Here is a 141594-nt window from a genome sequence, read left to right on the forward strand (position 1 = left end):
TTCCAGAAAAGCTCAGCCTATTCCTTTAATTAAGCCTTAATAAGGAAAAGAAGAAACAATGAGACCTTATCATTGGAGGGTGAGAAACTGATGCCAGCTGTCGGAGCAGAGTGCTGTTTCAACCAAGAGACCTGTAAAAGCCAGTGGATTACATATATGCTTAGAACATCAAGAATATTAAGACAGACAGAGAGAAGAGAACCTTTGGGCTACGACCAGTGGTATCCCATAAATGGACAGATCCATCATCACCTGCAGTCACCAAAATGTGTCGACTAATCCGCGAATAATCAAGTACCTTTAGTTCCTGGTCTTAAATCCATCAGAGGAAAATTAGCTTGCAAACATGACTAAGAACTTAACATAAGCACCCAAATGCAACAAACTCAACAACCTGTGCATCAGGATCTTTTAATTCAGCAGCCTTTGCCCCAGAAGCAAGGTTGTGAAGTATCAGATCCCCACTTAGGCTGATGGAGGCCAAGTGTTCATCTTTGCAGTTATACATAACACCTGTTATTGAGCTGGTATGACCCCTTAACCATTTGATGCAACGCTTCCGCTGCAAATCCCATATTCTCACAACTTGACCACTTCCTCCTGAACATATGTATCTGGATCCCTTGTTGCTAAAGCTAATAGCTAAAATGGACTCCTGTAAATAAAAGGGATATTCTGCTTGTTAATTTGACAAAGAAGGCCATGGAAATAATTATATATAACTTCAGTAACCAAGTAAACTAATCAAGGCTTGACATTATGGATAAGCAATTTCAGGTGTCATCAACGAATAATCAATTTTGGGTGTTGAGTCAAAAACTAGAGGATTTTAGTTTCGCAAATGAGGCCACAAACTCGTTTTCTTTTTTTTCCCTTTTTTTTTTTCATAAAGCATTATGACATCAAATTTGAGGAAAAGGACATCATTCAGATGCAATGCAAAGTGCTAAATGTTTGAAGCAAGCTTATCTGTACATGCTACTTAAGCACATCCTCCTCTCTTGCTAAACACCTCCACTAATGTCAGCTAGAAACATATGGTAATTGTATAGACAGAAATTTCAAGTCACGATGATATTTTGTTCATTATAGTCCTACACTACAGACAATAATGCATAGCACAACTCGTCCACATTAATAAAGAAGAAAGTTCAGAAAGCATGAAACTTCTCTCTTTTGTTCATAAATAACTCAATTTACTCATGATTTAATAATCTAAAATGAGTTTTATTCAAAATATCTTTTAAGTCAGCTGCCAATCCACAACACACATCCTATTGGTAACTTCTATTTCGAGATGTATGCATTCACAACTAAAAACCTTACGCATGACAATATGGTTAGAAACATAAAGTACAACAATTTTGGAATTTAACATGCATGATCTACCTGGAAATGAACATTATATACAACTCCAAAAAAATTTTCGCTTCGATTCAAAACAATAAAACTAAAAGTATTTCAACAATATTCAACAGTTAACTAAGTCCAGAGAAGGATTACCTCAATGTTATCTCCACTATCAGTCCCATCAACCGGAATTGTCCCAATCCTCTGCCCATTTTTCCGCCACAAGGATATCTTCTTATCCTCTCCGGCACTCGCCACCACTAAATCTGCCATAACATTTTCTCAGCCAGAATCAGTTCAAACAACCATATACAAATAAATCCAAAAAAAAAAATACTTAAATTCCCAGCGTAATTGCTAAATTCATCTTAAGTAATGTTCTAAATTTAAAAATTCCACTTATTTAAGTTAAAATGCGGACTTAATCCGTTCAATTCAATATATTATTAATTTCAATTTACATTTTTTATCCAATAAAAAAGAAAAAAAAACAAACAAACCACATTTGCAGCAACCAAACAGATCGTAGCAGCAGATATGTGAAAAAATAAATAAATAAAAAGCTCTAATTTTAAAATAACAAAAGAAAAACGAGCTTACTAGTGTGGTTCCATTTAACTGAGTTGACAATGCAACTCGGAGAAGGCGAGTAACTTAAAACGCAAGGATCGTTCGGTTCAAGCTTGATGTCGAATATCTTCACGGTGTCGCCGCCACTCGCTGCTAGTAACTCCGACGACGGATCCGGTAGATTCATTATAATCTCTTTCGTTTAGTAAAAGGAAAGATATATTTTTTCAAGTAAAAACTTAAAATTTAAACGAAAATAATAAGAAATGAAGAAGATAGAATGGGAATTAATTTGAAAAAATATTTGATTTAAATTGGAATCTGGTGGTTAGAAAAAAAGAAAAAAGAGTGTAAGTAAACCCTACGTCAAAGCGCAAAAGAAAAGAAAGCGAGGGGGTCGAAACAAATTTAAATTTATTTCCTTTTTTTTTTCAACTTTTTAAATTGAATTTTGAAGAGTGTAGAAATGATGGGAAAGACTGGGCGCCCTTTTTTTTTTCATTTTCTAATTTTTTGAAGAAAAATTATTTTTATTTAAAAATGGATTTTAGAAAATATTGGAGTGAAATTGATTATTGTAATGACGAGATTAAAGGGTATTTTACTAAAAAAACTAATTTTTAGCATTATTTATGAAAATTGGCCATTTAAAATATTATCTATCGAAAAGGGGTAAAAAACTCAAAACTTACTTATGTGAAAGCATTATAAGGGAAAATTTTAGGACAACGCTTTTTTGTGGGAACATTTTTGCAATGTCAACAAAAGTGCTACCACGTCAGCATATTTTTGTTGACATGACAAAAGCACGCTGACGTGGGTGCGCTTTAACTTGTGTTTTTTTTAAGTTTTTGAGTTATTTGTATATTATTTGTCATATCAATAAAAGTGCTTCCACGTCAGCACGCTTTTACTGACATGGTAAAAGCGCTCCCACGAGAAAGCGTTTTTTTAAAATTTCTCTTTAAAATGCTTCCACATAAGCACATTTTGTATTTTTTAGACCATTTCAATAAATAATGTTTTAAGTGGTCCATTTCCATAAATAATGTTAGAAATGGGTCTTTTTAGTAAAATATCCGAGATTAAAATTAGTAATAAAAATAATTTTGAATTCAAATGTAACAATGAGGAAATTAAAATAAAAAATAATTATTAAAGACTATTTAAATTTAATACTATAATATAAAATATACCTATATTATATTTACATTAAATAATAAGATATTAGAATCATGTTATATTAAATAATAGTTAAAATTATTATTACACTAGAGTAATAATAATAATGGAGTAAAATGAAAATTTCTTTTATCCATTGGAGGTTCAATCCGTGCACTGGACCCTCTAGGATACAGAAATTACTCAAACAAAACCAATATTAATTCACTAATCAAAAATCAGTTTGTACCAATTGAATTTTATAAAAAATTTAAATCAATTGGATTAATTTTTTTATTTTTATAACCCTTTAATAATTTATTTAATCAAAACAAATAGACAAATCGAATCAATATCTCGATAATGTTGAAAACCTTGGTTCCTTGACCAACCTTTACTTCTTAATATTCAAGTCACATTAGACTCCAATTAAATTTCAACTTCTTAATATTCAAGTCACATTAGACTCCAATTAAATTTCAAATCAAGTTAGACCCTAAAATAAAATTAACTCTTAATGTTTTCTCCAAACTTAAATCCTTTGCTTAAACAACATCGACTTCCTAACCATTCGATCCAACAAAGGTTAGCATTGGATCACATCAAAGAATACAAATATATATATTAAGACAAATCAATTAGCACCTCAATTACTAGACCTTTGGGTTTTATCAGGCAAAAACACCTCACAAGTTGAAAATGATGCCCACACTTGCTTATATATTACAGACTTTGACGCATTAAACCTTACAGCTACGTAAACAAAACACACCTCACAAGTTGACCATAGTGTGAACACTAAAAATACTAAGTTGAATACTAACAAAAAATCAATATTAGATTCATGATTTTCTTTTGAAGATCATGACACAGAACCCAGTTCAACACATTAGGAAATCCCCCACCATGCATTCCAAGGAAGCCCCCCCAATCAACACCAATCTACAAGATATTACCCGCTTTGACCCCTTCGACCTCATAGTTTGAACAGCAAGAGACACCTCACAAGTCGACGATATTGTAAACACTTCCGTACCTAGTCGATATGAGATTCATGGTTCGTTTCTAAGATCATGACAGAAAGCATGGCGGGAGGGAGAGGAGCGCTTCAACAAGGTGGGAAATCCCTCCCATCCCAACATGCATATTCCAAGGGAGCCCCCAATTAGCAAAGAGCACTGAAAATGCTAGCCTATACTTCTCTGGCTATGAGGTTTCTATATAAAACTCGCAATAAGATGCTCGAAAAATAGCTCCGGGCATTTTCTTTACCCCTTCTTACCATGTAATAACGGGGTCACCATGTAGATTCATGATGCTACCACTTAAGCATTAGTCATTCTCATACACCAAAGAGACAGATAAATCTTCAAAAACAAAATTAATCATTACAAGTGAGCAATAGGCTCTTAATTGCAGCTAATCATCTCATAACATTTGATTGCACCTAAACATACCCAATACAAACATCTCAATTAGCAAAAAGTCTGCGAAATACGAAAAAATCCTTTGAAGACGAAAGCGGCCATATTTTATTGTTCCAACAACTCAAAGCACAACTATGAGCTGTCAGACCAGATATATCTATACATGAACCGCAGATTAACTGCTATAAAGAAAAAGGATAGAACATGGAGGTGGAAAATAAAGAAGAATTAAGAGAAATACAGTGGCGGCTTATGCTACACGAAAGCAGACTTGTAAACCTTTTTACCCTACAAACGGTATCCATAGAGCCATCACTTGCATCTCCCCTAGCAAAAGTTTGGGTGCCAGCAGTCCTCAGTTTCAACCATTTTTGGAGGGTGATGGATAACTACATCAGAGAAAAAAGAGACAATAAATAACACAAAGTAGCATTGATTGTTGTTATGACATTTAATATCAGTAAAAGTACCATGAAGGCCGAGTACGATTGCATTTTGCCCTCAACTCAAAAAATGGGTAAATTAGTCCCTGTACGTTAGGTCAAATAGCAAAATGATCCTTCTATTAAAAATTTCATCCATTTTTACTATTAAAATTGGTCCCCATACGTCAACATGAGGTATTATGGCATGCCATGTGTAACTGTCTAGTCAGCAACACCGGTTTTTTTACAGTAGTTATGGATCAAATTTTTAACAGAAAGAATTATTTTTTTTTATCTAACATACAGGAACTAATTTGCCCATTTTTTGAATAAAGGGGGAAAGATGCAATTTGACTCCTAGTACAAAGGCCTTCATGGTACTTTTACATTAATAACCAAATGAATAGCAAATATAGGTAAATAAAGAAAATAAGAAACATAATTAACAATTACAATAAGCATCATATGACTTTAAGGAGAAAAAAGATTCATTGTTTTGAATGTTGCATTATGACAATAAAAAAACTAAAATCTCATTACCAATCACCAATATTCAGAACCGACAAAAGAGTACATTGAAGGAGAAGAAGGTGGACAATCCAGCAAGTAGATACTAAGGAGAGGGGGGTTGATCACTAAATTATACAATAGAAAGAAAATCATTTCCATTCTTCCCCATTAGAAGCCTTTTTTGACTTTTGAATATTCTCTACTTAGAGGTGATCCAGATAATCGTACAGCCTGAATCTTCAAAGAGAGAAAGAGAGGTCAAAGAAGGTATTTTCTTTAGTTTCTGAAGTTGGACCATCAAATGAAATTATGAACATTTCACGATTGGTTTGAATAAAAAGTGCTTTATAATAACAATGATTCTGATAATGACTCAATATTATTGCCACCTAAAAGCTTTTGTTAACATCATAAACATAAGAGATACCTGAAAATGCTGAAAACTTCTAAAGTAAACACAGAGGAAAGTAACAACCATTAATGAATAAGGATATCTCGAACTCTCTTCTCTCATAGCACATCTTTGCGATGTATATCAGTGTTCAGACACTAATACATACATTAAAATCAATATGTCAGCTGAAGTCACTAGCTTGATTTATTCGTACACTCACAACCACATAATAGCAACACTTGATTGATATGTTGTAAACGACAAACAATGGCAGTCAGCAGCCAAAAAAATATCATCAATAAAAAGGAAAAAGAATTTAAAGAAAACAAAAACAACTCTATTTAGCTGACCTTCGTAAAGACTTGCAAGCCATTAAATGTTGATAGCAGCAACCATTACATTTTAGTGGACATGAACTTTGCTTTTTTCTCTGCTGGCTTGAGAATCTGGAAAGAGCACATCAGGTTTTCATCGACACTCATCATCGCACCAGCATTATCAAATTCACCACAATAGTTAGGTGCTGAAAATATTGTAACAAGTTGCCTATCAGCAAAGAATTCGTAACCATCCTCCACAACCTACACAAAAATAACCAGTTTACCATCAAAATTAAACAACACTAAATAGACGGGTGGAAAAAGTGTAGACAAGTAACAACCTGATGCGCACGGCAAACAAGATCTAAATCATGCTTTGCTAAGAATTCAGACACCTTATCCGCACCAAAGGTGTACGAAACTCCTCTGTCATTCATTCCCCATCCTTTAACATCTCTATCAGGATCAGACCAGAGCAAATCACACAGCAAACCGGTGTCAGGAATTGCAGTTGGACGAGATAAGCTTCTAATTTGATCCAGGTTTGTCAAGTCAGGTGAAAGACCACCATGCATACACAATATTTTGTCATCTATAAGAGCCGCCACAGGAAGACAGTTAAAGCAATCAGTAAAGCTTTTCCACAGCCTCACATTAAACCGTCGTTTGCATTCATCATAAAATCCATATATCCGATTAATAGATGCACATTCATGGTTTCCTCGCAATAGAAAAAAGTTCTCTGGGTACTTAATCTTATAAGCAAGTAAAAGACATATAGTTTCCAAACTCTGCTTGCCACGATCAACATAGTCGCCTAAAAATAGGTAATTAGCATGAGGAGGAAAACCCCCATACTCGAACAACCTTAGTAAGTCACTATATTGCCCATGTATGTCACCTAAAAACAAAAACAAAAAAATTACAATTAAGATACAGGAAAATGATGGTAGTACTATTAAGTCCATTTGAATGATATCTCCATTTCTATTCATTCGAATTTACAATCGTATTCAAACATGTCATATATATGATTTTATTTGCTTCATATATCAATCAAACAGTTAAAACAAAACAACAGGAACCCAATTTCCACCTCCAAAAAAAGGATAAATTAAGCTTTAAAAAGGTGAAAATCACCTCTATCTGGTTCAAAAATCTTAAATATTGAAACCCCATTTTTTTAAAAAGAATCTTATTCCCTAAAACATTATATTATTTAACACTAACAAAACTACAATCTTTACCAAATCTATCACGACCTATTTAATACATGTTAAATCCTCAGCTTTCCTTCAAAACCCACAAAATATTTTCTAATAACAAACCCCAACGAAACATAAAGCTAAAAACGAAAAAAAAAATTTTAAAAAAAGCCCAAAAACTTTACCGCAAATTTTGATGGGTGCTTCGAGTTCAAGCAAATTAGGTTGTTGAACGAAGATATCTTTCGAAGCAACACAAAGCTGTTTGATCTCAGATTCAGATAATTGCACTTGTTTCCCTGGCCTGGCTGATCGGACTTCCGTCAGCCGTCTGATTATATCGTCTAGTACCGCTGGGTCCATCCCTTGCGCCGTCGCCGCCGCCATTAAATCGTCCTCCTTCAACGGCCTTTGATTAAACGAAACCCTAAAAAAACCGAAACGGAACAAGATAAACGACCCCTTTTTGTTAGGGAGAGAAAGAGCTTGGGGAAAATGGTAATAATCTTTTTTCAGAGAAATTAAATATAAATTTATTTTTTTGAGAAACGAAAAAAAAAGAGTGGGAAAGATAATGGAAAATAAAATAATAATTAGAAATTTTTTTTTGTGGGGGTGTTTCAAGAGAGAAATATCTTACTGGTTTCCTTCTTTTTCAAATGAATAATGGAAGACCGATGACTAAAATGACGTCGTTTTCAACGAGATACTGTTTATTAGACCGTTTGGGCCGGTTCATTTCTCGTGATGTGGGCTTGGGTTCACGTTTGATTGTTGTTTTTTGTGTTTTTTATTGAGATAAAGAATTTAAAATAATAATAATAATGAGATAAATTTTAAGTGTAATGATAAAGATTTTTAGGATAGGATTTATGTTTAGATTTTGATATTATCTCGAATAGATAAATTTATATTTTTAATATCTATTCTCTTACATTGATAATAATATTTATCTCAATCGAGTTAAGATTTAATTAGTAATAATTTTATATTTTTAATAGTGAATTAAGATTCAATAAAATTAATTCATGGCATGTCCGTAGGAATGTGCGAATTATATGACTAATTTGGTAGATGATTTTTCAGTTCTACGAAAGATTACTAGAGCGGCACTATTAAAATATTCTTTTTTAAGGTTGTAAATCTTAAAAGAGTATAAAACAGGTATTACCTGGCTAGAATTGTGTGGGAAAATAAGAGAAGCCGCCAAAGCCTTCAAACATCAAGTTTTCACAGAAAGTCAACAAGAAAGCTCAATTTTTTCTTTTTCTTTTTGCTTGTTTCCCTTTTTTTCATGATTAATTCTTGTTTTTCTTTTGAAAAGTTTTTCTATTTTTCCATTACTTGAAATTTTCTATTTTCATTTTTTTATTGTTGATAAAAATTTGATTATTTATTCTTTATTGATAATAATCTGACTAATTATTAATTAAGAAAACCTAAAAAATAGAAATTTATTTTTCGTTTTAAGCGTAAAATAAATAACTTCGGATTTAAATTAGATGGGTTAAATCTTTATTCCTAATTAAGATATGAATATACATAATTACTTTGGGTAATCAAAATTGGGTTGTTCTTAATCGATTTAGTCTAAATTATCGACATAGGAATATAGCATAATAATTAGATTAAATTAGTTACTTAAATTAAAAAAAAATTAAGAGAATTTTAATATTCAAGCTCAAGAATCAACTTTATTAAGATAAATTAGACGGAGATAAAACAATTAACTAATATAGTGAATAAAATTGTAGTCCTAAATTTTTATTATTGATTGATTATTCATTCAAGTTTTGCTCTATTAATTTTATTTACTAGTTTTAGTTTTCAGATCCAATTATTGGTTTATTTGAAAAAGTTGTAGAGTAATAGTTGGTGATAAGAATTATGATCAATAATAACTCTATGCGAGAACGACCTTTTATATTACCTGTTACGATAAATATACTTGCATATGTGATATTCAATTAACATAGGGAAATTAATATGTAGTTTATTAAATTACATTTTCTCTATAGCATTTTGCCTGAAACATTATTTTTATAATACTTTAGTATTATTCACTCGTATAATCAAAATAGAATGGAAATTCAATCAACCATGTGGGAGAGTTAACCAATCTTCTTCAACCAATGATAAATTTAAATGTTAACTTTATTTTGATAAATTAAAATTAATGTTGTTTTGATCAAGTATGCGGAGTTAGAATTTTTTTTGACAAATTAAATTGTATATTTTTACAATAATAAAACTGTAATTTCATCATTTTAATAGTTTATATCTTTATAATTTTTAATGATTAAATCAAAATTTTATCATTTTGAAAAGGTAAAGTGCAATTTTATTATTATTAATTTAAAATTTTATACATTACCTAAATTGAAAATTTACCATTTTAAAGAAGTTATGGCACCCGCCACTGGTTTTGACAAAAACTCCCTTCTTCACTTCAAATTATCCAACTAATAATATTATCACTTCCAACATATTAATATTACAAAATAAAATAGAGGAATTAATTAAATCCATAATTAAACATAACATGTATACATGAATTTATCAAAAAATCATATATGAAGTTACCCACGAATCATAGCGTATATAAAATATAGTTAAAATTCTAATATCAGTCTTGTATTATACTTAATTTGTGCATTTAATTATTGTAGTTTAATATTGTTATTTTTAGTCTTTATACCTTTCAATTTTGAAGTTTCAGTCGACCAAAGGTAACTATTAAATTCATTAATTTGAGCTATGTTATTTCCAAAATATTATGCGGAAAACATATTAACATATTTATAATGCTATGTCAATTTATTATTTCCATATATTATTCACAAATGTTTGGTAATGCATTTAACGATTGTCATTTTTATGTCAAGATTAAAATTTTAAAATTTGAAAAGTATAGACACTAAGAATGATAAAATAGGAAAACTTGGACTAAATCTACAGTTTAGGTATAATACAGGACCAATAGCAGAATTTAACCTGACGAATTTAATTGTTATCATTTGGATCAAAACTGAAATTTCAATTTTTAAAAAATTTAGTGACTAAAAATAAATGGACTAAAATTAAGCAAATTATTATATAGATATTAATATTAGAATTTGACCTTAAATATATCTCGAATGCGATTAAGACAAATGAAAATAAAAAATTAGACTCCTTGTGATTTGTTCTTTTGGAGGAGTAATCTAAAGTATTCTTAGAATGTGTTTTTAACTTTTCTATCTATTTTGAGTTGATCTGACAAATAAGATAAGTTCAAAGTCTAAACGAGATAGAAAAATTAAATGAAGAACTAAAATGATTTTTTTTTAAAGTAGAAGGACTAAACAAGTGATTATGTCAAAAAATTGTCTTAAGAAAAGGGGGTTTGGGGGGTAATGTTTGTCTTCATTGAGACATGTTTGAAACATCATCCACAAGTGTGCAAGAAAGACAAAACTCAAAGAGACAATATGTGGGTTCGCTTATGAACTCCATTATCAGAATACACACACTTATCTTAAACTTTCAATTTCCAGCCAAATTTCATAGGCAGCAACAGCAACAACATGTTCTATATGTTCTGTCTAGATAATTTTCTTCACTTCTGTTAAAAAACCGACACGAATCACCTTGTCAGCTACATCCCCCTATATATAAAATAAAAAAGAAAATGTTCAAAGGATACAAATATATATAGCAAGGATCATGCAGGAATGGGTGGATAACAAGGCTGTGGAATAAAGCATATGAACCAGGGAGGAATGGAAAAGGTGACAACTAACGACCTAAAAAGTAGAAGAAACCTATAACATAGATATACCTATTAATTGAATGATTGGTTTGGTTTTAGATCGGATCAATATGAATTGTATTCGTTCGGGTATTAAAATTTGTGGTAAAAAAATTTTTCGGTCTTTTTTAATTTTGAAATTGAGTAAACTAGTAACTTTTAAAAAATTTAGAGTAGTTTAACTTGTTAATTTATAATTACGGGGTAATTAATCATAATGTTAAGTACATCTTTTTTATTGGCATAATGGCAAATTTAGTGCTCGAAATTTATACATTTTGTCAATTTGGTCTTGATTGAACAAATTTAGCATGTAATATGTATACATTCTATCAATTTGGTTCTAATTTAACAATTTTTCTACAACATTTACACATTTTGTTAACATTTACTAGAATACTAAGGTGAAGCCAGGAATTTTTTCGGGAGGGGGCGAGATTATGTTATATAATTTTTTATAGGAGCTAAAATACAATTTCACCGTTATAGTGGTTTATATTTTTATAGTTTTTAGGACTATATCAAAATTTTATTATTTTTGGGCCAAATTATAATTTTATTATATATTAACTTATTTATAAACTTATAGATTTTAGGGGGTCCAAAACATAATTTTCTGATTTCAAGGGATAGGGCCCTTGCCTAGCCCTCCTTTCACCCTTAACAGAATATAAAAAAGTCAAAGACTAACTTTATTATTACACCAATCAAAATTACGTACAATTGTCAAATAACATTAACATCGTGAATAATTCTCTTTAGTTGCTTTTTTTCGAAATTAACACGAATTAAATTACTTTAATTTTTTCGAGAGGAACCAATTTACTCACTATCAAAATTGAAAGGAACCAAAAGTATCTCTTTACCGAAAATTTTAATACTCAAACTAATTCAATTCATATCAATTTTATCAAATCATTTCGAGTCATAGTTTAAATTTTAGTTAAGGATTTGGATCAAGTTTCAATTTGGACCGTTAAGTAAATCAAAGGATGCAAAACGTACTATTCTCTGACTCAGATTGAATATGTTCTCCATAACTTTAAACAACGTCAATTAAGGGCAAGAACAAAACATGATCAATGAAATGGAAATCCAGAAAGCTTCTTAATTTGAAATGAGGTGTGCAAATACTATATTTTAATAGCTATTTCAATTTTTGGTAAACATGAACTATTTTCCATTAACATTCAATTCAACACATTTTTTGTATTATTTTCATGTCTCACAAGAATCAAATTCATTCTCACTTTCGTTTTGGGTTATTGTTCATCAGAATATATCATTGTTCATAGCTAATTAACCAAATAAGTTAAATTCTCTAATCTTTTGAAGAATATTGGTTTTTCTGTAGTGGCAAACATGGAATACTAGATATAAGGATTCTAAATCAATTTTAAAAGCTTAATTAATTAAGGTTTAATTATGCTCTTACTCCTTGTATTTTTCAAAATCCTTCGGCTTTTAAGTCTAATTGGAAATAGTGTTAACTAATTATGTGTTTGTTGATATAAGGAGGGGGTTGTGATAGTTTGTGATGGTTCACCTAATGGGCGAAGAGTCGTAGGAAGGTTGAGATGATTGGAATGTGGATACAAGGAAAGGATTAAAGATGAGAAGAGAGAGTTGAGAGTGTTAGAGGAAAGAGTGTCTTGACCCCTTTTTCGACTACTAATAAACTTGTAAGGGTTTGTTTTTTTTATAGTTCCCAAGGTGCCATATGTCACCTATATATTTGTTTAGTATTCTCTCGAATTTAGTCAACCTATAGATGCCTTGTCATTGTATGTATGAATTATCAAACTTGGGACATGGATATACGTGACATGAGAATGACGGATATTTTGTTCGTGTCAAGCATGTGGGCCCATCAATTCAGGCTCATGAATGTCCTAATTCACAAGGTGTTTCTCCTTAATCAAAGGCGTTGACTTATAAGGTCATAGGCTCGTGACTTTGTGAGGTATAAGTGCAATAGTACTGTCAATCAAACTTTAATTTTTAAACCAATACTAAATTCTACAGATTCAAATTTAACAAAAACTCATTAACAAAATCGTCAATTAGACTTTGTTTTCAAATCAAACAAATAATAAGACTAAATTCTTAACAAAATAGAAGTAAAAGGACTAAATTGCAAACCCCCACAAATACAAGGACCGAGAGCATATTTAAAACCCCTAATTAAAACGCAAAGTCATGTCTTGACAAAGGTTAATATTAATTACGAACACGTTTGAATTTCCTAGAAATGCCAAAGCAAAACCCTCACTCCCCTCTTTTTAAGAACTATAGGAACTGTTTTTTTCTTCCCCCAAAAGCAATGGTTCATAAAATTTTGGAACAAGCAATGGGAATATATATATATATATATATATATTTATCTTTTATGTTTCTAATCATAGGCAGCCCCCTATATAATCCAAATCTTGCTTTTTGGTACATTTGATTTAAGCATTTAAACCCAATAATTTTCAATGTTCAGCAAAAATTGTTGTAATTAGAAAGGTTAAAGATGCTTAAAGGCTCAAATATGGAAAAAAGAACCCATCAAAGTCAAAAAAAATAACCGAAAGGCCAATTTAAATATCAGTTTTTCTTTTTAATGTCAATGGTGCATAAGAATTGGATACACTGCCACTATCTTATGAATATTTGTATCCAAAATCTTTATGATTTTTTTTTTAATTTAGATACATTTATATATAATGTATGTTTATGGCTGACAGTTATGTTGGAATTCATAAATGGTCAAAAAAAAATGTTTTTTTAGAGATATTGGCTGAGAAAGGTGTTTGGGTTGATGTGTGTCTACTTTGAAACATCTTTCCCAAAAGTGTGTTTGACTATTCAATAATCTAATGGAAACACTACTTAGTTGACATATATCATGCTTTCTGTTATTTATGGATATCGTATTCCAAGCTCTTTATTTTTTTATATGTTTGATAAATTTTGAGAGATTTTGGGAGGTTTAATTAAAATTTTTAAAAATTTAAGGAGTTTAATGAGAATTTTAGAGAATTTAATTAACATTTTCAATAACTTTAGGGGAAAAAAATAGGGAGAGCAAGCCCTTCTAGCTCCCTCTTGATATAAGGAGCAGACGAAGATAGATGGTTCATCCTATTTTGATAGGTGGAAGAGCTGGTTAGTAGGGTGAGTGGAGCAAGAGGAGAAGGTCAAACTAGGATTGAGGCAATTAGGTGGTGATGTAAATTGCTTGCTTTCGACTTCCTCAAGCCTTATATACATGTTGTCCCTTGCGGTTTGGTGTCGTAGGCTTAGGTAGAGCGGTGCTATGATATGTCTTGGATCACTTCAGATGAGACGTGATAGTTAAGATCTAATGTAACAATTAATGAATGAATGATCCGTTTCTTAAGCAAGTTATTAGGTGGAAAGTTTTTACAAAGGGTTTCTCTAAAGATATAGTCCGTAGACTTGACTGTCCAGGCCATCATATAGAGGTACGACATTCCATTATTATCCGTCTGAGTAACAAAGTAAAATCTTTTAAGTATATAAAAGTATTTAGATAAAAAATTAAATATACTTAGAATTTATTTAACATAGATTATGCCAACCATCTTGGTTTTCTATAAAATTAGAAATATCCACGAAAATTATTTTTATCCGACACATATTTAAACATAAACATCAAGACATAATTATCGATTTATATTTTATATTCTACACTCATATTCGAGATTCAAGAATTGAAACTTGCAAGTTGGAAAAATAATAAAGTGATCTAAGATTTTCCCATTCAAAAAGGAAAAAGAAAATTATACCCATCATCTGTCGAATAGTGAAGAAAAAAAAAAAAGGTGGCCGAAATATCAGTTAAGATACCCAAATAGCTGGTTATATCTCTCTCAAAGGGAACCTTTCCGTTTTTTTCTTCATTCCTTTTCCTAGTTGCTACCTATTTTATTTGTTTAAACTATGTTATTCGGATTTATGTGTAATTCTATTAAACTCGTAATACAATTACGGATTTCATGGCCAAGCATGTTGTTATAGGATTCACCAGTATTTAGGTGTTTTTCAAACCCCATATGCTGTGTGGAAGCTAGTTCAAAAGGATATTATGAGTTTTTGATTTCCTATTTGTTATTGTAATCTCTTAATGTTGTTTTATTTTCAAAAACAAATTATTTTATATATTTTTTTGGTATAATTGATATTCGAATTCAAATTATTTCTGAGAAAGGTGAGTACTCGACCAATAAGCCACAACTCGGGATTACGCCTTATGAGTTAGATCATGTATTGGGCTTATGAGTTAGGTCTAACTTGAATTATTATTTTATTAAAGTCATTTTATGGTATTGTCCCTGTACTATGCATATGTTGTGGGTCTAATTAATGCACTCTAACTTGGTTAATTTTAGTCTTCATATGTTTAGAATTTGTCAATTTTAGTCCTCGTACTTTTCAAATTTTAGTCCTGATCCAAACTTATTTTTCGAAAATTTAAAATTTTAGCTTTGATACAAAGAATAACCATTAAATCCATTAATTATTTTTTTTTTTTAGAATAATTTGTGGAAATGGAATACACTAGTTACTAATTGACTTAAATTTTCTACTTTAATCTACATAATTTGGTCTTGTCAAATTGATAATATTATTAACCATTGCAAGCTTACAAAATTGAAAGAGGGGATGTAATACCCCAAACTCGAACCTTCAATTTTGATGTGCTAATATAAAGCTTTAGTCACTCGCTACTAAAGACCGTTGGCATTGCTACTATCAAAGTGATGACATGAATTTTTACTATACGAAGTCATCAATAGAAAAATTCACAATATCATTGTAACAACAACAATTTAAAGTGTTATCAGTTTGGGTATGCTAATAACGTTATAAAGGTAGAGTTTATCTCTAGTGCAGTATATTTAGCTTTATTTTTATCTTACGTTACAGTATCGCTATAGTATCTAATTTTACTGACACCGTTATTTTTACACTAACCGTAAATAAACGTACCGTCAATTCAAAAATCTTAAGACAAATTAAAGTAAATGAACTAAATTTTAAACCTTGAAAAAGTAGACAATCAGTCATTTATGTAACTATATTCCTTTTCTAGTTACTTTTATATGGAACAAAAAGAAAAGAAACACATGCAACGTTGTAAAACAACTTTGCTCATCATGCTGATGCAAAACATGTCTTCCAACAGGAAAGAATCTTTTGTTTTTTTTTTTTCTTTTTAAAGTTTTTTCATATCCTCCAATGGCGACATCATCAGCCTTTTCAAACATAATTTAACAAAAGAAATCTATCTGTTTTATTTATTTATATAATTTTTTTTAAAGTCTTGTGTTGGATTTTTATTTTATTTTATTGAACACATGGCAAACTCTGTCAAGGAATATGATTCGATTTCAGTTTTCAAAACAATCTAAAAAGATTTTATTTTTTTTTTACGTTAGATTTATTAGCAATGGCTTATGAAAAAGATCCCCACAAGTTTATTTAGGATGAAAGAAAGGAACTTTGATTTTTTATTTATTTATTTTTTTTATTTTCATAGAATATTATAGAAAAAAAATGTTTGATCAAGCAATAAATCTGCTTTAAAAAAAAAGCAGTGGCTAATTGATAAAGTTATGGAACAAGCTAAAGAATATATTCATGCCTATGTCTTAATCATATGCGAGTTACCTTTAATTAACCCTAAATTAAGTTCAATGTTATTGTTGTTTATAAACAATTAGAAAAGCATGTCTTCACTCTTTCGTGTCAGAATCAACCGATATGATCATATTGATTGAAAGTTATAAAGATAATACATAAAATCAGAAATGGACATAAGTGTTTGGTTATGCAGTTTAAAAACTTCTTATGTTTGTAGAGCTTTACCCAGAGAGTAATCTACTATAAACTAAGTTGCAACATCACTCGTATACTCTTTCATTAAGAAATCCCCTAGAAAGCTTAGCTGCAAACTGAACAATACAAGCTTAACTGCAAACTTAGCTTGCTTACAACAATTTTGAGTTATAACAATCTCCTCGTTAGAACAAATAAGTGATCTCTCAATCTCATATGGAAAGTATTAACAAGTCTTCTCTTAAATAATCACATAATGGCTTGCAATAGAGCGTTCAACCTTAGGGGGAAGCACCTGCATGAGCGGGAGTAGACGAAGCGGAAGCGAGAATGTCGGCTTGAGTAACGCAAATAATGGTGAGAATTTAATGCCTCGAAAACTCAAGGGTTCCTTCGCAAGGTTTGTCTACGAAGGGTGAGTCATGGCCAAAGATCAGGCCAAAAAGTGAAGTCGATGGACAACAGGAGAATATTCTTGTACTACCCCTTGTTGGTTCCGAGGGATGGAGGAGACCAGGTACTGAAAGATGGTTATCAATTCAAGGACGCAAGGTGTATGAAAATCTCTAATTCCTCAAAAGTAGCTTTTGGTTATGTCTTCAATAAGGAATAAGATGGCAAAAATCTTCTTGATATAAAGTCCCTAGGAAAACTAACCTCCTCATTTATGGAAACTTGGGTTACATTGAAAGTTTTTATATATTTATTGCTTGACTTAATTTTTGCACGATACGTCTTCAAGATTGCTAGTAATCCCCAAAGATTTCAATAAATAGTTCCAACAGTTTTGGTTAAAATATGCCGAGCAAATACGTCAAGTTACAATTGAGTGGTAGATATTCATTGAGTTGACAAATTAACCAATTTATCCGATTTGGTTTTTAGTGTCTTGAAACTGATAAGGATAAATTGAATCAAATTAATACTATTTGGTCTACTTTAGGGCCAAATTTTTCATGTCCAAAACATGGTGGACACTGTACTATCTTGGTGGCCACCAAAGATGAAATGGTTGGAATCAAAAAGTGAAATTATTAAAAATAAATTGAAATTAAAATCGAGAAACAACGTTGGTGTTTCATTTAGCTTTCATTGTTCCTAACATTCTCGTAAGAACTCAGAAAAGTATCCATCATTTGACTTTTCAAGAATCAAAAGAGGAACCTCCCAAAACAGCATACTTTCTCTTTTCTCAAATTTATATTCCATAACTTTAAATAGGAACAAAGTAACATTTAATGTTTTTCAATTTGATCCTTCAATTTAGATTTCTTTCAAAAGCCATGACGTGACATTCTAAAATTGTATTATGTCATCACTTGGAATTTTTCATATAAAATCTAAAAATACAAAAATCGTTAAAATTATAATTTAAAAAATTCAAGAAATGGTATAATTTTAAAGTGTCACATCATCATATTTTGACAAAATCTAAATTCAAATACCAAATTGAGAAAAGCTACCAAATTTTGAACTAATATGGACCCAAAAAAGTTTAAGATCAAAATGGAAAAGTTCTCAAATTCGGGATTAAATGTTATTTTATTTCTTTTAGATACAATACAAAAATGATTATTATTATAGGAAAGAAATTAACATATGATAAATTATCTATAATATGAATTAGTAATTTATTAAAGTTTCTTTTTAAGCCTAAGCCATAAAAAAAATCAATTGAACTGGTTGAATCGGAAAGAGTATTTTTTGCTCAATGACTATGTAAAAACTAGATTTTGAACGAATTAATTAAAAATTGGTTTGATCGATTGAACAAGTAAGTTTTTTAATATTTTATTTGTGATTTTTTTTTGTTTAGGCAAATTTGAAGCTCTTTAATCTCTTAATTTTATATTACGGTATATTTGCCCCAAACAACCAACATGACTAGCATGACTTGAACCAAAGTCATACTTGGGGCAGTAAACACCCTTGATCATTAGACAAAAGTAAATATAATATTTTATATGATTTTAAATGGTTTTGGATGAAAAATAAATATAGTAATTTGAATATCTCAATTTTTACCGCATAAAAATAACATGAATATAAAAAGGGATAAATATCAAAATTATATATAAACTTTGGTCTAACGTGTGCAAATTTATACATAAGTTTTAAATTTGTGTAATTTTATAAATGAAATTTTGATTTGATTCAATTATCATATATTATTAATACAATTATTGATATAGCATCGTTTTTATGTTTACAGGTTGCATATTATATTTATCCAATATAAAAATAAATTGTGTATTTATTTCTTTAAATATATATGATAGAATCAAAATTAAAGTTTCATATGTACGTTTGAACCACGACAAAAGTTTCATGTGTATAATTATATCAAATCAAAGTTCAAGTATCAGATTGCACATTGAATCAAAGTTCATATATAACTTTGAGACTTATTCAACAAAAAAAATTGGGTAAATTGCACTTTAAGATCACTAAACTATTAATAAGTTTACATTTTAGTCACTCAACTTCAAAAAGTTACAAAATAGTCATTGAAATATTCTAAGGTTATCATTTAATTCATTGAAATATTTGAAAATTTTTATGTAAGTCACTAGATTATTAAGTTTTTTATTTAAATGTTCGGCTAGCAAGATTTAAGCAACAACTTGATGATCAGTATTGTGGATCAATACCCATCAATGAGTAAAAGAGCATATTTTAGATTCAAGTCGATCGGACTGTTAATGTTGAAGATTACAGGAGAAAGCTATTTATATTTTGGTTTACAAATTCGTGGCATTAAAAGTTGTTTTATGAAAAAGAATTGAACTATAGAAGAGAAGGGGGGAATGAGAGCTTTCGAAATATAGAAGACCATACGATAGCTATTTTAATAGCCTAGTAACTTGAATTAAAACATTTGAATAGTTAATTGACTATTTTGTAACATTTTGAAGTTGAGTGACCAAAACATAAACTTACTAATAGTTTTGTGACCTTGAATGCAATTTACCCGAATATTTTACACATACATATGACGAGTGCAAAAAAGAAGTTACAATGGCAATTATGTAAATGAAAAGAATTCGAGGGTCGTTTTCCTTCAGATCGACCTTTTACCCGGCAAAAAAATTCCTTTCAAATAAATCCATCCATCTCACCATTAAAAAAAAAAACCGCTAAAGCATAGCACCTAATCTGTAAAAACACATACAAAATTCCCTTCTCCCAGCTCTGATTACAAAAGAGAGAACCTTTATTCATGGAAGACCTGCAATTTTCTAAACCGTTCACAAAGTTCCATTTTTTTCTTCCATTATTAAATTTATATATCTTCTTTACTCAAATATTCCTTCCACTTTCTCAAGCCAAGAATCTCTTCTCTCCCTTCTCTCCCCCCTTTGCGTACTTTCTCCCCTTCAGATTCTTTCTTTTTTTTCCCTTCTTTTAACAATGGTTTCTCTCCTCTCCCTTCCTTGTTTTCTCTCTCACCCTTCTACTTTCCTCTCTCCCCCTCTCGTTTTCATTCACAAATTTTGGTCTTTTTTTTTCAATAAAACATATACCCCATGGCTCCTCCACCGCCGCCGCCGCCTCCTCCTCCTCCCTCGGGTGTTAACCACCTCTCACATCCTTGTATCTATGGTGGGTTTTTTTTTTTTTGAGTTTTGATTTGAATTATTTGATATGACCCTTTTTTTTTTTGGTTTATGTTATTGAAGTTTTTTTTTTTATGGAAAAAGCAGGGGACTTTAACAATGCATATCCGGAGAGAAAATCAAGGATTATGAAGTGGTTGAGTAAGCTTTTTAAGTCAAGTTCAAGTGGTCGTCGTGGCAGCGGTAGTGGTGGTTATAATCCTCATTATCTAGGTGAAGAAAACATGGTTGTTCGTGCTCCGGTTAGGATGCCGGTAACTTTACTATTCTATATTGTTCTCTAAGTAATTTGATTTACTTTGAAGCATATGAACATATTATTGGATTAACTTTTACATGAAAAAAGATGCCTATTGGGTTTGAATTTTGTTGAGGGGAGGTGAGACTCGCTTTGGGAGCAGTCTTAAAGTGTGTCCCTATGATGGAGATATTGTGCCCGGGATATCTATTCTTGGTTTTATCTTTCAACTCCACGGAGAGCTCTCAACGGGTTCATGGAATGGGAGCACCTCGCCTGCCAAGGGCAAATGTGAGCCTGTCGATGGCTCTTCGTGGAGTCGGGAGATAGACTAAACACAGACACTCCAAGCACAATTCTTCTCCCGAAGGACGACACTTTGAAGTCTTTTCCCAAAGAAGTCCAACCTCCCCTCAACAAATTTGTAGACTTGTGTTAGAACATTGTGTTCCTTTGTTGGGGTTAGATGATTTAGGAATGTTTTTGAGATCAAGTTTTGGTTTTATGTCAATAGGATGAACGTCCTAGGACAAAGAAGGAACAAGAAGAATTAGATCATGCAATTGCGCTTTCTTTATCTGAGGGAATGGGAAAACCAAATGGTAAGTTTTTTGATAAATAAAAAAATCATCCTACATGACCCTCATCAATCTTTAATTCTTTCTCCTTGTAACCTCTTGATCTTTTTCACATACTTATTTGGTGTTATGGTGTTTTAGGTTACAATGAATGGCGACGAGACAATAATTATGGTGGAGCTTTACCTAGGGGAGCTGATAATGGTGGCTTGAATTCATCTGCATATCCTCCTTATGGCAATATGCAGTACCATCCTGTTGGGTATAGGTCAAAAAGCTTTAACTCATAGTTGTAAAGCAATGTGAGATTATATAAAAACTGAGTTCCAAGATGTCTTCTCTTGTGCCGTCCCACAGCCAAATCCCGGTTACTTAATGGGGAAGGTATCTTGGAACCAAAACTTGTATCTGATTAATTTATAATTGATGCCTATGACTTGCAGAGTATGTGCTGGCTGTCATCGTGAGATCGGATATGGCAATTACTTGGGATGCATGGGAGCATATTTTCATCCCAATTGCTTCCGTTGCCATTCCTGTGGGTATCCAATTACTGAGCATGAGGTAGTTTGATTCATTTTTCGTGTGTTCAGCTTTTCAAATATCGTATTGCTCTTCATATAGCTCTAAACTTGTGTGTTTTCTTGTGGTGATTCAAGTTTTCTTTATCAGGGAGGGATCCATATCACAAAACTTGCTTCAAAGAACTGACACATCCTAAATGTGATGTTTGTCTCCAATTTGTAAGAATCTTTCTTGGTCATATCATTTGAATTATTAGTTCTATGAGTCACATTCTTATTTCCGATTATGTCGAGTTTCAGATTCCGACTAACGGAGCCGGTTTAATAGAGTATAGATGCCATCCATTTTGGTCCCAAAAGTATTGTCCATCACATGAACATGATAACACAGCTCGTTGCTGTAGTTGCGAACGTTTGGAGGTATGGATTCTCAGAACTGTTTGATTAAATATGTGTTAAAGCTTCAAATTTATTGTTCTGTTTTTTTCCTTGGAACCCTCTTTTTCTTCACAATTTTTGTCTCGTGAAGTCTTGGAACGTAAGATATTATTCGCTTGAAGATGGTCGGAGTTTATGCTTGGAATGCATGGAATCTGCAATCATGGACACTGGTGATTGCCAACCTCTATACCATGCCATTAGAGACTATTATGAAGGAATGTACATGAAACTAGACCAGCAAATTCCGATGCTTCTTGTTGAACGACAAGCACTTAATGAAGCTATTGTTGGAGAAAAGAATGTAACATTATGAACCCTTGTTCAATTTTTTACACTTTCGTATGTTTCATGGAATGGCTTTGATGTTTCAGTTTTGGTTCTTTCCAGGGATATCATCATATGCCTGAGACAAGGGGGTTATGTCTGTCTGAAGAACAGACAGTTACCAGTGTACGTCAACTGAACTAATTCCATGATTTTGCTTTGTTGATTGACATAAGTCTGACATTGATCTTCGTTTCATTTGTTGCAGATACTAAAGAGACCGCGAATAGGAGGCCGACAACTTATTGGCATGAGAACTCAACCTCAAAAGCTGACCAGGAAATGTGAAGTCACCGCCATTTTAGTTCTGTATGGTCTTCCAAGGTAATTCTTGCTTATGTTCTTTATGATTCAATTTATCTCTTGTTGTTCAGACAGTAATATTTGCCGGAATATGCAGACTGCTAACTGGGGCTATTCTCGCACACGAGTTAATGCACGGCTGGTTACGACTCAAAGGTAGAATAAAACCGTAATCAATGCTCTTTCCTGCATGAAGTTTTTCAATATTCTTCCATTTTTATGTTGTGTTCTCCTATACTGCAGGTTATCGAAACCTGAACCCTGAGGTTGAGGAAGGAATCTGTCAAGTGTTATCATACATGTGGCTCGAGTCTGAAGTACTACCAGGACCGAGCAGTAGAGCATCTACATCAGCTGCTTCATCATCCTCTTCATCGTCTAAGAAAGGAGGGAGATCTAATGTTGAAAACAAGCTTGGTGAATTCTTCATTCACCAGATTGCTCATGATGCTTCCCCCGCCTACGGTGGAGGGTTTCGAGCTGCCAATGCAGCCGTCAATAAATATGGTTTACGTCAAACCTTAGACCATATTCGCCTGACCGGGGAATTTCCTGTTGTAAAAACCTGAGTGTTGAGTCAGCTTGTCAAACATCTTGGAGGTCATGACAGAAGATTGAAACAGCTTCTCCCCAAAATTTTCATGGGGTTTACATGATCAACATTATGTTAAAGATTATGTTTTCTGGTTCAAAAGTAACTTGGTTTTAACATTTATTATTGTCTAATAAGATGAGTTCCCCTTTCTTTTTACTTTTGGCTCCTTGCTGTAACTTCCAATGGCATAAAAATGCTCAAGAACTTTCCTGGAAAATCATATTTCATATTTATAGAGATCAAAGCTGCTTTTAAGTTTGCATACTGATTTTTTTTTCATCATAAGTTTTTGAACCTTGATTTATAATACTGGTTATATCAGCAAATTGCATATCAATCAAGTGCCAATTAGATTCCATTTCATCTTTTTATTAAAAATAGACAAATTACGATCAAAGTACTAAAAATAGACAAATTAAGTTCACAGTACAAATTATCCTTTTTGTTAAAATATTCATCTGTTTATATTGTTCCGTTTATATTGTTAAAAACTAACTTGAAAGATAAAATAGTTAAACAGTAACACATGACGTGCTGAATTTATTTAATACTAATATACAAGAATTAATTTACCCAATTTTTTAAAAAGGAGAACAAAATGCATTATAACTCCTAATACAAAGGCCTTGTATTGGACTTTTACCACCGAGATCATAATTCTTCAAAAGACGAAAATGATCTGAAAAGCACTACAATTTATGCATGAGTAAAGTTGCAGAATTTTCAGCCCCTGCAACTTTTAAGATTATTGATAAAATTACAGCAGATATAATCCAAAGACTCATTGTAAGAGGTAAAATATTACTAAAAATTTAAGTTATGAATGTAATGATACATGCCAATGATTTCTGCAATTAAGTAAAAACTTGAACCTGGGAAAAGGGTGTTCGTAGATGACCACCATCGATATTGAATCTTTAACGATGCAGACATCATAGGGTACACTTGAAATGTATGTCACCATCCATCTATATACATGGAAAAATGTATTTATCACAGTAGCATAACAAAATCTGCCACTGCAAAATGAGCTATGAAAGTTAAATTGTGTTGTGCTATCACATAAACCAATTCAACCAATCTGTAGTTTCAGTTGCGGTTCGAACAGTTGGATTTAAGAAAACGAACTATAATTTTGTGGTAACATCTGCTAAAAGGGTCTTCAATGTTTCATAGGTCATGAAACATATACCGACACCGGGTACCACTTTGTAATATTCAGGCAATATCCCTCTATATAAGCCACGAAAGCCTTCGGTCTGGAATATGTGTTTAAATGTGCCAAAAAGCCCTGTTTTGTAAACACGGGCTCGTCCACCAGCTCCCTCTAACTGTTTCCGTCGCCTAATGAGATCCAATGGAAATATTGCTGCATTTATAGAGAACACAAATGAAAGAGTCATGAATTGCTTTATCCAACACGTTAAAAGGCAATTCATCGATGACAATATCACCAAGAGGCTCTACTCAGAAACACAAACCAACCAAACAACGTAATCGCACAGAAATTTTCTCAATAAATATGCTAGTTTCAACTGCTAAAGTGAAAAAATCCAAGCTATCAACAAACAGCATGCTATCACATATTTATAATTTAACATTGAAAACAAGCTTTCAAACGATGACTTCCCTGCCAACTAAGGAATCCTTAACTTGAATGCCAGAAACCAATAATTGAACATTTGATCATAAAAAGGAGAAAGCAATTAAATTGTGTTATGGTCAACATGATTCAGTAAGAAAGTCAACAAGAACTACCATTGGCAATGTAAGTAATATTAAACGCGGGTTTAGACTGACCCGAATGGGTATTACACTCAACCCCTTATAGATCTTTTGCAGCAAGTAAAAAAGATCTATGCAAAAGCTAGAAACCTGGTTACAACCTGAGTACCCCAAGGAAAACCTAAGAGATGAGAGATAAACACAACACCACAAAATGTGACCGAAACCATGTCAAGGCCACACAATCTCACCCACAATTGTCTTTTTCATAAGGAATAATGATTAGCTTCCATTAATAGAAGCTAGTAGTTTGACCCTGCTCACACGTTTGAATCACTATTTTGTTAGTAAAATATCTGGCCTATGTAAATTATTGAGTTTACTCCACATTTGGTACAAATTAATGGAGAGTTCCTGGAAAAAAGCACCAGCAACGTCACAAGGACTTCGATCCACTAAGCCTAACCGAGACGCATACCTCAAGGAGGATACCTCTCTCATACTGATATCTTGAGGAAGCAGTATTAGTTCACCTGAGAGTAGAGCATTACGGGACAAACTGCAATCCTTGGGGAGAAAAGTTGTTGGAAAAAACCCGTAGTAGAGCAAAGTTATAACCAAGTTTGACATAAGAATAAATAACGGTAGAGAAGAGAAAAATGGTAAATTTCTTGTTGACTTCCTTACTAAACCTCTCATGCCATTACAAAAAACAACTCCGGTTTGGGTCACGGCTCTAGGATGCAATCTGGTTTAGATTCTTAATGCAGAGCCTGCACCGTAACCTGCTTCTCTGCACCAAAAGCATAGTAAACAGCTAAAAGTATTAACCTCTATAGTTAAATAATGACATTGTTAGATCAAATTAACTTTTAAGCATTTCAACCAAAAATGTTTCTGCCAAAACAGCATTACGAACGACAAGTTACGCAACATGATCTAGCAATATACAACTGAAAATAGAGAAAACATTTACCTAAAAGATAGTTATTCAGGAAAAATAGAACAATGCAGTGAAGTGGATCCACACAAGTGTAAACTATCTCGAAGGCAACATCAAATTAAGTGCTCGTTTGGTAAATAACCAAAAAAAAAGAAAATAATGAAACTAAATCACAGATTTCAGAAATTTGCAATGTAAAAAGATTACTCACCTGTTGATGATGCAACCCCAGAAAGACTGCCACAAGTTAGACTGACCACGACAGTGGAATCATGGGGCCTAATGTGAAGTTGATTAAGAAAAAAAGAGAGAAACGAATTGAGCTTAAAAGAGTAATGATTTATGAAATAATAATTAGAAGACACCATTTATTGTTCTAAGATGATTAATTACCTGCGTGACTGCCAAAAAGACCTCAAGCTCTCATATACTGAAAAGCTAATTGCTATGCTGGGTCCAACACCTAAGAGAGTCGTTCCAAGTCCTTTGTATAGGCCTAAAACCCCCTCATCTTTGCAAATAGTTCGTAAAGCATGCCAAATGCCTCTGTAGTATGTATCATTTGTCTGTATATATAGAAGAAAAATAGAGATGTTTAAATATCACTCCTAGTTGTAAATAATGTAAATCAAGAAACCCTTTAAGACCCAAATGGAAGCATGTGCATGCATCTCCGTCATGTGAACTAGCCATTGGTGATACAAGTTCAGTTGATATCAGGAAAACGAGAACAAATGAAAATGAAAAAAATTATTAACCTACGTAAAGCAATGAAAATTATTTTGTTAAGGGCATATGAATATAACCTGGGCTGCGAGACGTGTTCTAACAAGATCCAGTGGATATGTAGCAGATGCAGCAGTAATTCCTGCCAAGCCACCGCCCACAAAATGTATGCAAATGTCGGCACTCATACTCTTACCATGATTTTCCAATCCTGGAAGCATATATAGTAACTGAAACAAAGAATAATTATCAAAATGTTAGAAGAAAAATGCTGAAAAGAAACAGAGAACGTCAAAGAGTATGGTGTCTAGAATCTTAGTACCAACCTTCTTATACTGCTCATAAGCATAGAAATTTAAAGAAGAATACGGCAGACGATGTGCGATAGTCACAAGATTCCCTTTCCAGAAGGCTCTGAAACCTTCTTCACCAACAATTCGTGATGCTTCACGCCATATACTAGCTTTTCTTAATGTGGCAGCATCAGAATGCATACCTTGCACCTACAAGATATGATGACAAAAAACAAGGTTATCACAGGGTTGCCAATTCATGGAAAGGCAAAAACACATACAATAAACTAGTTATGATAGCAAGCAAATGCCATGAAGATTGGATGACAGAATCTAAAACGAGGACTCAACAAATAATGGATGGAGAATAGAAACATTTTATCAGTATCCACGCATGAAAGGCTCATTGCATAGACATTATACATAGCTTAACCCAACTAATTTGAAATGCATAAGCTACCCTATCATATTATTGTTTCATACACAAAAGGTGAAGACAATATCCGTTTCCAGAATTCATAGACATTCATGTCACCCTCAAAGATAATTTAACTCCATATTTGTATAAACAATTTGTGCAATGACTTACAAATACATAACCAAAGTATACTAAAAGGTAATCAGAGTTTTTGCTGCCCTATACACTTTCATCAATTGACAAAACATACATCAATATTTCCCAAAGTTATCATCTTTAATGCAAAATTCATCAAAATACTACCAAACCGTCATTTTTTAAAATAAATTAAATCAAACCAAAATACAATTAACCCCAAAACCATCTCAAACACACCCCAAGCTATCTTTAAAAAAAGGTGAACAAAAATAGCTAAAAAGAACCAAAACCTGAAAGAGAATGGTGAGACGAGCAAGAGGAGCAGTACAAGTTTTGCTTAAAGCACCAGCAACCCCACCAGCAAGCAACTGAGAGACAGTACCGATCTGGGTTTTTTGTGCTTGTAATAACTCTTGCTGTTGCTGCTTAAATTTCAAGCTTGTTGTTTCAACCCCACCATTTGTTCCTCCTCCTCCTGGGCTTGAATTTACCACACCAACTCTTGCTTCCGTCTGCATATCTAAATGTAACCCAAAAATAGTTGCAAAATTTACCAAAGATTGCAAATTTATTAGGTAAAAAGAAACAGAGCTTTGGTTTTATAGGAACAAAAATCAAAGCTTGAATTTAAAGATTTTTGCTTTATTTGTTGTTCTTTTTCTTTATGCTTCTTACAAAAGTTTCAGTCTTCGCATATTCTTTTTTTTTTTTTTTTACGACAGGTTGAGTTAGACGATGCCGTTTTAATGTTAATCAGTTACTATCTAAATCTACCGAATCGACTTCCCTCTTTGTGTACAGCCGTTGATCTATCTGACTTTTCTATCAAGTCAATCTTTTCCTAAAACACTTTTTTTTAATAATTATTTCCTTATATATTTGTTTGATAGTTTTTTTTTATTTTACTATTATAATTATAAATACAATCATAAATTAATACATATATAAAAATCAACTACTATAAATACTATTTAATTGATAATTAAAATATGTGTTATAAGAAAATCAATCAGGATCAAAGTGATAATTGAAATATATTTGGATCTTAATCGAAAGGGTTAAAAGTTATTTAGGGCTTAAATTTGGTACTTATTCTTATAACGGGGTCTTAAATATTTTCTTTGGTCTGAGTTAGGCCTTGAACTTTGATAATTATTTCAACTCTGAGGCTTAAATTAGACAACTATTTTTACATTGGCGTTTGAACTTTTTTCTAAGTTAGTCCCTGAACTTAGTAGTTATTCTTATAATAAGGTTTGAACTTGGTAATTGTTCCCACATTGTGACTTGAGCTTTAATTTTTTTTAATGATTAACTTGGACAAAAAAAAAGATTAGACCTCAATCTAGGAAATTTACCAAGTTCAACACCTAATTTGGACAAAAAAAAGTTTAGGTCTCAATGTGAGAATAGTTGCCAAGTTCAAAGCCTAACTTGGACAAAAAAAAATTAGACCCCAATGTGAGAAAAATTACTAAATTCAAGCCTCAAAATGATTTAACCCTAATCAAAATAAATCAAGATAGGGTACATGTAGGACATATTTAAGGCAAATCGATACATGTTACAAATTGGAATAGTGAATGCTAATAACAAGATTTGAACCTTAGTTTTTAAGGTACCGACAAAAGATTTAGTCACCACTCTTTATGCCATTGATATATAACTTGATAAAACGAGATATCATCTATATCCATATTAATACTAACTGTTTAATTCAGTTTGATGTCACGTGTGATGTTTACTTTATTTTAAATATATATTATATAAAATAAATAATTATCTTTCTTCTCTTCAAAAGCTAGCTCTATTTAAAAACTATAATTCTTCTAAAAGTATTTCTTAAAAACTAATTATATATTTTAAAAATTATTCACTATCTTATAAAAATTAATAAAATAATAAAAATAAATCTAACACATGTCTAATTTTGATGTCAAAATCCTTTCAAATAATAAAAATAAATATTACTAATATTTATCAAAATAAAAACCACTCAGAGGGTGGTATCATGGTAACGGTTGTAGGTGGTTTTTACTTCTATAGGATATACTGGAACGAATATTCTTTCAGTTTGGAATTTTCTTTTTCTACCACGTGTTGGATACTAAGGTCGGTTAATATTGTTCTCCAATCAGATGCTTCCACGTTTGTCCCTCCCGGAAACACCGTTGTTTTTTGTTTCTCACGCGATAGCACCGCCGCTATTGTATACTTTTCTTCACCTATAGGAAGATCAGCTGCGGAAGTGATTATCTTTATTCTCTTGCAATCGCCAGTTGATTCATAGGAAATTTAATTTAATTTTTGTTAATGAAAATAAGAAAAGGATTTTGTACCCTTCAATTTAAGTTTGAGTTATTTTATTATAAATTGTAAAGCTTATTATTTTTTATTGTTATGAAATATAATATAATTTTAATTTTTATATTAATTAGAACAAAGAAAAATCAAAAATTGAAAATCTATCCGAATCGATACTATTTGAATGGTTTTAGTTCACAAGTTTAAAAAATTGGCATTAATGAAACTAAACTTGATTCCATTTTATTTAATCTTAATTTTTATATTTCAAATAAAAATTATTATGTAAAAAAGTATTTCTAAAATAAACTATATAAGAGATATTGAAATTTTTATCTACTTGAAATATTAATTTTTTAAAATATTTATGGAAAACTTTAAAACTTTATAATAAAGTCTAAATCAAAAGATCAGCCACACACCATGATTACATGCAAAGGAAACTATTTATAAAGACACTCAAATCAACTACCATAATCAATTTGATGGAGCTGTGGTGGTTCTTCAAACAAAGCAGCTGCCTATCTCTGCTATGTGCATCCCAAATCGCTTAGTGCCTTACGAAGAGTGAGTTCCTTCGTCAAGAAGAAAATGGAGTATACATATCATCATCATCATCATCATCATCATTTTTCTATACTAGTAATAATCAAATATATGAAAATGGAAATTATGAAATAATAACTATCGTATTTGGATGGAGGGAATGTGGCGCACTTTATAGAAATCTTCTCCTTTTGTTTCATTTTTCACTTGAATCTTCTCTTCTAGTGACCTCCTCATGTCTGTTAGTTTTAATTCTTGGAGAGTGATAATATACCTTAGCCTTTCCGGAATCATTTTCAAGTTATAAATGTCATTGAGATGCAAACTTCGGAGACGTGACATTGCGCCTTTTTCTATCTCCCACTCCTTTAACTCTCGTAGAGAAATCATTTCAAGAGAATCAAGTTGAAGAAACCCATGAATCGAGCAAATCATTTTAGTCCCCACATAAGCATTGTCCCTTAATCTAAGAATTCTCAAACAAGGCAGATTTTTCAGTACTCCCATTGGATCATGAATCATCTTGGAGGAACACAATGCTAACTTGACAATGTTTGGCGGAAGAAATTTCGAAACATGATGGCTTGGACATAGATCTTCTTTTATCTCTCCTCTTAATTCTAGTTTAGAAAGGTGATGACATTGAGGAAGGAGTTCCAAATCTGAAAAAGATATTGAGATTGGACCCAAATAAAACTCCATATACAAAGACCTAAGACGATGCAAATTAATCAGCAACATTAAGATAGGCTTCACATCTTTCAGTCTATTAAATACTATTCCTAAACGTTGAATATTAGTCAACCTAAGCACCATATTGTTTTCAATTAACTTCTTGTCCACTACTATATACTTCAACGTTTCAACGTTGTTTGAACAAAACCTCGACCGCCATTGCAATGCTTCTTTCATCCACGACTTAGAGCCTCGAGCATATAGTAAAATATGTCTTAAACGTTCTAACTTGAATAGAACATTAGGAATTACTAATTTTGACCCTCATTGGAGATATAGAGTGTGTAAACTCTTCAACTGGCCAGTAGTGTGGGGTAAGATGATTTGATTACCTTGTATCTTCAACTACCTCAAATGATGGAGATTACCAATTTCAAATGAAACATGCCATTTGTCGACATCCCTTCTCACAAGATTCAACACCCTTAAAAACTTGAAGTTTTTGCATTCTGAAATGTGGAGTTTTATCAATTCCGCATTCTGAAATAGCAACAAAGAACGTAGCTTTAGATGTTCTCCTTTCAAAGAAACATGCCTTTTGCTAGGATGAATAGCAATTCTTCGTAGCATAAATTTCGCCAATGTCACATTAAGTTCAGTCAATGGTGGCTGAACAATTTCCAAGAATTTCTCCTCTCTTGCTTTCTGTTGCGCGGAAGCGTGTGAAAGAGTAAAATTATTGTACTGAAAAATCACACCAAGTTCAATTCCCAGGAAAGAGAGGTAGATCACGAAGATCACTTAAATACCAAGTCTTTCCTAGCCAGAATATCCCTCTATCGTAATTTAATAGCACAATAAATCACTACAATCACATTCACAAAATATGCAAAACAAATAATAAAGAATACCGAATTTTAACGAGGTTCAAGAAATTTTGCCTACGTCCTCGGGCACTACCAAATATATTTCACTCCAAAATTACAAGTGAAATTTACAAATAGAGAGAGAATAATGCCTTAAGTAGAGAATGGCAATTATGGGATGAAGAAAGTAAGAAATGGTTAGGCCTATTTATAGTTGAGGTTCAAGGATCAACTTGCAATGTCCCTATACAATTAGGGACCAAAATTGCAATTATCCCATGCCAACTTTAACCCAACTTGCCAACCAATATTACTTTCTACTTTCGGTGCCCACCCATTTGACTTTTCAAAGAATGGTGGGTTCCAATAATCTCCACCTTGAAGATTTGATTAGGATAATCTTATCTTCACACAATTCTTCTGCTTTTGACAACAATACTTGATAGTGCCTTCTTCAACTGTTAAACTTGCGGTATATTAATCAAGTTCAAACAATGTTTGAACTTGGTTCTATTACCACCTTGGTCATCATATCTGCGGGATTATCTGCGGTCTTGATCTTCGAAGACAAATTTTCCCTCTTCAATAATTTCCGCACAAAATGGAATCGTGCGTCGATATGTTTTATGCGTGCATGATAGACTTGATTCTTTGCTAAATGAATAGCGGTTTGACTATCACAATACACGTTAATATGCTCTGAACCAACCCCAAGGTTTTAGCCATACCTTGTAACCAAATAGCCTCCTTTACTGACTCTGTTACGACCATGTACTAAACTTCGTGGTTGACAATGTAATCAGTAGACGTAGTGTAGACTTCAACTTATTGGTCCTCCAGCAAGTGTAAACACATAACCGGTGGTTGATCTTCGCTTGTCCAAATCACCGGCATAGTCAGAATCAACGTACCCAATAACACCTTTACCAAGTGTATTATCCTGCTTGAACAGTAATCCAACATCCACGGTCTTCTGAATATACCGTAGAATCCATTTCACAGCTTGCCAATGTCCTTTTCCAGGATTATGCATATACCTGCTCACTATACTAACTGCCTGTGAAATGTCGGGTCTTGTACACACCATTGCATACATCAAGCTACCCACTGCATTAGAATACGGAACTTGCAACATGTATTCTCGTTCCGTATTCGTCGAAGGAGATAGCTGTGCAGAAAGCTTGAAATGAGAAGCCAACGGGGTACTTACAGGTTTTGTCTGCTCGTTCATGCCAAACTGCTGTAGTACCTTTTTCAAATACTGCTTCTGAAACAAGCTAACTCTATTATGAGCTCTATCTCTCCATATTTCCATGCCGAGAATCTTTTTAGCTTCTCCTAGATCTTTCATCTCAAACTCGAGATTGAGTTGAGTCTTCAATCTTTCAATCTCAACTTTGCTCTTAGATGCTATTAGCATATCATCAACATATAAGAGCAAGTATATGAAAGTTTCTTCTTGTAGCTTCGAAAATACACGCAATGATCAAATTTACTTCTTGTGTACCTTTGCCCTTTCATGAACTGATCAAATCGCTTGTACCACTGCCTCGGAGATTGCTTCAATCCATAAAGCGACTTTGTCAGTTTGCAAACCCAATTTTCTTTTCCAGCAACCTTGAATCCATCTGGCTGAGTCATATAGATTTCCTCTTCCAAATCACCGTGTAAAAACGCGGTCTTCACATCAAGCTGAACTAGTTCAAGATCATATTGCGCAACCAAGGCTAGCAAAATCCGAATAGACGAATGCTTCACAACTGGAGAAAACACTTCATTGTAATCTATTCCTTCTTTCTGAGCGTAACCCTTTGCTACCAATCTAGCCTTGTATCGAATTTCAATTTTATCAGGAAATCCTTCCTTCTTTGCATATACCCATTTGCATCCAATTGCCTTCTTTCCCTTGGGTAGTGTCACCAACTCCCAGGTCTTATTTTTATGAAGAGACTGCATTTCTTCATTCATTGCTTGCTTCCACTTTACACCATCAGGGTTACTTATTCTGTGTAAGTAGAAGGAACATCATCATCTGCAATTGGAAATGCATAGGCCACTATATCATCAAAGCGAGCAGGCTTACGAATCTCTCTTCTTGGCCTTCTATATGCAATTGAATCTTGTTGCTGTAGAGGTTCTTGGGTAGGAACCTCTTCATCATTTGTCCCTCCAATATTAGCTGGATCATCGTTAACCTTTTCAAGCTCCACTGCGCAAAGTACTCTGGTTTTGTCATCCTTTGTGAATCCTTGTACTTCAACATGGTTGATTCATCAAAAGTCACATCTCTCTCGAAAACAATTTTCCTTGTATTAGGACACGAGACGGGTATCCTTTTACTCCATCGTTATACCCAAGAATAATGCTTTCTTTGCTCTTGGGTCTAACTTAGATTCTTTACATGATAATATGCAAGGTGGAACCAAATACATGTAAAGAATCATAATCGATGTGATTTACCAGTCCACATCTCCATAGGAGTTTTTCCATTTATTGCGGTGATGGCAAGCGATTAATTAGATGGCACGCATATGTAACTGTCTCATTAAAATTCTTTGTCCAATCCAAGATTGGACAACATACATCGAACTTTCTCGGTATAGTTCGATTCATGCGTTCTGCCACCCCATTCTGCGTGGTGTATCCCAACGATTGAAGTGTCGCACAATGCCCTCATCTTGGCATACTTGTAGAAATGGATCGTTTTGTACTCGGTACCATTATCGATCGAAGTCGTTTGACCTTTCGACCGGTCGAGTCTCCACCATCTTCTTCCATTTCGAAATGCATCCAAAACTTCACTTTTCTTTTCATTAGATACACCCATACTTTTCTTGAATAATCATCAACAAAAGTAACAAAATAGTGCATACCTCCCAAAGAAGCTACTTTGGTAGGTCCCCACATCATCGTGAGCGTAGTCCGAATTCCTTTCGTATTGTGAATTCTTGGACCAAATTTTACCCTCTTCGCTTGCCCGAACACAATGTTCACAAATTCCATTTTGCAAGAATTTGCACCTTTCAACAAGCCTTGCTTCCCCAATATCTGCAAAGCTTTTTCACCAGCATGTCCCAATCGCATATGCCATAATCTGGTAGCCTCTGAATCTACATTTTTTGTAGAAATTGTTGATGTTGATCCAATAACTGTACTTCCATTTAAAAAGTACAAGTTATTTCTTCTTGTGCCTTTCATCACCGTCAATTGCCCAGCTACTACTTTTAGTAATCCATTTCTCAAAGTGATTGTGAGCCCTTTAGATTCTAGGGCCCCTAATGAGATGAGATTTTTCTTCAGGCTAGGTACGTAGCGAACATCTGTCAAGACTTGGATTGAGCCGTCGTGATTCTTCAATTGGACTGTACCCACTCCCATTGTCTTACAAGCACTATCATTGCCCATAAGAACAATTTCACCTTCTAGCTCTTTAAGACTAGAAAACCAGTCCTTATTAGGACACATATGGTAAGTACATCCTGAATCCAAAATCCACTCATCCGTTTGACATGCCATTGCCATGCCAACCAAGCTAAAGTCTGACTCCTCATCATGCTCCGCTACACATGCATTAGAAATAGCCTTGCCCTTTTGTAGCTTAGGACAATTATTTTTCCAATGCCCTTTTTCACGGCAAAAGGCACATTCATCTTTGGCGGGTCTCCCTTTGGACTTTCCCTTCTACCGATCTGTCTTTGTGTGAACGACCTCTTCTTCGTTAAGACTTCTGCGGTTGTATCTCTGTGATCTCTTTTATCTTTCTTTCGAGTCTCAGATCTATACAACGCACTACAGACTGCATCAAATGTGATCGTGTCCTTCCCATGAAGCAATGTGGTGGTAAGATGATCATATTCATCAGGAAGGGAATTCAACAACAATAATGCCTTGTCTTCATCTTCAAATTTCTCATCCAAATTTAGCAAGTCTGCTAAAATTTTATTGAATGAGTTCACATGGTCATTCATCGACATACCGGTGTATACGTGAATCGATAAAGTTTCTTTTTCATATAAAGCCTATTTTCAAGACTTTTCGTTAGAAACTTTTCTTCCAGTGTATCCCATAACTTCTTCATTGATGTCTCCTCATGACGAGTATTCGCTCTTTGGCCAAACATAGGCGGATTGTACCACACGCTTTGTCTATTGATCTTGGCCCACTCCTTGTCATCCATCTTGTCGGGTTTTTCTTCAAGGGCTATATCTAGCTCTTGCGACATAAGACATCCAGGATCTCACATTGCCACATACCAAAATTATTGGTACCGTCAAATTTCTCTACTTCAAATTTTGCATTTGTCACGATGAGTCCTTGCGATGGCGATCTTTGCTGCCATTTTCTCCTCAATCCCAACTCATCAGATACGTGAACAGTCAAGTATTAAGTAAATAGTACCGTATCGTGAATAGTCTTGTATCGTGAATAGTCTTTATATCGTGAATAGTACCGTAAACGGTCGTATTCCCGACTCTGGTACCAATTGTTGCGCGGAGCGTGTGAAAGAGTAAAATTATTGTCTTGAAAAATCACACAAGTTCAATTCCGGAAAGAGAGGTAGATCACGAAGATCACTTAAATACCAAGTCTTTCCTAGCGAGAATATCCTCTATCGTAATTTAATAGCACAATAAATCACTACAATCACATTCACAAAATATGCAAAACAAATAATAAAGAACACGAATTTTAACGAGGTTCAAAAATTTTGCCTACGTCCTCGGGCACTACCAAATATATTTCACTCCAAAATTACAAGTGAAATTTACAAATAGAGAGAGAATAATGCCTTAAGTAGAGAATGGCAATTATGGGATGAAGAAAGTAAGCAATGGTTAGGCCTATTTATAGTTGAGGTTCAAGGATCAACTTGCAATGTCCCTATACAATTAGGGACCAAAATTGCAATTATCCCATGCCAACTTTTAACCCAACTTGCCAACCAATATTACTTTTTACTTTCGGTGCCCACCCCATTTGACCTTTCAAAGAATGGTGGGTTCCAATACTTTCTCTATACATAAGTCCCTCAAGAGGTCATGCATCCGACATGTTTTCACATTTATTCCTGTATAGTCCCGCTTAACAACTTGAACCAAACTTCTATTTATGAGCTCTTCTAAGAATTGTTCGCCTATATCCTCCATTAATATTTCGCTGCTTTCTAATGATGGTGGAATGAAACCTTCAGCAATCCATAATTGAATAAGTTCCTTCTTTGATATCTCCCAATCTTCTGGATAATGACTGAGATATAGAAAGCATGGCTTTAAATGATAAGGCAAATCGTAGTAGCTTAAAGCCAAAATTCCATGCACTGCATGATATTGATGATCATGTTGGAACCCTCTTAAGTGTCCATTGAAGATATTTCTGTGAACCATCTCCCACTGGACCAATGAGTGTTTTGTTGCTAGCAAGCCCCCCAACACAACAATTGCTAGAGGCAAGCCCCCACATTTCTTCACCATCTGTCTCCCGAATTTCTCAAATTCTTCCAAGCAGGCATGAGAACCTATCTTGTTTCGAGGGAATACTTTGCTTCTAAAAAGCTTCCAACTTTCATCATCTGTAAGAAATGGGAGCTCTATCGGAGAGTTGCAAGGATCAGCAACTAAAGCTACATTCTTATTGCGTGTTGTGAACAAAAATTTGCTTCCTTTTTTTCCTCGTGGAAAAGCGGGTTTAAGAATATCCCAATCTTCACTTCTCCAGATATCATCGAAGACTATCAAATACTGCTTTTCTTTCAAAACATTTGAAAGTCTTTTAACCAATTGATTCTCATTTAGATTATCAATTGATGCTCTTTCATGTTTAACTTTCATCAGGACATCAAACAAAACTTCTCTTGGCTTACATTGTTGAGCTATAGAAACCCAAGCTAAGCAATCGAAATGTCGTCTCACATCAATGTGTTTATATACTGTCTGGCTAGAGTAGTCTTTCCGATCCCCCCCATACCAACTATTGAGACGACGGCGTGGGGTCTGTCATCTTCAGTCATCAATTGGGCTAGGACATCCTTGATGCTAACCCCCAAGCTAATGACATTCTCTTCCTCAACATGCGAGAATGTCCTCCTTAACTGTTGTTGCACCCTAGAAATAGAGCTAGACCCCTCTCCTTCACCGGATATCTCATAGGCCGGAAGACTCTTGGAAATGTTTTTAAGCTTAATCTGGATTGCTTTGACCTGCACCCCTGTTTTGTGTAAATGAAAAGGCTTGGTGAAAATGGAGGTGAATCTCTTGACGATTCCTTGGAATCCTCCTTGATGTGCACATTCAAGAATGAAGGAGTCGATAACATCTTCAGCATCGTAAGCAAGATCTCTGATCTCCGACACCCGATTGCAGAAACGCTCGTCTTGGTCTGGGTTACGATCAGCGTCCTTCAAGAAGCATTCCATACGCTTCAGTTCAGCCTTAAGGCTCTCAACTTGATCTTTCACATCTTTGAGAAAAACTGCTTCATGGATGAGCAAATCTGAAATCCTTTCCACAGCTAAGAACACAATAGCACCTGCCATATCTCAAACTGATTGATCAACTCTGGAAAACAATCCTGGAAATTGAAAGAGTTTCAACAACAGTGGATTTTGTGAATTCTCATAAAAGACTAAATAAGCACTTTGAATTCATACAGTAAATTAATATCAACCAACACATCACCCACCATTAGTAGATTATCAAGGAAAAAAACTAAGATCAATCAGACAAAACATTGGATAACTAAACTTCATTAATGAAAATCTATAGAATCTGATCAAATTACTAACCAATCACTTCATCAATGAAAACTGGTTCAACAGCTACAGGACACAACAATAGCATCCGCCATTTCTTCTGTTGGTCGAAAATTCTGAATTGATAACTATTTTGAATACTCACAAGTATATGTAGAAAATTGCACAAATTTATGTAGAAAAGTTTGACTTGATAATTATCTCAAAGTCCCACAACTATTTGAAGACCCAAAAGCCATCGCTCATGGTTTACAGCATCCAAAAAAGAAAACGCCAATATTGATTATATTTGGTTAAAATATGTTATAAATCCTTGCATTTTTTGAAAACTTAGAATTTAGTCTTTATATTTTTAACTGTAAAAATTTGGTCACTTTATTTTTAGATTTTAAAATTCAAGTCTAAATATTAACATTATTATTTTTTTGTTAAATTGAAGTTAATTATGATATTTTTTAATTGCAGGACTACCACATAAATATTTTTTTATTTTAAAATACCACATCAATAAATTTAATAAAAAGTATAATAATGTTAACTGTTAAACTTGAACTTTGAAATTTGAAAAGCATATGAACTAAATTCTTAAAAATAAAAACATAGAGTCTCGAAATATGATTAGGCTTGCAAAAGCTTGAAAAATGAGATTGGACAAAAAGTGTAAGCTCATCTTATCATTCGAGGTATTGTTGTTCAAACGGTTAACCAAACCAAACTAGTATTAACCGAATTAATTGAACTGTTTAATCCTTTAACTGTTAACCGAACTAAATTTTTTTCAAAAAAATTAACCGAACCAAAATATTTTAGTTAATTCGATCGGTTAATCGAAATTTGTAAGTTTTAATTTTATTTTTATTTTAAAACAAGTATAAAACATATATAAATTTTTTGATAATGTTCATTTGACCAAATTAACCGAATTAATTGAATTAGTAATAGCCTAATACATATACTATATAATATTATTTATTAAATTTGGTTAATTACCCAATTTCAAACCGAATTAACTATTAACCAAAATTCCAAAAAACCTTTAACTGACCTCTGACCAATCTAGATCTGTTTGACCGATTAATCGAATTAGATCAATTTGATTAATTAATTGCTACAATTTATACTTTCACTTCAATCGGAAAAAAACCAATTTTATGTCGAGTTAAACTAGGCTTGAATTACTTTATTTTATATTGGGTTGGACTTGAACAAAATATCAAGCCTATTATTCGAATTAGGCTGAGACAATGTTTGAAAACTCCTTATCTAGGTTCGACCCTGGTTTGATTTGACCATACGTCTTTTAGAAAAATTAAAATATTTGAAACAATTTATATAATAATAATTAGATATATTTTATAAATAAAATAATTATTTATTTAAAGGAAGAAGTATTGCAGTTCTAGGCAGTCCAACAATCAAGCAAATTGGGAGAATTTGAGCAATAACACAAATTCTTCAGAATTTGCATAAAAGATTAAAGAAGCACTTTGAATTGAAAGAGTTGATTAAATGATCTCAGTTAAGACATCATCATCCACCACCATAATTACATGCAAATTAAGGAACCATTTGTAAAGAGAATCAAAGTAAGCAGATTACTAAGGAAAACACAGAATCTAGAAAAGATGGTGGATAAATAATCTTCATCAATGGAAATCAATGATCTTCAACCTCACATTATATAGTATTTCATTTCTTAAAAGAGCACACACACCAGCTCGCTTGAAGGAGCTGAATATCAATCATCCCCTTTGTTGTTCTTGCTTGGTTGATCAAACAAAGCAGCAGCCAATCTCGACCAAGTGCATTTCAGTGTCTATCATTAGATTACATTCATCAAGAAGAAAATGGTATATACATATGATCGTCATTTTTTCTATATTAGTTAGTATTAATTGAATATATGAAATGGAAATCATGAAATAATAATTACCTATGTCACATCGATGGAGGGAATGTTGCATACTTTATAGCAATCCTCTCCTTTCTATTAATAACCTCTTCATTCCTTTTAATTTTAAGTCCTAGAGTGTGATAATATTCCTCAACTCGAGTTGCAATATCTACAGATTTAAAATGGCATACAAAAGTAAACTCCGAACAAGTGGGATTGCACCTTTTTCTATCTCCCACTCAACTCAAGTAGAAAGCACATTTCAAGAAAATCAAGTTAAGAGAACCCACTGATAGAGCAAATCATTTTACTCCTCATATATGCTTTAAAATATAAGTTGAGAATCCTCAAACAAGGCAACTTTACAAAGTCAATTTGACAATGCTTGATGGAAGGAATTTCAAAATATGATGGCTTAAACTCGAATTTTCTTTTATCTTCACTTTTAACTCTAGTTTAGAGAGTCAATGACACCTCAAAAGGGGTTTCAAGTTTGGATATGATATTGGGACTATATCCACAAGCTCCATGTACAATGACCCTAGGGGATGCAATTCGATCAACGACATTAGGATAGGCTTTACACCTTTTAATCTCTTAAATGCTATTCCTAAACACTGACTATTAGCCAATCTAAGCAACTCATTATTTTCAATAAACATCTTGTCCACCATTATATACTTCAAAGTTTCAATATTTTTTGAACAAAACCTCGGCTGCCAATGCAATGCCCTATTCATCCTCGACTTAAAACGCCAAGTAGATAATATAATATGCCTTAAACGTTGTAATTTGAATAAAACATTAGGAATCGCTAACCTTCAATCTCTTTAGCTTCAAATACCTCAAATGATGGAGATGCCAACGCCCTTAAAAATTTGAAGATTTGCATTTTGACAAGTGGAGTGTTATCAACTCCTCGTTCTGGAATAGCAACAAAGAACGCAACTTCGGATGTTCTCCCTTCAAACAAACATCCCTTTTGCAAGGATGAATAACAATTCTTCGTAACATAGATTCCTCCAATGACACATTACATTCAGTTAATGGTGCCTGAAGAATTTCCAAGAATTTCTCCTCTCTTGCTTTTTGTATGCACAAGTCCCTGAAGAGATCATGTATCCTGCATGTTTTCACATTTCTTCCTGTATATCCTCGCCTGGCAACCTGAACCAAACTTCTACCTATAAGCTCTTCTAGGTAGAATTCGCTCACATTCTCCATCAACATTTCTTTGCTTTCCAATGATGCTAAAATGAAACCTTCAGCAATCCATAGTCGAATGAGTACCTTCTTTGATATCTCCCAATCTTCTGGATAATGACCGAGATATAAAAAGCATGGTTTTAAATGATAAGGTAAATCCTTGTAGATTAAAGCCAAAATTCGATTCACTCTACCATATTGATCGTCTTCTTGTTGAAACCCTTTTTAAGTGTCTACATCAGAGATGCTTTTGTGAACCATCTCCCACTTAGCCAATGAGTCTTTTGTTGCTAGCAAGCCTCTCAACACAACAATTGCTAGAGGTAGACCTCCACAGTTTTTCACCATTTCTCTTCCGAGATTCTCAAAATTTAGGGCTCATATATTAGACTGAATTGAGTTTAAGTAACAATGAATTACACCATACTAAATCCATATATAAATTTAATCCAAAACAGACTCAACTCGATCACAAACACTCGTAACATCTAAATTCATGAAAAAAAAAATTATTAGTTGATGAGAAAGATAGAGGGACATGATTTTATTCATACAATTTCATAAATTAACAAAACCAATCAAATTAATATAAAAATATATATTATAATAAAAATAAAAAAGAATATATAAATATCTTACGGTAGGTTTGTATGGGTGATGCATTTACTTGCGGTTAGTATAAAAATAACGGTCACGATGAAATTAGATACTGTAACAATATTGTAGTATGAGACAAAAAATAAACTAAATGCACCGCATCTTACCATCTATCTAAACTTACCCTTAAATTGGTACAAAAAGCTGCCAGAATTAAGCAGGTTTAGTAAACCAAAAGCAATCTTTATTTTATTAATTTTATTTATTTACGAAAGTTTGTTTTCATTTACTGTTCATTTATTAATTTTAAAAAAATTGTAAAAAAGACAATGTAAGGACAACGCAAAATCAATTCTCTAGGTGCTAGACGATGTAGGCAAAAGCAGCAAGTTGTATAATGAAGGCTTTGTAGTAATTTCTGGCATGTTTTGATTAATCTGTAGCAACACAATATTAATGACTATACAGTGCTGTAAATATGTATACTCATAACTTTTATTCCAAACTTTTGCTTAAAATCTTCGATGAAATTGTTATTAAACATAATTATGAGTTAAATTAAAAGAAAAAAAAATGAATAATAAAATAATAAAAAGAATAATTTATTTAATCAGAAAGAACAAATTAAAAATAAAAAAATGAATATGATAACCTAAATTGACCTAATGAACAATATCACTAAATCGTTCCTCAAAAACCAAAAATCTTAAATTGGCCTAATGAATAAAATCAATAAATTTTGCTCCTAAAAGAAATAAAATACTAAGAACATGCAGGAGCATTGAAATCTCTTATGGTTACGAATGCGATTGAATGAGCAGCGATGCTAATAGGTTTCAAACCATCCACAAGCTTCGGCTTCAATTTTGGTATCTCCAACGAGTCTGAAAGTTCTAGCGGTGTTCCGTTCAACAATACGACACTGCTTAAGATATTTCCATCTTTTGGAGTCAAATGATACTCTTCTCGCTCTTTATGTCCTTTAAAAAGAAAACTTGAACTTCCACCATTTAAATTTAGATCACGGAAAAGATCAATTTCAAAAGAGGTATTTTTCGATAAGTTGATGAAAACGAAAGAAATCCCGGGCTGCAACCAAACAAAAATTTTATAAATAAAAAATAAAAATAAAATTAATTGAGTCAACCAAAATAATAAAAGCTACCTCCTTCTTGGCACAATGGGAGTATACACGCAAATATGGAGAACCCTTATGTGTGACGGAAAGAACTTTACTCCCCATAACTTTATGCCACAAAAGCGCACTGCAAAAGATATTTTAACAATAAAATTAAAACAAATGAAATTAACAACAAATATGGTGGAAAGTATATGAAAGTTACCCGTAATAATCTGGATTAGGAATGAATGTAGTAGTATTAAGAAGAGCATAATTGCCCCCGGTCAAAGCTTGTCTACAATAAACTTTGTGGTTATAAACTGATGTCATTCCCAATTGGTCCAAGTACCTGTTGGAGTCATAAGTTAATGATTAGATTTTAATAGGGCTTTAAAAATAATCAACTAATAAAAGATTTAAAAAACACTTACCAAAAGCCAAATGCAAATGTATACGACACTAATTGGCCACCACTGTTATAAGCTCCGCCGGATTCACTAACCCATGCACCAGACCACGGTGCAAATTTGTCAATAGCATTTGAAACATCTTTAAATGTTTGAGCAATTTGAGTCAAGAAAAATGGATCTTGGACACGATGAACCACATCTGGGTTATTACCTACATTAATCATCAATAAAATTAGACAAATCATGGCAAAACAATAAATTAAAAATATATATTTTAATTGATATATAGATAGATACCAGGTCCAAGATTATAAATATGATGAGTAACTCCATCAATAACATCATGTCCTGAAGCATCCAAAAAAGTATCGAACCATTTCTTGTCATAGAAACCTCCCGGGCCTAAAACTTTAGGTTGAGTTTTAGGATTTGGATACATCTCTTTTACAAGATTTTTAAGTGTTGCCATATCTTTTGCATATTGTTTAGCTTCAATCTTAGCACTAACTCCTACTCCACACAATTCATTTCCTAAAAAAAGAAAAGAAAATTGCATTTGATGAAAGTCAATCGTATATAACCTAATTTGACAACATAAAAATATTGATAGAGTCAATTTTATATCCTTTGGAAATTGTATAACTCATGAGATCTCGAGCATTATGTGAATACCAATCACCAACCCAAAGTGTCTTTTTAGTTTCAGACTCTTTTCTTCCAATAAGAGCATTTAAACCAAATGTAACTTTGGCTCTGCAACATAAGAATAACATTAATAGTTCATATCATAATTATTATTTAAAAATAACATAGATGTCATAAATTTATACTGAGTTTGATTGAAAAACTCATTGAGTTCATCCCATCTCTTCATGTCAAGACATCCAATGGAGAAACCAAATAAAAAGTCCTTGTCTTGTTTTTGGAATGGTTGGCAATTCTCAATATTATTTCGAACGTTGTACACCACTTGATCTTGCAACGAACCTCCAACTCTAATTCTCAAAGGATTAAATGCTGAAACCATAAATTATTCACCAACATTAATAAGCATATTAAAAGCTGCTAATATAAATAAAAAAAAATTAGTAAACAAAATATTCATTAGAATAATTCCAATACTCACCTTTTACAGCCTTTTCAAGAATCTTGTTCTTCAAATCCTATAAATAGAATATATAATACAAATTAATAAACATCTAAGTAAATAAACAATCTTTAATCAATAAATACTCAAAATGTAAAATAAAATTACTAAATTAAAAAATCCAGCTTGACCCCACGGACATTGATCGTAATCACACTTGTTTGTAGGCCACCAATCAAGGGTAACACAAATAAAATCTTCATCGGTTTGAGCAATGGAAGTTGCTCCTTCAACCACAACATCAACTTTTTCGGCCTTTGAGACCAGAAGAAATGACAAAAACACAACAAAAAACGTTATACTTTTGAAATTCATCATTAAAAACAATCAAACAAAACTTGAATAAATTGATATGATAAAAAAGGAATGAATCAATTGACTATTTATAGATCAATAATACACTTAAAAGTGAACTCAAATAGGTTAGAGTTAAGATTAAATTGAACTAATTAAAAGATTTATTTGTATTATAACTCTGAAAGCAATAAATAATATCAGTAATTTGATTAAGATGAAAGTATTTTGATGTATTTTAACTAAAATTATCCTAACATCGTAAGCTTTTATTTGAGTTTGTATTTTATTTTAATTAAAATTGTCGAAATATGATTGAGTTTTAGTTGGTTTTTTCTTTTATCATAGAGTTTCAGTTGAGTTTTATAGATGAGAAAAAGTTAAAATTGATTAGGGAAACTACCGGAGATTAATGGTGATTGATAAGTCAAATAAGAATAAAAGTAAAAATATGTTTACCTGATATTCGAATCCAAGTCCGCATGTACCAGCTGAGCTAAACCAGCTATGCTATGCCTTAATTCAGAAAATGTGAATAATTTATTTCTCGGATTCTTTTCCACTCTTGCTTATTTTTAGCAAGAAACCAACTAGGCAGTTTACCCAAATATATATTTAGATATACATAAACAAGACAACTAAGGGCAGTTGAAGTATAGATTTTTGAGGGATCAAAAGTTAATTTTACTATCATACTAATGGGTAAAGTACTGAAATAGTCACTAAACTATTGTTCATGTTTTTTTTGGCCACTAAACTTTTAATTTTTCCTATTAATTATTAAACTATTCGAAATCAATTTTTTTGGTCACGGATGTTAACCGCTCTTTGAAAAATGTTTAACCTCTGCTCACCGAACAAGGTTTTTAGTGCTGTAGATACTTCTATTTTGGGTCTGTTTCTGCAGTTTCAACAGTGTAGAGAGCCAGGATGGAACAAGGTAGTGTTTCCAGGCAGACTGGTAGCAGTGAAGACATTTTCTGTTTAGTGTTTACTAGAACAGCTTTATGTTTGTTAATATTCCTTTCGAGTTTGTAATGCTACTATATTATGTAGGGCTTCCTCATTGGGCATTGTAATGCATAGATGTTGCTCAAACTGCATCAACTTATAATATTATGACTTCTATTTCAAGTTCATTGCATTTTATAAGTTTTCATGCTTTTCGTTTTCCTTGACGTGGTTCGATATATATATATATATATATATGTATATTTCTTGTTATAAAATATGGAACAGTAAAAAGAATCAGTGAAGTACTTGAACTATAGAGTTTGGACTTAAAAGGCCTAGTGTTATCCTAAGTTCATTTTCTAGGATGAGTGAACTCTTTTTTTGCATGACGGGACTTCTCTTGGCTTACATTGTTGAGATTTATAAGCCCAAGCCAAGAAATCGAAAACGACGTCTCATCACATCATGATGATATATACTTTTTTGGCAAGAGTTGTCTTTCCGATGCCTCCCATCCCATGCCGACTATTGAGACAACGACATGGGGTCTATCTTCTTCCGTCATCAACTGGGCTAGGGCATCTTTGGTGCTAACCTCCAAGCGAGAATGTACTTCTTAACTGCTGCTTGCAAACTGGAAGCAGAGCTGGATCCTTCACCACCGCCAGGTATCTCATAAGCTGGAGGAGTCTCGGAAATGCTTTTAAGCTTGGTCTGGATTGCTTTGACCTGTACGCCGGTCTTGTGCAGATCTATGACAAGGCTTGGCGAAAATGGAGGTGAATCTCTTGATGATCCCTTGTAAGCCTCCTTGATGTGCACTTTGATTTTTGTATTTTTAAAATGCACAAAGAAATCATTATATATTAGAAAAACGAGTAAAATAACCATTTTGAAATAATTAAAATAATAATAATCTTATCATGTGGATTAATTAAATGAGATAGCATTAGTTAAAACTTTTTTTGTCATTTTTATAACATTTAAAAGAGTAAATTTTATGAGGTAGATTTAGGATGAGTTTGGATGGGTAGTATGGTTTAATGCGGTGCGTTTAACTTATTTTTTATTTTACGTTACAGTGTCGTTACAATATCTAATTTTACAACTATCGCTATTTTTACACTAAACACACGTAAATACACTGCCCATTCACTCTTAATTAAACCAAGTGACATTGATTTTAAAATATGACCTCTTGTAACCTATGAATTTCATTAAATGAGGTGACACTAGTTTAAAATATAGTTTCTTTTAATAAAAAATTAAAAAATTTATGAGGTAAACTTAATTTAATGAAATGTCGTTGATTTAAAATATATTTAAAATATAATTTGACTCTTAAATTATATTGTCTTACTCAGTTTAATATTTAAAGTTACATTAAGTTAACTGATTAGTCTAATGACAGTGACATTGCTAAAAGATTGACTGAGATGTGGTGCTTATTATTAGCTAATTAAAGTAAGACATATATATATATATATATATATATATATATATAAAGAAAAAAGAAAAAATAGTTAAATTTTGTTTAAATTCAAAAATCTATAAATTATAGAAAATATTAGAAACTTTTAATATGTATAATTATAAATTATAAAAATAAAAAAATAAAAAAGGGAAAGAAATAGTTAATCACAAAAATATATATATATATACACTCTATAGAAATTATAATAATTTGAAAAAAATGCAGAAAACCAGAAAAATATATCAAAAATTAAAATATTTGAAATATATAAACATTTTAAGTATATATCAATTCAAGAAGAAAAATTAATAGCTTAAAAAATAATCTTTTGAAAATATATATAATTTCAAATTTGGTCTACACCGATAAACTGTTCATCAATGGTGATCAATGCTGGTTAGCTGTCCGTCATTAATAATAGTCAAAGTCAAAGGTAACTTCTTAAAAAGTTTAATTTTTAATTTTTAATTTTATAATTTTTGAATTTATATATATATATATATATATATTTTAATTTCAATGCAGACAATGGTTGCACAGTAAATTTAATGAAGAAGGGAAAATAAAATAGCATAAAGAAACAGTTACAAGTTTCAAAGTTTTTCAAAGGCAAAGATTAGCAAAGCAATAAAACATCATAACAAAACAATGCTCAGCTACTGTCTTCCAACATCAAAACCTGGTTTCAAACTCAGTTCACCATCGCTTTCCAACCTGAAATTATGACACAAGTTCATAGGCAGCAATGGCTGTTGTTCCAATTCAACCCCATTGTTCTGGTTCAGACACAATGCTAAACAAAAACCACTGGTTCCACCAACTCCAATATTATTATGCTGATTGCTTGGAATCTGATCAATGCAAGGTGATGTACTCTTCTGCAACTCGGTTTCTTCATCGTACACCGCTTCGTTCCTCGGCCGCTTCGTTTGGACATTTTGGACTTCTTGGCTTGTAATGAAATGTGGCAGTTTAGGGTCTTGATTTGTTGTTTTTGTCTGAATTTGAGCTTGTCTTAATTCAAGATTGTGTATTTCTTCCACCATTGGCTTCCATAATCTAACTCTTGCGTTGATGAACCAATTTGAAACCTGTAATAACAAATGCTCATTTAATTGCTGCATTAGCCAATTCATTCCAGCTCGAAAAATGGATGCTTTTGTATAGATAAAATTCACCTGAGTCCTAGATAGACCGGTTTGTTGAGCTAACATTAGTTTTTCGGTATCCGACGGATAACTGCAATGCCAAAAACTTTACATCTTATAGTGGAACTATCAATGGTTTATCAAAGAGGTTTTACGGAACAATGACTTACGGATGCAGGAAATGCTCGAACAGCCATGTCTTGAGCACCGCGACCGCGTGATCCGGTAATCCTCTTTGAGATCTCCAAAGTGGATGGTGAAGAAAAATCGGATTTTGGTTATTGATCCCTTGTTGATCAGACGTCCAAACGCCCGGAACATTAACTTTATCGACACCGCCATTATTGACAATGGACACGGTCTTGCCTGCAAACTGAATTTGGTCCAAAATAGCATTCTTCAAGCAACTAAAATGCTTCGCAACGGCTTTGAAAGCGAAACACACGTACGGTGCAGCGTTTCCGAGCCCGGAAACACATTTAAACGATGAAACAACTGATTGCATTTGCTGGCAATACAACTTGTACTTCCTATATACCTAATGCAGGTCAACAAAAGAACAAATTTCAACATATAAAATCTCTCGATAAAAGTATCATAAAATTCTCTATATTAAAAGTTAAATTATATTTTTCCTATTTATTTAAAAAATAAATAAATTAATCCTTATACTTACATCGAAGAATAAACTAATTTTTTTGTTATAAGTTTTATCAATTTCTACTATTAAAACTTATATAACTCACAAAATAACTAAATAAATAATGTCACCTGTACCCATTCTAATGTACAAAATACATTTCTAACCATAAAATAGATACATATTATAAATATATATAGTTAACAATATATTGCCTTTTTGGTCTTTTTGTTGACACATTTCATTTAAAATGCAATCAATTTTAGTTTCAAACATTGCAGATAAGCAACTGTTTGTCTGTTTCAGCCTTCCAGGGCTAGCTAGGTCTTCCCCTACTAAAGTTTCCTAACTTTCTTTTCCCTCTAAATATATGTAATAATATATATATATATATATATATATATATATATCAGATCCCAAACAAGGAACTACATTCCTCTTTTTGTGTCTTTTAATGGGTGATGGCCCTAACAAGCTCAACAAGAAAGCTATTTTAATTTTAAAAGTTTAATGTCAGTAGAGTCCAAGAACTAACACACAGAGAGAGATTGAAAGTAAAAAAACAAAAAAGAACAGTAACATGATTTAATATGACAAGACAAGACATCTTTTTTTTTTCCAGCCATCTCCGTATATCAGATATCTTACCCCGAGGTATATTGATATATACTGATAATGATTCCTTGACATATAAAAAAAAAAAAAAAACTAAACAACTTACATAATCATGTTTATATGCAAGAGAGCTATGCATGCATGTATGTATGCATGTATGTATATACCTCATCTAGTAAGAGAATGAGCCTTGAATTCTTCAAACGATGTTGAATTTTATCACTGCATGTTATTGGATTGTCATCATCATCATCATCGACACCATCATCATCATGATCAGCTAATGGAAGATCTGAAACTGTATAATCAACACCCACAAATTGATCTAAAATCTGCTGTGCTGGGATCAAGAACTTTGAACTTTTTAACACAGATGCATAGCCAGTGAATGGACCAAGTGGAACTGAGCTTCTTATCTGCAGATTCTGTTGATTTAAGCTCAAAGGGAGATTGCTCATAATCTTGGGATTATTATGTTGAAAAGCTAGAGATAAAGCTAAACCACTACCACACTGGGGACCATGCATGAAAGCTTGTTGCTGGTGTTGGTTGGTTTCAATGGTGAACCTAAGCTTGTTCTTTCTGTTTTGTTGTGGTATGTGGAAGGGTTCATTGGTTTCTGCCATGAAAGAAATGTGGTATTCAGACAAGAAATGAAGGAAGAAGGAAAAGAAAGAGCGGATTGTTTATAGAATTTTATATGTATATGTGTATATATATAGACGTAGGTCACATAATCTCAAATATGTGGACTCTTGTTTCTGTTTATGGCATTGGATTGAGTATAAAAAAGGACTTGCTTACAACAGCCCACTTACAGTATTATTATATTGAATATAATAATAGAATAATGATTCAAATTTACATCATATTGTTTTTCTGAAGCATCAATTTATTGTACTTTTTCTAGCAAAATTTGTACTTTATATTATATGAGTATGATTATATGCATGATAGCATCTATTATACCAAAAATATCAATGAACGCAAGTATTGCAATTGTTGGGGAATACTTTTTATTTTTAGTTTAGCTTTTAGAATATATTTCTCCTTTTAGTAACTAAAATAATAATAAGATAGGAGGGGTGAATTTTGAAAAATTGCTTTAGAGAGTGATAGACAGGTGCGAAGCCAACATGGGTCTCCGTCCTTTTTAAAATGTAAATTTATTTTTTTCACTTTTAAATTTTTTTAAAATTTTAAATTAATAAAAGTAAAATTATACTTTTCTTTCTTAAAATTATAAAAATTTGATTTAATTTTTACAAATTATAAATATATAAACTATAAAAATTAAAATTTTATCGACCGCCCTAAATATTTATTCGGCTTTGCCCTTGGTGATAGATCAATTATAAGTTTTTGAGAGTTGTATGTGAGATTTTATTATTATATTAATATATAATTTTATAAATTTTAGAAGAGTTGAATGACAAATTTATTATTCCGTGGGGTAAGGCTATTGTATGTCTCATTGTGTTCGTCTTTGATTGATAGATTAAGATTAAAGGTATTCATGAGTCGAGCCGAGTTTGACTCAGGTCTAAGTATGATATTAAGCTCGACCAGATTCGGAATGCGAGCATAAAATTTTGCCAAAATTCATCTATATTTGCAAAAGACTAGCTTAAGCCCATTTTAAGTCTGCTCATATTTTTTAAAATTTTTTAAATATCTTTTTATTTTATTTTAATATTTAATATTTTTATACAATTTTTATTTATTGAAAATTTTTATATAGTCATCTTAACATTATTTTAATATTTACATTAGAGTAATGTTATATATTTAGTATAAGTTTATTTTTAATATGTTCTAAATTACATAATATATAAAAATAACATAATATAAAATATTCTAAACTTAAATATGGGTTGGTTAATGCTTTCGGGCCTTAAAGGTTTAAGCCGAACCTGACCCATATTTTAAACAAACCTAATTTTTTACCCAAGCTCATTCTTCGGACTTAATATTTTTTGTCCAAACCCTCTAAATTTTGGGGGGCCTTTGGGCTTGGGCTATTCACCCAACCCCTAAACAAGTCTAATTAAGACACCTATGGAACTTTATGTAAATTGATAAAGTAGAGATAATAAAATTTATGATGTTTAGGATTCAAATCTTATAATTCTCATTATGTATATATTATTTTAGATTGATCAAAATATAAAAAGAAGAAAATACTCTCAAAATAATCTTTGCTGCTTTGTAAAAACACTAACTTTTTGATAATTTTTTTTTTTGCTCAATATTGTTTTTACCATAACACAAATGCAATAAAAAACAGACAAATGCACACATACCTTCTAGCAAAACAGACCACACCCAAGAACAAAAACCACTCACAACCAGAAAACCAAAAAAGCACCACAGAAAACCTGAAAACCCCTCGAAAATGCAGCCCCCAGATCAAAAGAACGAAAAACCAAAGTCAAAACACCATAAGACTCCAACAACAACAAACTCACACCCTTGAACTGTCATAGTTACCACAGACCAGACTCACCACCAAGCCTTAAACATGCAAGGCCTACTCATTCCAACAGTTGCTAATGTATCTGCCATTTCATTACCATTCAGCTCAGCTAATGAAAACGATAACTCTCCCACACAGACAATCCTCATTTCTAAATCTGCAAACGTAGCTTGTTGCGACCAAGGTCTCCTTGTTTTGTCCGAAATCCAATTATACACCACCTTCGAATCTATTTCAACAATTAATAAACCTAATCCCTTCCATCCTATCTTAATAAAAACATCCAAAGCTGTGATAATTGCTCCTAATTTAGCTGACTCTATATCACAGGCATCATTTAGACTCGAGAATAAAGCTCTAACAATACCTTCGTCATCTCTCAGCACACCTCCACCTCCCAAAGCAACCTCTGAAGCAATTCCACTAACGTTAAATTTCAGCCACCCGTGTGGAGGATAACACCAACCTCTTGAAACAGAATTAGGAAAATTGCACTTATACGGACAAAACCACCATAATCTCACTTGAATCATGCACTCATCGAAAACAGCTCTTACCCACAATAATGCCCTCATCTTGGAATGGAAAATCAGAGTATCCATCAACAACACCTTATTTTCAAACACCATCTCATTCCTAGCAAGCCAAACAGACCAACAAGAAGCCCCAATTGCAATCAACCATAGACTCTTGCAAGAATCATGAATCTTCACTTTGAAACATAACGAGTAAAATTCTTCAAAGTTGCTCACCACTTTCCAGCCAAAGTCCCACCAATTAAAAATCCTCCTCTAGAACCTAACAATAAAATTACAATTAAAGAACAAATGGTCCGCCCTCTCCAGCTCTCGATTACACCAAGGACACAGATTCAAAATGGTTTGTAGATTCACCCCTCTTTATTAAGAAATCCTTCATGGGTACTCTGTCAATAGCTAACAACCAAAGAAAATAACACACCCTTGGAGGAACCTTTAATTTCCATATTTTATCAAAAGCAAAAATGAAATCATCCCCATCACCCTCAATCAGCAGTTTAGATAACTACTTCACTGAGAACTCTCTTTTACTATCGTGCGCCCATTATATCTGATCCTCCACCTCCGGAACCAAGACCACACAACTCACCCTGTTAATGAGACGACTAAGAATCCCCAATTCCCTATCCAGCAGAGGTTGTACAAAAAGATCTTCCCATTTAACATTACAAAAACCATTATTGAACGAATAATCAAAAACCGAACCATTTTTGAGTTTAGCTAAACGAAAAAATCTAGGGAAATCAAGTTTTAATGGACCATTACCACACCATTTATCCACCCAAAACAACGTTGCCTTTCCATTCCCAATCTTCCAACTAAAATCTTTATCCCCCATCTATCTAGCCATTCTAGCATCCAACGAATTCTCAACTATCCCTCTCCAAACCGTCGACATTTCTTTCAATTTGTTCGCACTAAATTTCCATTGTTTCGCATTAGTGCCATACTTAGCTAATATCACTTTACTCGATAACGCCTTTTTATCAACCACTAAACGCCATCTCCATTTTGTTAACAGAGCTTTGTTCTTTATCGCAAGGTTAACCACTCCGGCTCCACCTTTTTCTTTTAGACTGCATATCTTTTTCCAACTAACTTTCGCCATTTTCTGTTTGCCATCAAAACCACCCCACATAAAGTTTCTCCTAATTTTATCAATTTTTTTAATTACTGTCAGCGGGGCCTGAAATAAGGACATGAAGTAAATAGGCAGAGACAATAACACTGCATTAATAAAAAATATCCTAGCCGCCCACGACATAGTTCTACATTTCCATCCCAACAATTTCTTTTTAAATCTCTCAACCACAACCTCCTAAGTAGCAACTCTCATCGGATCAGCTCCTAATGGGATACCCAGATAATAAAAGGGCAGCACCCCTATCTTACATTTACAAATAGTTGCCATACGATAAAGAAATTCCTCATTCACACCAAACCCCACAATACACGATTTTTTGAAGTTTATACTCAATCCCGAAAAAATCTCAAAACAATGAAGAATGAATTTCATATTTTCCGCCACCTTTTCCTCTGCCTTTAAAAACAAAATTGAGTTGCAATTTGGTTAAAGAATGAAAACTCTGTTAAACTTTTAATAATAGTGCAAATAGATGGATATTTACAATCTAACGATGAGCTGATTTCATAAAGTTATAATGTGGTTTAAGTCCTTATACTCTTCATACATTTGAAATTTCACCCTTTTATTTTTACTGTTTTAAGTTTAAACATGTAGTTTTAATTTTTAATATCGTTAAAAGTTTTCTATTATTCAAATTTATCGCAATGTAATTTAAAAAAATCTTTAAAAATTAAAATTAAATTAAAAATTAAATTTTAAATTTACAAAAATATAAAAACTTAATAAATTACCTTAGTTGTTTGGGATTGACACTAACACACCATAAATGAATAAATTATAACCCTTGAGGACAAACATTAAGACACAATCATGTCCTTGCAAAGAAGAAAAGAATTAAGACAAAACTAATAAGCCAAATGAAATGAAATTAATGTGACATGGTGATGTGAGCTCGACTGTTGAGAACAATAAATGAATAAATAGTTTTCTGGTCATGGTAAAGGCAGACATGTGACTTCTCTCTTATACTCATCCATGAAACAGTAGTGTCCCTTACACTGTATATATACAACACAATGCATTATTTGTGACATAGAAAACTTTTAAGGGAAAACTCTTTAGTACCTGTATTGATCGAAAAAACAAAGTACAGTGTGAATTTTAGACTTTTTTTTTTTCTAATGAAACATCAGTTTCAAAACATGTACAGTTTCGTCCTTACCAGACTCACAAGCATTCATTTGTTGGTTTGTCTTCTGTTATATGATTGAAATAGTTGATGATCTAATAATTGAATTAATAAGAAGGTTGGTTCAACCAGTCCAATCAATTATATATTTAGAAATGTAATGATCTTCGAAGCTGTTTTTTTTTTTAAATATTTGATTTCATCTAGAGATGTGCATGGGCTGAGCTACGTAGCCCGGCCTGACCTGGCCCGAAGGCCCGCTCTAAATGTGGGAGGGTTTGGACAAAAATATAGGCCCGAAAAATGAGCTTGGGCAAAAAAATAAGGCCCGTTTAAAAAATAGGCCGGGCCTCGGGTAAGGCCTGTTTAAAAAATAGGCCGGGCCACGGGTAAGGCATTTTTGGCCCGGGCCCGGCCGATTCACTAAATGAAAAAAAAATTACTTTTTAATATTATTTTATTATTATTTTCTCCCTATTTTGCTACTATTTTACTATTATGTTGCTACTATTTTGTTGTTATTGTTTGGATATTATATAAAATTTTTTTTATTGTTTTAAAGACATTTGCTAATTTTGTTGTTCTTTTAGAGGCATTTTCTTGTTAAATTGTATATATTTTAGTGTTATTTAAGTATACATATTTTTAAAATTTATTTTCAATTTGTTGAGAAATATTTATTTTGATTTTTAGTATTTTTGATGTTTTATATATATTTTAAAATAATATAAAAATTAATATGGGCGGATCGGGTTGGGCTCGGGTTTTAACATTTTTATTTGGGCCAGGCTTGGGCAAAATTTTAGGCCCATTTTTCGGGGCTTGGACAGGCCTGGGCCTAGCAAACAGGCCTAAATTTTTAGTTAGGCCTGGCCCGGCCATGCACACCTCTAATTTCATCTTATTCGAGTAGATAAGATAAATGATAGTCTTTGTTAAAATTTAATCTCTAAAATTATTCTTACTAAAATGTAACTTAAATATACTTTTTGGTAGTTAAGTTTGTTTTATACTTGGCCAGAGTCCATGCAAGATATTTAGACCAATTTTTTAAGTTCGAGTATAGCCCGACTCGAAAAATGAGCTTAGTTTTTTACCCCAGTCCGATCCAATATATTTAAGAAAGGTAAATATTAACTTGCCCATGTTTTATTTTTTAGATTAGTTTTATTTATTTATTTTAAAATATAATACACTAAAATGCATTAAAAACACTAAAATAAAGTTTTTTAACATATTAAAATACATTAAAACATATTAAATTAAAAACACTACCATAAATATAATAAATATTTTATTGTATTAAATATAATTTTCAAAATTATATATTTTCGGTTGGGTTATTTAGTTGTGTAAGTTTTATTTTTAAGTTTTGAGTAATGAGTTTAATTATTATTAGGTTAGTGATTTAATATAAATACCAATATATATATAATTATTATTTCACATATATAATTAATATATATTTTTTATAACATAATATATTCAAGTTGGGCTTGGCTTGGGCCAAAAAGTATTGTCCAAGACTTGGCCCATATAGAAAACGGACCTTAAATTTTATCCAAACCTATTTTTCGAGTATCGTATTTTATCCAAACCCTCTCATTTTTCGAGTGGCCTTGAATTGATGACTCGATCCATGAGCAAATCTAGTTTGCTTCAATGTCCAAATTGGTATATAAGATTTCTTTTAAGTTAGTATCTAAGTTTGGCTTCCGTCACACATTTTAGTCCATTTTAGTAACTCCATGAAAGTTAGATGGTGTGGACTGGAACAATCTATTTTTGACCTGTGTTACAGATGCCACATCATTAGCTTATGTGTTTGTGATAATACTCTAAAATGACATACTTTTATGTGTTAATTATATATATTTTGAGTACGGTCCTACTAATTTGGGCTGTTTATGGTTTTTTTTATCTTGTAGGGACTAAATTGAAGGCAAAAAGAAATTTGAGGGAAAAAGCATGAATTTAAAGATAAAACGGGTTGACATGCGAAATAGCGAAGAAGTGGTGCAGAAAATACAAAGTGTGGAAGACTTGGGGCAAAAATTCAAAGAAGAGATTTATGAACCTAAGACTTTATTTAAATTTGAATTTTATTTTTAGGATAATTGTTAGGATTATTATGATATTGTTTAATTTTAATTTCAAATTATATCTTTTAAACGTTATAATTTAGAGTTTAAATAGGAACAAACTAGATTTTTTATGTACTATAAATAGGAGATGGAGTGACATGAATATTCACTCATCATTTCTTTAAAAAAACTCTTTAGAGGTTGTTAGCCTTTTTTTTGCCCAAAAAGCATGAGCAACTAAACTTATCTAGTCGAATGTTATCAAGATTCTTCAAAAAGAATTCATAAGGCTTAGATCCCATGATCTAGTGTAAGACGATCCCATAAAAGTGAAGGTTAGAGTCAGGTTCCTCTAAATCGTAAGGCTAAAACTTAAGTGGAGCTAGTGGTCGTAGGCGTCCTCTTCCACTATAACTGGTTAAAACTTAAGAGTTTATAATTAAACCAAAGGAGGATCGAGATAATCAGAGGTTGGAATCCCTCAATTGGAAAATCCCTTTTTCTCAATTTTGCTTCATATCACAATTTCAACTCATCCACATTTTTAATTTTGTTTTATTTTATTTTTTTCCCAGGTTAGCTGTTTTTCTTGGGCACGACTGTGCCTGAGATTTCAAGAAATAAAGAGCTGTGGTGATCTAATCCTTGAGGATTTGACCCTACTTCCTTATACTATTTCTTTTCATTATTCAGGGATAAGATATTTTTTTATGCTTCCAACGAAACACCATTTTGCCATGTATAACAACCTGCTTGATCCACATCATCCAATTTCAATATAGTTACAAAAAACGGATTAAAATAGGTGATAAAACCAACCTTAAGTACCAATTTAAACATTGAAACTATAAATTAAGGTACCAAAAATATATTTATTTTAAATTTACAACATGATTAAAATTAAAGCTTTATTATTAAATTGGCCCTTAATTATAGCAGTTAAAGTTTTTAAGTCAAAAGTCACAAATAAACCATTATGTCTTATTTTATTAAAGAAAGTATACATCTAATAAAAATGTGTTAGGTGTTACGATTTTATTGATTGATATATTTTTTAAAAAGTAAATAAGAACAAAATTGATAGTTTAAGTGAAATCGAAAAAAAATATTTCAGAGATAAAATTTACTAATAAAGCCAATAATTAACACCAAAATTTTATTGAAAAATGAAAACAGAATCAAAGTGCTAATAACACCTTACAACACCTCTTCTGCATCTCCTTTTTTTTTTGGCCTAAACTAAAAAATATTTGGTACCCTTCAATCAATATCCCAAATCAAATCATGAGACCCTCATGTTTTCATCTTACATTGCCTTGACATGAATATATACATGCATGCATGCATACATATACATATATTCAAAAAGGGTTTTCATGTATGTTCAAAAGGGTCAACAAAATTGTATGGCAGTGCAACAAATTTTTTTCCCTTACATATCTTTATGTACTTGCAAGAAAAGGGTATCTTTTAAGAAGAACAACAAGCTCCTTTAGTTCCACTGTCCGACATACTGTTAACATTAATAGTTGTCCCTTGAGGAACACTAGAAGCTGCTTGTTGTGCTGCCAATGCCTTTTTGCTTATAATTTGATAAATATCCAACAAAATTGTCTGAAATGCTTTCTCGATGTTGATTGCTTCTAATGCTGATGTCTCGAGGAATGCAAGCCCTTCTCTTTCAGCTAAGCCTTGAGCATCTTCTTGTGAGACAGCTCGGAGATGGTTTAAATCGGATTTGTTACCGGCCATCATGATGACGATGTTCGAATCGGCATGGTCTCTTAGTTCACGTAACCATCTTAGGACATTGTCGAAGGTTTGCCTTTTGGTTATGTCGTAAACTAGAAGTGCCCCAACAGCACCTCTATAGTAAGCACTTGTAATGGCTCGGTACCGTTCTTGGCCTGCTGTGTCCCATATTTGTGCCTTAACTGTCTTCCCTTCTACCTGATATGAAAGAAACAGTTCCTAAACATAACTAGAAAATATACTAATGAAAAATTCCAAGGTTGTTCGAACTCTTTATTTTTCTTAATCGAAATTACTTGATTCCAATTGCGTCCAACTATACCTGTTTTTTGACTTTAATATTTCTACTAAAATAGTTAAACACTATTAACTAGTTAGACTAACTTATGACATTATAAATATAGAGGAATCAAATTATATCATATTAAAATATAATGACTAAATATTGAATTTAAGCATAAATAAATCCAATCATTCCCATATTTGGATACCTGTCAAATTCGAATCTTATACTGGAGATCGAATAACATAGGTTCAAACCACTTGATTCACAAACTTTGTGTCTAAATAAACAACAATTTTCAGCAACAATCAATGGAACAATATGCAGCAAAATCTAATATTTAGATAGATAGATATAAAGGCAACCTGAAGAGTTCTTGTTGCAAATTCAACACCGATGGTAGATTTGGATTCCAAGCAAAACTCGTTTCTTGTAAATCTCGAAAGAATGTTAGATTTTCCGACGCCTGAATCTCCGATCAATACAATCTTAAATAGATAATCGTATTCATGATCCACTTTATATGCCATTTACAATTTAATCACCTTTTAAAAATTGATAGATTCAACAGAAAGAAAAGATAAAAAAGAAAAATTAATGAAAAACCCAAACTCGTTTGATTAACAATTATTACACAAAAATCAACAAATTTGGAGATTTTGTTTTAGTGAAGAAAGGCGTTGCTTTCCATAGCCAAAGAGAGAAAACAGAATTAACGTACAAAAAGCCACTTAAAACGGTCTTTCAATGGGATCAAAATTAACTATAGCTAAATTCAGTCACTTTTTAAATAAAATTTAATATTGAAGTCATATAATTTGTTGGTCTTCTTCGACCGTCTTCATCACTAATCATATTCTTCATTTGGAACAATAATTTCTAATTCAGAAAGTAATAGATAATGTACCATTAATATTAGGGTGAGCGTTTGATCAAGTCGTGTCGAATCGAGTAAAAAAATTTGAGTTAGTAGAACGAATTCTATTTCAGCAATCAAACTCAATTTGAACTTTTTCGAATAGAATCAAGTCAAAAAAATTTCGAATGAAGTCGAGTCGAGTTAACGGATCTTATTATTTATACTCAATGTTGCGTTTAAAATACAAGATTATTTAACTATATAAACAATATAATGATTTTACCTTTTAACTATATAAATATTTATTAAAACAATATAGTTTTGTCTTTTAACTTAATAGTTTTGACTTTTAACTTTAAAAAGGTAAACATTTATCAAAATGACGTAATTTTATCTTTTTTTATTTAGATTTTCGTACAACTCAATTTTGTAATTTATATTCGAGTTAAATAAAAAATTAATTTTTATTCGAGTTGATCTAAATAACTCGATTAATTATTAAATTAGTAAATTTTTAAGTAAAATTTTTACCTTTTTCAATTCTAAATACCCCAATTTAAATCAAAATCGAAACATCCCAATTTAAGCTGATTAAATCCAAATTCAACACCAATAGTAGATTTTGATTCCAAGCCCTAACCCTAAAAATAATCAAACATCCTATAAAAATAATCAAACTTAAATCTAACATTGTTAAAAAAGCCCTAAAAATTTTTAAAAAAATAAAATAAAAAATAAAAACCCAATATTCAACAAAACTCCGGTGGTGGTTGCATGCCAAACTCATAATCCAAAAGGTACTCATCAACAGAGAAATAAAAATCAGGGTTGACACCAGAAAACTGCTGCGGCGGTGGCTGCAGCTCCGACCACTGTGGCTGAAATTGCAATGGCAACGGTGGCAAATTAAAACCAGCATTGGCCATGGACTGAAATTGATTACCAAGAGGAAACATTGAAGTCACTGGAGCAGCAGCAGCAGCATTTGTTACAAAATCACCAAAATTTGGAACCTGTTGCTGGAACCCTCCTCCAAGTGTTGAATTATTATCAAACATATAATAATTACTGTTTTCACCGAAAAGAGGCATTGGATAGCCTTGTTCAGGTATCCGATTAGTGTCTTGTTCGAAATTCATGTTAAACGATTCAACGTCAAGCTGTTCATATTGATGATAAGCAGGTGATGCAACCATATTAATGGATTCACTAACCGCAGCAGCCATTTTGTTAGGTATAATTGCAGCTATATCAGCTTCAACTTTCTCTTGGCATTCAAGGCCGTTCCCTTCTTGTGTGGTTCTATGTTTTTGCTTTGCTTCCCTTGAGTTTTGATATAATTTGCACAAGACCCAATTATCGAGCTGAAAGAAAACAAAAAAAAAAAAAATCGAAAATAAGTACTAAATTCGAATATACAATAAAAAAATTTCACATATTTGAAAGATGGTACCTTCATGTCTTCCTTGCCATGTCTTACTCTAACAGGAGCATGGCTTGATACATATTCATGCATAATCCAATTGGTTTTAGACCCTTTCGGTGGTTTCCCTTCGTGAAAGACTAAAGTCTTTTTAGATCCGATCTTCTTTCCATTAAGAAGGACCTGCTTATCGACTCCGGTAGCTTTCCAGTATCCGTTACCGGCTTTCCTCGCCGGCCTTGATCCATTTGTGTATTTCCGTTCTCGTGGCGTAAAATAATACCATTCTTTTTCGACTTCATTCGACGATACCTTATTGTTCATGGCTATTTAATCAAAACGAAAATAAAATAATCAATAAAACAAAATTAAAGAGAAAACTGATGTTTAACAATTTCAGAAAAAATAAAGAAAAAAGAATCAAAACCTGTAAGAGTTTCAGGATCATGACTGTAGAAATTGACCTCTCTTATTTTATTGGGCGGCAATGGAAGACCCGAAATTTTTCGTCTTAAGTAATAATCCATAAGCTCCTGGTCGGTTGGTTTGAATCTATAACCAGCCGGGAGCATTCTGAAATATTCTTCATCATCTTCTTCTTTCAGCCTCTTCAACATTGAATTCTCCATAATTTGATTACCTGAGATTGTGTCGGGCTTATAGAGATGTAAAATAATATTATATTAGAAATTTGAGTTGAGATAGATTTTGTATACTTAATCTTATATTTTGTATTTTAATTAATTAATAATAACCGAAGCACTTAATTTTTAATATTTAATTGAGAAAAATAATTATCTTAAATATATCAATTTATAAAATAATATTAGATAAGAAATTAGATTCCAGAGAGAATTTGTATTCTTAATCTCATCTTATGAAAGAATAAAAATTAAATTAAAATTTTGTAAATAATATTAATTTTTTAATTTTCATAATAATTTTATGAATTATCAGAGGGTTCAATGATCAATCTCGCAATTATTAAAAATCCTAAAAATTAAAATTGGATAGATAATCTAATCAATTCAATTGGTTTAACTAGTTTAATTTAATAAATCAATAAAATATTAAAAACATAAAAAATCGATTTGAATCTAATAAATTACACTCAAGGTCACTAAACTATTCGAATGTTTTGGTCAATCAACTTTAAAAAGTTACAAGATGGTCATTGAGCCATTCTACTGTTTTCATTTAGGGGGCATTTGGTTCTCCGAATATAATATTATGACCTGTAATCTTATATTCCAAAATGAGATTATGGTGTTTGGATTTCAATATTCCGACCATCTCGTAATCTCACATTATGGTCATATCATAATATATGGTATAATCTCATTATGGCATCTTTCTTAAGTAATCCTAAATTACGAGTGAAATTTGAATTTTAGAACAAAATTACACTTAATTTTTAGATCAATAATAAGGAAGTTTGTAAAATTTTACGCAAAATTCAAATGGGATTTTTAACACCTCAAATCTAACCTAAATGTTATGGCATATTCTGAGAGATTACAATAGTTCGTTAAAGAAATTTTAATTTAATCAAATTTAGTGTGTGTTTCGAAAGTATAAAATTTGACAATATTCTCACAAATGTTTAGAAAAACATAAGTCCGGAAAACACTTACTTTAAACTTAGAATTTGAATTCAAAACCGTGTGTTTTGAAAGTATCTATTTTGGCAAATCATTTCCAATTTTAAGGAAAACATTCGTTAAAAATTGTTTATTTATTTACAAAAAAAACGCTTGAGTGGTTACTTAATTTTGCAACGGAAAATTTTCAGAGTTTTGATTTGAAACAGAATTCTAATTTGGTAAATCATATGATTTTATAGTTTCTTTTTATAAACACCAAAAAACCGACAGATAAAACAAAAACCAAAACCAAGTCCAAAAACAGCCTTACAGTCCAAAAAGTCTAGAAAAGTTAAAAACGAAAATAATAGCACAAGGGAAGTAGGGTCAAATTCTCAGGGACTAGATTGCTACAACTTCTTGTTCCTCAAAATGTTGGGCATAGTCGTGCCCAAGAAAAATGGCGTACTTGGGAAAAAAAATAGAATTAAAAAATATGGAGGAGTTGAAATTGTATAAATTGAAATTGAAATTGTAAAAAGAAACAAAATTGAGGAAAAAGATTATTCGATTTAAGGGATTCCAGCCTCCAGTTATCTCGATCCTCCTTGGGTTCAATCTTGGGTTAAATCCTAGGCTTTTAGGTGATCTTTGTGATATCCCGAATTACGGCTTAATCGGAATAGTGGTTTCGAGACCACAAATTCGAGATAGAAATAATTATTTTATAATTATTTTGAGATCTATGATATGATTACATGATTGTGTGAAAGTTTCGTGAAGAAATTCTATGCATAAAGTGCTTACTTTGAAATTTTGGACTAAATTGAATAAGTTGCAAAACTTACATTCTAGAAGTTTCTAGTATGAAATTGCTTTGGAATATTAATTAAGAGGCCTTAAATAGCAATTTTACCAATTTTTAAGTTTTTGGACAAAAATTAGACATGGATGGAATTTTTGAAAGTTTAGTAAGGCCATTTTGGTCATTTGGATTTTAATGAAATAAAATGGGAAAAATAACACAAAAATGATCATATTCTCCATAAGTTGCTGCCAATTTTTTTTCTCCACCATATCTAGGGTTTCAACACTTTTAAGCCTTGATTGTAAGTGATTTCTATGCCCGTTTTTAATGTTCTTTACATTTTTGAAATCCTCGTAGCTCGGTTTACCTATTTCTACCAATATTTTGAGCTAGGGTTTATATTTAAAATTTTACCCATGGATGATATGCATGAATTTTGATGTTTTATGGTAGAATATGAAGCTTGAGATTGTGTTAAACAACTTTTGCTAAGTGATTTTACGTAAAAACGACTAAAATGACATAATCGGTAAAAATACCTAATGTTCATAAGTACATGTTAGAGTGTGAATTTGATGTTGCTATAGAAGGGAAAAATGATCAGCATGTCATAAAACATAAGAAAATAGGATGAGGTTTAATTTACGAGCCTTGGGGCAAAAGTGTAAATATGTGAAAGTTTAGGGGCAAAATGGTAATTTTACCAAAGTTCATATTAAGGGTTGTTTTGATGAATGTGTGTATTAAATAAATTAATTTGGTATTATAGATCAAGAGAAAAGATATTCGAGTTGAGATCGGGGGAAAAATAAAGTTTACGAGGAATAGGCTCGACTATTCTCATGTTGTATCGAGGTAAGTTCATATGTAAATATTGTAATATAACCGTTATTTTAAATCATTTAATTCTATTTATACGATATTATGATTGTTATTATGCAATTCTATGCTTTGTGGTCATTGTTGGGCAACATGCAAAAATTTTATGAATTATGTGAAAAATATGAAAGACTACCGAAGTATCGTCATTGGTATTCCAAGGAGAATGGTAAAGGAGTACGGACGAGGAAAATCCTGTTGAACCTTAGGAATAGATTAGGATATTTAGGCATCCGAGCTCGTTGAGTTGAGTCCGAATTAACTTATGGATGCGAACGCCCGAGCTCGTTGAGTTGAGTCCGAGTTTGCTTATGGGCGGGTTACATGGTAGGTTGGCTACATATGTGGCACTTATGTGCAAACTTTCCAAGTATCCGAGTTATATTCCATGTGTTCAATGGGTAAAATTCTAGTGAAATGGAAGAATACTCAAGATGCAAGTGACGTATTGGTAAGTGTTGTGGAATGGGCACTTTGGACAGGTATGTACTTAACCCTCGGATTGAGACTTGATACGACAACAATAATGTAGTAAGACGATGAATGATGAATAGAAATGTGATATATGTTTTGGTGATATTATGCTAATGTTGGTTGGTATAATTGCTTTGTTAACTTACTTGTTATTTGCATGTGAACTTACTAAACATTTATGCTTACTCCCTCCCTTCCATTCCTTGTAGTTTTGACAAGCCGGCTTGGAGATCAGGACGGTCGGAGGCACGCTCACACTATCAACGGACCATCTCGGTATAGTGGCTTGAATATTTTGAGAATATGGCATGTATAACATTATAATCCTTTTGTGTATATAATCTTATGATATTGTGAATGAGTGATGTGGAAATGCTTGTTGATGATTATGTAACATCCCGAAATAGGGCCTAAACGGAACAGTGGTTGCGAAACCACAAATCCGAGGTAGAATGTAACGGCCTAATTTTCAGTGGTGTCAAAAATGGTGATTTGAGATCACTAAATTGGACAAATAAGATTGAACAAGATAGTAACTTAATATTTATGAGTCAAGTAAGAATTTAGAAGAATTTGTGAAATGGTGAAATTAGTGAATTAAAATAATTTATTAGGTCAGACGGGTCAAAAACGAGGTATCGAGACCTCGAATTTGAAAATCGAGCTATAAATATTTTATAAATATTTATGAAGTGTCATTGAGTTAGTATTAAAGTTTCGTTAGAAAATTTTGATGTTTGGATAGCTAATTAATTAAAAAGGACTAAACTGAAAATAGCTCAAAATTTGTTAAATTGTGAGTAAATAGCTTAAGTATTTAAAAGATGGATTTAAAGAGCAATTAGACCCAAAGGTTAATGGCTGGACGGTTTGGGTATGAAATAAGCAAGAAAACAATGTGAACAAGGGACAAAATTGGAATTAGCATAAAAGTTAATAGTTAAAAAATGATGTAATTGAAAATCTAGACATTTCTTCATCTTTCTCAGCCGAAATGCCGTAGCAGGTCTCCTATGCTGGTTTTTCATATTTTTGCACCATGTAAGTTTAATTTTACTATTTCTTAGTAATTTTATGTTTTTGTGACTTTTACAATTAGGTCCAATCATCTAATTCATTAGTTTTTGATTTGGTGGGTGAAATTGGAAGTTACCCTGGCTGAGTAAGGGTAGTTTATGATGAATTATTATGAAATTGAAGTTCTAATTTCATATTAAGGTTGTTTTATTAAGTCATTTTGATAGAAAATGGTATTTAGTACCTAATTGTGAGCAAAATTGTGAATTAGATGTTGGTGTTGAAATTCAGAATATCAAAGGCTGTGAAATAGTTTATAATGATAAAATAAAAGTGTTAATTTATAAAAATTAGTTCAATTGATGGGTGAATTGAGCAGGACTAAATTGTAAAAACTATAAATTTTGGGGTAAAAGTGCAATTTCGAATTTTGAACAGCATAAATTGTGAAGTGAAATAGAAATCAAATAAATGCTAATGAGTAGAAATATTTTATATTATAGATCAAGAATCCAAAGAAGAACGAGGAAAAGAAAAAGTAAAGGACTAAATTGTAAGGTTTAGTCACATTTTGTATCAAGGTAAGTTTACAGTAAATAAATGCAATATTCTTTTATTTTACATTATTATTGTCAATTTTCAGCATTTATATATTATGTTATGAAAATATTTAAAGTCAATTTAAGGTGAAGTGACGGAGGAAAAGTGTTAGAAAGCCCGGTTGAACCCTAGGAATGTTAGGATATTAGGGTTGACAGACGTAATGAAATGAGCCATGTAAGTCCATATTAGAAATATGGCTTTGGAGACAGGATTGAGCCATGTAAGTCCATATTATATATGGCATTGGAGACAGGAATAATTCATGTAAGTCCATGTCAAAGACATGGCATTGGCGAGATATTGATAGAGCAGAGCGACCCTAGTATCCTTAGTATTCCGAGTGGTTCAACGGGTCAGGATCTGAGTTAAATTACAGTGAATTAACAGCAAAGGAAAAGTAGATTATACTTATGAAAAGGAAAGGTCGGTAAGAAAGAAGGTAAGGAATAAAGAAGAAGATAGAAATTGAGAAGTAAAGAAATTTATGATGTTAGATGATATTATGCATAATTATCCATTATGTTGAATGTTGTGATTTATTTGCTTGTAAGCTTACTAAGCCTAGTGCTTAATCTCTTTATTTTCTTCTTCTTATAGTACTTATCTAGTCACTCGGGGATCGAAGGAAATGTCGGAGGCCGATCACACTATCAAAGAAATAACTCGGTATAACTAGACGTTTTGTTTTGGGTATGGCATGTATAGAAACTTAGCTACTTTTGGTATAATATGAATAATGAATGATGTGTAAATACTTGCTAGTGATTAGCTAAGAAAATAGCTGATGATATACATGTTTATTAATATGTATGATTGAATGATGATTATCACATGAAAATTATGAAAAATGTGAAAGTAACCTAAAAACAGATTCAAGTAACAGAAATGATGTAACTTTGAAAAATCACTAAAAATTGTAGAAACATAGTTTGAAGATGAATAATATATGAAATTAAAGCTTATTATGTATATTTTCTTATGGAATAAGCAAAATAGGTAAAAGTATTATATTTTATGATATATCTGAGTTTTAGTGAAACAGGGTCAGAGCAATTTCTGGATCCCCTGTTTCCACTTTGGAAATTCACCATAAATTGTACAAAACTAATTATAAGGTATAATTTATATGGTTAGAATTCTTGTTGAATCTAGTTTTGAGAGAAACAAACGACTTAGTCATATGAATTTTGTACAGGAATAAAAATGGTTCGTAGTAAGAAGAGGTCAGTGCAGTCGAGTTTTGAAATAGGGGAAACTTTAACTAATAAACTGTACTAATTGGCTAAGTCAAAAATTCTAGAAAAAAATTAGTAGATATATATATGAGTCTAGTTTTATGAAAAATTTACGGATCTTAATTTTGAGTTTTTAAACTCGAGAAATAAATTTTTAAGTAACCATGATGCAGGAAAACAGTTTATTCCGAAAATTAAAATAAGTGATTTAGAGTTGTTTAAAAGGTAAGATAAGTTTAGTAACACCTCAAGCTTGACTCCGGTGATGGTTTCGGGCGTGGGGGCGTTACAGATTAGCTATTGGAATGGCTAATCAAAATTTATATTTAGTGTTATGTATGATTAATGTATTACCTACTCCATGGAAAACCATAAAATGGTGAAATTGGCTATAAAACAGTGTCATACAACAGCAGTGATGTGAATTTGAAAAATCACTAAAAATAGTAGAAATATAATTATATGATGAATAAAATATTTAATTGAAGCTTAATGAACATATTTTCATGTGGAAGAAACAAAATAAGTAAAAAAGTTGTATTTTATGAGATATTTACGTTTTAGTGAAACAGGGTCAGAGCGATTTCTGGATCCCCTTTTCTAAATTTATAAATTCACCATAAATTTTGTAAAAATAATTAGGACTCAAATTTTATATTTATGGATTCCTTTTTGAGTCTATGTTTAATAGAAACAAACATCATAGTCATTTGATCTCTGTATAGGAAGAAATTTGATTCGAAGTGAACAGGGGTCAGAGTAGCCAAACCCTGAAATAGGGGAGACTTTAATTAATAAATTGTACTAATTGGACTAGCCAAAAATTCTAGAAAAAAATTAGTAAGTAGATATCTGAGTCTAGTTTCAAGAAAAATTTACGGAATTGGATTTTGAGTTATGTAACTCGAGATATGATTTTTTTAGCGAATGTGACACAGTTGGACAGTTTACTACGAGAATTGTTTGAACTTGTTTAAATGCTAAAATAAGTTTAGTAATGTCTCATGCTCGACTCCGGCGACAGTCTTGGGTAAGGGGGCGTTACAATATTCTCATTACAGAATAAGCCAATTATAGTGGAAGAGGACGCCTAGACCACAAGCTCCACTTAGATTTTAGCCTTACAATTTAGAGGAACTTGACTCTAGCCAACCGTCACTTTTGCGAGACCATCTTACACTAGATCATCATTTTTCAATGGAGAATGCCACACCATTTCGGCTTTTGGGTTCGACAATCTTTGATGCAGTAAGTTAACGAACCTACTGTGCAACCTTCCCAAAATATACAAAGCTATCGTTTCTTGCACAAGATGAAAAGATCACTTTTAGAAGGACATGGATGGAAGCGTCAGTCCCGTAATACAGAGAAACGATGAATACTCGTTGAGAAGGCTAAGTGCGGGTTTTAAGCCTCATGAACCTTTTTTGGGGAATCTTGATAACCTTTGGCTAGATGAGTTTAGTGACTCATGCTTTTCGGGAAAAAGAACACAAGTTTAATAGAATGGACTTTTATTGGAAAATAAAATAAAAGGAACAAAAAAGGCTAGAGCCTTGGAGGAAGGAGTTTTTTTTTCAGAAAAGATTAGTGAATATTTATGTCACTACATCATCTATTTATAGTATATAGAAAACCTAGTTTGTTCCTATTTAAACTCTAAAAGATAAATAAAAGATATAATTTGAAATTAAATCTAAACAATATCATAATAATCCTAACAATAATCCTAAAAAAAAATTCAAATTTAAATAAAGTCTTAGGTTCATAAATTCTTTCTTTGAATTTTTTCCCCAAGTCTTTCACAATTTGTATTTTCGGCACCATGCTCTCTATTTCGCATGCTAACCCGTTTCATCTTTAAATTCAGACTTTTTGCCCCCAAATTTTCTTTTGCCTTCAATTTAGTCTTTACAAGATACAAAACAATAAAAAGCCCAAATTAGTAAGATCATACTCAAAATATATATGTCCTTAACACATAAAAGTATGTCATTTTAGAGTATTATCAAATGTAGACCATTTTATTAAAATAAATTAGAAACAATCCAAGCTCTCGCATGCCATCCAATCCTAAACTAAATGATTACTTGAAAAGTCAGAGATAAAACAAAGGGGTGAGCTATAAAGCTCAATGTATAACTAAAATCAAACGAAGAATACACATACCAAAATATACAAATCAGAGTATCAAGAGAATTTCATAACGATCAATTAAGCTAAACTGAGAATGCATGATTATGTCAATGCGGTATTTTTTAGAAAAAACATAATGAAGAATTTTCAGAAAAACTTTGTAACAGCCTTAACCCGTATCAGTCACCGGAACAGGGTTACGTAGCATTACCAGAGCTTACGGAATAAATACAGACATTTCATATCATTTTAATATACATGTCAGAAAATAATCGTAAAGTCCCTTATTAGAGCCCTTGAGCCCAAAACATACATTAGGAACGAGTTGGGACCAAATCGGAAACTCATAGATTTTTTTTCAAAATTTCAAAAATTTTCCTAGGTACAAGGGTCACACGCCTGTGTGGTTAGGCCGTGTGAAAAATACTGAGCATTTTGTTATGAATTTTTAAGATGCAGAGGATACACGGCTAGAACACACGCTCATGCGCTAGGTCGTGTGTCACACATCGCTGAGACACACGCCTGTGTCTCTGCTCGTGTGGACAGAATAAGGTCATTTCCAAACCTTATTTCTCACCCATTTGATCATCCACCTATACAAACATTTTAACACATCCAAATGCCAATCTAAAACATTTAAATCATGCCAAACTCAAGTCTCATACATACCATATCGCTTCATAAATCTATGTTTGTAAATTTATCTGCTTGACCATATTTACTTAGTATCATACTAATATTCATAAACCAAATTAAACACTTATATCAAACATGAAATTAACTCATATGTTAATATACCAAAACGCATTCATCACAAGCCATTCCAATGGCCATGTACAACCAAAATATTTGTATCTAACATTGGCTAACCAAAACCTATACATGCCATTATATCTATAATTAGTATCATATTTGTACCGAAATATGCTGGTGGATAGTGTGAGTAATCTTTGCCAAGCGTCCAATCCAACTAGCTTTTGTATTACTATAAAACAGATGAAAATAAAATAGAGTAAGCTTATTATGCTTAGTAAGTCCATATAATAGGAAATTAACTTACCATTCATTTGTATATTAAGTAAACATACACATGCATTCCAAACAATTTGACCATATCCTAAGCACATAATCTCATCAAATGTGTTAGTTAATCATTTCATGTAAATATCAATACCAAAGATGAGCTCATTAAATACCAAGTTCCATGCATTTCATGTATTTTTCATATATTGATTTCATTTTGATTTTCGTTTATCTTCATGTCAGAATTTCACCTGTTGAATCATTTGAAATCTCGAGGGATTCGAGGGTAGTACATATAAAGTGTACAAATCAGGAATTCATCAATTCATATCCGGTAGTACTCATTAGAGCACTAAATCAAAAAGCTCTCTCTCAAGCACTATAACGGGAAGCTCGTTGAGCTATGTAACGTGAAGCTTTTTCAGGCTTAATAACGGGAAGCTCACAAAGAGCCTATATCGGGTAGTTTTAGAGAGCATTTTAATAAAAAGCACCGGATAGCCATATAGTGGGAAGTTCAAGCGAGCATTAACGGGAAATTCCAGAGAGCCTTTAACGGGAGGTTCACAAAGAACCTATAAGCATAACGCTCATAAGAGCGCGGGTGTGTCTACAACATATGCAGATCACAACCAGTCGGGATGCTCTGAAGAGCATTTAACGAGAAGCTTGGAAGAACACTATAACAAGAAGCTTGAGAGGGCTTGTAATGGGATGCTCTTTCGAGCTACGGTATGTCCGCAACATATGCAGGAACATTACCATTTCGGGAAACAGAACCCTGTATCCAATCGAGTTTCATTTAATTAAACGAGACTTTAACATTTATTAGGTATTTTCGGATATATTATTAAATTTCACATACATGGCCAATACACAATTCACATACAAATCATTCAACTCAATTCAAACATATAATTGCACAATTAAGTTACACGAACTTACCTCGACTAGTTGTTCATGACTTGTAATTTACTAATCTAATACTTTTTCTTTACCATGATCTACTTCCGTACTTAGTCTATCCGAATCTAAACGAGTAAATTTAGCTCAATTTAATACAATTTACATTCATTTCTATCCAATTCACATTTTAGGCAAAATTACCATTTTACCCCTATACTTTTAATTATTTACGATTTCATCCCTAGGCTTGGAAAATGAAATTCATGCAATTTATTCCTTATTCAAAGCCTAAATAATTTCACATATATCAATAGCAGCCCATAAATTCCATGAAATTTCAAATTTTCACATAAATTCAACAACTTTACAAATTAATCCCTAAAACATGATTTCATCCAAAATTCCTTAATAAAATACCTTTAAATACCCATTAACATCTCAATTTAATCAATTAATAACTAAAATCATATGAAATTATCAATGGTATCTTCCAAAACCTTCAAAAAAATAAAAAACTTATGAAATAGTAAGTTGGACCTCATTGTAAATGTCCCAAAAACATAATAATTTCAAGGAAAAAGCAAGAATTAAACATAAATGAAACTAAAATATGAAAAAAAAGCTTAAACCCTCTTCCATGGCTGTTTTTCAGCTGAAAATGGTGATGATTTCTCTAGAAATTCTAATTTCCCCTTTATTTCATCTAATTTTGGCAAAATTTACAATTTTGCCCTTATTTCTCCAAATTCCAGATATTTTTTTTCATGCTATGCCTCAGCCTATTATTTAGGCACAATTGCTTCTCAAGTCCTTTCATATTTAATTATTAAGCTATTTACTCACTTTAGCAAGTTTTGCACCTCTTTCAACTTAGTCCTTTTTAATTAATTGACCATCGAAACGTTAAAATTTTCTAACTAAATTTTAATACTATCTTAATGACGCTCTAAAAATATTTATAAAATTATTTATGATTCGGTTTAGAACACCGAGGTTTCAATATCTCTTTTTCTTAATTTCTTGACCTAATAAATCTTTATAAAACACAAATTACTAATTCAAAAATCTCTTAAAAATTTCATTTGACTTTTAAATATTAAATAATGAAATTCACGATATTTCTTACCGGTTTTGGTGGCCTTGAACCACTATTTCTGAAAAATCGGGCTATTACAAACTTCCTACCCAACTCCGCTACACACCAAAATAGAGGTCCCCAGAACTCGTCCAACCAAATCAAACTAATAAATAATCATGGACAATGCCACCAGAGTTGCAATTAAACTACTAAATAAGATATATCTGGTCAAGCAAGTATATTGCAGTCAAGATGCCAAAATAGATGTGTGTGGTGATCCTCATTTAGACGGGAACATAAAACCAAAATCAATTAATTCAGAACAAAATTGATTCCAACCAACAAAACTTCACACCTCTTCCAACAGTTAGAAACCTTACCGGAACTTCATAATATACCCGACCACAATCTTCTCTTTTTAGAACCTCATGGTGAATTTGCTAAATTCATTATTGTATTTGTTGTGAGGAGATGTTTGATTCGGATTGTTTGTTGGAATATTGTTGTAATTCTTTTGTTCTTGAAAGATTTGGTGGTTCCAACGTCTTACTTGAATTATGTTACTCGATTGAGCAAAAAAAAAAAAAAATTATGTTGTCTCATTTAACTTGAATGGTGATTTTCACCTTTGATAAATTTAAAAATCTTTGATAAATTATATGTTTAAAAAATCCATCAAACTAAATTCCAAGGAATAGACAATCTATTTAGAAATCTTTTACTTTATTTTAAAATTATATGTTTAAAAAATCAGCTAAAATCTTATCTTTCATGTTCGTTTTAGGATTTATATTTGGGGTTCGTAATTGTCCTTTTTAATCATGTTTTTTCTAGAGTTCAAACTTGCATTATCTCCTTAAAAGTGTTATGTGTCTTACCACTGTACCCAACGATTATTAATAGTTAGCTGGAATGTCAACTCGTAATTGAAAATAATGAAAATTTGTTTAAAGTTAAAATCAATAAATTATGAAAATTATGACAATCAGTATGTTGTCCGATTCCCGATCTGGTGAAACCATGTCTTGAGACACATTATTCGAATTTAATAGATTGAGGTTGAATCTGAATCCGGCTCTATTTTTTACCCCGAGAAATTTCGAGACATGTTAAATGAAGTCGATTATTGTCTAGAATGTATGTACATGAATATGAATGAAGGTTAATTTGGAATATAAGAAAATTATTTGTTAAACTTTATGAATTTGCATTGAGTTATCTGAGTTGTTCTTGCAATGTAGTTAGACGTCTCTCATTTGAATTCAGTGAAGGAGTCGGGTGTGGGGTGTCCAATCAATCCAATCCGATTCATACTACAGTGGCCTATACTTTTATTTTTATCACCACTATTCATGAAACACATTTGTATTTGAATCAGATAAAGAAACATTTAACTCTTAAATTTAGTAATTTTTGTCACCTTGGTATTAATTTTTTTCAAGATCATATGGATATTTGATACTAAAAATGAGTAGTTATGCATATATTGATACTCAAATTGACAAGGGGTTCTTGAAGTCGCAACCTCGTTCAACAGTGAATGGCGTCGTGATGTCTAATCGTTAATATATTATACCAACAACAATAGCTTAGGTTAAAGAAAGCTGCTTCGTTATATTTTAAAATATTCAGAATAATATTTACTGTTTTTTAATTTAATTAAAATGATATTTATGAGAATTGTTTTAAAGATTAACTACGGGAATTTTATAAAATTAAAAATAAAAGTAATCAATTATCCTTTAACATTAATTATCCTAATTTAAATCCCATATTATCAATAACTTTTTTATCAATAATTAATTAAAAATATGAAAAGATTAGGACTTCGAAATCTATCTCAATTCTAATTTATCTAATGTTATTTTATTAAACAAATATTTTTAAATTAAATATTAAAAATTAATAAGTCGGTTAAACTTAACCCTAAGTCTACATAAAGTCAAGACAACAAAATATTTCAGATAAAAAATTGTACTTGTTTTTTGGAGCTGTAAGCACATTCTTCAATGTCAGATAATCAAGTTTTCATGGATCCATTAATGTTGAAGGAAGAAAAAGGCGAAGCTTTCCTTAGATCAATTCCTCCTGGTTATAGATTCAAACCGAGGGATGACGAGATTATTAATTTTTACTTGAGACCCAAAATCTTTGGTTTGCCATTGCCACTCAACAGAATCAAAGAGGTTTTTCTCTACAACTATGATCCCCAAACTCTTACAGGTACCCAGTTTTTCTTTTCTTGGCTTTTTCTTTTGTTTTCTTTAAGCTTTTCCATGATTTTGGTGGTGTTGTTTTGTCTTGGTTATTTTTATCAATAGCGATGAGCAACAATGCACTCTCAAATGGGGTTGGAAACGAATATTATTTCTTCACGCCAAGAGATCGAAAATACGCAAATGGTTCGAGGCCGGCGAGGAATGCCGGTAACGGGTATTGGAAAGCTACCGGAGCTGATAAGTTGATCTGTCGTAAAGGAAAGAAGATTGGATTGAAGAAGAGTTTAGTCTTTTACCAAGGGAAACCACCAAAAGGTGTTAAAACAAATTGGCTCATGCATGAATACGTATTAACCGATGCTCCGATTAGGAAAAGACTCGGCAATGAAGACATGCGGGTACGATCCTTCAAATATTATCTTATCGTGTATTCCTATTCGAATTCGTCACTTATTTTTCTTTTCTTTTTTCAGCTTGATGATTGGGTGTTGTGTAGAGTATATAAGAACCTTAGGGAAAAAAGGCTAAAACATGAAACCTTACAAGAAGGTCATCAAGAGGAAGCTCAAGCGGAAGCTGATACAAGTGCAATTGTAGCTTACGATGGAGCCCAAATGGTTCAACAAGAAGGTCATCAAGTGGAAAGTGAAGCTGAAGCTGATACAACTGAAATTCTACCATACAACGGAACTCAAATGGTTGAAAATGGGATTGCATTTGCACCTCTTTATGAACCCATAAATACTAGTTCCCAAATGCTTGAACATGGGATTGCATTTGCACCTCTTTATGAACCCATAAATACTAGTTCCCAAATGCTTGAAAATGGGATTGCATTTGCACCTCTTTATGAACCCATAAATACTAGTTCCCAAATGCTTGAAAATGGGATTGCATTTGCACCTCTTTATGAACCCATTGATTATGGTGTTTTTGAACCAGCACTATTCATGCAGCAGCACTTTTCTAGTGATTTAGATCTTGATCAGTTCAATCAAGATCCTCACACTGGGTTGCCACCACCATTTTAAGTTGTTTCCAGATTAGTTATATTGTTTACTTTAGACTTCAATTACAAATTAGGAATGATAATGTTAATTGAATGTAGAATTTTTTGTTGATGTGTATGTATTTATTGTTATTTATTTGTGTTTATAATATTTTTTAGAATTCTTCATTACCTTTAAGTTTATTTGCCTCATCTTTGGTCAATTTAGCTGCAAATCCATTGAAACTCCAACGGTGGCTATGGAGCAAAACATCGGACGCAAGTTAATAGATTGCATAAATAATTCATAAACCCAAGTTAAATATCAACGAATCCGAAGTTAGTTTATTTGTTATGTCAGTAAATTATGAGTTAGTAATTTTCATAATCGAATCGGTTGATTTAAATCGGGTTAAATTGATTAATCAGATAAATTAATCAATATTAAGTTGATTTGGCTATGTCACTTTATATTATTTAAATTGATTTGTTCAATTATTTTATAAAATGATAGGTTAAGTTGAGTAAATTGAAAAAATTGACTCAACTGACCTTTTGCACGTCTATACCAACAACTACAGACTACATACTTCGCAATATTAAGCTAACATTGAAGACCAACAATTTCGAGATAGATAAGTACAAACCCTAAATATAATTTGTAAAATGGATATCAAGGATAGAAAAAAAATTGCTCAAGACATAATTTCTTTTCTTGAACGGTACCGATTACATACATACTAATTTCTTTTACCCATGGGAAGAATTATTAGAAATCGATCGATGATTAATCTCGAAACACATCAACTTTGATAGAGTTTCTTGTAATCAATGGTGGGGATTGATCAGCTTTGATAGAATTATTAGAAATCGATTGAAGGAACATATATCATTGGTGAAGAATGATGACGCCGTACATTTTCTTGTAATCAACATTTGTGGCAGAAAGATATATCATTGGTGAAGAATGAAAGGATCATAGAAATTGGTAAAAGCCGGCAATGGACAAACATTGTTCCATTGGCGAGCTTAACAAATGCTTGAAAGCTTCAAAAGTTAACGAATCCAATGGAGTTTATACCAATACCACACAAAAATCTTATATAAAGTCCCCTTTCCATGGCATTATCTACTGCAAAATCAAGCTCCACAATAAACTCAACAATGGCTGCCCAAACCTCCCCTTTGGCATGGCTTTCGCTTATCAGCTTCACTCTTGCTATGCTTATTTGCTGCTGCCATGGTTCCTCTGATAACAGACAGGTTTACATTGTTTATATGGGGAACCTGCCAAAGGGTGAGGTTTCAATTTCAAGCCTTCACACTAATATGCTTCAACAAGTTCCTCCCAGGTACTTATTATTTGCATGTTCTTTTGGGTTTTTTTGGTCAAATTTTTGTTTTAGTCGTTCAATCATCTTTTATTTTCGCCCATAATTTTGTCTCTTTACTATTATAATGCCATTAGTTAGTTTGAATATGTAACATCACTAGTTATTCCGCTTAAAACACATGTGGATTTATTTTTTTAATAACATACATTCCAACTCATCATTGGAGTTGTCCATAGTTCTGGTTGGTTATCCAGCCTAACTTGAGTCGGGCATAGACAAAATATTTTATCTATGAGCCAATCTGGCCCAACTCATTTTTAATTAAATCAAAAGAATTTTTTAAATTATTTTTATATAAATTTAATTATAAAACTAAATATTTGTCAATTTATTATTTTTAAATAGTAATATGGGCTTTTTTACTGGACCAAACTCGAGCCCGAGCATGAATTATTTTTCAAAATCAATCCTCGGCTTGGCCTCGTCTATAGACGCCTTTACTCATCATGCTGACATACATTATTATGACTGAAGCAGTGTTTTAGGGATAAATCCGTGTAATAATTTTAATTGGAATAGTTAAAGGTATTACTTATTTGAACTAACTAATAATATCGGAAAAGTAGGACTAAATTATGCCGGTATAAGAAATAAAATTTTAATTTGAGCATAATAGAGGGATCAAAACCACAATTAGATATTTTTTACGGAGTGTTTCTAACTCTACATATGAATGGATGCAGCAATATTGTTGAATCAGATGTCTTGCTCTACAGCTACCACAGGAGTTTCAATGGCTTTGCTGCCAAATTGACCAAAGATGAAGAAGAAAAACTGAAAGGTTTTTCAAGATAATTCTTTTAACCAAATTATTATCTTTAAAACTCCAATGTCTCATGCATTATGTTAGTAACTTTGGGTTTAATTTCTTTTTTCAGAAAAAGATGGGTGGTATCAGTTTTCCTTAGCCAAAGAGGCAGCTTCACACATCAAGGTCATGGGACTTTATGGGATTCAACAGAAAAGTCAAAAGAACTGTCTTCGAAAGTGACATCATCATCGGGATGCTTGACACCGGGATTTGGCCGGAATCTCAAAGCTTTAATGACACCGAATTCGGTGCAATTCCAGCAAAATGGAAAGCCACTTGCCAAACCTCAGCCAATTTCACTTGCAACAGGTAAAAGTCAAAATTCAATCATTGAAAATTTAGATTGAAATCCGTTAGTTCAACTGGATGAATCAGATATCAATTGATTCAGCGGTTCAACTATATAGATTTAACCATGTTGATGGGAGGAAGGAGATATCTTCGAAATATTGTCTATCGGGAGTTAACGAACTCCACAATTGGTCAATGTTGTTTCCAATCACGGTTTCATCTTTGAACTTTGTAAAGAGCTCGAGTGCTTGAAATAACGGATTCATTGGGATAAACCAGGCATGGTGCATGACCACCTATTAATTATACTTGATAGGGTTTGAATCCGTGCCTTATAGCATATAGGGCACTTATGGACAACTATACTACCACTTGGATATAGTCTGTCCCGCCGAGCCGCTCCCACTTTGTTGAATTAGTTGCCTCTTTAAGCAACCCTAAACATTGGGCTCTCGTTAGAGTTGAAAGATAAAACACCTCATTGAATACAATACCGACCCCTTAAGGGACTATCGACTCTCGGTGGACCACACTTTAAACAAATTTTCAAAAGAAATTTGCCTTCCATCAGCAAATCATATCATTCTCGAAATAGAAAATAAATTTTAGGGTATTTTTATTAAGTTTGAGCATATTAAACCATAATTTAGTTGATTTTATAATACAAATTATAACATGTTTTTACTTAATTTAATTAATTTAAAATTTTGGCCCATCCCCAATTATAAAAAAAAAATTAATTAATTTATGATAGAATAATGGGATTTGTTCCTTTATTCTTGTGTTTTTAATGACCGTAGTTTTATTTGATTTTTATTGATTTCTTAATGTAATTTGATCTCGATTGATTTGGTGTCGGATCCGATGTTTTATTCTTTTAAAAGGAACAGATAAATTAAACTCAGAAATATTAAGCCTTAATGACGGTATGATTCTCTTTCAGGAAAATAATTGGAGCTAAGTGGAGGATTGTATAATTTGGATTCACGACAGTGTTGGGGAATTTACCGTTAGGAAGTTGTCTCAATTGTTGTCCTTTGATGGAATGGGAGCTATTGATTTCCCGTTTGGCAGGATTTGGAAGCTGAACGTACCACCAAAAGTTTGGAATTTTTCTGTGGATGTTGGTTACTAAGCGTATTCCAATTAAGGATTTTCTGATTAGTCAGGTGGTGAATCTGGATCCGTAAAGCAGTGGCTGTCCATGGTGCGACAGGGAAAGCATAAATCACATGTTCTTTGTGTGTAATTTTGTGAATGGATTTTGGTTACGAATTTTCAGTTGGTGGGGTGTTGATTGGAAACCGGTGGAGAATTTTGTGGAATTTTTTACTATGTGTTGCGATGTGAATTGGTTTGGTATTTAAAAAAGTTTATGGTCAATAGTGATTGCAGTGTCATGTTGGACTGTGTGATTAGTTTGGAAAGATAAAGTGTTTGAAAGGGTATCGACGAATCTTGCTACAATGTTGTTTCACTCTAAAATAAGAGCTTTTATGTGGGCTATGGTATTGCATGAAGAATGCCAATTTTTGGAAGGGGATTGGTGGTCTTGGCTAGTGAAATGTCGCCCCTCATTAAATATGAAAAACATGAATGTTTCCCGTTAGGAGCCACCTCCAACTGAGTGGATGAAATTCAATGTGGATGGTGTTGTTTTAGAGGAGGTTGTAGGGCGTGGTGGAGTTTAGAGATATGAAAAAGGAGTGGCTTGTGCGCTATTCTTAGGGCGAGTTGAAGCTAAGGGAACAGGTTTGGCAGAAATAATAGCAATTAAAATAGCAGTGGATATGTATACTGAAGTGAGTAGGAAGGCGCATGTTCCATTAATAATCGAATTATGCTCGACTGCTGGTTCGAAATGGTTTTCAAAAAGGTATTATAGACCATGGTTACTACAAAAATTTCTTGGGGACATCAATTGTGGCACTAAGCAATTAGCTCATTTTCAGATTGCGGTTACTGATCGGAAAAGTAATGGTATGGTAGACGCATTGGCAAAAGTAAGCATATCGAGATCTTCTCTTTTTAGAGCCTCGTGGTGAATTTGCTAAATTCATTATTGTATTTGTTGTGAGGAGATATTTGAGTCGGATTGTTTGTTGAAACATTGTTGTAATTCTTTCGTTCTTCAAAGAGTTGGTGGTTCCAACGTCTTTACTTGAATTATGTTACTCAATTGAGAAAAAGAAAAATTATGTTGTCTCATTTAACTTGAATGGTAATTTTCACCTTTAATAAATTATATGTTTAAAAAATCTATCAAACTAAATTCTAAGGAATAGACAATCTATTTAGAAATCTTTTACTTTATTTTAAAATTATATGTTTAAAAAATCAGCTAAAATCTTTATCTTTCATGTTTGTTTTAGGATTTATATTTGGGGTTCCTAATTGTCCTTTTTAATCAAGTTTTTTCTAGAGTTCAAACTTGCATTATCTCCTCAAAAGTGTTATGTGTCTTACCACTATACCCAACGATTATTAATAGCTAGCTACAATGTCAACTCGTAATTGAAAATAATGATGTTAGAGTTGTGTGACCCAAATTCTAAGAGATTGCTTACAAGTCAAGTTAAACAAAATATATCTTCTTTCTAGAAGATTTAGTGTTTATGAGCATAATATATTTAGCATTTATTAGCATAATATATTTGATATTGATTAGAATTAGGTTTTTTCAACCTATAAATAGATGTAGTTGAAACTCCTATTGTAATCATTCGAATTCAACATAATGAATTTTCTTCTCCTTTGCATGTGTTTTTTTCCCAAAAGGGTTTCCACATAAAATCTGTGTGTTCTTTATTTTAATTGAATTTAATTTTTTATTTTTAAAAATTGGTATGAGAGCTTCCGGTTAGTTCATCTCGATCACGGTAATGACGTTTTTGAAGTATGAAATTTCGCTGTTGGATCGCAACACCAGATTTGCGTTATGGCAGATTAAGATGCAAGCAGTTCTTACGCAGATGGATCTGGAGGATGCCCTGCTAGGGATAGATAAGATGCCTTCGACATTAACAGATGAAGAGAAAAAATGTAAGGATCGAAAGACGTTAACACAATTACATCTGCATTTGTCCAATGAAATTTTACAGGATGTGATGAAGGAGAAGACCGTCGCTGCATTATGGAAGAGGTTGGAACAGATATGTATGTCGAAAACTCTAACAAGCAAGCTGCTTATAAAGCAGTGTCTTTATGCTCATCGTTTGGAGGAAGGTGAGTCTGTACACGAACACTTAACAGTGTTTAAAGAAATTCTCTCAAACTTGGAGGCCATAGAGGTTCAGTATGATAAGGAAGATCTAGGGTTGATTCTACTTTATCGTTGCCCCGGTCTTATTCAACTTTTAGAGACATGATTTTATATAGCCTCGAGTCTCTCACAGTTGATGAGGTTTATGATTCTTTAACCTCATATGATAAGATGAAGCATCTTGTGGTTAAACTCGACTCTTAGGGAGAGGGTCTCATTGTTCGTGGGAGACAAGATTGGAATGGTGATGATGATCGTGGAAGGATACAGGAACGGAATCCTCGCAGTAAATCTAAGGGTAGATCAAAGTCTTCAAACAGAGGTAAAACTTGTAACTTTTGTAAGAAGAAAGGGCACATTAAATCTGAGTGCTATAAGCTACAGAACAAGACTGAAAGGGAGACTGCGAATCAAAAGGAAAAACAACTAGAAAATTTCGGTGAAGCTGATGTTTTTAAAAGACTACAGCGATGGTGAACTTTTAGTCGCTTCTGTCAAAAATTCTAAAATGAGCAAGGAGTGGATACTTGATTCAGGCTGCACCTTCCACATGAGTCCCAATCGGGATTGGTTTACAACTTACGAAACAGTTTCTGAAGGTGTTGTTTTGATGAGAAATGATGCTTCATGTAAAATTGCAGGTGTTGGAATAATTAAAGTTAAGACATTTGATGGAGTTGTCAGAACACTTAGTGACGTACGAAATGTTCCAGAATTAAAGAGAAATTTAATTTCGTTGAGTACTCTTGATTCAAAAGGGTACAAATACACAGCTAAAAGTAGAGTTTTAAAGATTTCCAAAGGTTCTATTGTTGTGATGAAAGGGCAGAGAAAGACTACCAAGTTATATATTTTGCAGGATTCTACTGTTACTGGTGATGCAGTTATCGCTTCCTCTTCCTTGTCAGATGATGATATTATTAAAATTTGGCATATGCACCTAGGGCATATGAGTGAGAATGGCATGACAGAATTGAGCAAAAGAGGACTTCCTGATGGGCACGGAATTTGCAAACTGAAGTTCTGTGAGCACTGTGTTTTTGGGAAGAAAAAGAGAGTTCAATTCACCAGAGGAATCCATATCATGAAGGGAACGTTGGAGTATATTCATTCTGATCTGTAGGGGTCATCCAGAGTGTAGAAGCCCAAATTGCCGGGCCCGATTTCATCAAAACCCAACCAAACCTCTAAACCCACTAAAACCCTTAACTCATGACCCATTTACATCTACCCAAACCCATTACAAAACCTAAACATTAAACCCAATTCAAAAGCCCATTAAGCCCCCCCAAAAAAACCAAACCCAAGAAAAAAAAAGGAAAAAGAAAAACCTACCCCAAAAAAAACCTAAAAAGAAAAAAAAGAAGAAAAAAGAAAAACCTAACAAAAAAAAAGATAAAAAAACCTAGCCACCTAACCACTTTCCCATTTGCCCCATTTTTCCTCCCATTGTCTACCACCACCACCTACAAAATAGAAAAAAAAATAGAAAATCATGTAAAAAATGGCTATAAAAAGCCATTCAAAATCATGTAAGAAAAGGGAGGAGGATTTTACAAAGATTGAAAAGGAAAAACACAAAATCCTTCAAATTTTGAACACAAAAAATCAATAAAAGGTTGCATTTTTTCTTTTTCCTCTTCTTTCGAATCTTTTTTTCTTTCTTTTTGTGTTATTTTTTCTTTCTTTATATATACATATATTGATTTTACCTTTTCCGCCACACGTGGCGGTGGTGAGCTGACGACGGTGGCGGTCGACGATCGACCGTGAACGGCCCCCTTTGGCCGGATTTCTTTCCCCTCCCTTCTCTCTTCTTTCCCCTTTTTTTAGGTATTTTATATATATTATGTATATATTTTTAATGCCATTAGTTATATATTTCTTATGTATATATTCTTAAATACTATTATATATACATATATTTTAAATACCATATTGTGTATATATTATTATTATAAATTATTACTATTGTTAGTATTATTATAACTATTATTATATTAGTGTATATTTTATGTACATACGTATATATATATATATATATATATATATATATATATATATATATATTTTTGTACATATCATTATTTTGTATTATTGTTGTAAATTTTTATGTATATATTTTTTATGTACGTTTCCTAATATTTTCTTTTATTGTAGATATTATTATTATTATTATTATTACATACTTTTATTATATGCATATATATATATATATATATGTATTTTTATGTACATATTATTATTTTATATTATTATTACCAAATATATCATTTTTCCTATTTTATTATTAGTACATGATATGTTTTTATTTTGTAAATATCATTATTATTGTTATTCTAATATTCTAGTATTTCATGTTAATATTTTTCATTAATGATATCATTTTTTTCGTCCTTTATCTATTTTAATTTCTCACTTTAGGAATATTTTTCTCATGTTTTAATTAATTTCAAAAATAAGGCAATGTACCGATTTAATATTAAGCCATCGATTTCATCGCTATGTTGGGTGAAATTAGTCGGCTTGTGTTAAAAACGGACACCCTTTCTAAAAAATCGAAAACTAAAAATTCTCATTTTCAATCGAGATCACGATTAAATATTATATTGAACTCGTATTTTGAAAATCAAGTCAACACATGTTTATGAGATACCAATTTTGGGCGTCGTGAGGGTGCTAATACCTTCCTCGCACAGAATCGACTCCGAACCCCAATTTTTCTCTGGACTTTCACGTAGACCTAAATTTGGCCTTCTTTTTTGTTTTTAAAATAATTTTATTAGGTGTCCGATCACACTTATAAAAAAGGATCGGTGGCGACTCCCTTTGTTAATAAAATCGAGAGTTGGTTTTCAAGTGTTTAATAAATCGCCACATTTAGCGACCAAGCAAAACGAATTTTTTTTACGTCGCTACAGCTGGCGACTCCACTGGGGACCCTTTTTGAGAGTCGAGTCGAATTAAACTCGCGTTGTCAAAATTTTCAAAGTTCCTTGTTCAAATTAACATTTAGTCGTGATCTTCAAATTTTTTGTTTTAAAAAAAAATCATGCATTTGCATCGTGTTGTATATATTCTAACTTGTTTTATCCGGTTGTTTTTCACTTTAAATTTTTGTGATTTTAGTTTGGTTTAGTTTTTAAATAAAACGTAAAGGTTTGCAAGTTTCTCCCCACACACCGTGCACGTGCATTTTGTTGCATAACATGAGCTCTCTACCCGGCTCCGTCCGCTTTAAGTGAAAGTAAACGCTACGCCTTCGTGAGTTAACTCGTCCCTCCGCACGAGCTAGTGAATACTTTCGGGTTACATATGACTTATGCTTTCGTGAGTTAACTTGTCCTCCGCATAGGCATAAGTAAATGTAATCCTCGAATTGAACTCGTGAGCTGTGATAGACTATGATCGAGGCTCGTGCTAATCTTAGCGATGATAGTACGGGCAATTCGAGTACCTATCTAGAACCAAAACCGCATATAATGAACCATACAAGCCACCTAACTAGAGCCATGCCGAACCTCTGTCCGTTTAGTAGTCCCCAAAAATAAGTGCACGGGAGGAATGCCTCTTGCCTTTTGCATTTTCACTTTCTATATAAGAGGATCGGGTCTGTTTAATAAACTAGGTCGGGTAGTTCGATTTGTTGAAGTTCTCTATGTTTTTCTGCCTGTATGAAATTACTAATCAAGTTTGTTTGTCTTTGCTTTATTGTTTTTCATCATGCATTATAGGCATCATATTAGGAAGGTGTTGATTAAAGATTGGTTGCCAAAAACGGGTTTCTAATGGAGGAGTCAATTATACGAGTGACTGAAACGTTGTGTAATACTCTTTTGATTAAGGAAATGCCTAAACAGGGGCTATCTTGAAATTAACACCAAATTTTTGCATATTCATTCATGACTGACATCCATTTGACATTCATGCATTCATTCATGCATTCATTCATACATTGCATATCCCATACTCGGTCGCTGAAGATAAAATATATAATTCGCAGTTGTAATACCACAAGACTGGAACCACGTCATCCGTATAAAACTCGCCGACAAGCTAGAGTAATGGAGGCTGAATTCAATGAGAAAATTGAAAGATTGAAAAAGGCCGAGAACCAGAATGAGAGCCTATGGAATACCCTCCTTTGTCAAAAACATTTACATCTGCGGGAATGATGTACCCTGGACAAGATAATCCACGAAACATACTGGAGTTAATTGAAAGGGGTTTTCAGAATTTCAGTATAAATGTCATTGACAAAGGGGCTGGTGCAAGTGAAGATGTCTCGAGGATACGCCCTTGCCCTCCTGGTTTCATGTTGAACAATTGGACTGCCGAGGAGCTTCTTGTAGTTTATAAGTCTTCAGAGTAATGTTAAACATTAACCTTCTATTGTGTCCTTCGATATAATAGAATTCTTTTGTAAGAGCTTGCATTCGCTCTTTATCATTTAAATGAATATCAATGAAGATGCATTTTGTCACGATTTTTCGCATTATCACTAATTTCATAATCATTTTCTCATTTCATAGCCTATCCTTACATTTGCCTCATTGCCATGACATAACATTTTGTTTGTTGTTTCCAATACTTGGATATCCCTCTATAGCTTCCTTTTCCATTCAACTTTCAGGTGCTCAGATATTGACGACATGAATAAGCCCGTTACGAATCTTGAAATTGATTTTGAGAAGGTCATTTGCTTAGGAGAATTTAAAGTCAAGAAAATGTTTGGAGATTATGTCTCGTCTCTGAATTGTTAAGAATGGTGGAACAAGAGGATAAACATATTTTGCCTCATGAAGAATCTGTGGAAACAATAAATTTGGGCACTGAAGAGAGGAAACAAGAAGTGAAGATTGGGACTTCTATTTCAGAGAGTACCAGGCATAGTTTGATCACTTTACTCCGCGAATACAAAGATGTTTTCGCATGGTCATATCAGGACATGCCAGGGTTAGATGAAGATTTAGTGGTCCATAAGCTCCCATTAAAGCCAGAATGCAAGCCCATTCAACAAAAGCTAAGACGGATGAGGCCTAAGATGTTGTTAAAGATAAAAGAGGAAGTTAATAAAGAATTTGATGCTGGTTTCCTATAAGCCTCCAAATATCCAGAATGGGTGGCTAACATAGTCTCGGTGCCAAAGAAAGACGGCAAAGTCCGAATGTGCGTGGATTATCGTGACCTGAATCGAGCAAGTCCTAAAGATAATTTTCCCTTACCAGACATTGATACGTTGGTGGATAACACAGCAAAACATTCATTGTTTTCTTTCATGGACGGATTCTCGGGGTATAATCAGATCAAGATGGCCCCTGAGGATATGGAAAAAACTACCTTCGTAACAATGTGGGGAACATTTTGCTACAAGGTGATGCCATTTGGGTTAAAGAATGCTGGGGCAACATATCAGAGGGCTATGGTGACGTTATTCCATGACATGAGGCATAAAGAAATAGAGGTCTACGTCGATGATATGATTGCTAAGTTCCGAGGGGATGAAGAGCATGTAGCGAACCTGAAGAAGTTGTTCGACAGACTGAGAAAGTTCCAGCTAAAGCTCAATCCGTCCAAATGTACGTTTGGGGCTACCTCAGGAAAATTGCTTGGCTTCATTGTCTGCGAGAGAGGCATTGAAGTTGATCCAGATAAAATAAAAGCCATTCAAGAGTTACCATCTCCGCGCACGCAAAAGGAAGTTAGAGGATTTTTAGGGAGATTAAATTACATCGCCCGATTTATCGCTCAGCTTACCAACCAATGCGATCCAATCTTTCGACTTCTTCGAAAACATAACCCTGGAGAATGGAATGAGGAATGCCAGTTGGCCTTTGATAAAATAAAGCAATATTTGTCTAGTCCTCCAGTGCTAGTACCACCAACTCTGGGAAGACCATTGATATTGTATTTAACTCTGTTTGAAAATTCAATGGGTTGCGTACTGGGGCAACACGACGAGTCGGAAAGAAAGAAAAGGCGATCTACTACCTCGGTAAAAGTTCATCAATCGAGGTAAAGTATTCGTCCATTGAAAAATACTTATTACGCTCTGGTTTGGGTAGCTCGGAGACTCGCACAATATATGTTGTATCATACGACATGGCTAATTTCAAAGCTAGACCCAATAAAATACATGATGGAATCACCGGCACTCTCAAAAAGAATGGCACGATGGCAGATCCTCCTATCAGAATATGACATTGCCTATGTAAGTCAGAAGTCAATAAAAGGGAGCGCAATAGCTGATTTCTTAGCGACTCGAACGACGGAAGGATATGAGCCCTTGAAATTTGATTTCCCAGACGAAGACTTAATGTGCATCACAGAAATGGAATCCGAGTCATCAAAAGAGAAGTCATGGAAGATGTGCTTTGATGGTGCGTCAAATGCTTTAGGGCATGGAATTGGAGCAATCCTGGTATCACTAAACGGGAATCATTATCCGTTCACTGCAAGACTGAATTTTTTCGTACCAATAACATAGCGAATATGAGGCTCAGATCATGGGACTTCGTGCGACCATTGAATGAAACATCGAAATCTTAGAGGTGTACGGGACTCACCCTAGTGGTTTACCAAATTCGTGGAGAGTGGGAAGTGAGGGACCCAAAATTGATTAAGTACAGGTGATTTAGTAGTGAATTGATCAAAGAATTCAAAGAAATAACTTTTCATTACTTCCTCATGAGAAGAAAACCAATTGGTGATGCCACGCCACTTTGGCTTCAATGTTCAAAGCAAGTAAAGAAGCGAAATAATGCCCTCAAAATGAGCATATCGAGGTCCCCGCACACTGTTGTAGCATTGAGAAAGAGGTAGACGGACGGCCATGGTTCCATGATATCTTAGAATATATCAAGAATCAAAGCTATCCCGAACAAGCGAATGAGAACGACAAAAGAACAATCAGAAGAATGGCAGCGGGATTTGTTCTTGATGGGGATATCCTGTATAAAAGAGGAAAGGATCAAGTACTTTTGAGATGCGTGGATGATGTTGAAGCCAGAAAGATACTTGAAGATGTCCGTGAAGGAATCTGTGAGACACATGCCAATGGTTTCAGTATGGCCAGAAAGATTATGAGACTCGGTTACTACTAGTTGACGATGGAAAGCGACTGCATTAGTTTTGCCAGAAAATGCCACAAATGTCAAATCTACGGCGATAAAATTCATGCAGCCCCTTCGCCCCTTCACGTCATGACTTCTCCGTGGCCTTTTTCTATGTGGGGCATGGATGTCATAGGGCCTATTTTCCCGAAAGCTTCTAATGGACATCGATTCATTTTTGTGGTCATTGATTACTTCACAAAATGGATAGAAGCCGCTTCGTTTGCCAATGTGACCAAGACTGTAGTTTGCAGGTTTTTGAAGAAGGAAATCATTTGTCGATATGGTTTGCCTGAAAGAATCATTTCAGATAACGCCATGAATCTGAATAACAAGATGATGAAGGAAGTATGCGAGCAATTCTAAATAAAGCATCATAACTCCTCGCCCTATCGCCCAAAGATGAACGGGGCTGTTGAAGCAGCTAATAAAAATATTAAGAGGATCATTGGGAAAATGATCGAGACGTTTAAAGATTGGCACGAAAGCTTCCATTTGCTCGTTTGCATATCGCACATCAGACGAACATCTACGGAGCAACTCCCTTCTCTCGGTTTATGGAATGGAAGCTGTGCTACCTATCGAGGTTGAGATCCCTTCCCTACGAGTCTTAATGGAATCAAAGTTGGAAGAAGCAGAATGGGTACAAGCTCGATATGATCAGCTGAACCTCATTGAAGAAAAGTGTCTCAGGGCAATTTGTCACGGGCAGATGTACCAAAAAAGAATGATAGCAGCTCATGACAAGAAGGTACGACCAAAAGAATTCCATGAAGGAGAACTCGTGCTGAGAAAAATTCTCCCAATACAAAAAGATCTGTGAGGGAAATGGGCACCAAACTGGGAAGGACCGTACGTCGTAAAGAAGGCATTCTCAGGAGAAGCTTTGATCCTTACCGAGATGGATGGGAAAGAGTTGTCGAATCCAGTGAACTTAGATGCTGTGAAGAAATATTATGCTTAAGATGAAAACCCGAAAAGGGCATCTTAAAAAAAAAAAAAGGGATCAAGGCGAAAACCCGAAAAGGGCGTCTTGATTAGTACAAAAAGATTAGGATGAAAACCTGAGAGGGCGTCCTAATGAAACAAACCTGGCGGTCGAACGATAGGTCAAGCAATGAGGCTACAGTATTTGAAGTATTTCTGAAAGCTCGAAATCTTCTACGCAAGAAGCCGCGCTCGAAAAGATTTTTGATTGAGGAACGAGGAAGAGTTCATGTGTTGAATATCTAGAGCATTTGTATCCGTTGAATACGATCCTTTCTTTCTTTTTGACATTTTTTACTCTCATTGGTTAACTTACTTTGTTTGCCACATTTGAAATAGATGAATATGAAATATCATTTTTGTCCCTATCTGACCTTTTTCATGCATCTCATTATGTGTTTATTTACATGATAAATGGTGAAATGACATATTCTAAACAAAAGAAATGTTAAGCATTACCTGGATGAAAATTTGATAAGCACAAGAGTCTCAAAGTAAGAACAAAGTTCAATCGGGGGCAGAAGAGTGATATCTGAGAAACGTCGATTACTCGTGAAGCTTGAAGACAGGTATAAGGCCTGAAGAGAAAGTCGAGAATCAAAGCAATGAATACAGATCCTCAGCAATCGTGGCTAAATGGACATCCGACAAACATGCTTAAGGAGCACTGCATAATCATGCAGGCATAAAAGCATTTAAGACAAATATGTGTATATCATTATAACATCATACATGGCATATACAGGTACCCCAGCAGAGCAAGAAATCTTGAATGAGAGTCACACTGAATCAAAGGAAAAGACACCCGAGTTCTACCAAAGGACAGATTTTGGTATTTTGATGTTTTTAATTCATGCTTTTCAAGGGAAATCAACTCATATTACGAGAGATGAGTTGAGCCTCAAGACACGTTGAGGTATTTGTAATTTTTATTTTCAAAATCAACTCATATTGCGAGAAGTGAGTTGAGCCTCGGGACACGCTGAGGTATTTTTAGTTTATGTTTTAAATTGACTCATACTACGAGAGGTGAGTTAAGCCTTTTTATTTTGGTTTTTCAAAATCAATTCATATTGCTAGAGGTGAGTTGAGCCTCGGGGCACGCTGAGGTATTTTCAATTTTTGTGTTTTAATTTCAACTCATATTGCGAGAGGTGAGTTGAGCCTCAGGACACGATGAGGTAATTTCAATTTCTGTTTGTCAAGAATCAACTCATATTGCGAGAGGTGGGTTGAACCTTTTAATTTCTACTTTTTCAAAATCAGCTCATATTGCGAGAGGTGAGTTGAGCCTCAGGTCACGCCGAGGTATTTTCAATTTCTGTCTTCATTATTATGTTTTTGAAAGAATCAGCTCATATTGCGAGAGGTGAGTTGAGCCTCAGGTCACGCCGAGGTATTTTCAATTTCTGTTTTCATTATTATGTTTTTGAAAGAATCAACTTGTATTGCGAGAGGCGAGTTGAGCCTCAGGTCACACGCCGATGTATTTTCAATTTCCGTTTTTCAATTTCTGTCTTTCAAAAAAATCAACTCATATTGCAAGAGGTGAGTTGAGCCTCAGGACACGTTGAGGTAATTTCAATTTCATTGTCAAAAAATCAACTCAGATTGCAGTGGCGAGTTGAGCCTCGTGTCACACGCCGAGGTATTTTCAATTTCCGTTTTCAATTTCGCCTTTCAAAAAATCAACTTATATTACGAGAGGTGAGTTGAGCCTCGGGATCTGTTGAGGTAATTTCAATTCTGTTGTCAAAAAGTCAACTCAGATTGCGAGAGGTGAGTTGAGCCTCAGTCGCACGCCGAGGTATTTTCAATTTCCGTTTTCAATTTCGTCTTTCAAAAAATCAACTCATATTAGAGAGGTGAGTTGAGCCTCGTGACACGCCGAGGTAATTTCAATTCTGTTGTCAAAAAATCAACTCAGATTGCAGTGGCGAGTTGAGCCTCGGTCACACGCCGAGGTATTTTCAATTTCCGTTTTCAATTTCGCCTTTCAAAAAAATCAACTCATATTGCGAGAGGTGAGTTGAGCCTCGAGACACTGTTGAGGTAATTTCAATTCTGTTGTCAAAAAGTCAACTCAGTATTGCGAGAGGTGAGTTGAGCCTCGGATCACACGCCGGGTATTTTCAATTTCCATTTTCAATTTCGCCTTTCAAAAAAAAATCAACTCATATTGCGAGAGGTGAGTTGAGCCTCGGGACACGCTGAGGTAATTGCAATTTCTGTTTTCAAAATTCAACTTATATTGCGAGAAATGAGTTGAGCCTCAAGACACGTTGAGGTATTTTCAATTTTTGTTTTCAAAAAATCAACTTATATTGCGAGAGGTGAGTTGAGCTTTGGCTCATGCGCTGAGCTATTTTCAATTTCTATCTTTCAAAAAAATCAACTCATATTGCGAGAGGTGAGTTGAGCTTCAGATCACACACTGAGGTATTTTTTCAATTTATATTTTTCAAAAAAAATCAACTCACATTGCGAGATGTGAGTTGAGCCTCGGGTCACATGTCGAGGTATTTTCAAAATCTGTTTTCAAATTACATTTTCAAAAATCAACTCATATTGCGAGAAGTGAGTTGAGCCTTGGCTCATGTGCTGAGCTATTTTCAATTTCTGTTTTTTTCAAAAAATTCAACTCATATTGCGAGAGGTGAGTTGAGCTTTTAATTCTGCGAGAGTTGAGTTGAGTCTTTTAATTTCATTTTTCAAAAGTCAACTCATATTGCGAGAGGTGAGTTGAACCTCCAATCACATATCGAGGTATTTTCAAAATCGCTTTTCAAGTTAAGTTTCAAAAAATCAACTCATATTGCGAGAGGTGAGTTGAGCCTTGGCTCACGTCTTTGAGCTATTTTCAATTCTGCTTTTAATGTCTTTTTAGTGAGTCAATTCATATTGCGAAAAATGAGTTAAGCTCAGGATCACATGCCGAGAAGAGAATAAAGATTGAAGCTGATTGAAGACGTCAGATTCTGTCTCCTTAAAGTTGCAGTGGAGTTGATCGAGGGCATCAGATCTTGCCTTTCTGAAGTCGCAAGAGAAAAGACCACAAACCTTATCTCACTGAAGCGATAGAAGAGAAGATTGAAGTTGTAGATCTCACCCTTCTGAAGTTACAGTGAAGTAGATCGAAGCCATAAATTTCATATCCTTGAAGCTACATTGGAATAGATTGAAGCTACAAGGCGTATATCATAGGATGCAGTGGATTGAACCGAAGCTACAAGATGCGGTGGACTGAAAAGGGACTAACTAAACAAGAAGAGTTCCAAAGCAAGTCAAGACCTAGCAAGACCGGGCAAGTTTGGTCTTCCTTGAAAGTCTTTGCTCTATTATCGTTGCAAGACAATGAGCAAAGAGGGGCAGCTGTAGAAGCCCAAATTGCTCGGGCCCGATTTCATCAAAACCCAACCAAACCTCTAAACCCACTAAAACCCTTAACTCATGACCCATTTACATCTACCCAAACCCATTACAAAACCTAAACATTAAACCCAATTCAAAAGCCCATTAAGCCCCCCCAAAAAAACCAAACCCAAGAAAAAAAAAGGAAAAAGAAAAACCTACCCCAAAAAAAACCTAAAAAGAAAAAAAAGAAGAAAAAAGAAAAACCTAACAAAAAAAAAAAAGATAAAAAAAACCTAGCCACCTAACCACTTTCCCATTTGTCCCATTTTTCCTCCCATTGTCTACCACCACCACCTACAAAATAGAAAAAAAAATAGAAAATCATGTAAAAAATGGCTATAAAAAGCCATTCAAAAATCATGTAAGAAAAGGGAGGAGGGGATTTTACAAAGATTGAAAAAGGAAAAAACACAAAAATCCCTTCAAATTTTGAACATCAATAAAAAGGTTGCATTTTTTTTCTTTTTTCCTCTTCTTTCGAATCTTTTTTTTTCTTTCTTTTTTGTGTTATTTTTTTTCTTTCTTTATATATACATATATTGATTTTACCTTTTCCGCCACTGTAGGCGGTGGTGGAGCCACGACGGGTGGCGGTCGACGATCGACCGGTGAACGGCCCCCCTTTGGCGGATTTCCTTTCCCCCTCCTTCTCTTCTTTCCCCTTTTTTTTAGGTATTTTATATATATTATGTATATATTTTTAATGCCATTAGTTATATATTTCTTATGTATATATTCTTAAATACTATTATATATACATATATTTTAAATACCATATTGTGTATATATTATTATTATAAATTATTACTATTGTTAGTATTATTATAACTATTATTATATCAGTGTATATTTTATGTACATACGTATATATATATATATATATATATATATATATATATTTTTGTACATATCATTATTTTATATTATTGTTGTAAATTTTTATGTATATATTTTTTATGTACGTTTCCTAATATTTTCTTTTATTGTAGATATTATTATTATTATTATTATTACATACTTTTATTATATGTATATATATATATGTATTTTATGTACATATTATTATTTTATATTATTATTACCAAATATATCATTTTTCCTATTTTATTATTAGTACATGATATGTTTTTATTTTGTAAATATCATTATTATTGTTATTCTAATATTCTAGTATTTCATGTTAATATTTTTCCTTAATGATATCATTTTTTTTTATGTCCTTTATCTATTTTAATTTCTCACTTTAGGAATATTTTTCTCATGTTTTAATTAATTTCAAAAATAAGGCAATGTACCGATTTAATATTAAGCCATCGATTTCATCGCTATGTTGGGTGAAATTAAATGGCTTGTGTTAAAAACAGGACACCCTTTCTAAAAAATCGAAAACTAAAATTCTCATTTTTCAATCAGATCACGATTAAATATTATATTGAACTCGTATTTTTGAAAATCAAGTCAACACATGTTTATGAGATACCAATTTTGGGCGTCGTGAGGGTGCTAATACCTTCCTCACAGAATCGACTCCGAACCCCAATTTTTCTCTGGACTTTCACGTAGACCTAAATTTGGCCTTCTTTTTTGTTTTTAAAATAATTTTATTAGGTGTCCGATCACACTTATAAAAAAGGATCGGTGGCGACTCCCTTTGTTAATAAAATCGAGAGTTGGTTTTCAAGTGTTTAATAAATCGCCACATTTAGCGACCCCAAACCAAAACGAATTTTTTACGTTGCTACACAGAGTACCTTAGAGAGGTGGAGCTAATTATATGTTAACTTTTATTGATGATTTTTTTTAGAAAAGTTTGGGTGTTCTTCCTGAAGCAGAAAAGCGATGTGTTTTTCGCATTTAAGTCTTAGAAAATTATGATTGAAAAACAGATGGAAAAACAAATAAAATATATCCGCACAGACAATGGCTTAGAGTTCTGTTCTGATGAGTTTAATAGACTGTACAAGTCAGAAGGGACTGTGAGACACTTGACATTTCGTCATACTCCACAGAAAAATGGTATTGTAGAACGAATAAATAGAACGATCATGGAGAAGGTTCGATGTATGTTGTCAAATACCAACTTACCGAAGTCATTTTGGGCAGAAGCAGCCTCTACTGTATATTTTTTGATCAACCGATCTCCATCCGTTGCCATTGAGGAAAAGACTCCACAAGAGGTATAGTCTGATAATCCTGCTAATTATTAGGACTTAAAGATCTTTAGGTATCCTGCGTATGCTCATGTTGATAATGGAAAATTAGAACCGAGATCCATTAAATGTGTTTTTCTTGGTTATAAAGCCAGTGTAAAAGGGTATAAGTTATGGTGTCCTGAAAATAAAAAAGTTGTAATTAGCGAAGATGTCGTTTTTGATGAAATTGCTATGCTACCTAACTTATCTCTTAAAGACTCTTCCAATAAAAAAAATCAAAAGCAGGTGGAGCATCAGATTAATACAAAGTCGACTCCTTAAGCTAGTACAAAAATTGAGAATAGAGTTACTTCTTCACCACAATACTCTATTGCCAAAAACAGAACTAGAAGAGAAATTAAACCTCCACAGAAGTATGCCGAGGCTGATCTAGTTGCTTATGCTTTAAATATGGCTGAAGATATAGATGCAAACCAAGAGTCATCTAATTATTCTAAGGCAGTTAACTGTGAAGACTTAGAAAAGTGGACGTTTGCTATGCAAGAGGAGATGGAATCACTCCACAAAAATAGAACATGAGATCTTGTGAAACTTCCTAAAGGTAAAAAGGTTGTTTGTTGTAAATGGGTTTTTAAAAAGAAAGAAGGGACTCCAGAAGTAAAAGAACCCATATATAAAGCAAGGCTTGTTGCAAAGGTTATAGTCAAATTCCAGGAGTGGATTTAACAGATGTGTTCTCCCAGTTGTGAAGCATAGTTCGATTCGAACGTTGCTTAGTATTGTGGCCATGTATGATTTGGAGCTTGAGCAGTTAGATGTAAAAACTGCATTTTTGCATGGAGAACTTGAGGAGGACATTTATATGCAACAACCAGAGGGTTTTACAGTATCAGAAAAAGAGGACTATATTTGCTTGCTAAAAAAGTCCCTTTACAATTTGAAACAGTCACTAAGACAGTCGTACAAGAGGTTTGATTCCTTTATGACTTCTCATGATTTCAAAAGAAGTAGTTTTGACAGTTGTGTTTACTTTAAGAAAAACAGTGATGGTTCTTTCATGTATCTACTTCTTTATGTTGATGACATGTTGATAGCAGCAAAATATAAAGGAGAGATAAGAAAGGTCAAAGCCCAACTAAGTGAAGAATTTGAGATAAAAGATTTGGGACCAGCAAAGAAGATACTTGGTATAGAGATTCTTAGAGATAGAAAAGCAAATAAATTGTACCTAAGTCAGAAAGGGTACATTGAGAAAGTTCTTTGCAGGTTTAATATGTAGAGTGCTAAGACTATTAGTACTCTTTTAGCAGCCCATTTCAGACTTTCATCGGCTTTGTCTCCACAATCAGATGATGAGATTGAGTACATGTCACATGTTCTATACTCTAGTGCAGTGGAATCTCTCATGTATGCTATGGTTTGTTCACATCCAGATTTATCATATGCAGTTAGTACAGTTAGCAGATACATGGCGAATCCAGATAAAGAACACTGGAAAGCAGTTCAGTGGATTTTAAGATACTTACGAGGTACTACTGATGTCTGCTTACAGTTTGAAAGAACTAGAGATGGAGTCATTGGGTATGTTGATGCTGGTTTTGCTGGAGACCCTGATAGAAGAAGATCTCTCACAGGTTATGTCTTTACAATCAGAGGTTGTGCAATCAGTTGGAAAGCAACTTTGCAAACTACAATTGCTTTGTCTACCACTGAAGCTGAGTACATTGTGATTACTGAGGCTTGTAAAGAAGCTATTTGGTTGAAGGGACTTTTTAGTAAACTCAATGAAGACCTTTAAATCAGTACAGTATTTTGTGACAGTCAGAGTGTAATCTTCCTTACAAAAGATCAAATGTTTCATGAGAGAACAAAACACATTGATGTTCGGTATCATTTTGTTCGTGATATTATTGCTCGTGGTGATATTGTTGTGAGCAAAATTAGTACTCATGAAAATCCTGCAGATATGATGACTAAGTCACTTCCTATAACCAAGTTTGAGCATTGCTTAGACTTGGTTGGTGTTCATTGTTGAAGTTAAACCCTTAAGGGGTTTTATGGAAGAAGTGAAAAACTTGTTCGTTGAGAATTCGTGTCAAAGTGGAGATTGTTAGAGTTGTGTGACCCAAATTATAAGAGATTGCTTGTAAGTCAAGTTAAACAAAATATATCTTCTTTCTAGAAGATTTAGTATTTATGAGTATAATATATTTAGCATTTATTAGCATAATATATTTGACCTTAATTAGAATTAGGTTTTTTTCAACCAATAAATAGATGTAGTTGAAACCCCTCTTTTAATCATTCGAATTCAATGTATGAATTTTCTTCTTTTTTGCCCTTTGTTTTTTCCCGAAAGGGTTTCCACGTAAAATCTGTGTGTTCTTTATTTTAATTTTATTTTATTTTTTATTTTCACAAATGAAAATCTATTTAAAGTTAAAATCAATAAATTATGAAAATTATGACAATCATTATGTTGTCTGATTCCCGATCCGGTGAAACCATGTCTTGAGACACACTATTCGAATTTAATAGATTGGGGTTGAATTCGAATCCGACTCTATTTTTTACCCCGAGAAATTTCGAGACATGTTAAATGAAGTCGATTATCATCTAGAATGTATGTACATGAATATGAATGAAGGTTGATTTGGAATATAAGAAAATTATTTGTTAAACTTTGCGAATTTACATTGAGCTATCTGAGTTGTTCTTGCAATGTAGTTAGACGTCTCTCATTTGAATCCAATGATTGAGTCGGGTGTGGGGTGTCCGATCGATCCAATCCGATTCAGACTACAGTGGCCGATACTTTTATTTTTATCACCACTATTCATGAAACACATTTGTATTTGAATAGGATAAAAAAACATTTAACTCTTAAATTTGGTAATTTTTGTAACATTGGTATTAATTTTTTTCAAGGTCATACGAATATTTGATACTAAAAATGAGTAGTTATGCATATTTTGATGCTCAAATTGACAAGAGGTTCTTGAAATCCTAAACTCGTTCAACAGTGAGTGGCGTCGTGATGTGAATATGCACGTGGTCGCGACGTTGGCATGAAACTTTTAAAAATATGAACTGAATGTATTAAAAAAATTATTGCATATTCAGATAAAAGCAAAATTTATCCGAAGGAATGTAATAAAACATAGCACACTACTCTTGATGTCTAATCATTAATATATTATACCAACAACAATAGCTTAGGTTAAAGAAAGCTGCTTCGTTATATTTTAAAATATTCAGAATAATATTTACTTTTTTTATTTAATTAAAATGATATTTATGAGAATTGTTTTAAAGATTAACTACGGAATTTTATAAAATTAAAAATAAAAATAATCAATTATCCTTTAACATTAATTATCCTAATTTAAATTCCATATTATCTAATAACTTTTTTATCAATAATTAATTAAAAATATGAAAAGATTAGGACTTCGAAATCTATCTCAATTCTAATTTATCTAATATTATTTTATTAAACAAATATTTTTAAATTAAATATTAAAAATTAATAAGTCGGTTAAACTTAACCCTAAGTCTACATAAAGTCAAGACAACAAAATATTTCAGATAAAAAATTGTACTTGTTTTTTGGAGCTGTAAGCACATTCTTCAATGTCAGATAATCAAATTTTCATGGATCCATTAATGTTGAAGGAAGAAAAAGACGAAGCTTTCCTTAGATCAATTCCTCCTGGTTATAGATTCAAACCGAGGGATGACGAGATCATTAATTTTTACTTGAGACCCAAAATCTTTGGTTTGCCATTGCCACCCAACAGAATCAAAGAGGTTTTTCTCTACAACTATGATCCCCAAACTCTTACAGGTACCCAGTTTTTCTTTTCTTGGCTTTTTCTTTTGTTTTCTTTAAGCTTTTCCATAATTTTGGTGTTGTTGTTTTGTCTTGGTTTTTTTATCAATAGCGATGAGCAACAATGCACTCTCAAATGGGGTTGGAAACGAATATTATTTCTTCACGCCAAGAGATCGAAAATACGCAAATGGTTCGAGGCCGGCGAGGAATGCCGGTAACGGGTATTGGAAAGCTACCGGAGCTGATAAGTTGATCTGTCGTAAAGGAAAGAAGATTGGATTGAAGAAGAGTTTAGTCTTTTACCAAGGGAAACCACCAAAAGGTGTTAAAACAAATTGGCTCATGCATGAATACGTATTAACCGATGCTCCGATTAGAAAAAGACTCGGCAATGAAGACATGCGGGTACGATCCTTCAAATATTATCTTATCGTGTATTCGTATTCGAATTCGACACTTATTTTTCTTTTCTTTTTTCAGCTTGATGATTGGGTGTTGTGTAGAGTATATAAGAACCCTAGGGAAAAACGGCTAAAACATGAAACCTTACAAGAAGGTTATCAAGAGGAAGCTCAAGCGGAAGCTGATACAAGTGCAATTGTAGCTTACGATAGAGCCCAAATGGTTCAACAAGAAGGTCATCAAGTGGAAAGTGAAGCTGAAGCTGATACAAGTGAAATTCTACCATACAACGGAACTCAAATGGTTGAAAATGGGATTGCATTTGCACCTCTTTATGAACCCATAAATACTAGTTCCCAAATGCTTGAACATGGGATTGCATTTGCACCTCTTTATGAACCCATAAATACTAGCTCCCAAATGCTTGAAAATGGGATTGCATTTGCACCTCTTTATGAACCCATTGATTATGGTGTTTTTGAACCAGCACTATTCCAGAATAACATGCAGCAGCACTTTTCAAGTGATTTTGATCTTGATCAGTTCAATCAAGATCTTCACACTGGGTTGCCACCACCATTTTAAGTTGTTCCCAGATTAGTTATATTGTTTACTTTAGACTTCAATTACAAATTAGGAATGATAATGTTGATGTTGTAATTGAATGTAGGATTTTTTGTTGATGTGTATGTATTTACTGTTATTTATTTGTGTTTATAATTTTTTTAGAATTCTTCATTACCTTTAAGTTTATTTGCCTCATCTTTGGTTAATTTTGCTACAAATCCATTGAAACTCCAACGGTAGCTATGGAGCAAAACATCGGACGCAAGTTAATAGATTGCATAAATAATTCATAAACCCAAGTTAAATATCAACGAATCCGAAGTGGATTAAAACGCGCATCTGAGCACAAGTCAAATCATTTGTTTAATTCATATAGCTATCCTCCTAAATTAATAGATTAGGAAATCTTAATTTTCATAGTACCCACCAACACTGAATTTAATAAATATTAAGCGAAGCCACACCTTAAGTCGGCTAAAATCGACTTAGCTGAATTGGTTAAATGATGGTATGGTTAGTTTTTTTGATTATGTTAGTAAATTATGAGTTAGTAATTTTTATAATTCAATCAGTTGATTTAAATCAGGTTTAATTGATTAATCAGATAAATTAATAATGTTAAGTTGATTCGGCTATATCAATTTATATTATTTAAATTGATCCAATTGACCTTTTGCACATCTACACCAACAACTACAGACTACATACTTCGCTATATTAAGCTAACAATATGATTTGTAAAACGGATATTAAGGACATAAAAAAATTGCTCAAGACATAATTTCTTTCCTTGAACGGTACCGATTAGATACATACTAATTTATTTTACCTGTGGAGAATTATTAGAAATCGATTGATGATTAATCTCGAAACACATCCAGAAATCAACTTAATTTGATAGAGTTTCTTGTAATCAACGGTGGGGATTGATCAGCTTTGATAGAATTATTATAAATCGATTGAACGAACATATATCATTGATGAAGAATGATAACGCCGTACATTTTCTTGTAATCAACATTTGTGGCAGAAAGATATATCATTGGTGAAGAATGAAAGGATCATAGAAATTGGTAAAAGCCGGCAATGGACAAACATTGTTCCATTGGCGAGCTTAACAATGCTTGAAAGCTTCAAAAATTAACGAATCCAATGGAGCTTATACCAATACCACACAAAAAGCTTATATAAAGTCCCCTTTCCATGGCATTATCTACTGCAAAATCAAGCTCCACAATAAACTCAACAATGGCTGCCCAAACCTCCCCTTTGGCATGGCTTTCGCTTATCAGCTTCACTCTTGCTATGCTTATTTGCTGCTGCCATGGTTCCTCTGATAACAGACAGGTTTACATTGTTTATATGGGGAACCTGCCAAAGGGCGAGGTTTCAATTTCAAGTCTTCACACTAGTATGCTTCAACAAGTTCTTCCCAGGTACTTATTATTTGCATGTTCTTTTGGGTTTTTTTTTGGGGCCAAATTGTTGTTTTAGTCGTTCAATCATACTTGACTTTGGGATTAGGCTAATTGCTTTTATTTTCGCCCGTAACTTTGTCTCATTATTATTATAATGCTATTAGTTAGTTTGAATATGTATCACTAGTTATTCCGATTAAAACACACGTGGATTTTTGTTTTTAATAATATACATTTCAACTCATCATTAGAGTTGTTCATAGGTCTGGTTGTTCATTTAGCCTAACTTGAGTTGGACATAGACAAATCTAGCCCAACCTATCTTTAATTAAATTAAAATGATTTTTTTAAAATATTTTTATATAAATTTAATTGTAAAACTATATATTTATCAATTTATTATTTTAAAATAGTAATATGGGCTTTTTTATTGGACCAAACCATCAATCCTCGACTTGACTTGGTCTAGAAACACCTTTACTCATCATGCTAATATATATTGTTATGACTGAAGCAGTGTTTAGGTATAAATCCGTGTAATAATTTTAATTTGAATAATTAATGGTATTACTTATTTGAACTAACTAATAATGTCATAAAAGTAGGACTAAATTATGCCTGTATAAGAACTAAGACTTTAATTTGAGCATAATAGAGGGATCAAAACCACAATTAGATCATTTTTTATGGAGTGTTTCTAACTCTACATATGAACGGATGCAGCAATATTGTTGGATCAGATGTTTTGCTCTACAGCTACCACAGGAGTTTCAATGGCTTTGCTGCCAAATTGACCAAAGATGAAGCAGAAAAACTGAAAGGTTTTTCAAGATAATTCTTTTAACCAAATTATTATCTTTAAAACTCCAATGTCTCATGCATTATGTTAGTAACTTTGGGTTTAATTTCTTTTTTCAGAAAAAGATGGGGTGGTATCAGTTTTCCTTAGCCAAAAGAGGCAGCTTCACACATCAAGGTCATGGGACTTTATGGGATTCAACAGAAAAGTCAAAAGAACTGTCTTCGAAAGTGACATCATCATCGGGATGCTTGACACCGGGATTTGGCCGGAATCTCAAAGCTTTAATGACACCGAATTCGGTGCAATTCCAGCAAAATGGAAAGGCACTTGCCAAACCTCAGCCAATTTCACTTGCAACAGGTAAAAGTCAAAATTCAATCATTGAAAATTTAGATTGAAATCCGTTAGTTCAACTGGATGAATCAGATATCAATTGATTCAGCGGTTCAACTATATAGATTTAACCATGTTGATGGGAGGAAGGAGATATCTTCGAAATATTGTCTATCGGGAGTCGACGAACTCCACAATTGGTTAATGTTGTTTCCAATTGCAGTTTTAGCTTTGAACTTTGTAAAGAGCTCGAGTGCTTGAAACAATGGATTTATTGGGATAAACCAAGCAAGGTGCATGACCACCTATTAAGGAAGTGTGAGCATTTATATTTGATAGGGTTCGAATCCGTGCCTTATGAAATATAGGGCACTTATGGACAACTGTACTACCACTTGGATATAGTTTGTCCTGCTGAGACGCTCCCACTTTGTTGAATTAATTGTCTCTTTAAGCAACCCTAAGCATTGGGCTCTCGTTAGAGTTTGAAAAATAAAACACCTCATTGAATACAATACCGACCTCTTAAGGGACATATCAACCCTCGGTGGACCACACTTCAAACAAATTTTCAAAAGAAATTTTCCTTCCATCAGCAAATCTTATCATTCTTGAAATAGAAAATGAATTTTAGGGTATTTTTATTAAGTTTGAGCATACAAGTGCAATTGAAACTTACGATGGAACCCAAATGGTTTTTTGTTATGTACTTTTTGGGCATATTAAACCATAATTTAGTTGATTTATAATACAAATTATACCATATTTTTACTTAATTTAATTAATTTAAATTTTGGCCCATCCCCAATTATAAAAAATTTAATTAATTTATGATACAGTAATGGGATTTGTTCCTTTATTCTTGTTTTTTTACTGACTATAGTTTTATTTGATTTTTGTTTATTTCTTAATGTAATTTGATCCCGATCGATTTAGTGTCGGATCCGATGCTTTATTCTCTTAAAAGGAACACATAAATTAAACTTAGAAATATTAAGTCTTAATGATGCTATGATTCTCTTTCAGGAAAATAATTGGAGCTAAGTATTATAAAGCGGATGGAGATTTTGATCCATCTGAATATAAATCTCCAAGAGATTCGGAAGGTCATGGGAGTCATACTTCATCAACAGCTGCAGGTGGCTTAGTTAGCAAGGCAAGCTTATACGGGCTAGCCAAAGGGACGGCTCGTGGTGGGGTGCCATCGGCCCGCATTGCGGTTTACAAGATTTGTTGGTCCATTGGTTGTGATGACGTAGACATTCTTGCAGCGTTTGATGATGCGATAGCCGATGGCGTCGACATAATCTCCCTTTCTGTGGGGAGTTTCTTCTCGTCGGAGTATTTTGATGATACGATTGCTATCGGAGCTTTCCATTCGATGAAAAATGGTATCTTGACATCGAATTCTGCCGGTAATAGTGGTCCTAGTTTGTCAACAATTACAAACTTTTCGCCTTGGTCTTTATCAGTGGCTGCTAGTACCATTGATAGAAAGTTTGTCACTAGGATCAAGCTCGGGAATGGCGAGATCTATGAGGTAAGAAGGTTCATTTATGTTAATTATTCCGACATTTCATTTTTATAACTTGTTTAAGCTATCCATCTAAACATACCTAGACCTATGGCATGATGGAATTAGACTAAATTGGTTGTTAATGACTTTCTATCTGTCTAAGCTTGGCCGATAAAAATATGATACCAAGTGAAATCTAAAATAAGAAAACGATTTTAGGGCTCAGCTCTCCCAACCCGTATTTTATTTCAATGAAAAATCAATATCAAAACAAATTTATCAAATAAAATGAAAATAATTAAAATAATAAACACATTATACTCTCCACGAAAGAACTATGGTATGAGCCTAAGAGACAATGTTGTCGGGAAGGGTAACTGTAAACACTAAAAGATATGAAATAAGTGTTTGTATTGGACTTATGATGTAAAAATATGAAATAAGTGTAAATGATTACTAATTATTATATAAATATTAAATTAAATAGGGTTTGGGCTTCAAATTTAATAAACTTTATTTTTTTTTCTAATATTATTATCCAAATCATCTCAAATATTGGACCAACCTATGGGTTTGGGTGGGCGTATAGTCTAACCTTTATAGATTTAAGAGAAATGATTGTATAAAATTATGATTCCATGTCATCCCTATCCCTTCCTAGTAAGAGAATAACAAATTGAATTTTTTCTCTTGGAAAATAAAATTGATCAGTCATTCTTCCATTGAAAAGGTTTAAGGATGATGTAGAATCACAACTTCATACAATCTTTTCTCTAGATTTAAATATATATCACCCGACACTATCACTCTAGTCAGAATAACATATTGAGGGCTAATTTATATACATTAATAATTTTGTAGGGAACCTCCATAAACACATTCGATCTAAAGGGAAAAATGTACCCATTCATAGCTGGTGCAGCTGCCCCAAACACCTCACAAGGTTATACATCCGACGATTCAAGGTATATATATCTTTGTATTTAATGGTGATTTATTCAACTATAATCTCAAAATTTATCCTATAAAATTCAACTCTTAATCTTTATGTCATGGAAATGCCAGGTTTTGCGGTCCAGGAACATTGGACGAAACATTAGTGAAAGGCAAAATCGTTTTCTGCGACTATACAACCTACATCGAAGGTCCGGTCGAAGCTGGTGCGGTTGGGGTAGTGGTTCAAAGTGGAAGATACAAAGATTATGCGTTCACTTACGGTTTACCACTTTCGAATTTGAACTTGAATGATGGAAGGAATGTTCTCAACTACGTGAACTTGACAGAGTATTGATTCTAACTTCATTACCGAACATTATTTTTGTTTTGTGAAACTCGATTTATTGCATTATCTTTTTTTTTTTTTATGGTTGCCATGTTTGAAATAGGAACCCAACTGCAACCATATTCAAGACTACTGTTGAAGATGATCAATTCGCTCCGTTTGTTGTTACGTTTTCATCAAGAGGCCCTAACCCTGCTACACCTGACATCCTCAAGGTAAATTAAATGAATTCTGGTGAATTTGTTTGGTTGGATCAAGTTATTTAGATTTTTTGAACTCCGCTTGATTCAATTCTCATTTCCTTTTTATATTAATTTTTAGTTTTGGATTTCATTCTGACAAAATGGGCCAAAATATGGGACACTTTTGGACCTTTTTACAAGACCTATTAATAGGCCGGTTTAAGTTGATTTTAGATTAGGTGAATTTGGATTTTAAAATTTTTAATTTATTTCAGGTTTAAATTTTTTTTCGTTCGGAGTCATTTAAGTTTAATTGTTCAAGTAATTTTAGGTTCAAATCATCCTATGTTTGGTTTATTCTGGGTTTAGGCAAGGCTTCGGTAGGTAATGGCCTTGATGTCGCTCTTGGTTAAACGGTGCAATTGCACTTCAAATCCCTTATAATATTTAAAATTTCAATTTAAACCTTTCTGGCTTTGGCTAAATGGGAAATTTCATTCTTGGCCCATTTAAAAATTAATTATTTACGATTTTAATACAAACTTTTTAGCTTTCACTCTCCAAAAATTTTTAATTTTATTTCAGCCCCTAACATAAAATTCCTGGTGTCATCCTTGGGTTCAAGTCTTTTTTGGGTTAGGTAGTTGTTGGGTTTGGTTTGTACGGGTTCGAGTTGTTGACATTTTATGGTCAAATTCTCTTCTTAGTACTCATCTAGTTTATTTGATGCAGCCTGATCTTACAGCACCTGGGGTTGACATTTTAGCAGCATGGTCTGAAGCCGTCCCATTGACAGATACCGAAGATGATACAAGAATTGTTACTTACAACATTGTTTCAGGCACATCCATGTCATGTCCCCATGCAACTGGTGCAGCCGCTTATGTTAAATCATTTCATCCAACATGGTCCCCTGCTGCCATTAAATCTGCCCTAATGACAACAGCTTTTCCGATGAGTTCCGAGAACAACCTCGAAGCCGAATTCGCATATGGTGCAGGACATATAAACCCTGCACAAGCAGCCCAACCAGGATTGGTATACGATGCCGGCGAGATCGATTATGTTAAATTTTTGTGTGGACAAGGATATACCCCTAAACAACTCAAGCTCATAACCGAAAGTAACTTCACTTGTTCAGAAGGAACAAACGGAACGGTGTGGGATCTAAACTATCCTTCTTTCACATTATCTACAAGTCCCGGAAATTCAATCATTCGAGTCTTTCATCGGACGGTGACGAACGTTGGGTCGCCAGTGTCAACTTACAAGGCGGTTGTTAATGCTTCACCGGGTCTCATAATTCAGGTTCAACCAAGTGTACTTTCTTTCAAATCTCTTGGCCAAAAGCTCACATTTGTTGTGACAGTGGGAGCTGAAATTGGAAATTCAATGATCTCCAGTTCATTGATTTGGGATGATGGAGTGCATCAAGTGAGAAGCCCTATTGTTGCTTATGCTTCCTTAGTGGAATGAATTAAATTCCAAAAGAAACAAAAAAAATGAAGTTTAATAATGTTTTGTTTTTAATTTGTTGTCTTTGATGTTTTAGTTTTCTATCTTACATGATAATAAGTTGTATTCACGTGAGACCTGTAATAAAACGAATCTGAGCTTTGATGTTGATTCTCAAAAGCTTAATTTGGATCCAAAATTTGATACTGCAGATATTTTAAATATGATTATATGAGAAATATTATGTATATTGTTGTGATAAAATAAATTTTAAGTATGTTTGGTAAGGAAGAAAATTGATTATAGGAAAGAAAATTACAGAGTTAATTATTTTTAATGGTGAATGTACTTAGTAAATCCCTCTATTATAAGGAAATGATCAAATTAATTTATCTATTATTATTGGATCAATTTAATCCTTCTACTAATAAAAGAATAAAATAAATCATAATTTCAACGGACTTAGTATTTACTATTTAAAATGGCATTTATCATTAACAAGGTTAATATTTTAAAAGTTTTTTATTGTTTTGGAAATGAAATTTTTGTTTGAAAAAAATTGATTTTCATGTCATTTTTAACATTAAATGTTAACTCCGTTACAATTTAATCTTATTTAATTCTTTTTTAATAGTACATGGATCAGAATGATCCATTTAATAGCATATGGATTGATTTGATGCAATCCTTATAACTGAGGGACTTAATAGGTACCTTTTTAACTCTATCAAGTAATGAATGGACATTACTTTGCTTTCAATTTTTCGATCATTTCTACCAACTACATCAAAGAAAATAAAAATTAGGTTTTCCTTCTTTCTATTTTTCTACTTTTTCAATTTTTTATTCTTTTAAATTTCTTTCTACTATACCCAGAAAGCCTAAATGTTATTTTATCCCTCGATTAAAATAATAAAAACAGGGACTAAATGTTTCCTAGTCTTGAGAAGGGTATGGTATTTTGTAGAAATATTTGATCAGCTAAGTATGTATCGGATGTAATACTAAATCACATTGCAATTTTAGAGAGAGAACTCAAATTCAAATTTTAAAAATGATAATTTGGGAGAGGTAGTCATGAATCTCAAAAGAATTAGTCACGGATTGTAAAACGAATTTGAAGGTACCTTGATTTGAATTGTTAATAGTTTTCTTGTTATGTAACTTAATAATTGGATTGATAAGTTTTTTTCCCCTAGTTGATTAGGGATGGCAATGGAGTGGGGTGAGGGCGGATGTTACCAAATTCACCATCCATTCACAATTGGCACACTGTACTTTACCACCCCCTGCTTTGATATAAATGTATAATCTTGAAAATCACTATCACCCCATGAATGTTAGATATATCTATTCCCCCACCGTGCCTCGCCCCACCTTGCCCTACTTTAATTTAATTTTTACCAGTTATATATATGATATTTTCAGTCTTTTTGAAGTTAAGTAAATATCTAAACATAATTCTTTAAAAAAATATTTAAACATAAAACTTATGGGGTTTCCGATAAGACATGCTTACAATTTTATCTTGTAATAGCTATATTTATTCAATAGTAAAATAGCAATTTCACATAGTGAGATGAGATGGAATGAGACAAATAATTACCATAATCGCTTCAAATTGACTGTTCAAAGAAATCTCACCCAACCTTGCACCCATTTTTCAAAAGAAAAAAATTCACTCTAGTCGATACGTATCGGTTAAAAATTCATTGGATGGTTGATAATGTACCCAATTGACATATTTATTGTGCTTAATTTTGATAAATTATTAAATGAGATGCTACTAGTTTTGGATTAAATATTTGATTTTTGATCAGATGCAAAAGAAAACTTGGAAAGTCAAAAAGATTAAGAAATTGGGCTGTTGTAAAAGTTTTGGGCTGAAGAACAAGTTGATGGACAAAGATATACTTTGAGAACTTTTATTTTTGGATTTATTTGTGAAAATAATGCTTTTAATTTTTTATTAGGATAATATTTTAATTTTTTAGTATTTTATCTTTTGATATTTTTAGATAACTCTTTAATACATATTTTGTTTTTTAAATACATATTATATATATACACAATTATCCATTAAATATATTTATTTTCACAAGTAACTGAATTTCCCATCTAGCTTTAGGCTAATAAACAATTCGGTAGAGAGCCATGAAATCCAAAGCCATACTTAAAAACCGTCATACTGATATTTGTCATTTCTTTGATTAAGAAGATAGACACTGTCATCTTATAAAGTTGTATTGTTATCAAGTCAAGAAAAGCTTGTTGATTTGATGATGATAGGCATATAATTGGAGGTACCGCATCAATTGTTTGTCGTATTTGGTCTATCGAAGAACACATTGGTGTGTCCAATTAAGTAGTTGGTTGGATTTTGTTAAAGGACATTGCAATCAGATTTAAACGACTCGTGCGATTGAGGTCATTGGTTCGAGTTAGGCCCTTCTAATTCACAAGGCTACTAGAGAGTTAAATTATAGACGTGTATCTCATGGTTGTTTGTTGGTAAGAGTTAATTGTTGGCCGTTTCTGTAATTAATTTATGCATAGAAGAGTTAGTGGTTTGAGATATCCTCGATCACTATAACTAACTTATTGGTTGAAGGAAAAGACTTGTTATTAAAGTCTAGTTGAAAATAGGAATAAAATCGAGCCTGAAGCTGGAATTTCATCACATCAATTTATTTAATTGAATTTCATTTCTGCTTATTTTTATCATTATTTAGATTTCAATTATCTCTATTATTTTATTTTTATCATATTTTAAATCCCCTTTTTATTTTTTTAAGATTGTCACATGTTGTGGGCATGACAATTGCCTAGACGTGCAACCTGATTGAATCGAACAATAATTTTAAATCTTTCCATTTCTATAAGATCAACATTAGTCTCTATATTAATATTTATTTACTGTTTAAATATAAAAAATATTTTTTTTGGTGAATTCTACACCATCACTTGTTGAGGTTTTACGACCCTAACATATTTTCATACATTGTTTCTTTCCGGCACCAATGAGTTATTTTAAGGTCAAAAAATTTCTGAATCAAAACATTAGCCAAGCTGAATTCCCAAAGCAAAGAACAAAATTGTTTTGGACTTTTTGCCGAAGGAAGCTATCAACCAGCTAGTAATTGAATATCATTATTTGGAATTTTCCCTTTCTCAATTTTCCCAAGAACCAAACGGAGAGCATAACAAATTTCTCAAGTTTCTGAACATCATATAAAAAATGGAAAAAGATCTCTGCAATTATAATAAATGAACTATTTAATAAATTTTTCATGGAAGAATGAAGATCATAGTAATTAGTAAAAGCGGCAATGAATAATCTTGTTCGATTTGCGAGCTTAACAATGCTTAAATGCTTCAAAAATTAACGAATCCAATGGAGTTTATACCAACACCACACTCAAAACACTTATATAAAGTCCCCTTTCCATGGCATTATCTACTGCAAAATCAAGCTCCAAAAACTCAACAATAGCAGCCCAAACCTCCCCTTTGGTAAGGCTTTCGCTTGATAGAGTTAAGAGTTAGCAGCTAGTTAGTCAGTTTGTTAGTAACTACAGTTAATCTGTTAGTGTCAGTTACACACTAAAAGTCTCTCTCTCTCTTGTATTAAATATGTGAGTTCATTCATTAATGAGATAAGTAAATATAGCTTTTACATGCATTTGTTAGTCTGGTTTTAGCATGGTATCAAGAGCCACAATTTTTTTCGGTTCTTCTTTCTTCTTGTTTGCGATCCTGGTTACTGAGGTTTTCTCATGAGTAATACACCGCGACATTCTTCCAACACCGAAGGGGCGTTCCCTTCACAAGGTTAGAATTCTTCTTGTTTGTCGAATATCCAGTACTTCTCCAAACATGAGACAGTCAAGCTTGGCGAAAGTAACTTCTTGCGGTGGAAGCATCAGATTTTACTAATTCTTGAGGGGTACGAGCTTGAACGGTTTGTACTAGGCACGGTCTCTATTCCTGAGCCTCTTGTTCCTGGACCTGATGGGCAACTCGTGGCTAATCCGTTGTCTCTTCTTCATAAGAAGCAGGACAAATTTCTTACTTCTTGGCTGCTTTCTACGGTTACGGATGAAATACTTGTGCATCTCACTATGGCCAAGACAAGTTTTGATGTTTGGACAGCTATTGAGAGAAGGTTTGGTGCTAAGTCGAATGTCAAGATTTCAAGCATGCGTCATGCTCTGTATTCTATCAAGAAAGTCAATCTTTCAATCAAAGATTATTTGGCCAGAGTAAAGAATTTAAGTGATGCTCTCATTGCTGCTGGGAGTCATATCTCTGAGCAAGAACAGGTCAGTATTGTTTTAGCTGGTCTCTCGATGGAGTATGAATCAATTCGTGTACTTGCATCAGCTACTCCCATGTCTCTTGATCTCTTAACTAAGATGTTGCTTGATTGTGAGAAAAGACAAGTAGATCTTTTAATAGAGGCACCTTTGCAAGCAAATATGGTTTCTCATTCAAAGCATGATATTGCTGATCATTCGAAGCATGTTGAGTCTTCAGGAAGTTATCCACTAGAGTATAAACTCGGTCATCGGGGTAGTGGTTGAGGCTGGTTTCACAGCAAGGGTCATATAAATGGTTGTGGGTGGTCTCACTCTATGCCACAGTGTCAATTATGAGGAAAAATTGGGCATTTGGTTCAAACTTGCTACCACCGGTTTGATGAAACATATTCGGGGATTAATTCCAATCAATCAATTTCAATCAACTATCATCAGGTTGACGGTCATGGCATTTCCTCTGTGCCCACGTGTGGCCACTATTGTCCATCCATCACATCCTCATTCTCTCATCCATCTTCTCGACCCTTTGACCAAGTTTGGTATCTAGATTCTGGTGCGACAAATCATGTAACTCTAGATGTGACTTCACTCTCGAATGTTGCTCCTTATATAGGTACGAACCATGTCTCTATGGGCAATGGTGTTTTTGTTCCTATTGCTAATGTAGGTACAGCTTGTATAGTGGCTAGTTCTCGACTTTTGCGTCTGCAAAATGTTCTCCATGTACCTACTGTCTGCAAAAACTTGATGTCAGCTGGTCAATTTGCTAGAGATAATGTAGTATATTTTGAATTTCATCCTTTCATGTGCTTTGTGAAGGATATACAGACAACGAACATGCTTCTAGTGGACCACATGCATGAGGGTTTTTATCGGTTCGATGTGTCTAAACCACCTCTTCGTGCTACTAGAGTTGCTTTTCAATCTGTTTCAGCTCACTTGTGTACTGCACAGCATTCTTCCCCCATAGAATTATGGCATAGGAGGCTTGGACACCCGTGTTCTAGTGTTCTTGGTGTTGCTTTACGTAACTGTAACATTTCTTTCAATAACAACATTGTTTCTTCTGTTTGTTCCGCTTGCCAAATAGGTAAAGCACATAAGCTACCTTTCAGCTCATCTAAAACTGTGTATTCTACACCATTTGAATCAGTAGTATCGATGTTTAGGGTCCTTCCCATGTAAAATCGAATGGATTTCTTTACTATGTTACTTTTGTTGATATGCACAGTCATTATACGTGGATTTATTTTCTTAAGTCCAAGGTTGAGGTCTTGCAATGTTTTCTTCAGTTCAAACAAATGGTGTCTATTTAGTTTGGCCGTACCATCAAGATTCTTCAATTTGACTGGGGTGGGGAGTATCGATCACTCTCCAGAAAACTTGCTCGTCTTGGAATTCAGCATCTAGTCACTTGTCCTAACACTTCCGAGCAGAATAGGGTGGCTGAAAAGAAGCATAGGCAAATTGTGGATATGGGGTTGACCCTTATGGCTCAGGCTGGCTTGTCCTTGGACTTCTGGTACTATGCTTTTGCCCATAGTGTTCATCTCATTAATAGACTACCAACGCCTGTTTTATAGAAGTAGAGTCTGTATCAAGTCAGATCGTCCTACTCATATCTCAAAGTTTTTGGTTGTGCGTGTTATCCATTCTTGAGACCTTATCATCACCATAAGTTGCAGTTTTGGTCTACTCAATGTGTGTTTCTTGGTGTTGGGACGAATCAGAAGGGTTATAAGTGTCTCGACAAAAGTGGTCGAGTTTTTGTCTCCAGACATGTCATTTTTGATGAATCATTATTTCCCTTTCAAAGAGGGTTTTCCCTTGAATCCTTATTACAAATAGAAAAGTTAGCTCGTTGTCAGTCGCATTTTCCAATGGTACAGGCTGAAACTGTTTCTAATTCTGCTATGTCTTCGCCTATACCTCCACCAATATCATCTCATGAGAATAATAATGGGTAGTCTTTATTAGCCATAGAGGTTCCTACTCACTCCTCAGGTGCACAAAGTTCATCTACACCATCTGCTATAGCACATTGATCTGCCTCTCCTGTCTAGTCTATGCCTTTTCTCAATGCTCATCCAATGCAGACAAGGTTTAAAAGTGGGATATTCAAGCCCAGATTATTCACTTCTGCTTTGGGAGATGAGGAACCTACTTCTATTACAGCTGCTCTTCAACATCCAGCTTGATCTGCAACTGCTCATGCTGAGTATGCTGCATTGCTTGCTAACCATACATGGGATATTGTGCCTTTGCCTACAGGAAGGAGAGCAGTGGGGTGTAAGTGGATTTTTAAGCTCAAACGCAATGCTGATGGGTCCATTGCATGGTATAAAGGTCGCTTAGTGGTCAAAGGCTATCTACAAGAAGCCGGGGTGGATTTTTAGGAAACTTTCAGCCCGGTTGTCAAACCAACTACCATTCGGGTTGTACTGGCTCTTGCAGTCTCAATGGGTTGGTCTCTTTGGCAGGTAGACATTAACAATGCCTTCCTCAATGGAGATCTTTAGGAAGAAATCTATATGGTGCAGCCCTCGGGGTTTGAGCAACAAGGACACGAGGGACAGCAGCTTGTGTGTCACTTAAGGAAAGCCCTCTATGGCCTCAAGTAAGACCTAGGGCCTGGTTTCATAAATTGAAGGATTTTTTGTTAGCTACTGACTTTGTTGCTTCCAAGGCCGACAGCTCTCTTTTTGTCCATCGTTCAGGGTCACAGCTATTGTTTGTTCTAGTATACGTTGACGATATTATAGTAACTGGGAACAACTCTGAAATCATCGATGGGTTCGTTCGAAGGCTTGATGCTCAGTTCTCATTGAAGGATATTGGTAGACTAAATTATTTTCTTGGTATAAAGGTCCAGTATACGTCCACTAGGATTTCTCTTAACCAAAGGAAATACATTTGTGATCTTTTGCGAAAAACTTCTATGGAAAAGTCAAATGCTGTACCAACACATATGGTAATAACGTTTTAGCTATCAGCTCATGCAGGTACTCCTGTTGCTGATGCTCATCTCTACAGAAGCTTAGTAGGGGCGTTGCAGTATGTAGTCATTACGCGACCAGACATAGCATATGCTGTTAACAAAGTTTGTCAATTTATGCATTAACCAGTAGATACACACTTTAAGGCTGTAAAAAGGATACTGTGCTACTTGCATGGTAAACTGGATTATGGTCTTACCTTTACAAAGACTTCAAAACTCATGCTCGAGGGGTTTTCAGATGCTAGTTGGGGGTCTGATGTAAATGATCGGAGATCCACGTCAGGCTACTGTGTGTTTCTTGGTGGCAATCCAGTGTCTTGGAGCTCGAGGAAACAGCAGGTGGTCTCTCGCTCGTCTGCAGATGCTGAATATAGAAGTCTCGCTCATGTTGTCACTAAGATGGTCTGGATTCAGTCCTTGTTAGCTGAGCTAAGTGTTACTCCTCGGGGCAAGGCTCTTGTATGGTGTGATAGTTCAGCTGCTGTGGCTGTTGCAGGGAATCCAGTTCTACACTTAAAGTTTAAACACGTTGAGTTAAATCTCTTTTTTGTACGAGAGAAAGTGGCAGAAGGACTGTTTCAGATTGGACATGTTCCAGGGCAAGAACATGTTGCAGATATATTAACCAAACCTTTATCAGCAAGTCAACATAACAAGTTTACAAGTCAACTTCGGGTTTCAGTCAATGGAACTGGAAATATGGAGAGGAGTTTGACAAGCTCGGGGCATGATAGAGTTAAGAGTTAACAGCTAGTTAGTCAGTTTGTTAGTAACTACAGTTAATCTGTTAGTGTCAGTTAAACACTAAAAGTCTCTTTCTCTTTTGTATTAAATATGTGAGTTCATTCATTAATGAGATAAGTAAGTATGGCTTTTACATGTATTTGTTAGTCTGGTTTTAGCATCGCTTATCATTTTCACACTTTCCATGTTTATGTGGTGCACCATGGTTCCTCTAATAAAAGACAGGTTTACATTGTTTACATGGGGAACCTGCCAAAGGGCAAGGTTTCAACTACAAGCCTTCACACCTGTATGCTTCATGAAGTTCTTCCCAGGTTCTTCATCTTCTTATTAATTGCATGCCCTTTTGGATTTTTAGGTCTAATTATGGTTTTGTTCTTCAATCATACTTGAATTTGGGATTTAGTCCAAGTACCTTTATTTTGCGTAATTTAATCTCTCTACTTTTTACCTTTATAATATCGTTGTTAGTTCAAACAGAAAGCTTCATTAGTTTAAATGCTAATGTGAATTTGTTTTTTCAAAAGCATGTCTTCCAACTCATAAATTACTTTGGGGAAAAGATGAATCATAAATTTTAAGGGAGTCAAAAGTGCAACGTTACAATTATACTAACTTATAATTTCATAAAATTTAAAGATCTAAAAAGTAAATTTTTCATTTTTTTTAGAGAGGGGCAAGGTCACTTTCTGCCCACTTGTCTATGCCCCTGGCAGCAGTGTTTTAAATATAAATTCACTTAGGAATTTTAATCACAACTACTATTAATAATGTTATGTACTAATTAATAATATTATAAAAAGTAGAAAAATTAAATTATGCCTTAAATACAAGAATTAAAACTGTAATTATAGCATAGTAGAGGGATAAAAACCAGAGTTTAATAATTTTTTATCGAGATTTTCTAACTCTGCTTATGAAAGAATGCAGCAGTACAGTTGGATCAGAAGTTTTGCTCTACAGCTACCACAGGAGCTTCAATGGATTTGCTGCCAAATTGACCAAAGATGAAGCAGCTAAACTGAGAGGTTTCTCGAGAAAATTCCTTGGCCAAAATTATAATTTTAAAACTCCAGTGTCTCCTCCATTATGTTAGTAACTTCGGGTTTAATTTCTTTTTACAGAAAAAGATGGGGTGGTATCAGTTTTCCGTAGCCAAAAGAAGCAGCTTCATACAACAAGGTCATGGGACTTCATGGGATTCAACAAAAAGGTGAAAAGATCAATCATCGAAAGCGACATTATCGTTGGAATGCTTGACACTGGGATTTGGCCAGAATCTCAAAGCTTTAACGACACCGGACTCGGTCCGATTCCCAAAAAATGGAAAGGCACCCGCCAAAGCTCAGCCAATTTCACTTGCAATAGGTAAAGTCAAAACCAATTATTAAAAATTCAGATTCAATCGGTAGGTCTAACTGGTTGAATAATTGCAATTCTCTTTCAGGAAAATAATTGGAGCTAAGTATTATCGAGCTAATGGAGATATCAGTCCATACGATTACAAATCCCCGAGAGACTCCGAAGGTCACGGGACACACACTTCATCAACAGCTGCTGGTGGCTTAGTTAGCAAGGCAAGCTTATACGGGATAGCCAAAGGGACAGCTCGTGGTGGGGTGCCAACTGCCATCGGCTCGCATAGCAGTTTACAAGATTTGTTGGTCCGATAGTTGTTATGATGAAGACATTCTCGCAGCGTTTGACGATGCGATAGCCGATGGCGTCGACATAATCTCCCTTTCTGTTGGGAGTTTCTTCTCATCGGAGTATTTTGATGATACGATTGCTATCGGAGCTTTCCATTCGATGAAAAATGGTGTCTTGACATTGAATTCTGCCGGTAATAGTGGTCCTATTCTGTCATCAATCACAAACTTTTCGCCTTGGTCTTCATCAGTAGCTGCCAGTACCATTGATAGAAAGTTTATCACTATGGTCAAGCTCGGAAATGGCAAGATCTATGAGGTAAGAAAGTTCCTTAAAATTTTCTTGTTTAGCGCATATTTAGATGTGCTAATGATTGGACCTATGGTTATGTGTTATTTTTCTAGGGAACCTCCATAAACACATTTGATCTAAAGGGAAAAATGTACCCGTTTATCACCGGTGCAGCTGTTCCGAACACATCTCAAGGTTATACATCCGAGGATTCAAGGTATATCTTTGTATTTCATGGTGATTTATTCAACAATAATCTCAAAATTTATTCTATAAAATTCAACTCTGAATCATAATCCTAATGCCATGGAAATGCCAGGTTTTGCGTTCCAGGAACATTGAACGAAACCTTAGTGAAAGGCAAAATTGTTTTCTGTGACTATAATAGCGACGGTACAGGTCCGGCCGAAGCCGTTGCCATCGGTGCAGTGTTTCAAAGCGGCGCAGACAAAGATTATGTTTTTACTTATAGTTTACCTCTTTCGAACTTGAACTTGGATGATGGAAGGAATGTTTTAAATTACGTGAACACAACAGGGTATAGATACTACATTACCAAACATAATTATGTTTCATTCAACTTGATTTAGTGCTTTAATCATTGTTTTATGGTTGCTGTGTTTGAAATAGAAACCCCACCGCAACAATATTCAAGACTAATGTTGAAGATGATCAATTCGCTCCGTTCATTTTATCATTTTCATCACGAGGTCCTAGCCCTGCTACACCAGACATCCTTAAGGTAAATTAAATTAATTCTGGTGAAGTCGTTTAGTTTGGTCCGGTTTTTTAGATGTTTTTGTTTTAGGACTTAAAGACATTATTGGATGCTGCCTGATGTTACAGCACCTGGGGTTGACATTTTAGCAGCATGGTCTGAAGCTGTCCCATTGACAGAAACTAAGGATGATACAAGAATTGTTCCTTGCAACATTATTTCAGGCACATCCATGTCATGTCCCCATGCAACTGGTGCAGCCGTTTATGTTAAATCATTTCATCCAACATGGTCCCCTGCTGCCATTAAATCTGCCCTAATGACAACAGCTTTTCCAATGAGTTCCAAGAACAACCTCGAAGCCGAATTCGCATATGGTGCAGGTCATATAAACCCTGCGCAAGCAGCCCAATCAGGATTGGTATACGATGCCGGCGAGATCGATTATGTTAAATTTTTGTGTGGACAAGGATATACCCCTAAACAACTCAAGCTCATAACCGAAAGCAACTTCACTTGTTCCGAAGAAACAAACGGAGTGGTGTGGGATCTAAATTATCCTTCTTTCACATTATCCACAACTCCCGGAAATTCAATCACTCGAGTCTTTCATCGGACGGTGACGAACGTTGGATTGCCAGTGTCAACTTACAAGGTGGTCGTTAATGCTCCACCGGGTCTCATAATTCAGGTTCAACCAAGTGTACTTTCTTTCAAATCTCTTGGCCAAAAGCTAACGTTTATTGGGACAGTGGGAGCTGAAATTGGAAATTCAATGATCTCTGGTTCATTGATTTGGGATGATGGAGTGCATCAAGTGAGGAGCCCCATTGTTGCTTATGCTTCCTTAGTGGAATGAAATTATTTAAAGGGAATAAAAAAAAGTTTTAATGATGTTTTTTTATTTTATTTGTTGTCTTTGATGTTTTTGTCTTCCGTCTTACATGATGATAAACTGTATTCATGTGAGACCTGTAATAAAATGAAGCTGAGCTTTGATGTTGATTCTCTAAAAGCTGAAGTTAGATCAAACATTGATATTTTAGATATGATTATATGAGAAGTATTATGTGTATTCCTAAGCCTAGTACAAGATGAGGAGTTTAAGGACTGTATGTAAGGTTCCAACATTTCCAATAACACATTTGGTATTGTTCTAAGATCACATATGTCGGAACCATTTTTAAATCGAGTTTTGGAAAATGGGAATCGACTTTAAGAAAAACGAAAATGGGAGTTGCCACCAATCTTTTAGGTGTGATTGGATCACCTTTAAAACATTTTGTTTTAAAATAATTAGTTTTGGTCTACGAAAGTCGAGAAAACGGATTCGGGAGTCGGTTACGTACGAGGAAGGGTTAGCACCCTCGTAACGCCCAAAAATTGGTACCTAATTGATTATCAAGTGTCTTTAATGTCAGAAATTTGAAAGTTTTAAGATGTAATCCCCTTAAAAAAATTACAGTTCACTTGTATCAAATGAATCAAAATATCACATCCAATAAGTTAGGATGCAATATTTTTAAGACATTCGAAACTCAGCTAGCCTTTTTGAAAATCCCTATCTTGAAACAACAAAACGCCATATCCAGTAAGTTAGGACACAACGCTTTGAAATTCCAAGACAGTTGCTCATATTTTGAAAACCTTAAAAACTTAGAAGGGTGCTTGACTATTCGAACTCGACGAGAAAAGCTGCAACCCAGTAAGTTAGGGCATCACCTTTCTCGAAGCTTCCAAATACCAAGCATTGCCTTTTTTATTTGAAAATTTTAGAATCTCTTTTTTATTGATATGTAAAGAATCATACACATTGTAACATATAAGAAAGAATATTGCAATAATAAAACATGCATCTAAACAATATGTTAGCAATAACATAAAAATCATACGTTAGATACATACATATAATAAATATAGCAAATCTTAACAATATACGTACAAAGCTATACATAGCATATATTGAAGATGAATAAGCAAAACATACAAACATACAAAGTAATAATTAATTTAAAAATGATGCATGATATATAAAAAAATAGTAATATAATATCAATGTACATGTTCATAAAATACAACATCACATAATAATTGTAAAATAACATTTAATACATAAATGATATATACAATATAAAAATATATAAAAGAATGAGTATATATAAAAATATAAAATAAAGTGAGTAATTGTTAACAAAATATACATACAATACAAATAAAAATATGATATTTAATAATGATAATTTACAAATTTTAGAATTATAAATAATAGAATGAATAATGTGAAACATAAATAATATAATAGATGATATACGATATACATGATATATAATATAATTTATATACATGCATAGAAAATATATATTTGAAAATAAACTATATAAAAGGTTAAATATTATAATATATAAAATACATAATCAAATGTATAAATGATAGGAATAAATATACATATTTGAAAAATGAAGAAATTAAAATAAAAAATGTTGAAAAACTAAAATAGACGAAGAATAAAATAAGAACAAACCACAAATAGTAAGAACGCAAGAGGGAGAGAAATTTGAGTGAATACTCTCAAGAATTCTTATTGCTTCCCAAAACTCAAGTCATTTACAATGAAGGGAGAGGCCTCTATTTATAGTTGAGCCTCCCTAAATCCAATGGTACAGATCAATTACATCAACGGTTAAGATTAAAGGATATCTACAAATTAAATCTCCAAGATTACAAGATAATATCTTTAAGATTGCATATCATATCTAAGATTGCATATCATATCTAAAATTGCATATCCTTAAAGATTATATTTCCATATGAGTCAAGCTTATAGATGGACCTTAAATCTTTTCAAGTAATGGGCCATTTTGATTGGGCCAAATTATATGTTTGTAATTTTGTACTGGACTTGGACTTTGTTTTATTTTTATTTTTTGGGGTTTATTATTTTAAATACTGAAATGGGCCGGGCAAAATTGAGTGTCTACAACATACAAATGAAATTTCGAGAAAAAATAGAAAATATTGAGTCATACAATTTTTGTATCAAAGTAAAATTGTTATTGGATTTGGAAAACAAACACTATCACTTATCTATATTTTATTTAAAGGATTGACTGAGTTGATGTCACCAATTGACTATGTAACGCCCTGATTTTTGGGCCTAGAAGTATTGGGCCTTGAGTCTGGATTCGGGTGGAAAATGGCCCGAATAATTTGGATGTTATTATTATTTCATATGTTTAGTTTAGTAATTAAATAAATTACGAAGGGTTTATGGTGTGGAGAAAAAAAAGGCCCAAGAGTAAATTTAATTCGAGGTAATTCCTGAATTTTAATTTTGGAAGAGAGGATTCTGGCGATATGGGCTTTTAAAGTTGAGGTGGTAAAATAGGACACAAATAAGGCCTTGGTAAAGTGGCAAGGTGGCGCCACTAAGTTACTAAAAAAAATGGCGTCTGGGAAGGAATTAAAGGTCCAGGGTTTAAGTTGCAAGGTAGGCATATTGTTACTTTTTAATTTTAGGCATGTGCCGGGCATGTGATCACTTAAGTGAATTTCGGCAAGGGCCTTAGGGAGGTTGGGCTGATTGTTTTAGTTGATATTAGGGTTAGGTTCTTTTCTTTTTCTGTCTTGGAGAATTAGGGTTAGCTACCTGAAAGCTTTCACTGTCATTCATCCTTTCTGAGTTCTCACAAAAGCCAAAAATGTAAATTCCTTCTCCTGGCTGCTGATTTCTTTTTCCTCTCTTTTTCCTCCATTTTCTTTCTTCCTTTTTGCTTTTTCTTCTAGCCGAAACCTTCTGATCACCTTACTCACCTCCTCTGTCGATCCCATCCTTCTTAAAACCTCCATAGCCGATTGCCATAAAAGCCGAAATCTCGAAAACTCACTTCTTGTGCCGATTTCTCCAAGCCAAAATCCTTCAGTTATTTTTGTTCTTTTTGATCAACTTTCATATTCTCTAAACCCTTAGTATTTGTCGGCAACATTACTTCAAAGTTATAGCCTCAAATCGTCATCTTCTTCGTCACTTAAAAGGCTAAAATACCATAGATTTAGGGACTTATAGCCGAAACTTCAGATCTCCTAGATTCGAGTTCTACTATTATTTAGAGGATAGATTTGCTTCAGATCTACATAGAAATCAAAGAGGAATAAGTGGTAAGTGCTCATCACCTCAGATCTAGTCTTATTTTACAATTTAGAAAAGTAGAAGTCCCTAAAATCTAGGGAGGCTGTCGATTTGGGCATAGGGCTTTAAGGGTCTTTAACCGATGACTTATTTTGGTGATTAGTGTCTTCAAGAGGTTTGATCGAAGGCTTGGATCTTTGGAGCAACTAGACTTAGACCTGGTCATCAGTTTTCGGCAAAAAGGTAAGATTCTAAAGGCTTTAGGGGCATGGTTCGAATATGGGTAGGTGAATATTGGGATTGGTTGTTGTGGGTTGCAATCTAAGAATTGTGGTAACCAATTGTAGGACATCGTAAGGGATTCCAGTAGCATTCGTCGCGAAACATGTGTGTATCGAACACCCTCTCATAGTTCAATTCGGTAAAAGCCGAAATGCCAAAATTCTGGTATTTCATGGGCTTGTGAGTGTGTGAGTGCTCACAAGACGTTTAGAAATCATTAGATCTGAAATCGCAAAGTGGTAAGTTAGTCGTGTGTGAAATTTCATGTACTTCTGTAATTGGGCATCGATAGGCTAAAACTGGGCCCAATGGGCTTACGGGCCCATACGGGTAAAATAATAAAAAATAGGCAATAAGTATGTTCTGTTAGACTGTGGAATCGAAACTGCTTAAACCGGTAAACTGGTCATAAAAATTGAATTAAATGGGCTTAAATTGCTAGTGGACACTGTAGGGCCCATTAAGGGTTTTAGGGCCCAATGGTTAAAATTGTAAAATTGAGACAAATAAATTACTGTGATGAAAAATGGACTAGTAAAGACTGTAACACTCATGAGAAGCCTTAAAATTGATAAAATTACTGAAATACCTTTATAGGTGGAAAATTTACAGATTTACCCCTAGGAGCAAAATTACTGATATACCCCTAAGGTTAAGGTTGACTGAATGCATGTTTGATCGTTACTATTTCTTGCATGCCATGTTATTATTATCGATAAGGTTGACTGAATGCATGTTTGATTTATTACTATTCTTGTATGCCATGTTATTATTATCGGCGCATGGGATGGGTTATTGATGGAGGAAATCTTGAAAGTGGCTTGTCCACGTCTTTGGAGGCTTTGCCTCAACTTCTCGATATCTGAGCAGCAGTCTTTGCAAGCGTGGAGTGTAGCGGGGTGGGTTGAGCTATTCCCCATATGGAGTGTAGGGCTAGTACAATTGGAGTGTAGCGGTTGGTTATAAGTGGGTTGGGCTTGCATACACGAATATGTACATTACATTTTGGAATGGGCCTACAGACCAACTGTTATCTAAAAAGGGCTAAGGCCCAATTCTTGTATTCGAAAAGGGCTTGACCCGATGCCGCTTCTATCTGAATAGGGCTTAGGCCCAATGGGCTTGGTGACTTGGGCTTTGGATGGGTTTTCCATACACTTGAGTTTTCCAAACTCACCCCCTTTCTCTTCCATCCTTGCAGGTGAGCCCTAGTTGGTGGACTTGGAGCTGGGCAAGATTCAGAGTGGCCATGAAGATTAAATTTCTGGTTTTTTTTTTTAAAATAAGTTTCAATTAGCTTCCTTTTAAATTTCGCATTTATTTTTTATTATTTCTATTTTGGTTAAAGTTGTAATAAGGTCGCTTTATTATTTTTATTTTGGGTTTTTAAATTACTTAAATCATTTTCAACTTGAGATTCACATCACTTAAATTGATTCCTTAAAATTGGTTAGCTCTAGGGCGTGTTTTATAAAAGTTACTTATTTTCAAAATATCACGATAACCGAGCAAAGCTTCCGCAACGTAAATGTTTTCAAAGGAAATAAATATTTTAAATAGACTTAAACTTAATTTGTTGCTCATGGACAAGTAATAAGCTTAAAGTGTGGCAATGGATGTGTGCATGTCTAGGATTGGAGCATGGAAGAGCTAGGTACTTAAGCAATCTAATTGACTCACCTCCTCTTTTCTTGAATCCTACAGTGCATGACTTCCATTCACTTTAATTTAAAACGAAAATATTCTTTAAACACTAAGAAAGATTTTAGATAAAACATGACTTCTCTAATAACGCTTCAATGTGACACGCCAGATTCGATCGTAACGTCTAGGCCGGGTTTGGGGTGTTACAGACTAGGTCTCAACTCAATTGAGTAATTATCAAAAACCAATCCTTTTATTAAATAACAAATATAATGATTTTGTAATTTAAATTATGTAAAATCTAAAAAATATATACTTTATGATATTTGAACTCAAAACATCGTAATTTAACTAAACCATTCCAACTACTGACTCCATTTATTTTCAATTCAATTTTTAAATAAATTTATCATTAGATAAATTTTTTTCACCTAGGTTATAGTGTGACATAATCTTGCAATGTTTTAATTGTTTATTGAACAAAAGTTTAATTAAGCAAAATTTATAAAATTAATTTATATTGTTTCATTTTTTCAAAATAATGTATATATAAAGGTTAAAATTTACTATTAGTCCCTATACTTTACGTAATTTGTGGATTTTGTCTATTTACTTTAATTTGGTCATTTTTAGTCACGGTACTTTTTAAAATTTAAAATTTTAGCCCTCACCAAATAATAATTATTAAATTCATTAAGTCATGCGGCAAATATATTATTATATATGTAATGTCATGTCAACTTGTTATTCCTACATATTACACACTAAAAATTCAATTACTAGATTAATGGCTATCATTTGCGTTGTCGAGACCATTTTTAAAACCATTTTTAAATCGAGTTTTGGAAAATGGGAATTGACTTTAATAAAAACGAAAACGGGAATCGCCACCAATCTTTTTAGGTGTGATTGGATCACCTTATAAAATGTTTTGTTTAAAAATCATTAGTTTTGGTCTACGAAATCAGAAAACAGGTTCGGGAGCTGGTTACGTACGAGGAAGGGTTAGCACCCTCATAACACCCAAAAATTGGTACCTAATTGATTATCAAGTGTCTTTAATGTCGAAAATTCAAAAATTTTAAGATGTAGTCCTCTTTAAAATATTTTAAATTTGAAAATTGGGGTTCACTCGTATCAAAGTATCGACACTAAGTTAACCCTTTTTTTTGGAAATCCCTATCTTGAAACAACAAAATGCTATATCCAATAAGTTAGGACATATTGCTTTGAAATTCCAAGATCGTGGCTTGTATTTAGAAAACCTTTAAAAACTTAGAAGGGTACTTGACTATTCGAACTCAATGAGAAGAGTCGCAACCCAATAAGTTAGGGCATTAATTTTCTCGAAATTTCCAAGCACCAAGCATTGCCTTTATATTTTTGAAAACTTTGGAATTTTATTTTAGTTAATGCATGAGGAATCACATTATCGTTATGGAATAGAATATCGCAATTATAAATGAACAAAACATGTATTTAAACGATACAGTGGCAATAATACAAAAATCATGTATTAGATACATACATATAAAAATAATATACATAGCAAATGCATTCAACGACATACATAGCATATATTGAAAATGAATAAACAAAACATACAAACATACAAAGTAATAATTAAAAATAATGCATGATATACAACAAAGTAATACAATATCAATGTACATGTTCATAAAATGTAATATCAAATAATAAAATAACATTTAGCACATGATATATGCAATATAGAATAAAATGAAATGAGCTATTGTTAACAAAATATACATATAACACAACTAAAACAGGATATTTAATAATAATTTTAAAATAGTATTTAATATACAATATATATTAACAAAATATTTATAAAAGAATAATAATTATATATAAAATATATTGATTTAAAAGTATGTAAAATAATTCATAATATAAAATATCAGTTTAAAATGAAATAATACATAATAAATAAATAATTAATAATTAAATATATGTGTATAATATGAGTTAAAAATATAATTTAATTTACAAATTTTAAAATTATAAATAATATAATGAATAATATAAACATAAATAATATAATAGATAATATATGATATACATAACATATAAAAAAAGTAATACTGAGAATAAAAATAAAAATATAAAAATGTTATGTAATAAAATATATTTTAAATGTATAGGAAATAAGAAATATGATAGTATAACAATGACATAATGTAAAATAATGAAAGTATATATGTAAAAATAATGTATAAAAATAATTAATAAATATATATAATACAAGTAAAAATATAATAATAATATAAAAATAATGATGTAAAAAATAATAATTTGTGAAAATAATAGATAATAAATAATATTAATATATAAAATAAAATAATCTTACAATATATAATATAAAAGTAAGGTCAAAAACAAAAACAAATTACTATATATGAAATATATATATAATAATAAAAATAAATATATAGGGCTAAATTTAAAGTTCAGCAAAATTACTGGGCGAATTCAAAAGAAATAGAACTGAATTTAGGTCCTAATTAAAACGCGCGCAAAACAAAAGGGACTCATTGGGAAAATTTCCCCATTCCCAAAACGACTGCGTTTTAAACTTGGACTTAAAGCAGCTACTTCAGGGATTAAATCACAACTAAGACAAAATATTAGGGTTAAATCATAAATAAAATAAAACTTAATTGTAATCACAAAAAAGGTAGAAGGATCAATTGGGTAATTAATCCAATCCTCAAAAACACGTGGATCCTCCCCGGGTAATCGGGTCAACGCGCGGATCCTGGGGCCATGAAACGATGTCGCTTTGTCAAGGCTATATAAGCCAACTTCTCAGCCTTAAACTCATTTGAAACCCGATTTTTAAAAAAAAAACCTAAAATTTTCTCTGAAAGAGAGAGAGAGGAGAGAAACTCCAGGCTCTGGCCTTTGTAGGCCTCGCCCCGGTCGTCGGCCTCACGCGCCCATGCGCCGCCCTAAGGAACACCGCGCACGGTGGTTAGGGTTTGAAAAACCCTTCTTTTCCTTCGCCAATCGTCAGGTAACCTCCCTTCTCTTTTATTTTCTTTTATTACATCTAAAATCTGTGTGCTCAGGTCAGAAAACAAATAGGTAAATTAAAAATAAAAAAAATGATTCGATTACCGTAAGAAACGAAAAAGAACTGCTTTTTATTCCTTCTGCTTTGAATGAATACAACCGCTAGTAAATCTTTATCTCTGTGTTTTTTGTATTGTGTATATTCTCATAAAAAAAAGGGCCCCCTATTTACAGATTTTGCGAAAGGCTTTATAGCCTCAGACTACTGCCTATTTTGGAAAGAAATCAAAAGATTTCTTTCCATTTCCTGTTCTAGTATATCTGTTGCCTTTTTGCTTTGATTTCTTTCCTTTTCTTGCAGGTACCCCGAAGATCTCGGTGCTGGAAGGGTTACTGGCGTTGATAGAGGCCTGAAGTCTAGTGGTGATAGAGCCCACGGCGTGCTTAGTGGCGACGATCGGGTCGTTGAATCTGTGAGATGAAAGGTCACGTCGTTTGGAGTGCCCGAAACTTCCAGAAACTCCTTGCGGCGCTGCGTTCTCAAGAAACCCTAGGGTTTTCTTGTCTGTTTTTACCACTTTGGGCCTTTTGGGCTACTTTAGTCTAGGGTCTGTTATTTAGGCTTGGGTGTAACCTGGTTTGGTTTAAGTTGGGCTACGAGTGTATTTTGGGCATATGGGTAGTGGGCTAGCTGGGTTTTAGGTAGTAACCGGTATGGGCTATCGGGTGTATTTGGGTTGCTAGGTTTTAATTCTTTTGGACTCCGTATATAGACTTTTAATGGACTTTAAAATAAATAAATACTTATTTATTTAACCTTTTTTATTCTATCTTCAGCTCGGTCAAATTTGGGCTACTACATGCGTCAAGATTAAATTTTCAAAATTTGAAAAGCATAGGGGTTTAAAATGATCCAATTGGAGCATATGGACAAAATATATAACCATACGCGTAGTACATGATTAATAATTACATTTAACCAAAAAAATTTAAATACTATTGCTCAAGTCAAAACTAAAATTTCAAATTTTAAAAAGTTCAAGGATTAAAATTGATCAATTTAAAAAAATAAAAGATCTAAAATTGATCAAATTAAACTACATGAACTAAATCTACTTTTGCAAAATGTAGAGACTAATAGCTGAATTTAAGCATCTATAAATATGATCTTTAGTAGAAATATCAAATACATGAAAAAGAACTTTTTAAAAAAATTGTAGACTATGGTTTTTGTTACTATTACTAATAATAGATATTCATACAGTCTTTCAGGCACCAATTTTTCATTTTTAAAGTTAATACATCTTTGAATAAAAGATAACTAGGTTCATTCTGGTATTTATATTTTTTTGGGTCCACTTTTATACCTAAATTTAGATTCCATCAAGACTTAATAATGTAATCAGTGTTACTAGAACAAGATCGGATTAATTTGTCAAATTGATTGGATCAAGACTCGATCAATTTAACAGTCCGAACAAAGGAATTGAACCGATTGAATTGAAAACTGCTTGAAATTAATAAAAATCGAAAATTGGGACAAAAATTAATAGTTGAACAAGTTGAATTGGTTTAAATAAATTGATTATTTTTCAATAATACCAAATTAGAATTTCTATTTATTAGTGACAATAATTTTGGAGGGGTATTTCCTAAACGTGTCAGCAATTTTTCCAACACATTTTTACGGTTAGAAATAGAAGAGAATAAAATAATGGGAAGAATCCCAAATGGGATTGGTAATCTCGTCAATTTGGAGGTATTATTTGCATCAGAAAACCATCAGGTCCTATACCATTTGAGGTTGGGAGGCTTCAAAAGCTAAACAAATTTTTCGCCTATATTAATTTTCTCTCCAGGACTATTCCCCATTCTATTGGAAATTTATCGGTGTTAACAAAAGTTGGTTTAGATTTTAACAATCTTTAGGGCAACATTCCTCCAAGTATAGGCAAATGCAAGAGTTTGCTTGGGCTGACTGTTACTTATAATAATCTTAGTGGACCTATACCCCCTCAATTACTTGGGGTCTCATCCATGTCCATAATACTAGACTTATTGTCAAACTATTTGACTGGTGAGCTTCTTGTTGCAGTAGAAAATTTGTGTTGAAGAAGGAAATGTGAAAGAGACAATTATAATATACATCAAAGTTATTCTATTATTGATGAACATTGAATTGATAAAACAAAACATAAATGTCTATATTTATAGGCTTACAAAGAAACTACCTTAACACAAAAATAGCTAACAATTTATTCAATTAAACTGAAAATCTGGAACTAACAAAGATTCTACCGAGATACTTGGTGATGAACGCCAAATTATACATATTGTTACCCCAAATACTTAGCATATTTATGGATATTTACTATTAGATTTGTGGATTTTAGTGCTCTTAATCCGGTTATTTCATGTTTTGTACTCAGGAAAGCACCAAGAGTCAAAAGGAGCCTAAAACGAGCTAAAAAGGGACAAAACGGACCAAATCAAGAAGATCACACGACCTAAGCCTTGCCATACGGTCTGGCAAACACGTCACACAGCCGTGGCACACAGGTGTGTCCCTTTTTCAAAGAGTTGTATTTTACATGGAAAAAGGATACTTAGGGAAGAAGAAAGCCATCCAAAGCCAACATAAACACCCTAAGTATGACCTAGTGAGGGGGGCTCTTCCAGAATTTTTCCGGAACACGAAACCACACAACAGGAATTACTTGAAGGTAGCCAGATGATCCATCCTAAAAGCCAGAGCTACTCCAAGACTGAAGATCTCTCTCAGAATCCCTTCAGAAGTTTTAGAGTTTTCTTCATGTTTTGTTATTCTTATACTTTTGAGATGTACTCTTATCTTATTATGAACTAAACCCCTTAGATACCTAAGTGGGATGAAACCTATGATGGATCTTGTTATTATCTGAACTATATGATAAATAAGTGATTTGTTCTTAATTATGCGTTTTAATGCTTGAGTTAATATGCCGGGTATTGACTCATGATTTAATGTGCTTATGAAGAGGAGGAATAGACTCTGTCTGAGAGTAGATTTGGCATAATTAAGCGGAGTTGATCGAACGCCTAGAGATAGGGTTACGAGACTTTGTCGGATTAGGGTGAAACCTAATATGGGAGTCCATAGATCAATTTACTGCTTCCCTAAGGGTTTTAATTAGAAAGAGATTTCAATTAATTAAACTGAGGGTTAGGCGTTATTAGTCTCGAAAGGGATAATAACATAGGTTAGGGAGTCTCACGGATCAAGTCAAGTGAATAAATCGTCTGGTTTAAAGTTAGATAACAAGTGATATCTAAGTAGATTCCTCTTTGGGTGTCGTCTTTATTAATCACTTCTCTTCAAGTCTTTTCCCAAATTTTCTCTTCGCTTTACTTTAATTAGTTAATTAGTTTAGTCAATTAGTTTAATAAACAACCCCTTTTATTTCTAGGTTAAATAATAAAAAGATAGTTATTACTAGTACTTTTGGTTCCCTTGGGTACGATATCCCGGTCTTGCCATTACTATACTATTGTTCTATAGGTGCGCTTGCCTTTTCGTCGTGAGAATAGTTAGTCTAGGTTTGATCTTTATTATAAATATTTATTACTTGTTACGAATCACGCGATTAAGTTTTTAGCGCCGTTGCCGGGGAACTGAAATATTAGGAACACTAAATTTTTATTACTTTAGCCATTTATTTTTCTTGCAATTTAACTTTATTTCTATTTTTATTTTACTAACTTTCTTTCTTTTTCTCTTGGCAGGTTCTGGTAGTGTATGACTAGAAGAAACCCGTTGGGACCATTGTTTTTTAACGAGGAAATTGATCGTATAGCTCGTAGAAATCGACGAGAAATTAGGCGCAGCTTAAGATACATAGAGGAAGAGCAAGAGGACGATATCTCAACTACTACTGAAGAGATGGCTGAAAATCAAGACAATCCGCTACCTCCAGTCATACCCGCTGAATTAGCAAATCAGAATCCTGCTCCTCGCACTATGTATGCTTATGCTAAACCTAGTTTTACAGGAACTGAGTCAAGAATAGTTAGGCCTGCTATTGCTGCTAACAATTTTGAACTAAAACCTAACACGATTCAGATAATACAACAATTTGTTCAGTTTGATGGTTTGCAAGATGAGAACCCCAACACGCACTTGGAAAATTTCCTAGAACTGTGAGACACTTTCAAAATTAATGGCGTTTCTGATGATGCCATTCGCCTTTGGTTATCCCTTTTTCACTGAGGAACAAAGCTAAACAGTGGTTGAATTCACTACCACGAGGATCCATTACCACTTGGGAGCAAATGACCGAAAAATTTCTATTAAAATATTTTCCACCGGCAAATACAGCTAAGTTGCGTAATGATATTTCTTCTTTTGTGCAGATGGACTTAGAGACACTTTACGATGCATGGGAGAGATACAAAGATCTATTAAGAAGGTGACCACACCATGGCTTACCCCTATGGTTGCAAGTCCAAACATTCTACAATGGTGTGAACCCTTTGACAAGACAAATGATTGATGCAGCTGCTGATGGAACCATCAATAATAAAACACCAGAAGATGCCTATGAATTCATAGAGGAGATGTCACTGAACAACTATCAGTGGCAAGTCATGAGGACTAAGCCAACAAAAACAGCAGGCGTTTATAACGTCGACTCAGTCACTATGTTGACAAATCAGGTAGAACTTCTGAACAAAAAAATTGATGGTTTACTTGGTTCTACGCAGGTACATCCAGTGATGAGGTGCGATCAAAGTGGAGGAGGTGTGCATACAGAATACCCACCATTCAATCCTGCAACTGAAGAGGAGCAAGTCAATTATATGGGTAACAATAATTTTAGATCTCAAAATAACCCGTATAGTAATACTTATAATGCAGGTTCGAAAAACCACCCAAATTTCTCTTAGGATGGTCAACAGAATCAAAGGCCACAAAATCCTCAGAATTTTCAACGGCCACCATATCAACCCGAAAAGAAGCCGAACCTTAAGGAGATGCTATCCAAATTCATCTTGGTGTCAAAAACTCGTTTCCAGAACACCGAGACAGTACTCAAAAATCAACAAGCATCAATTCAAGGACTCGAGACCCAGATAGGTCAGCTGTCCAAGTTAATATCCGAATGACCACAAGGTAGCTTGCCTAGTAATACTGAACCAAATACAAGGGAACACCTCAACACAATCATTACTCAAAACAAGGAAGAATTCATTTCGCCTGAACTAGAACCAAGGCAAGAAACAGTGGTAAGCGAAGGTAAAAGTGAGGTAAGTCATAACAAAACAGTAAATGAAGAATATAGACCTCGTGTCCCATACGCTAACGCAACAAGGAAAGATCGCTCAGACAAACAATTCGGTAAATTCCTTAAACTTTTGAAAAAATTACATATTAACTTACCTTTTATTGAAGTTCTTTCGCATATGCCCAACTCAACAAAACTTTTAAAGGAACTTCTGACCAATAAAAGAAAATTAGACGCTACATCGCATGTGGAACTTAATGCAGTCTACTCAGCTATTCTAAAGAATAAGCTACCTAACAAATTGAAAGATTGAGGGAGTTTTACAATTCCTTACTTAATTGGTAGTTTATCTATGAATAATGCTTTAGCTAATTTAGGGGCAAGTATAAATGTTATGCTGCATAAAATGTTCAAACGACTAGGTCTAGGTAAACCCAAACAGACTTGGATGAGCATACAATTGGCTGACAAAATAGTTAGATTTCCTAAGGGTATCATTGAAGATGTTCTCGTTAAAGTTTATAAATTTATTTACCCAGTGGACTTTGTTGTTTTAGATATGGATGAGGATTACGAGATACCTTTAATTTTAGGACGACCCTTTTTAGCAACTGCCAGAACCATTTTTAATGTAGGCACAAGAGAGCTAACACTTCGTGCAGGTGACGACGCAGTAACACTTCAAGCACGCGACTCAGTCAAAACCTCTAAGACTCGGGATACTGCTATAAAAACTGCTAATGATAAAACTAATATTCAATCGTCCTTGAAGGAACCTCCTCAAACCAAGACAACAAAGACAGTGTGCTACTATCATGAAGAGAACAAAGACATCCATGAAGAACGATGGCTACAGATAGAGGAGCTAAACGAATGGCGAGAACATAAACCGAGAACACATGATAAACTGAAATTACGCCAAAACAAGCTCGATACCTCTCCAGATCAACTAAAGGTTGGAGATCAAGTTTTATTAGATGCCGCAGACCCTCACGTTGTCACTCCTAACCCGAATGAGGAAACCCCTCTTACAGTACTTAGTGTTTTCCCATTCGGTACAGTGGAGGTAAGTCACCCCAAGTTCGGCACTTTTAAGGTAAACAATTCTCGGCTTAAGCTTTATTTTGATAAGAATGATAGCATGAATGAGGAGTACGAACTCCTTAAACCACCTTAGCATTCAACAGAGAGGTAATTCGAGCTTAGACTATAAATAAGCGCTTCTTTGGAGGCAACCCGAGTATTAACATATTTTGATTTCTTATTTCTAACACTTTAAATAATTAAATTTTTGGAATTGCACAATTTTTTTCAGAACACGCGGCCATCCACATGGGCGTGCCTAAAGCCGTGGCAAAACAGGGGAAGCACGGCCGTGTGGAAACAAGGCAAAGATTTCCCCAAAACACGGGATATGATAAATCCTCACGACCGTGCAACATGACCGTGGGTGAGGTTGATAGATGAACACGGGTGTGGGATTGGAAAAACACGGGCGTGCCAGGGGCAAGGCTTGATTCTGTTTCTCTAACACGGGCTCGCGACACGCCCATGCCATCAAACCGTGGACAACAATCCACAGGTGTGCTACCATCAAACACGGGCATGGGAGAAGCGAACGAAGCTAAGCACGGCCGTGCGATACGGCCATGTTTGACATAGTCCCAAGACACACGGGCATGTGATAGTAGCCGGGCACGACCTAACTTGCAAAATTTGAAAAACACGGGCTCAGCCTCAAAGTACACGAGTGTGGCCTTAGGCCATGTAACCCTCCCCTATATCAACAAACCACTGTTCATCTTCTCCCATATTTCCAAACCCTAGCCGAAATCTACCATTCCCCAACCCCTAATCCCTATTCTGTCCATCATTCCCCAAATTCTCACTTACCTAACCCTCAAACCACCCTCAAATTCACTTCCCTTGCCTTCATCTCCATTTTCCCCATCCTTTACCCTCTATTTTTCCATCACACGGTTTCATCTCCGCGTCACACGCCCGTGCGCGCCACCACACGCCCGTGCACTACCTTACAACAGCCTTTGGTTCACTTTCTCAACCTTATTTTTCCAATTTGTGTTCCTATATTAGTATTTTACATGCTTTGCATAGATATTGTTACTATTACAAATATGTTTAGATAAGTTAGGAATTTGTTTTAGATTTGAATTGTTTAAACTACTAAATAGCATATACTAATTTTAGGCTTATTGCTTAACTACTGATGTCTCTTGGATTCTACAATACTCATGTATCTTCAGGTACATTATGTCATCATCAAGAGGCAAGAAGGTCGCGGTCCCTCCCTCAAAGAGACGTAGGGGACCGAGTTCTTTCTCGGTACGTGCTACAGTCGAATTTTGGCACCCGTTCCTTGAATTTTCTTAAGCTTCGCAGGAGGAACTATTTCAAATATTACGCACACGACCCATCACCACAGGCCGCTGCATCGACTAGGCTGCTGTAGAGCAAGTCCAACTCGCTGATGCCATCCTTGCTCTCCTGTCCACAGATCCATGGGAACGGTTCTTCGCTATTACTGAGCCCACTTATTTAGAGCTAACATTAGAATTATGCTCTACTTTTCATTTACACGTGGTGATGACGAACAATGATGACCCAGGCACCATTCACTTCTTATTAGGCGGTCTAGTTCGTGTGATGAGTGTCCCAGAGTTTGGAGTTGCTCTGGGACTTTACACAGATGAGTTTGTGGAAGAGGAGGACATGAATGCACTACCACGCAACATTCATATCTCCCCCTCTTTATGTTGGAAAGCTTTCGCACCACTCTCTTCCACCTATGACCCCAGCTGCTCGAAGGCCTCAGCTCTTGCCCCTTCCCTACGCTACCTCCATGCCATCTTGGCACACACCTTGATCGGAAGGAGAGAGAGCACCGGCTTCGTCAATACCTACGATGCCTACTATTTATGGTGTATGGCGAATGCACTTGTGACTGACTTGGCTTACTTCATTGCTTTCACCATTTTCTATTGGACCAAGCGGCATAGAAAGTAAGTGATCTCTATCGGCCCCTACGTGTCTCACCTTGCCAGACACCTCGGCCTCCTCAACACAGTGCTTCAGTCATCGGTACTTACACTGATTGGTCAGATGTCTCCACAAGGCATCACCACTATGTTATATATGAGGATGATCGAGCGCAGATATGGGAATGATCCTCCTCTGTATCGTCTCTCTCATGCCATTGACGAGGAGGATCTTGAGGACATTCCTGATGATGTTGCCCCACAGCACGAGGAGCCTTCGACCACGTCACATAGGGAACGACCAGTTCATGTGACTGCTTCATTGGCACACTTTTCTGTCCGACTCGCTCACTTCGAGCAGTATTGCACTACACAGTTTGAGATGATCCACGAGCGAGATCGGCGACGTGATAGACCGATAGACGATATGCAGGCCATGATGCAGTAATTGTGCTAGTACTTTCACATCGCCATTCCAGCACCACCACCTGAGGGCCCCACTGACGAGGATCATTGAATCCTCCTATCTTTTTATATTTATCTTTATTTTTATGCTTAATTTTTAATTTCATTTCAATTTTATTATTAAAGACATACCTATATTAGTAAATTTTACTTTCTTCAATTTTTCTGATATTTCTAACAAGTAATCCCACTACATTCTCTTCCACCCCAACTCCTAATAAGCTCTTCATGATTCTACAGATTTCCAAAGCAAGCTGCTAGGAATATTTTTTGGAATGAGGAAACAAATAGGGACCAATACAAAACGAATGCCATGTTCAACGACCCAATTTCTTCATCTAGCTAAGAACAATGGTAGCTATTACTTTCCCTAAAACACTACAGCCTCAGAATCAAGCTCTGCATCCATATAACAGGGAGTTTCACCTCTTTCCCTCTTATGATTTTCTTTATTTTGAATAGTCGATCTTTGTACATTGAGGGTAATGTACATCTTAAGTGTGGGGGGTGAACATAAACATGAAACCTAACTTTTTGCATTATTCTCAAATCCCTAAATGTGGTCTTGTACTTAAGTGATCTTCTCATAATATTAATAGATGAATTCTGATTGATCTATAATTATTGTTGATATGTCATGAATTAGACCAAGGGAATTATGCATGATTATTTGATTGTAAGACCTTAAAGAATCAAGCATGATAAATTGAGATTTTAAGAATTACAATTTTAAGATTATTTTCCTGAATTGAGGTATTATCTTGAAATCTTAAGTATACAGGAATGATATCAAAAAACCCTATTTTTGGTGAGATTTTTAAGCCTTTTTGAGCATACAACTTTCTTTCTTGTTCACTGCTTTTGTGGTTTGAGTGTGTCAACATGGAACTGTCATCCTAGAACTTGCTTCGATTATACATGTCGAGATCACACGTATGATTTGATATACTGAGATGATAAAGGCACTTAAGATTTAACCCACTTATTCCATTAAAAGCCTTCCCACATAATTAAACCCTTAGTGAACCCCCTTTGAGCCTATTAACCCTTGTTCTTTATTGATCAACCCTTATCATTAACCCATTAACCCATTCTTATTGAAATCCCCTTACTTAATTTGACCCTTTTTATCGAGATTGAATTTAATATTGTTACCTCACTATGATCACCATTTTTTTTTACTGAATCATGGAGTATAACTTCTATATTGTATTGTATTGATTTGTTCTTTAAAAAAAAAAACCTAACCTCAGTATTAATATTGTAATTCTTAGCAAGCTAAAGTTGTCATGAAAAAGAGAGCTCATGTAATATAGTTCTAGATTTTTTTTTGTCATTCAGTAATTAAGTTTTTGATAGTGGGGTGATATATTGAAATCATCTCGATTCTAACCTTCATTTCTTCAGCTTGTATCCATACTCGTAACCTAAACCCCGTTACAACCATGCAAAGACCTTTTTATTTGTGTATCATATCATTTACAAGTGGTGGAGATTTGATTTTCATGCAAGCCTATTGTGATAACATCTCATGTTAGACAATCGAGTGCTTAATTTTGAACCTTAAACACTTTGAGTTATTTGAGTGAATCCTTAATGAGGATGTCATCTCTTGTATATTTAGGACTAAAGTTAATTACTTAGAGGAAGGAGATTACCTATAATTTTATTATCAAAATATTCGATTTAGATTGTTTGAGGTTTTTAATGCCCCTATGGTTGAATTCTCACTGTATAATTCCCCGTGGAATAATTTGTAACATTATCGGTAATAATTATGTGATTAAAAGGAATGAATTCTAGCAGTAAATGAGAGTGTTGCTTGAGGACAAGCAAATGCTTAAGTGTGGGGGTGTTTGATGAACGCCGAATTATACATATTGTTACCCCAAATATTTAGCATATTTATGGATATTTACTATTAGATGTGTGGATTTTGGTGCTCTTAATCCTATTATTTCATGTTTTGTACTCAGGAAAGCACCAAGAGTCAAAAAGAGCCTAAAATGAGCTAAAAAGGGACAAAACGAACCAAATCAAGATTGCCACACGGGCTGATCACACGCCTGTGTCTGTTGGAGGTGTCGTCCAAGGATTTCATGATTCACACGGCCTGGCCATTGACCCATACGGCCGTGTAAAATTTACCGGAATGAACACGGCCTGGAAAACACGTCACACGGTCGTGGCACACGGGCGTGTCCCTTTTTTAAAGAGTTGTATTTTACACAGAAAAAGGATACTTAGGGAAGAAGAAAGCCAATCCAAAGCCTATATAAACACCCTAAGTATGACCTAGTGAGGGGGGCTCTTCCAGAACTTTTCTGGAACACGAAACCACACAACAGGAATTACTTGAAGGAAGCCAGGCGATCCATCCCAAAAGCCGGAGCTACTCTAAGACTGAAGATCTCTCTCAGAATCTCTTTAGGAGTTTTAGGGTTTTCTTCATGTTTTGTTATTCTTATACTTTTGAGATGTACTCTTATCTTATTATGAACTAAACCCCTTAGATACCTAAGGGGGATGAAACCTATGATGGATCTTGTTATTATCTGAACTATATGATAAATATGTGATTTGTTCTTAATTATGCGTTTTAATGCTTGAGTTAATATGCTAGGTATTGACTCATGATTTAATGTGCTTATGTAGAGGAGGAATAGACCCTGCCTGAGAGTAGATTTGGCATAATTAAGCGGAGTTGATCGAACGCCTAGAGATAGGGTTGCGAGACTTTGTCGAAGTAGGGTGAAACCTAATATGGGAGTCCATAGATCGATTTACTGCTTCCCTAAGGGTTTTAATTAGAAAGAGATTTCAATTAATTAAACTGAGGGTTAGGCATTATTAGTCTCAAAAGGGATAATAACATAGGTTAGGGAGTCTCATGGATCAAGTCAAGTGAATAAATCGTCTGGTTCAGAGTCAGATAACAAGTGAAATCTAGGTGGATTCCTCCTTGGGTGTCGTCTTTATTAGTCGCTTCTCTTCAAGTCTTTTCCCAAATTTTCTCTTCGCTTTACTTTAATTAGTTAATTAGTTTAGTCAATTAGTTTAATAAACAACCCCTTTTTTTTCTAGGTTAAATAATAAAAAGATAGTTGTTACTAGTACTTTTGGTTCCCTTGGGTACGATATCCTGGTCTTACAATTACTATACTTTTGTTCAATAGGTGTGCTTGCCTTTTCGTCGTGATAATAGTTAGTCTAGGTTTGATCTTCATTATAAATACTTATTACTTGTTATGAATCACACGATCAAGTTTTCTTGGTCAACTAAACAACCCACTACTTTGAATTAATCCTCAACACTCTCCCTTAATTCAAAGTTGCAGACACCAAGTAGACTTCTAAAATAGCTAAACTTTAAGTGATCACCCTTGAACCTAGAGTGAAAACTTTTGCTGATACACTTCTTTTATCATCTAAAGAACTTGCCCAATCACTATCTGTGAACCTACACAATCTGAATTTGAAGTTTTTGAGTACCAAATGCCATATTCCAAAATTCTAGCAATGTACCGCAAGACTCGTTTTGTTGCTCCATAAATGCACCTCTCACATAAATCAAAAGAGCCAATTTTTGGTAGTCCTAGAACCATGCCTTTATCACTTAGTAATTTCAAGCCTTTAATGTTGAGATGTCCATACCTCAAATGCCATAGCTTCGAGTCATTATTTGCACTTGTAGCAAGAACAAAGTTCTCCATGTTTGAAACATCCAACGGAAACATCTTATTTAGAGTCATATGGACATGGACTTATTTGCCTGACTTTTTGTTTTTGATGATACATGTATCATAATCAAATATGATAGAATATGCACCAACCAGTTGTCCAACACTCAATAAATTGTATCCTAAATCAGGAACAAATTGAAAATTGTTTAAAATTTTTCCTTCTCCATGGCTAGTAAAAAATTTCACTGTGCCTTTTCCTTCAACTTGCATCTCCATTTTGTTCCCAAGCTTCACCTTTATCTTTTGTGACACATCAAGCACCTTAAACAAGGATTTGGAGCCTGTCATATGATTCGAACAACCACTCTCCACAAACCAAAAATCATTTGGCTTATGGTTAACATCAATACAAGCCATAAAAAGCTTATTTTCCTTATCACTTTCTGCTGCAAAGTTAATTTTTTTATCCTTCTACCAGCAATCAGCTTTTACATACCCATATCTGTTGCAATGATAACATTTTATGCCCATATTTGTCCATCATTCCTTCTTTTGCCTATGCTATAACCACGGCCACGACCATCACGAAATCATCCTCTTTCTCGATCATTATTTTTTGAACGGTCACTGTCACCTTGATTTGTGAATGTATCCTTCACTTGAAATGTCTGTTCTTCACTCTTTTTTGCTGATCTATTGATTCTTGCCTCATGAGATTAAAGAGACCCCACCAGTTCATCAACGAAGAGGACTGACAGATCTTTGGATTCTTCTATAGCAACCACAACATGATCAAATTTTGCCGTCAAGCTTCGCAAAACTTTCGCTACAATTATCTCATCTGAAATTTGTTCGTTGCAAGCGCATAATTGGCCGACTATTTTCCTTGTTCGTGACAAAAAATCAGCAATTGATTCACCATTCTTCATCATCAAGGTTTCAAAATCATGTCGTAGAGATTGCAATTTCACCACTATAACCTTTGAATCACCTTGATACTCTTTCTGTAAAAGTGACCATG

At 33.6% G+C, this 141594-nt stretch overlaps 10 protein-coding genes, 1 long non-coding RNA gene, 1 other non-coding gene and 4 pseudogenes across 18 annotated transcripts in view; 7 read left to right on the forward strand and 9 right to left on the reverse strand.

Moving 5' to 3' along the window:
• LOC108464181 (protein NEDD1-like) overlaps positions 1 to 2380 on the reverse strand; it is a 5605-nt gene extending 3225 nt beyond the window's left edge. The window contains exons 1-5 of the mRNA XM_017764326.2: positions 1951 to 2380; positions 1504 to 1616; positions 395 to 655; positions 203 to 307; positions 66 to 131 (exon numbers count right to left, since the gene is read on the reverse strand). Of these exons, the coding sequence (XP_017619815.2) occupies positions 66 to 131; positions 203 to 307; positions 395 to 655; positions 1504 to 1616; positions 1951 to 2107 (702 nt within the window). The 5' untranslated portion in view covers positions 2108 to 2380. The remainder of the gene's footprint in view (positions 1 to 65; positions 132 to 202; positions 308 to 394; positions 656 to 1503; positions 1617 to 1950) is intronic.
• A 2067-nt stretch (positions 2381 to 4447) lies between these two features.
• Positions 4448 to 8001, reverse strand: LOC108464289 (serine/threonine-protein phosphatase PP1 isozyme 4). 2 transcript variants are annotated; one of them, XR_008272267.1, is made up of 4 exons: positions 7548 to 8001; positions 6499 to 7058; positions 5474 to 6418; positions 4448 to 4897 (listed from the first exon to the last, which is right to left on the reverse strand). XR_008272267.1 is itself a non-coding variant. In XM_017764504.2 (4 exons), the coding sequence occupies exons 1-3, from the start codon at positions 7747 to 7749 to the stop codon at positions 6233 to 6235; spliced, it is 948 nt and encodes a 315-aa protein (XP_017619993.1). In that variant the 5' UTR covers positions 7750 to 8001; the 3' UTR covers positions 4448 to 4897; positions 6188 to 6232. The 2 variants fall into 2 exon arrangements, 1 of the variants encoding a protein (XP_017619993.1); XM_017764504.2 differs by having other exon boundaries at positions 6188 to 6418.
• Positions 8002 to 20135: 12134 nt separating this feature from the next.
• LOC108463072 (protein DA1-related 2) lies at positions 20136 to 23877 on the forward strand. Of its 4 annotated transcripts, none has more exons than XM_017763009.2 (12): positions 20136 to 20602; positions 20701 to 20870; positions 21369 to 21456; positions 21574 to 21700; positions 21876 to 21996; positions 22092 to 22175; positions 22257 to 22376; positions 22486 to 22698; positions 22785 to 22847; positions 22930 to 23045; positions 23122 to 23180; positions 23268 to 23877. In XM_017763009.2, the coding sequence occupies exons 1-12, from the start codon at positions 20527 to 20529 to the stop codon at positions 23591 to 23593; spliced, it is 1563 nt and encodes a 520-aa protein (XP_017618498.1). In that variant the 5' UTR covers positions 20136 to 20526; the 3' UTR covers positions 23594 to 23877. The 4 variants fall into 4 exon arrangements, with proteins under 4 accessions (XP_017618498.1, XP_017618500.1, XP_017618499.1 ...); XM_017763011.2 differs by having other exon boundaries at positions 21574 to 21694; XM_017763010.2 differs by having other exon boundaries at positions 20704 to 20870.
• Positions 23878 to 24403: 526 nt separating this feature from the next.
• Positions 24404 to 28601, reverse strand: LOC108461301 (uncharacterized). The gene is made up of 6 exons (XM_017761105.2): positions 28153 to 28601; positions 27340 to 27516; positions 27094 to 27243; positions 26681 to 26853; positions 26499 to 26566; positions 24404 to 24988 (listed from the first exon to the last, which is right to left on the reverse strand). Exons 1-6 carry the CDS (start codon positions 28378 to 28380, stop codon positions 24747 to 24749), a joined length of 1038 nt encoding a protein of 345 aa, XP_017616594.1. The 5' UTR covers positions 28381 to 28601; the 3' UTR covers positions 24404 to 24746.
• An 8431-nt stretch (positions 28602 to 37032) lies between these two features.
• On the reverse strand, positions 37033 to 39255 carry LOC108462531 (disease resistance protein RPP8-like). Of its 3 annotated transcripts, none has more exons than XM_053020711.1 (2): positions 39035 to 39255; positions 37033 to 38778 (listed from the first exon to the last, which is right to left on the reverse strand). In XM_053020711.1, the coding sequence occupies exon 2, from the start codon at positions 38079 to 38081 to the stop codon at positions 37239 to 37241; it is 843 nt and encodes a 280-aa protein (XP_052876671.1). In that variant the 5' UTR covers positions 38082 to 38778; positions 39035 to 39255; the 3' UTR covers positions 37033 to 37238. The 3 variants fall into 3 exon arrangements, with proteins under 3 accessions (XP_052876671.1, XP_052876670.1, XP_052876672.1); XM_053020710.1 differs by having other exon boundaries at positions 37033 to 38820; XM_053020712.1 differs by having other exon boundaries at positions 38031 to 38778.
• Positions 39256 to 43460: 4205 nt separating this feature from the next.
• Positions 43461 to 47514, reverse strand: LOC108462532 (heparanase-like protein 2). Its single transcript, XM_053020364.1, has 11 exons — positions 47219 to 47514; positions 46492 to 46570; positions 45484 to 45630; positions 45355 to 45391; positions 45059 to 45245; positions 44832 to 44981; positions 44526 to 44764; positions 44250 to 44439; positions 44042 to 44167; positions 43864 to 43963; positions 43461 to 43787 (listed from the first exon to the last, which is right to left on the reverse strand). Exons 1-11 carry the CDS (start codon positions 47512 to 47514, stop codon positions 43461 to 43463), a joined length of 1878 nt encoding a protein of 625 aa, XP_052876324.1.
• A 1127-nt stretch (positions 47515 to 48641) lies between these two features.
• On the reverse strand, positions 48642 to 51184 carry LOC108463413 (BEL1-like homeodomain protein 9). The gene is made up of 4 exons (XM_017763355.2): positions 50668 to 51184; positions 49416 to 49783; positions 49276 to 49336; positions 48642 to 49188 (listed from the first exon to the last, which is right to left on the reverse strand). Exons 1-4 carry the CDS (start codon positions 51124 to 51126, stop codon positions 48754 to 48756), a joined length of 1323 nt encoding a protein of 440 aa, XP_017618844.1. The 5' UTR covers positions 51127 to 51184; the 3' UTR covers positions 48642 to 48753.
• An 8161-nt stretch (positions 51185 to 59345) lies between these two features.
• On the reverse strand, positions 59346 to 60599 carry LOC108463290 (ras-related protein Rab2BV-like). Its single transcript, XM_017763237.2, has 2 exons — positions 60276 to 60599; positions 59346 to 59825 (listed from the first exon to the last, which is right to left on the reverse strand). The coding sequence occupies exons 1-2, from the start codon at positions 60438 to 60440 to the stop codon at positions 59346 to 59348; spliced, it is 645 nt and encodes a 214-aa protein (XP_017618726.1). The 5' UTR covers positions 60441 to 60599.
• Positions 60600 to 61518: 919 nt separating this feature from the next.
• LOC108462533 (NAC domain-containing protein 2-like) lies at positions 61519 to 63389 on the reverse strand (annotated as a pseudogene).
• Positions 63390 to 67457: 4068 nt separating this feature from the next.
• On the forward strand, positions 67458 to 68404 carry LOC128282641 (uncharacterized). The gene is made up of 2 exons (XR_008272982.1): positions 67458 to 67534; positions 68154 to 68404. It is a non-coding gene; the product is annotated as an uncharacterized LOC128282641 (long non-coding RNA).
• Positions 68405 to 75946: 7542 nt separating this feature from the next.
• Positions 75947 to 77187, forward strand: LOC108451615 (NAC transcription factor 29-like; annotated as a pseudogene).
• Positions 77188 to 78308: 1121 nt separating this feature from the next.
• On the forward strand, positions 78309 to 81331 carry LOC128282201 (cucumisin-like). The gene is made up of 7 exons (XM_053020365.1): positions 78309 to 78496; positions 79222 to 79319; positions 79389 to 79426; positions 79459 to 79658; positions 80584 to 80611; positions 80715 to 80777; positions 81251 to 81331. Exons 1-7 carry the CDS (start codon positions 78309 to 78311, stop codon positions 81329 to 81331), a joined length of 696 nt encoding a protein of 231 aa, XP_052876325.1.
• Positions 81332 to 100201: 18870 nt separating this feature from the next.
• On the forward strand, positions 100202 to 101390 carry LOC128282203 (NAC transcription factor 29-like; annotated as a pseudogene).
• A 1254-nt stretch (positions 101391 to 102644) lies between these two features.
• Positions 102645 to 108381, forward strand: LOC108451613 (cucumisin-like). The gene is made up of 8 exons (XM_017749283.2): positions 102645 to 102808; positions 103514 to 103611; positions 103709 to 103952; positions 104952 to 105465; positions 106303 to 106406; positions 106507 to 106725; positions 106827 to 106938; positions 107638 to 108381. The coding sequence occupies exons 1-8, from the start codon at positions 102678 to 102680 to the stop codon at positions 108379 to 108381; spliced, it is 2166 nt and encodes a 721-aa protein (XP_017604772.2). The 5' UTR covers positions 102645 to 102677.
• Positions 108382 to 116646: 8265 nt separating this feature from the next.
• LOC108451611 (cucumisin-like) lies at positions 116647 to 119939 on the forward strand (annotated as a pseudogene).
• Positions 119940 to 132524: 12585 nt separating this feature from the next.
• Positions 132525 to 132631, reverse strand: LOC128282678 (small nucleolar RNA R71). Its single transcript, XR_008273032.1, has one exon. It is a non-coding gene; the product is annotated as a small nucleolar RNA R71 (small nucleolar RNA).
• Positions 132632 to 141594: the final 8963 nt, after the last annotated feature.

This window comes from Gossypium arboreum, chromosome 10 (genome assembly GCF_025698485.1).
Source record: "Gossypium arboreum isolate Shixiya-1 chromosome 10, ASM2569848v2, whole genome shotgun sequence".
NCBI classification, from domain to species: Eukaryota; Viridiplantae; Streptophyta; class Magnoliopsida; order Malvales; family Malvaceae; genus Gossypium; species Gossypium arboreum.

Coding starts and splice junctions, on each gene's coding strand:
- LOC108464289 (XM_017764504.2), bottom strand. CDS start 7,749: ATGGCGGCGGCGACGGCGCAAGGGATGGACCCAGCGGTACTAGACGAT. Junction 7,059..7,547: donor AGCACCCATCAAAATTTGCG/GTAAAGTTTTTG, acceptor TTTTGTTTTTAG/GTGACATACATGGGCAATAT. Junction 6,419..6,498: donor TTGTTTGCCGTGCGCATCAG/GTTGTTACTTGT, acceptor ATTTTTGTGTAG/GTTGTGGAGGATGGTTACGA.
- LOC108463072 (XM_017763009.2), top strand. CDS start 20,527: ATGGCTCCTCCACCGCCGCCGCCGCCTCCTCCTCCTCCCTCGGGTGTT. Junction 22,699..22,784: donor CTATTGTTGGAGAAAAGAAT/GTAACATTATGA, acceptor GGTTCTTTCCAG/GGATATCATCATATGCCTGA. Junction 23,181..23,267: donor CGGCTGGTTACGACTCAAAG/GTAGAATAAAAC, acceptor CCTATACTGCAG/GTTATCGAAACCTGAACCCT.
- LOC108461301 (XM_017761105.2), bottom strand. CDS start 28,380: ATGCAGACGGAAGCAAGAGTTGGTGTGGTAAATTCAAGCCCAGGAGGA. Junction 27,244..27,339: donor CTTATGAGCAGTATAAGAAG/GTTGGTACTAAG, acceptor TCTTTGTTTCAG/TTACTATATATGCTTCCAGG. Junction 26,567..26,680: donor TCTTTTTGGCAGTCACGCAG/GTAATTAATCAT, acceptor ACTTCACATTAG/GCCCCATGATTCCACTGTCG.
- LOC108462531 (XM_053020711.1), bottom strand. CDS start 38,081: ATGAAAGTTAAACATGAAAGAGCATCAATTGATAATCTAAATGAGAAT.
- LOC108462532 (XM_053020364.1), bottom strand. CDS start 47,514: ATGGTTATTTTACTCGTTTTTCTAATATATAATGATTTCTTTGTGCAT. Junction 43,964..44,041: donor CCTAATCCAGATTATTACGG/GTAACTTTCATA, acceptor TATCTTTTGCAG/TGCGCTTTTGTGGCATAAAG. Junction 43,788..43,863: donor CCCATTGTGCCAAGAAGGAG/GTAGCTTTTATT, acceptor GTTTGGTTGCAG/CCCGGGATTTCTTTCGTTTT.
- LOC108463413 (XM_017763355.2), bottom strand. CDS start 51,126: ATGGCAGAAACCAATGAACCCTTCCACATACCACAACAAAACAGAAAG. Junction 49,784..50,667: donor TCATTCTCTTACTAGATGAG/GTATATACATAC, acceptor GACCTGCATTAG/GTATATAGGAAGTACAAGTT. Junction 49,337..49,415: donor TTCGAGCATTTCCTGCATCC/GTAAGTCATTGT, acceptor TTGGCATTGCAG/TTATCCGTCGGATACCGAAA.
- LOC108463290 (XM_017763237.2), bottom strand. CDS start 60,440: ATGGCATATAAAGTGGATCATGAATACGATTATCTATTTAAGATTGTA. Junction 59,826..60,275: donor TTGCAACAAGAACTCTTCAG/GTTGCCTTTATA, acceptor CTTTCATATCAG/GTAGAAGGGAAGACAGTTAA.
- LOC128282201 (XM_053020365.1), top strand. CDS start 78,309: ATGGCTGCCCAAACCTCCCCTTTGGCATGGCTTTCGCTTATCAGCTTC. Junction 79,427..79,458: donor CTTTTTTCAGAAAAAGATGG/GTGGTATCAGTT, acceptor CCAAAGAGGCAG/CTTCACACATCAAGGTCATG. Junction 80,612..80,714: donor TTGGAGCTAAGTGGAGGATT/GTATAATTTGGA, acceptor CCCGTTTGGCAG/GATTTGGAAGCTGAACGTAC.
- LOC108451613 (XM_017749283.2), top strand. CDS start 102,678: ATGCTTATTTGCTGCTGCCATGGTTCCTCTGATAACAGACAGGTTTAC. Junction 103,953..104,951: donor GCCAATTTCACTTGCAACAG/GTAAAAGTCAAA, acceptor ATTCTCTTTCAG/GAAAATAATTGGAGCTAAGT. Junction 105,466..106,302: donor GGAATGGCGAGATCTATGAG/GTAAGAAGGTTC, acceptor ATAATTTTGTAG/GGAACCTCCATAAACACATT.